The 144,179-nt window shown below is 39.3% G+C and overlaps 6 protein-coding genes and 1 long non-coding RNA gene across 10 annotated transcripts; 4 read left to right on the plus strand and 3 right to left on the minus strand.

The window, feature by feature from the left end:
* Window positions 1-3,023: 3,023 nt before the first annotated feature.
* On the plus strand, window positions 3,024-32,577 carry def8 (differentially expressed in FDCP 8 homolog). 3 transcript variants are annotated; one of them, XM_047362967.1, is made up of 13 exons: window positions 3,041-3,181; window positions 10,455-10,547; window positions 15,695-15,817; window positions 17,775-17,869; window positions 21,297-21,446; window positions 21,792-21,933; window positions 22,903-23,067; window positions 23,400-23,527; window positions 26,919-27,032; window positions 27,472-27,552; window positions 28,185-28,325; window positions 29,692-29,801; window positions 31,254-32,577. In XM_047362967.1, the coding sequence occupies exons 3-13, from the start codon at window positions 15,709-15,711 to the stop codon at window positions 31,339-31,341; spliced, it is 1,323 nt and encodes a 440-aa protein (XP_047218923.1). In that variant the 5' UTR covers window positions 3,041-3,181; window positions 10,455-10,547; window positions 15,695-15,708; the 3' UTR covers window positions 31,342-32,577. The 3 variants fall into 3 exon arrangements, with proteins under 3 accessions (XP_047218922.1, XP_047218924.1, XP_047218923.1); XM_047362966.1 differs by lacking the exon at window positions 10,455-10,547 and having other exon boundaries at window positions 3,024-3,181; XM_047362968.1 differs by lacking the exons at window positions 10,455-10,547; window positions 31,254-32,577 and adding an exon at window positions 30,029-30,435 and having other exon boundaries at window positions 3,024-3,181.
* LOC124866918 lies at window positions 11,425-14,073 on the minus strand. Its single transcript, XM_047362970.1, has 2 exons — window positions 11,627-14,073; window positions 11,425-11,552 (listed from the first exon to the last, which is right to left on the minus strand). The coding sequence occupies exons 1-2, from the start codon at window positions 12,375-12,377 to the stop codon at window positions 11,533-11,535; spliced, it is 771 nt and encodes a 256-aa protein (XP_047218926.1). The 5' UTR covers window positions 12,378-14,073; the 3' UTR covers window positions 11,425-11,532.
* Window positions 32,578-35,218: 2,641 nt separating the features above from the next.
* LOC124866501 (AFG3-like protein 1) lies at window positions 35,219-42,524 on the plus strand. The gene is made up of 17 exons (XM_047362303.1): window positions 35,219-35,414; window positions 36,242-36,326; window positions 36,463-36,522; window positions 36,613-36,728; window positions 37,513-37,662; window positions 37,738-37,812; window positions 37,897-38,021; window positions 38,114-38,387; window positions 38,480-38,617; window positions 38,706-38,859; window positions 38,943-39,050; window positions 40,188-40,313; window positions 40,479-40,589; window positions 41,394-41,509; window positions 41,609-41,809; window positions 41,967-42,161; window positions 42,238-42,524. The coding sequence occupies exons 1-17, from the start codon at window positions 35,301-35,303 to the stop codon at window positions 42,427-42,429; spliced, it is 2,340 nt and encodes a 779-aa protein (XP_047218259.1). The 5' UTR covers window positions 35,219-35,300; the 3' UTR covers window positions 42,430-42,524.
* Window positions 42,525-44,056: 1,532 nt separating this feature from the next.
* dbndd1 (dysbindin domain containing 1) lies at window positions 44,057-66,570 on the minus strand. The gene is made up of 4 exons (XM_047362305.1): window positions 66,152-66,570; window positions 59,909-60,052; window positions 54,765-54,902; window positions 44,057-45,317 (listed from the first exon to the last, which is right to left on the minus strand). Exons 1-4 carry the CDS (start codon window positions 66,180-66,182, stop codon window positions 45,163-45,165), a joined length of 468 nt encoding a protein of 155 aa, XP_047218261.1. The 5' UTR covers window positions 66,183-66,570; the 3' UTR covers window positions 44,057-45,162.
* A 3,192-nt stretch (window positions 66,571-69,762) lies between these two features.
* mthfsd (methenyltetrahydrofolate synthetase domain containing) lies at window positions 69,763-77,932 on the plus strand. Its single transcript, XM_047363472.1, has 8 exons — window positions 69,763-69,919; window positions 70,055-70,158; window positions 72,283-72,396; window positions 72,693-72,806; window positions 72,883-72,973; window positions 73,158-73,270; window positions 73,375-73,500; window positions 76,194-77,932. The coding sequence occupies exons 1-8, from the start codon at window positions 69,814-69,816 to the stop codon at window positions 76,935-76,937; spliced, it is 1,512 nt and encodes a 503-aa protein (XP_047219428.1). The 5' UTR covers window positions 69,763-69,813; the 3' UTR covers window positions 76,938-77,932.
* Window positions 77,933-79,478: 1,546 nt separating this feature from the next.
* On the minus strand, window positions 79,479-82,666 carry foxf1 (forkhead box F1). Its single transcript, XM_047363473.1, has 2 exons — window positions 81,378-82,666; window positions 79,479-80,500 (listed from the first exon to the last, which is right to left on the minus strand). Exons 1-2 carry the CDS (start codon window positions 82,354-82,356, stop codon window positions 80,337-80,339), a joined length of 1,143 nt encoding a protein of 380 aa, XP_047219429.1. The 5' UTR covers window positions 82,357-82,666; the 3' UTR covers window positions 79,479-80,336.
* Window positions 82,667-83,275: 609 nt separating this feature from the next.
* LOC124866558 lies at window positions 83,276-97,472 on the plus strand. 2 transcript variants are annotated; one of them, XR_007037854.1, is made up of 3 exons: window positions 83,276-83,512; window positions 92,019-92,089; window positions 92,162-97,472. It is a non-coding gene; the product is annotated as an uncharacterized LOC124866558 (long non-coding RNA). The 2 variants fall into 2 exon arrangements; XR_007037855.1 differs by lacking the exon at window positions 92,019-92,089.
* The last annotated feature ends 46,707 nt before the right edge of the window (window positions 97,473-144,179 follow it).

The following is a 144,179-nucleotide window of genomic DNA, read 5'->3' on the forward strand; positions in this document are numbered from 1 at the left end:
ACCTCACCAGGGAGGCGTCCAGGAGGCATCCTAATTAGATGCCCGAGCCACCTCAACTGACTCCTCACGACGTGGAGAAGCAGCGGCTCTACTATAAATCCCTCCAGGATGACTAAGCTTCTCACCCTAACTCTAAGGGAGTGCCCAGACACCCTGCGGAGGAAACTCATGTTGGGCTTTTGTATCTATGATCTCATTCTTTTGGTCACGACCCAAAGCTCAATCCAGTGGAACTCCACGCGATGCTGCAGAGTCACGTTAGCCAACACAACCCTACAAGATCCAAAGCCTTAAGGAACTCTGGGAGAAACTCATCCACCCCCGGGGCCTTACCACAGAGGAGCTTTTTAATCACCTCGGTGACCCCAGCACCAGAAATTGGAGAGCCCGCCCCAAGGTGCCCATGCTCCGCCTCCTCAGTGGAAGACATGCCGGTGGGATTGAGGAGGTCTTCAAAGTACTCTGCCCACCAAACCACAACGTCCCGAGTTGAGGTCAACAGCAAAACAAAGTTGGTGGTGTACCTCTTCCTCCCTCCGAGACGCCGGATGGTGGACCAAAATTGCCTCGAAGCCGTACGGAAGTCATTTTCCAAGGCCTCTCCGAACTCCTCCCACGCCCGAGTGTTTGCCTCAGAAATCACCCGAGACGCATGCCGCTTGGACTGCCGGTACCCATCAGCTGCTTCTGGAGTCCCAAGGGCCAACAAGACCCGATAGGACTCCTTCTTCAGCTTGACAGCATCCCTAACCACTGGTGTCCACCAGCGTGTTCGAGGATTGCCGCCACTGCAGGCACCAACAACCTTAAGACCACAGCTTCGGTAACACAGCTCGCGGAACATGGCCTGCTCGGACTCAATGTCCCCCACCTCCCCGTGGGGAGGAACGTGTTTGGAGCTCTCCCGGTGGTGGGAGTTGAAGCTCCGCCTCACGGGAGACTCCACCGGGCGTTCCCAGCAGAGTGTCAAGATTTGTTTGGGTTTCGTTTGGGCCGCAGATCAGATGACATCACAACAAAGGTTAGCATCGAACTGCGGCCTAGGCTGTCCTTTTGCCAAGAGCACATATGGACACCCTTATGCTTGAACATGCTGTTAGTCATGGACAATCCATGATGAGCACAGAAGTCCAATAACAACCACTCGGGTTCAGAACAGGAGGGCCATTCCTCCCAACCACACCCCTCCAGGTCTCACTGTCATTGCCAACATGAGCGTTAAAGTCTCCCAGCACAAAAAGGGTGTCCCCCAGAGGGGCGCTCTCCAACACCCCCTCCAAGGACTCCAAAAAGGGTGGGTAGTCTGAACTACAACAGTAAGAACCCATCCCCCCACCCGTAGGCAGAGGGAGGCTACCCTCTTGTTCACCAGGGAGAACCCCAACGTACAGGCGCTGAGATGGGGGGCATGCCCACCCCAGCCCGGCGCCTGTCACCAGGGGGAACTCCAGAGTGGAAGAGTGTCCAACCCCTCTCAAGGAGACTGGTTCCAGAGCCAGAGAGCCGTGCGTCGAGGTGAGCCCGACTATTTCTAGCCAGACCCTCTCTACCTCATACACCAACTCAGGCTCCTTCCCCACCAGAGAGGTGACATTCCACGTCCCAAGAGCCAGCTTCTGCAGCCCAATTGTTTGTTCTTCAAACGGTGGCGATAAATTGCTCTGCTTCTCCTGGTTTTATTTTCTATCTGTGCTTCTTATTGAGAAACAAAGCTCATATAACGTTTTGCAGTTTGTTGCAATGCAGAGCACACACAATGCTTGCATTGTTTTGCACTCCCTTAACTGATGCACACTAAAGGGCAGTTGAAGGATATCCTTATCATATGGTTTTCCTTATTATATTTTTCATCTGTTGCCTCATCAATGAACACAGTAAAGTGATAATATTTATTCATGAAGTGTATTTTATGTTCTCTTAAGAGCTCTTTATTGTTAAGATTGATTACCTCTATAAACAATCTTTTTTCTTAGAAAAGGGATTTTTGTTTTTAAAAAAAGAGTAAAAAAACAACTTTGATGCTTAAGGCATATTTTGGAGATTATGTGTCTGAACATACAGAATGCTTCTTTCTCTTTTGTGTCCATTTTTTTGCACTTTTTGGTCCAATTAATTCTTTTCCTTGGCGGCTTGGCCCACAAATGATGTTTGCCAGTTAAATATTTATATTTTTTGACTTTTCATTTTCTGTGTAAATCTTCAACATGCCACCCTCATGATTACTGTTTCCAGGAAAGCACACAGAGTTCCAAGCTTTAAGGCTGAGAAATCACTAAATGATATCCTTCAATACTCTCAAAAGTACTGTCGGCTTTTTGTGAATGTGTTTACACATTCAGATTATGCATAAAAATCCCTAGGCAGTGTGAATGTTTACAAGACAGCCATTGTTGCATGCATGCTGTTGGCATAATGAGACAAAACCAGATAAATTACTTTGGTGGGATCATACAGTTTGGTAACGCTCTGGTGGTCCAAGTATCCCCCTTTGAGGTGGAACTCAAATACATCCAAAGGTTTATATTAATGTATTTATTTTTTTACATTTTATTGGCTGGTAAAATGTACGAAAAACCCACAGCTATTCTCTGAATGTGTTTGAACACTAGTAAATACCAACTTAATTAGAATTATTCTATTCTATTCCAAAAATGTATATATACAGTGGTCCCATCCTAATTCTCAATTCAATTTCAAATTAAATTCAGCAGGCATTTTTGCCTAATTCAAAAAAATATGCATAAAGTGAGGAAATTAGGAAGAAATGGCTCAGATTTCAATTTTTTCGTTGGGAAGATTAGCTCAGGATGTTGAAAAAATAAAAAAATAAAAGCGTAAAACACCACTTTGTTATTAGGTACAGTACTGTAATCAAAATAAATCCAAGAGACAAAAATAAGATGCAAATGCTGTTAAAGTTTTATCTTAATCTTTATTTTTTTCTTAGCGATCCTACGTCAAACGTGCACAGGTGCTCAGTAAATGATTTTATTTTGAAGAAAATTAACCGGAACCAGCTGTTGTAACGAAGACAACATGATACTTTTTTTTCGCCTTGTGTTGTTGCTGATGACAGGGGCAAAACAACACTCGGACAGCTGCTCATGTTAACAATTTTAGTCGCTGCAAAAACACGTTTAATAGCTCATTGTTGCCTGATGACAACACGGTGAAGAACGGGGTAAGTTTCCATACAGACTCCCTCTTTGAATGTGTTAGCATTAGCATCACAACCACAGAAGAAAAGACTGCTTTCTGAAGCTGCTTAGCTCGCTAGCGTTAGCCAGGGTGGTGTTTATCTGCTCTTTGCTGCTGGTATCATGGCTGAAATCTGTTGTGTATCATATTCCTGGTAATTTTAGTCAGTAATGGGTGTAGTATTGCTTTAGGAGACCAGTCATGATTAGTTATGAGGAGATGAATCTTCTGCTCAGCGTCTGCCAGCTTTTAACTCTGCAGCGTTTAATTGGCTGAACTCGTGTCTTTTTCTTAGATTATGAAAATAGATAAACAGAAAACATATACGAATTAGGTATTTCTATGACAGGCGTCGTTAATATATATTCTAACAGATACCTTGTGTTAGGACACAGGGGTAGTAGGGTTAAATGATTTTTAAAGCTACTAGTCACAGTGCTCTGTAACCTCAATCATTCTCACTTTAGACTGTCACCTTTAGAACAACATACCATGGACAGTTCTTTATTTGTTTTTCTATTTTGTTGTTATTCCACGTTTATTAAAAATAGAATCCACCCCTTAAAAAATATGCTTTCATGTATCTGATGACATCACGCAAGGCAACTGATCAGAGCTATTTTGACTACGGCCATTTGTATGCATGTTTTTAATCAAAATCCCCCTTCGAAGGTGTTCACTTATATTAGGTACGATTGCAGCAAATCTGAGAACAAGGAGTGGCTTTCAGAAAAATTTGAACACAATAAAACACGCTGATGCAGTCTGTGAAGAGGACTGGGGCAGAGATAATGGCCAGATTTTATTATCAAAGATTGCAAGCGATCATTTCAAGCCCAACTACATATGAAATAATCAATGCGATCCATTAAGATGAAATTCCAGTCGCAACAAGGCTTCCCACAGAACACCTGCATGACCTGCTACCAGTGGCGTGCACAGACATTTTGGGGGGCGGGTGCTCAAGGGGGAAAAAAAGGGCACCTTGTGCGGCACATGAAGTTGTTGGTTGCCTTTGTAGTGTGAGATTTATTACAGGCACAGCATGCACATAATTTATATGTATTTCTAAGCACCACAAAACAAACTGTGCTGTGGGATGTAGGGAAATTACCACCCAGGAAAAAAAAAAACACAAAACAAGAATGCATTTTACAAAATTCTTTAAATTAATAAGGCAACAAAATTATCATAGATTGATTACTGATTCACAACCTGAACTTCCTGAGTCAAAATTGAAACTTACGTTATCCTTCATTTTTTTTCTTTTTACACACTGAGCACAACATGTTTGTCTTGACTATATCATTCTGTACTTTTATCACAAAATGTCCTCTGCACCAAATAACCTTATGTTGTAGCAAAGCAGGTTACACTGTCAAATTTACCAGGTAGGTCACACTAAATGAGTTATCTTCAGAAATGTGAGTAACCAGTGACCATTCTACAGTGTAAAACAACTATACCCAGAAAATGAGTTATAAAATCTTTATAGTCAAAATAAAACCAACACCAGAGAATATGATCATAAGAAGAATCATCTATACGTCTGCATGTAGCCAGCGTGATTTGACAGAAATTATTCTTAGAGAATAAAAATGAATGAGATTACAAGTCCTGAGAACTGATAAGATGTTTGCTATTTATAAATTAAAATACTATGCTCACATCATCATTTTTACACACACAGAAGTAGAAAATATAACTTAGCCTAGATGCCCCACATTTAATAATTTTAACCAGCTCATTTGGCCGTATTTGCAATAAAAAAAAAAAAACATGAGTCAAACAGAAGTCATCAGGGACCATTATAGCAAATGTAATATGTACATCTATGAGATAGATTTGAATTTATTTATTTTTTCTAATTTAAGAGTTTAATCGTAGACATCCTCCTGGTGGCGGCCATAGAAGACAGCGGGTATAGTTATGCCATTTATTGGCCTGTTCTGTTTATATAAAATGGTGGCAAGTGAAGTTTAAATTTTTTAATCCGAAGTTTAGGAAGCAAGTATATTCGTTTTGTTTGTTACCTGGATGGTTAGCCGGCCTGTCTGCAGGGCAGGGCTCTATTTGACGGCGGAGGGGAGGAGAGGAGAGAAGACGTGGACGTGCTGCACCAGCTCAGGTCCACCTCTCCACTTTGCACGCAGCCTGTCTCTGCTGAGAGACACACGAGGCGGGACACGGACGTGTGTTGCCGAGGGGGGAGGGAAGGTAGTTGTCGATCAAAATTTCAAAACGTGGGACACTGGTATTAAAGACCTTTAAATTCAGAAATGTTATCTTGGGCCCCACACTATACAAAAAAAAAAAAAAAAAAATTTAAGGAGGGCACTTTTTGTCCATAGGATAAAAGGGCAGGTGCTCTGGCACCATGTGAGGGACCAAGCTGGTCAAGCATGAGGACACAGTAATAACTTTCAAAGAACATGGGTTTTATTTCCCCAAACTAACAAAATTCAAATAACTGTTACAGTGCCTTAAAAGAGGTCCAATAAAGAAGCTAAACTCAAGACAAAAAAATCAGGGTTAAACATAACAAAACCTCAAACTAACTGCTCAAACAAACAAACTGACCTCCTACACAACAAACAAAGGGGACCTAAATACTGGCTGATCAGACCAGACTAACACACTGAGGAAAAGGGAAGGAAAACATATACAGAAATTTAACTGGCAAAAATAACTAAACACAGTTAGCTTAAAAATGTACTTGAATGACTAATAACTAAACAAAATAAGCAAATCACAAAAACAAAGAGAACTTATGCAAAAATTAGAATAAAGACTCCATGGTCTTCCCCCATGGTGGAACTCCAGATGGTATCACCCAATCAGTCAATCTGGAATTTGAGTGTGCCAGCCAGAGTCCAATGCTTCTGTTCAAGGTACTCCCCCACAGCACCAGTAAAGAAAACACAGAAAATGTTAAATATTTGACAAAATTAAATATACAAAAGTTAACCAAATGTGCGTGCTACAATTAGAACTAATGTATTTCAATATTGTCAAATGAAAAATATAAACAGAAACCCATGTATTTTTGCTGCAGTGAATGTGTATATGAAAACTCAAAATGAAAAAGTGTTTGTGTGTGGGGTTACCGACTGTGTGGCTGCAGGTGTGGCCATCACACACCCCCCCTCTTTGAAACTGCCACTAGGACAGCGAGAGAGAATGTCAGCTGTCACATTCTCTTTCCCAAGGATGTGCTGGACCTTAAACCGATAAGGTTGCATAGCCAGGTACCACCGCGTGATTCTTCCATTTGTGTCTTTCATGCAGCTCAGCCATTGAAGTGCCTTGTGGTCAGTCTGCAAGATAAACTCTCTCCCAAGAAGGTAGTATTTGAAGGAATCAAGTGCCCATTTGATAGCCAAAGCTTCCTTCTCCACTGTGGCATAGCGCTCTTCTAGGGGTAGTAGCTTGCGACTGATGTAGGCTATGGGATGCTGGTCCTCTAGTGAGCCCTGTAGAAGTACTGCTCCAACACCTCTTTCAGAAGCATCTGTTTGCAATACAAAATCCTTTTCAAAATCTGGGCTATGGAGAACTGGATTTTTACTCAGAGATTGCCGGATGTCTCGAAAAGCTGCAACTGCTTCTTGACTCCACTGAATCTGGTTTGGGCACCGCAAACCTGTCAAATCCGTCAAGGCAGCTGCTCTAGCTGAAAAGTTTGCAATAAAGCGATTGTAGAAGCTCGCCATCCCAAGGAAGGATCTCAGCTGCTTTTTTGTGTGTGGAAGCAGAGCAGATGCAATAGCTCTAACTTTATCAACTTGTGGCTTTATAACACCACCTCCAACTGTGAAACCAAGATACTGTGTCTCAGTCTTGGCCAGGGAACACTTTGCTGGGTTGATTGTAAGACCTGCCATCTTCAGTCGGTCCAAAACCGTCCTCAGATGTTTCAGGTGTTCTTCCCAGGTTCCACTGTAAATTACAATGTCATCAAGATATGCACAGGCATAATTAGCAAGACCATACAGTACCTGATCCATCAGTCTTTGAAAAGTGGCAGGGGCTCCATGTAGACCAAATGGCAGAACAGTGAACTCAAACAGCCCCCAGGATGTGCAGAAAGTTGTTAACTCCTGTGAGCCTTCACCAAGAACAACCTGCCAATAACCCTTAGAGAGGTCAATGGTGGATAAATATTTAGCTTTCCCCAGACGCTCTATCAGTTCATCCATTCGTGGTGTAGGGTATGAATCAAATTTTGAAACAGAGTTCAGATACCTGAAATCAATACAAAACCTTATGGTTCCATCTTTCTTGGGAACTAGAACAACTGGATTGCACCACTCACTTTTTGAGGGCCGAATAATTCCCAAGGACAGCATGAGGTCCACTTCTTTCTTCAGTGCTCCCTGAAGACGTTCAGGAACCCTGTAACTCATGCGTCTGACTGGCGCCTTCTCTTTTAAGACAATGTTATGTTCCACCAAATTTGTGCGACCTGGAAATTCTTGGAATACATCTGAAGTTATGAGAGTTTTTACCACATGGCATTGGTCATCAGTGAGGTGGCTCAGATCCACGTTGGAAGCAGACTGTGATGGCAAGTATTCATCAGTTTCTTCATCCTCTTCCACATGCCGGATGAACAAGACATCTGCTTCTTTCCCAGATCGTGGGACCCACTCTTTAAGCAGATTTACATGCAGCACTCTGGTAGATCGTTGGTGCCCCAGGGTGGCAACCTGGTAGGTTGTTGGACCTAACTTCTTCTGCACTTCAAAGGGACCCTGCCACTTTGCCAGAAGCTTACTATCATTTGTAGGCAACGTTACCAGCACCTTTTGACCTGGTTCAAAACTTCTTTCCCTTGCTGAACGATCATACTAAGCTTTTTGGGACATTTGTGCAACTGCCATATGTGTTTGAGCTAATGCACTCATTTTTTTCAGTTTCTCCCTCATCTGTAGGACATAGGAAATGACATTAACTGGCTTCTCTCCTTCTTGGGTCCCTTCCCACATCTCCTTTAACAGGGTAAGAGGGCCCCTGACCTCATAACCATATAGGAGTTCAAAAGGTGAGAACCCAGTGGAGGCCTGGGGAACTTCCCTATAAGCAAAAAGGAGGTAGGGCAACCACTGATCCCAGTCAGAGCCTGTTTCATCCACAAACTTACGAAGCATTTGTTTCAGGGTCTGGTTAAACCACTCTGTTAACCCATCTGTTTGGGGATGGTATGGGGTGGTCCTCACACTTCTAATCCCCAATAGTTTATATACCTGTTTCAATAAAACAGACATAAAATTAGTTTCTTGATCTGTGAGAATTTCACGTGGAAACCCCACTCTTGAAAATAACTGTATTAAAGAGAAGGCTACAGCTTTTGCCTTTATGGTTTTCAATGGAAAAACTTCAGGGTATTTAGTTGCATAATCTGTGACTACCAACATACAGGTCCTTCTCAAAATATTAGCATATTGTGATAAAGTTAATTATTTTCCATAATGTCATGATAAAAATTTAACATTCATATATTTTAGATTCATTGCACACTAACTGAAATATTTCAGGTCTTTCATTGTCTTAATACGGATGATTTTGGCATACAGCTCATGAAAACCCAAAATTCCTATCTCACAAAATTAGCTTATCATTAAAAGGGTCTCTAAACAAGCTATGAACCTAATCATCTGAATCAACGAGTTAACTCTAAACACCTGCAAAAGATTCCTGAGGCCTTTAAAACTCCCAGCCTGGTTCATCACTCAAAACCCCAATCATGGGTAAGACTGCCGACCTGACTGCTGTCCAGAAGGCCACTATTGACACCCTCGAGCAAGAGGGTAAGACACAGAAAGAAATTTCTGAACAAATAGGCTGTTCCCAGAGTGTTGTATCAAGGCACCTCAGTGGGAAGTCTGTGGGAAGGAAAAAGTGTGGCAGAAAACGCTGCACAACGAGAAGAGGTGACCGGACCCTGAGGAAGATTGTGGAGAAGGGCCGATTCCAGACCTTGGGGGACCTGCGGAAGCAGTGGACTGAGTCTGGAGTAGAAACATCCAGAGCCACCGTGCACAGGCGTGTGCAGGAAATGGGCTACCGGTGCCGCATTCCCCAGGTCAAGCCACTTTTGAACCAGAAACAGCAGCAGAAGCGCCTGACCTGGGCTACAGAGAAGCAGCACTGGACTGTTGCTCAGTGGTCCAAAGTACTTTTTTCGGATGAAAGCAAATTCTGCATGTAATTCGGAAATCAAGGTGCCAGAGTCTGGAGGAACACTGGGGAGAAGGAAATGCCAAAATGCCAGAGGTCCAGTGTCAAGTACCCACAGTCAGTGATGGTCTGGGGTGCCGTGTCAGCTGCTGGTGTTGGTCCACTGTGTTTTATCAAGAGCAGGGTCAATGCAGCTAGCTATCAGGAGATTTTGGAGCACTTCATGCTTCCATCTGCTGAAAAGCTTTATGGAGATGAAGATTTCATTTTTCAGCACGACCTGGCACCTGCTCACAGTGCCAAAACCACTGGTAAATGGTTTACTGACCATGGTTTCACTGTGCTCAATTGGCCTGCCAACTCTCCTGACCTGAACTCCATAGAGAATCTGTGGGATATTGTGAAGAGAACGTTGAGAGACTCAAGACCCAACACTCTGGATGAGCTAAAGGCCGCTATCGAAGCATCCTGGGCCTCCATAAGACCTCAGCAGTGCCACAGGCTGATTGCCTCCATGCCACGCCGCATTGAAGCAGTCATTTCTGCCAAAGGATTCCCGACCAAGTATTGAGTGCATAACTGTACATGATTTTTGAAGGTTGACATTTTTTGTATTAAAAACACTTTTCTTTTATTGGTCGGATGAAATATGCTAATTTTGTGAGATAGGAATTTTGGGTTTTCATGAGCTGTATGCCAAAATCATCCGTATTAAGACAATAAAAGACCTGAAATATTTCAGTTAGTGTGCAATGAATCTAAAATATATGAATGTTAAATTTTTATCATGACATTATGGAAAATAATGAACTTTATCACAATATGCTAATATTTTGAGAAGGACCTGTATACCGATACCCTGTGTGGCTTTTTTCCAGGGGTCCAACAATGTCCATTCCGAGACGTTCAAATGGTGTGCCTATAACAGGCATAGGCTGAAGTGGAACTCTGGAGGGGCTTTTAATTGATGTCTTCTGACACTGGGGGCAGCTCTTGCAGAATTTTGCAACCTCTGAACGTAGGCCAGGCCATTGGAAGTAACGCTTAATACGTCTAGTGGTCTTGTGTTTCCCTAGGTGGCCAGCCCAGGGAATGGAGTGGCCCAGATTAAGTACAACATCTCGGGCCTCTTGAGGGACCACTAGCCACTTAGCCTGAGCACACCGATGGTAAAGTATGCCGTTCTGTAAAAAATACCCCTCTTTGTTGTTGCCAAGCTCACCCTCTGAATCCTTCTGCTTAGCTCTCAAAAAAATGGCTGACAGCACTGGGTCATTTTGTTGCACTTGAATGATGTTTATTGGCATTTGAAATCCCAATGGTTCATCAAGGGTAGCCTCATCTGGCAACTTTACAACAGTACCTCTAAACTTCTCTTGCTTTCTTTGACTTCTTGATTTCTTAGATCTCCCGGGTTTAGTTTCTAAGTCAGCATCAAAGAAAGGTAAGGTACTCAAAGTTGGAAGATGCTCATTCACTTCTTTAGCTTTGGTCCTCGTAATAGCCACATTACAGTCTTTTGCTGGTTTTAACAAATCATAGAGCACTGGCAGGTCTTCACCCAAAACTACTGGGAATGGCAGATTATCAGCCACACCTACATTCAATAAATACGGTTGTCCTTGTACTTCAATAAATATGTCAGCTGTAGGGTAAGGCTTCTCATCACCATGCACACAACAGATTGGGATGGTCTCATAAGTACACATGCTACTTGGTACAAGTAGTCTGTGAACCAAGGTCTGAGTACTGCCAGTATCTATCAAGGCTTTATGTCTTCTCCCATTGATTTTTACTGTGGTCATTCTCATTGGAAATCCCTTTTCTTGTTTTACATCTGAGTCTTGGCATGGCACAAAGCACATCTGGGTCAGTTTTAAAGGGTTTTGTGGACACATAGGTTTGATGTGCCCTTCCAGCACACAAAGGTAACAAACTGGAATTCTTTTATTAAATTTATTATGAATATTTGCAGGCAGTTCATTTCTGGCAGAGATTTTACTCACACCTGTTGCTGAACCCTGTTGATGCCGAGATGGAGCTGGCCTGCAGGTGTCCTTGTCTTTAAAGGAAGTGTTACTCCATGTCTGGCCCTTCCTTCGAGCAGCCACAAACACATCAGCAAAGGTGGAGGCTTCTGCAGCTGATTTCGGATCATGCTCTTTTATCCACACCTGGAGCTCAGGGGACAACATTTTTAAATACTGTTCCAGGATTAATATTTCACCAACTTCTTCCACTGTTTTACCTCTGGGTAGAATCCATTTCCCAAACAACTCCTTTAGCCTCACATACAGCTCTTTGGGGCTCTCATCAGGATAAACATACAGGGAACAAAACCTTTGTCTATAGGTCTCTGGATTAATGTCGTACTTCTTCAAAATTGCTGTTTTCACATTATCATAATTTAGTGTCTCATCAACATCCATATGAACATAGGCACTTCTTGCCTTACCCGTAAGGAGAGGAATAAGCCGAAAAACCCAGTCTGCTTTTGGCCATCTACAGGCAGCTGCAATTCTTTCAAATGTCACAAGGAAATGTTCAATATCATCTTCACTTGTCAATTTCTGCAACTTTGGCTCAAGAGAAAATTGCGACTGACCTGAAGATATATTGACTGGTGCAGATATAACCTGGGCCCGCTGAACAACTTCATAGTCATCCTCCCGTGTTTCTGGATTAGTTGAAGAGGGTTCAGGGAGTGGAGATGTGCGGGCCTGCACTTCCATTTGTAGTAGCTGAAACTGATGTTTTAAGGCTTTAAACCGCTGTCCCTGTATCTCACATTCTTGGTTTAATTTTACCTCCCGTGCCTCCTGCTGGCCCATGAACGCCTGCAAAATCCCAGTCAGGTCTCTCAGTGTTGGTTCTTTATCATCTTCACCCCCAGTGTCTGCTGCCATTGTCGAAGCTCCAGCCTCCATTTCCTCTTCTCCAGCACATGGTTCCTCTGTTAGTTGGGTCTCTGGTTTGTTTTTCCTGGCTCCACGGTGCATGGTCAAAAAGAGAAAAACATGGAGAGTCAAAAAAAAAAAAAAAACTGGGCTTACGAAAACTGCCAAAAACAAAAAAAACTGTGTCCTCAACTGGCAAATCCCACTCCTGACACCATGTGTGAGGGACCAAGCCGGTCAAGCATGAGGACACAGTAATAACTTTCAAAGAACATGGGTTTTATTTCCCCAAACTAACAAAATTCAAATAACTGTTACAGTGCCCTTAAAAGAGGTCCAATAAAGAAGCTAAACTCAAGACAAAAAAATCAGGGTTAAACATAACAAAACCTCAAACTAACTGCTCAAACAAACAAACTGACCTCCTACACAACAAACAAAGGGGACCTAAATACTGGCTGATCAGACCAGACTAACACACTGAAGAAAAGGGAAGGAAAACATATACAGAAATTTAACTGGCAAAAATAACTAAACACAATTAGCTTAAAAATGTACTTGAATGACTAATAACTAAACAAAATAAGCAAATCACAAAAACAAAGAGAACATGCAAAAATTAGAATAAAGACTCCATGGTCTTCCCCCATGGTGGAACTCCAGATGGTATCACCCAATCAGTCAATCTGGAATTTGAGTGTGCCAGCCAGAGTCCAATGCTTCTGTTCAAGGTACTCCCCCACAGCACCAGTAAAGAAAACACAGAAAATGTTAAATATTTGACAAAATTAAATATACAAAAGTTAACCAAATGTGCGTGCTACAATTAGAACTAATGTATTTCAATATTGTCAAATGAAAATATAAACAGAAACCCATGTATTTTTCCTGCAGTGAATGTGTATATGAAAACTCAAAATGAAAAAGTGTTTGTGTGTGGGGTTACCAACTGTGTGGCTGCAGGTGTGGCCATCACACACCACCTCATGTCTATCTGTGCACGTCCCTGCCTGCTATGTCCGTCGCAAATGATCAGCATGCAGACATACCTCAGCAATGGAGGTCATTGAGGTCAAAGTTCATTTTAAACATGTGAAGGTTGAACCCTGTTCTACTTGAATGCTTCTGACCTCAGTGCAAAAATCTGTCAAATTAAATACCAGTCGATCAGATCAATCCTTGTACTTCTTTTGATGGCATCCACCCAAATACACACTAGAGAATTTGCATTTTTTTTTTTCTGTGAACTTTTTAAAACCTAACATTTTGTGACATCCTTCTGATTAAAACCATACTTCATTACCTAGCTGTGTTTTTATCATCGTTGTACACCTGTTAGTGAATTGGAAAGACATAGCTGGATAGTATGTTTAAAGGAGATTATCAGTGAGTTTGACAAAAATAAACTGATGATTCTTTTAGTAAGAGTATGGGCAAGTATTATCTTAGCTCCCTAATTAGGTATTGACTGATATCATGATTTCTAATGGAGCAAAGCAAATGTTGTACTTCACTTTCATATGAGATACATAGGTTGTTGGGTTTCTATTAAACCCTTCTTATTATGGTTTTATTGTTGCTCTTAACACTCGTACTCGTTATGTTCCGCATCATCTGGGACTGGGTCGCGGGATCAGATTCATTAGAGACGCCCAGACTTCCCTCTCCCCAGACACCTCCACCAGCTCCTTCAGGGGAATCCCAAGATGTTCCCAGGCCAGCCGAGAGACATAGTCCCTTCAGCGTGTCATGGGCTGTCCCCTGGGCCTCCACCCGGTGGGACGTGCCTGGAACACCTCCCGAGGGAGGCATCCAGGAGGCATCCTATACAAATGCCTGAGCCACCTCAACTGACTCCTCTTGATGTGGAGGAGCAGCGGCTTCACTCCGAGCTCCTCCTGGATGGCCGAGGTCCTGACCCTGTCTTTAAGGGAGTGCCCGGCCACCCCGCGGAGCCACTTGTATCCAGGATCTGGTTCTTTTGGTCATGACCCAAAGTTCATTCATATAGGTTCAGCTCTCTCTTCACCACAACTGACCAACAGTGCGTCCTCCTTTCTGCAGCAGCCACACCGATCTGTCTGTCGATCTCCCCCTCCATTCTTCCCTCATTCGTGAACAAGATCCCAAGATAGTTGAACTCCTCCATTTGAGGCAGGAACTCCCCTCCAACCTAAAGAGAACAAGCCACCCTTTTCCGATTGAGAACATGGCCTCGGACTTGGAGGAACTGATCCTCATCCCAGCTGCTTCACACTCGGCTGCGAACCGCCCCAGCGCATGCTGTAGGTCTTGGCTAGAGGCAGCTAGCAGGACTATGTCATCTGCAAAAAGAAGAGACGAAAACCACTGGTCCCCAAACCAGACCCTCTCCGCCCCTTGGCTTTGCCTAAAAATCCTGTCCATAAAAGTTATGAACAGGACCAATGACAAAGGGCACCACAATGTGTCAACCATGACAGCCCCACAACATCCAGAGACTTGAGTTACTCAGGGCGGATCTCATTCACATCCGAAGCCTTGTCACCGTGGAGCTTTTAACCACCTCTGTGACTTCAGCCTGGGTGATGAAAGAGTCTAACTCTGAGTACCCAGCCTCTGCTTTCACCAGGGAAGGCGTGACGGCAGGATTGAGGAGATCTTTGAAGTAGTCTTTCCACCGCCCGATAACGTCCCCAATAGAAGTCAGGAGCTCCCCACCCCCACTGTAAGCAGTGTTGGCGAAGCACTGCTTCCCTCTCCTGAGGTGTCGGACGGTTTGCCAGAAACTAGGCCGAAACTACAGTCAAAGACTTGTCTCCGACCCAAACGCACTGGGATGCGACCCTCTCATCCATCGGGGTAAACCCCAACACGAGATGGCTGAGCTAGGGGGCGACAAGCAAACCCATCCCTCTCCCTGCGGCCAATCCAAAGTAGAAGAGAGTTCAACCTCTCTTGAGGACCTGGGTTTCAGAGCCCACACCTTGTGTGGGGTTGAGCCTGACTATTTCTAGCAGATATCCGTCGACCTCCCACACAAGCTCAGACTCCTTCCGCCCAGTGAAGTGACATTCCATGTCTCTAGAGCCAGTTTCAGCACCTGTAGATTGGGTCATCGAGGTCTCCACCTTCCTCCACTGCCTGATCCCCTTTGCACTGGGGGATGGTCTCGCGTGTCTCGTTCAGGCTTGGCCCGGCTGGGTCCCTCGAGGAGTAACCTGGCCACCAGGCGCTCGCCGATGTCGAGGCTCTTAACCCTTGGATCTTAAGAGTAGCGCAGTTTATGGGATCTGAATGGGAATCCGTTTACCAGTGTACCAAGTGAACACATTAGCTAGCTAGTTTCCATTAAAAAACCCACTAACTTTAACTATAAAGAACAAGAGAAGTGACTTTCACCACCTGTGTGTGATATTGATGTCTTATGTCCTCCTTAGATGTAGCCAATAAAATGGAGTATGATGAGAGACTTGCACACTTCCGCCAAACTCGCCTCAATCCATTTGATCGTGGAGAGGAGGAAGATGATCCTGAAGGAGGGAAGGCAACCCATCAACATGGTAAATATCATCATTGTTAATCTCAGCTATGTGAAATTGCTATTTTTTCTAAAGTGTAAGAAAAGCACAAGTATAAACAAAATAATAATAATCATGTGGGAAAAATATAATGAGAGGCGTTCACATATTGTTGTCTAGTCTAGAAAAGAAAGTGATTTAATTACAATCAAACACCAAAAGTTTTACTCAAAAGATGTAAAGATAATATGTATTGTAACTGAGTAAAAAGTAAGGCCACCCTACCCCCTAATTGGTAGTGTTACCCCATTTGGCAAAACTTCAGCGAGATGCTTCTACCAATCTCTGCCATCGATCTGAGGAAAGTTTGCCCCACTCCTCACTTTCAGCTGAGATGTTCAGGGGGGTTTCTTGCTCAGCATCTCAATGAGATCAAGTTCTGGGCTTTGACTTGGACCAGGACTTGCTGCAGCAAAGCATAACCCAAACCATGACACTTGCAACTCTGTGCCTCACAGTTGGTATGAGGTTCCTCCCTGTGAATGCCTGTCATTGGTTTTTACCAAAAATATTCTCTTTTTTTGGTGTCCAAGTAATTACATTTTAGATTTACATTATTAAATAAAATAGTTTTTACATTTCTGTTTTGTTTACTTCTGATTTTAAAAAAAATATATATATTTTTTGAATTCTGTTTTCTGGGGCTTTTCCTTTATCTGTTGTTCCTTGATGTCACTTAATGGCTAATGGGATGTAGTTTCCTTACATATGGTGTAGGGCATTTCTCTTAAAATCTACTTTTACAGAATAGTTCATCACAATGAAACCGGTTTAATGTCTGACACAAAAAATGCATAATTGACTCTTGTGACCAACTCCAAGCTTGTAAAACAGGAAGTAGGAAAATGTAATAGCTAAAACACAGCAAAAGAGAAACAAAAGTCTGAACAGGAAATCAATAGCACTTCCTTTATTGTAGGTTTTGGGAATCTGTGACAATTTTTATTAAAAAAAGCTTCTCAGAGACTTTATCTGCTCTAATTCTTATGCTGTAATTTGTTCATCTCCTACGCTGAAGATGTTTTGTCCTGATGTATACGCAGGTAAAAACAAAAATCTGTCTGCACTTTTTCAGTTTAAGGGCAAACAAAGAAGATCAATGTTGACATGGATTATCTTTACAAAAAAATGTGTTAACTGTTTTTTTTTTTTTATCTTTCTGTATCGTTCTGAATTCAGATTATTAGACTTCTGCGTCTTAGATTGAAGTTTATTCTATTAGGACTAACCGGTATGTTTTGATATTGATTTAACACAGGTTTTAAAAAGTTGCATTCTTTTTCCTCTTATATTTTTGATGCGGTCTTATGATTTTCTTATAATAAATACCAACAAATATTTAATGACTGTAAGGATTTCAAAATGATTTTTTTTTGTTTTTTTTGTTTTTTAGAATAAATCGTGAATGTTGATCAGGTTGTTAGCTACCTGATCACGATTTCTTTTTCTCATTTTGTGACTTTTTTGTGTTAAAACATGCCTCTGACTCCTGAAATAACACCACGGCATCACATTTTTAGTTTCAGTGATGCAGCAGAAAGCTACATAATCATAACTTACAGCATAGTTACAATCAAATAGTTGCACCGATAATGCTTTTTCAGAAAAATAGACGATAGTTGCAGAATTTGTGGGAAAAAGAGAAAATAGTTTTAATCTAAATAATATCAACTATTAAAAGAAGGTGGATGTAAAGATAAACATACCATTAGCAGAATGAATTACACTTCAAAGTACATTTAACCTGCTGATCTTCATCTTTATATGACAGTAATCACATGTCCTTTTTAGCAGCGTAGTTACATATTACTAGACATATTACTAGACTATTCCTCTCCTCTCTGATTTTTATGTGTGTGGAAATGGTACGAAGAACTGAGGACACTTCACAGAAGTGTGCTTAGAGGAAGAACCTAAAGTCACGTTTCTCTATTCTTAGAAGCAAGATCTGAACTGTTTTCCGGGACCAAAACCCACAGTTCTGATCGTACCATGGACCTTGGCCTAGCTGAGGACCATTTCTCCAGACCTGTGGTAAGTTTAAAATGGTTTTCTGTACCAGTTAAAAGCAGCATTTGGAAACAGGCCAGGATTAGTGCAGTTTTTGCTTTCCAGGACTCTGTTCTGTTTTTATAGTTGAAGCTGGGCTTTTCTTATCACCTAAGCACTTTGAAAGGATCAAACTGCAGGACTCTTTCATTGGCACAGATTTAAAAAAGCGTCTCCAAGCACTGACATTTCTCAGGAACCACTTATCCCATGATTTCTCTGTAGTTGAGAGAAACTGGAGCTTTAGAAATATCAGAGTAAAAGTGTTATTTTGTGGCGATGTTTACAACATTGCCTAAGTCACATGACTTGGGCAATTATGCTAAAAGGCTAACAATATGGAAAACTGGTCAAATAATGGGATGAGTTTAATGATTATAAATTGGAGAATTTGCCCTGTTAATAGACCATGCTTTTCTTTTAAAACCTTACACGATCAAATATTCTAAACAAGTGCCTTATAGATAATTCCCATGTTTATTTATTAAAAGGTGAAGAGCAAATGTTTCTTTGTTGTTCTGTTTAAATACAAGGTAACAATTTTATTATAAAGTTTCTCCAGGGCAGGCTTTTAACATTACCAAATAACACAATCCTGTTTTTATATCACATATTTAATCAGGGAATCTTATGTAAAAAACATGATAATATCACCAGTGTGTGTTCATTTATATTCCGTTTCCTTCACTTTAATGCCTCCAATTAAAATCCAGTTTAACCAGCTGCCTTCAGAAATCACCTAATTGGTAAATAAGATCTACCTGTATGTAATTTAATCTCAGTATAAATCCAGCTGTTCTGTAAATGTCTCAAAGGTTTATTAAACAACAAAATGCATCATGTGAACCAAACACACAGCAGAGAGGTCAGGGGTAGGGGTAGGTCAAAGGGTGGAGAAGGTTAGAGAGGGTTTAGGTATAAAACGGTACCCTAAGCTTTGAACATGTCACTGCATACCAACACATGGGTGCTCACCTAAACTGACAGGCTGGAGGAGGAGAGCATAAGAGATGCCAAGAGACCCATGGTAACTCTGGAGGATCTACAAAGATCCACAGCTCAGGTGGGAGACTCTGTTGACAGGATAACTACAGGTCCTTCTCAAAATATTAGCATATTGTGATGAAGTTAATTATTTTCCATAATGTCATGATGAAAATTTAACATTCATATATTTTAGATTCATTGCACACTAACTGAAATATTTCAGGTCTTTTATTGTCTTAATACGGATGATTTTGGCATACAGCTCATGAAAACCCAAAATTCCTATCTCACAAAATTAGCATATCATTAAAAGGGTCTCTAAACGAGCTATGAACCTAATCATCTGAATCAACGAGTTAACTCTAAACACCTGCAAAAGATTCCTGAGGCCTTTAAAACTCCCAGCCTGGTTCATCACTCAAAACCCCAATCATGGGTAAGACTGCCGACCTGACTGCTGTCCAGAAGGCCACTATTGACACCCTCAAGCAAGAGGGTAAGACACAGAAAGACATTTCTGAATGAATAGGCTGTTCCCAGAGTGCTGTATCAAGGCACCTCAGTGGGAAGTCTGTAGGAAGGAAAAAGTGTGGCAGAAAACGCTGCACAACGAGAAGAGGTGACCGGACCCTGAGGAAGATTGTGGAGAAGGGCCGATTCCAGACCTTGGGGGACCTGCGGAAGCAGTGGACTGAGTCTGGAGTAGAAACATCCAGAGCCACTGTGCACAGGCGTGTGCAGGAAATGGGCTACAGGTGCCGCATTCCCCAGGTCAAGCCACTTTTGAACCAGAAACAGCGGCAGAAGCGCCTGACCTGGGCTACAGAGAAGCAGCACTGGACTGTTGCTCAGTGGTCCAAAGTACTTTTTTCGGATGAAAGCAAATTCTGCATGTCATTCGGAAATCAAGGTGCCAGAGTCTGTAGGAAGACTGGGGAGAAGGAAATGCCAAAATGCCAGAAGTCCAGTGTCAAGTACCCACAGTCAGTGATGGTCTGGGGTGCCGTGTCAGCTGCTGGTGTTGGTCCACTGTGTTTTATCAAGGGCAGGGTCAATGCAGCTAGCTATCAGGAGATTTTGGAGCACTTCATGCTTCCATCTGCTGAAAAGCTTTATGGAGATGAAGATTTCATTTTTCAGCACGACCTGGCACCTGCTCACAGTGCCAAAACCACTGGTAAATGGTTTACTGACCATGGTATCACTGTGCTCAATTGGCCTGCCAACTCTCCTGACCTGAAACCCATAGAGAATCTGTGGGATATTGTGAAGAGAACGTTGAGAGACTCAAGACCCAACACTCTGGATGAGCTAAAGGCCGCTATCGAAGCATCCTGGGCCTCCATAAGACCTCAGCAGTGCCACAGGCTGATTGCCTCCATGCCACGCCGCATTGAAGCAGTCATTTCTGCAAAAGGATTCCCGACCAAGTATTGAGTGCATAACTGTACATGATTATTTGAAGGTTGACGTTTTTTGTATTAAAAACACTTTTCTTTTATTGGTTGGATGAAATATGCTAATTTTGTGAGATAGGAATTTTGGGTTTTCATGAGCTGTATGCCAAAATCATCCGTATTAAGACAATAAAAGACCTGAAATATTTCAGTTAGTGTGCAATGAATCTAAAATATATGAATGTTAAATTTTCATCATAACATTATGGAAAATAATGAACTTTATCACAATATGCTAATATTTTGAGAAGGACCTGTATTAGTGGAGCATTTCACAAATCTGGCCTCTAGAGAAAAGCAGGAAGAAGAAAGTAATTTGTGGGAGAAAGATGTCTTGGCATACCGGTTAGATGAGACCAAAGATTGAATTTTCTGTCAGACAGGCACAGCGCTGTGTGTGGAGTAAAAAGTAACAAACAAACTTGTTGTAGTTGATTGGAAGATGGATGGAGCCAAATACAGCGCAGTCTTGGAAGAAGACAGCTACCCTAAACGTACAGCCAGAAAGGTACAATATAATGGTTTTGATCAAAGCCTATTCATGTATTAGAGTGTCCCAGTCAAAGTCCTGACCTAAATCTAAATGAGAATATACGGCAAGGCTTAAAAATAGCGGTTTCTCTCCATCCAACTAAACTAAACTCTGCTAATTTGTATAGAAGAATGGACAAAAAAACCCAGTAATGTAGGATGACCACAAGATGGGAAACTGAATGAAATGCACGCCACACATTTAAGATTTGTCATGTTTTTTGACAGTGATTTTGTATACATTTTAGTTGGCCTTTTTATTGAAATTGATAGTTTTACATAATCTGTTATTTATTCTACCCTGTTTCTATGATGCAGCCACTGTTGCTGAAAGGACATTAAACCCAAACTACTACTGGTGAGATTCAGCTGCTCTGAAGTGGAAACACTTCCATCTTAAATGAATCTCTTTTTGTATTAAAATTCTGTTGTTTCAGGGTTCTTTTGTGGCTTCAGACATTGAACAGCTGAAACTGGCCATAGAAGAATGTAAGAAGCTGATCTTGGAGCTGCCAGAGCACTCGGAGAGACAAAAGGACACCGTGGTGAAACTGATCCATCTGCGACTCAAACTGCAGGAACTCAAGGTTGTGACTGAGCCATTATGCTGATGTTGTTGGTTTTAATGCTGCCTCAGGGGGATGATTCAGATGTTCATGGGTGGGTTTTTTGCCCCAACTGAGCAACTGTTTTATCTGCTCTATGAACTTCTTAAATCTCTGACAAATCTGACTGGCACACAGGTAATTGGCCTCGTTGACTATTCTGTAACATAACAGTTCAGGTCACAGTACAATGAATTTACAGATGAAACATTGTTTTAAATTAAACTCCACCTGTGTGATTATATACCTAAACCCAACCACATAACTTTATGTTTAAAGCCCACATTGTCTCAGTCTGAGTCTTATTTAGCATGTTTTCCTCCAAAGGACCCAGAAGAAGAAGAGCCTAATCTGAGAATCATACTGGAGCACCGCTTTTCAAAGGAGAAGAGCAAGAGCGTGAAACAGACCTGTGATAAGTGTAGCACCATCATTTGGGGTCTAATCCAGACCTGGTATACCTGCACAGGTAAGCCACTGCAAACACTGGTACATCACTGCAGTTCATACATTTAGCTCTGAGTTTCCTTATCCTGTGTTAGGCACTTCATGGACAGATGCATCATCATCGTAACGCATAAATCCGTTTTAAACCGGTTCAGTTAAAAAAGAAGAGAAAACTTTCTAAATCAGACCATGCCATTTATTTTTAAAATACAGCAACAAATAATAGTCTGTCAGTCCAGTAACTATTTCTTCAGTAACTATTGTCCAGGATCAGACTCTTTTTAGATAAGATTAAAGAAGAATCAGTGTTATATTCCAGCATGGGTGACTATTTGATATGAACTGCTGTTAAAACTGTTTGCAGCCTTTATTCATGAACTCATTTCCAGTTATGTCTGGTCAAGTTTAGAATTAAGTGACTTCAGCTGCCCCCCAGCTTTCATCATAATATGCCAACGCAGGTGTCTCCCTGATTACAACACACAGATTGAGCTATTTGTTTTTGTTTAGACCATAATATCTTCCACTGTAGCACAAAGCCTGACAGCTTTCTTAATAACAGCAGAAAGAGAAACTCCAGATGCATGGTTTATTTTAGCTAGAGGTTATCCAAAATCCTAATAGCATTGCCTTTGTTACTGTTATTAATACTTTATTGTTACTAGTTTTAATGAACTAATAGCTTACAGGGTTTTTAAAGTTTCATGAAGGTCTATTGTCTGAATGAAGAAATGAAACAAATAGTTTTATCTCGGGCTTTACTGGAGGGGAAGTTCAAACTCTGTTACTTTATATATAGCACAGTCTAAAGTCACCAGGAGTTTAAGAGCCGGAGTTTTACTTGTTTAAGTATTTACAGATCTAAAGTGTTGTCTAAACCAGCTTTCAGGCATATACTGTAGAGATCTGTTCTTCTGAGTCAGTAAAAATAAGTTCCTTTTTTGATATGGCTGCCTTGTCATAGCATGCAGTTGGGTTTTTCTTGTTTCAGGATGCTATTACCGTTGCCATAGTAAGTGCATGAACCAGATCACAAAGCCCTGTGTCCGGTCAAAGGTGAGCCACCAGTCGGAGTACGAACTGAGCATCTGCCCAGAAATAGGACTAGATCGGCAAGACTACCGCTGTGCAGAGTGCCGCACTCCTGTTTCCTTGCGTGAGTAGAAATGTGCAATGTTTGATTGATATGGAAAATATATGATCCATCCAGTTCAAATTTACTATTAATTCATCGTGAGGTTTTCTATCCATGCTTTAAGAATTGGCTAAAAAAGGATGAAAACCTTTTGAAATTTCACTCTGTAACAGCTTGTTGTTGACTTTAGAAATGTGTAGTAGCCCTGTACTCACCTTCCCCCACCATAAGCATAATCCTCCTGAGTCTCTGAATGAACTACATGTGACCATGATGCTGTTTGCTGCATTATGTAGTTACATTTCTCCACTTTTACCCCAGCTTGACTGTAATGGGCCATGTTTATGTTTCAGGGGGTGTACCCAGCGAGGCCAGACAATGCGATTACACAGGTCAATATTACTGCAGCACGTGCCACTGGAACGACACGGCCATCATACCGGCTCGGGTCATCCACAACTGGGAGTTTGAACCACGCAAGGTATATTCAGCAGGCATGCAAAGTTTACAAGTTAGGAGCAAGCCAGGAAATTCATGGCACTTAAGCATCAGCGTCTTTATTAACAAGTCTAAAGGCAGGGCTTACTGTACATCATGTTCATATGCGAGTAATTTCAGACATTAGCTGGATAAATAAAACAAATAGTGAAAATAATTGCACAATTAAAAACCATTTTACAATTTGGTTGTTTTTCACCTTTTTCACGGTTTAATTCATTTTGATCCTACTTTGTTCCTCGTTAAGAGAAACAGCAATGAAAAGACTTAATGGTCTTTCCCTTGTGGTGGATTATGGGGACAATTTTTAGGACCTGAATTAACTATTAATTCAATTCAATTCAAAAATACTTTATTAATCCCAAAGGGAAATTAAATGTTGTTATAGCTCATATTATGAAGGTTTCTTCAAAGAGCCGTTGTAGATGCTGATGGCTCTGGGCAGGAAGGATCTCCTGTAGCGCTCCGTCTTACAGCAGATCTGAAGAAGCCTCTGACTGAAGACACTCTGTTGTTGTAGGACAGTCTCATGAAGAGGATGCTCAGGGTTCTCCATAATGTTCTTCATTTTATGAAGAATCCGTCTTTCCACAATGATCTCCAGAGGTTCTAGAGGAGTCCCCAGAACAGAGCCAGCCTTCTTTATCAGCTTGTTGAGCTTTTTTAAGTCCCTGGCTCTGACGCTGCTTCCCCAGCAGATGATGGCAGAAGAGATCACATTTTCCACAACAGACTTATAGAAGATATGCAGCATCTTGCTTCAAACACCAAAGGACCTAAGCTTCCTCAAGAAGTACAGTCTGCTCTGTCCCTTCTTGTAGATGGCTTCACAGTTGCATCTCCACTCTAGTCTGTTGTCCAGGTGAACACCGAGGTATTTATACTCCTCCACCACCTCCTCTCCCATCATAGAAATAGTTTTTGACTTATTCCTGTTTCCACACCATGCCACAAAGTGGTCCACCACCTTCCTGTACTCAGCTTCTTGTCCATCTCTGATCCACCCCACGACTGCAGAATCAACTGAGTATTTCTGCAGATGACAGGAGTCTGTCTTGTACTGGAAGTCTGAGGTGTACAGAGTGAAAAGGAATCAGAATCAGAATCAGAAAAGCTTTATTGCCAAGTACGTTTTTGGACATACAAGGAATTTGTTTTGGCGTAGTCGGTGCAATACAATACAAATTAAACAGTATAAACATATCTACAATATAATATAAAAATATGTGCACAGTTTTAAGTGAGTGAGAGTAAATATAGAGCAGTATAAGATGCAAGAGCAATACAACAGTGCAGGTGATCATTGTGCAAGTAAAGCAGGAGTCCAAGCTGAGCGTTAATGTAACGCATAGAGTTACAAGTTACAGGTGTCCTGTCAGCAAAAAAGGGCTGACATGATCTGGACCTGCAGCCTTATTCCGATTCAGTCTCTCCAGTTGTCTCTTCACCTGACTTTTTTGAGACACACAGGTGGAAGGAGAGCAAAGGAAGCATCAGCATCTTCTGATATGGTTGATGGCAAACATGTAGAAGCAGAAGGGTCTAGGGCTGAGGTAGAAGATAAAAAATGTGAGGTGTTACTGGACAGCTGTGGGTCAAAAAGAATAAATCAGAATCAAAAGTAACAGAGCTACTCCAACCTGCTGCCACCTTGAGCAGCGCAATTCTAGAATTGCATAAATAAAAACATAATAAATACATAATAATAATAAAAACAATAATAAATGCATAATAATAATAATATAAAATGATAAATAAATAAATAAAATAATTATATAATAAATATATTTATTAAATATAATATAATAAATATTTCTAATATTTAATAAATATAATATAATAAATAAAACAAATAATAAATAAATAAATATTAATAATAATAAATGCATAATAAACACAACAGTTCATGGTAAAAATGTTTTCTTTTTTAAGAAACATTTGTTTTTCAGCACGCAACAAGCACTTCTCATGCAAACAAAAGTCACACCCTCCAATATTTTGACAGACCGCGTTTATCTTTGATTACAGCAACCATTTGCTGTGGTATTGTTTCGATTAGCTTCTACGGTGTCACGGCATTTGTTTCTGGCTGAAACAAATGGTGCAGCAGTTGACCTAGACTTGATCAACTGCTGCAACCCAATGTCCCTGCACCGCCTGCGCAGGTAGTACCTAGGCATGATAGATTCATACCTTAACACACCTTTCTTGCTCTGATGTGCCCATCACTCTGGAACATGTTAAATCTGAACTCATCAGACAACATTACCTCCTTTCATCTCTCCAGAGTACAATCTTTATGCAAACTGAACCCTTTTTTTCAGATTGGCCTCAATGATCAGGTGTTTAGTCCCAATCGCTTGAGATTTGTTTGTATTGCTTGCGTGGAAATCCTCTTCCTTTCACAATTGAACATGGCTGGTGGCATACCATGGCCATTTCTTCTGCGAATATGATGGTTCCCCAGTATCCTTCCAGTTTCTTGTAATGTGTTGAACAGTTCTTAAGCTAATTTTACTCATTTCAGCAACCTCCTGTATATGTTTTTTTTTTTTTTGCGTGATGCATGTCATTAATTTGACCTTTTCAAAGGCATCTTTTCCTCAATCACAGGATGTATTTCTAAGGGTTTGTGGCACTATTCTCAGTTTTTTGTAAAGTAGGTGAGTAATTACTGAATGTCATTGACAGAGATTAATAATAATAATTCAATTCAATATGTTATTAATCCCAAAAGGAAATTAAATGTTGTTGTAGCTAATAATAATAATAACAATAACATTAAGCTTTATCCTTTTCTCTTTTACATGTAAAAAAACACAGCATCTGCCTTAATTTATTTTCCTCATGTATTATTGCCAAACCAGTGTCGGTGAAGTACACAAATTACTTTATTAGAACACTCCTGTAAAACAACACTAATAAAAAAGTGCAAATAAAACTCAGGCTAAATCAGAGGAGCGGTTCTAGATTAGGGCTGGGAATCACATCTTATGCTATGATAAAAAATTGGATTTTTGGTCCACTTTACTGATGTTGTGATCGGTTCTGCAGATTTTTACAAAATAATCCCAAAATGATCCACTGATCACTATATAATATGGGCTAACTATGAATATGGAATGTCTGTGAAAACCTAAAATCCTGTGGCATTTCCTGTCTTCACTGCATTAGCTCTGGACACAGGGGGATTTTTTTCAGAAGGCCTTTTAAAATTTGCAATATTGTATTGCGAAATCAAATATGACATATTATCGTCCAGCATTTTGTTTGGTTCCTGCTTGTACAGATACTGTTTAGGGGGTCATAATGACAGGAAGGCTGCTCTGCTTGTAAAAGTTTGTGCTGCTGACAGGATGTTTTCTCTCTTTCAGGTTTGTCGCTCCTCGAAACGTTATTTGACACTCATGATGCCCCGACCTGTGCTGAAGCTGAAAGAAATCAACCCACTGCTATTCAACTTCGTGGAGGAACTGGTTGAGATCAGAGTGTGTAACTTGATTGGTTTTTTTTCTTTCAAAAAATGTTAAAATTGAAGTTCACGTTTTCTAAGGAACATGTACAAACTTTTGTCCTAGTTGCCCCTTTTAAACCCTTTTCATCATATCCACGCTCTCAACCCAGCACTGATACACCTGTATTGCTTTAAATGTAGTTTCAAACCACTCTGACCAACGCAGCTGTTGTTACCAGCCTGTTATAGTGAGCTTTAGTTTTTCTTTAGCACTACCTGATGTGATGCTGGATGTGATATATAATTTTATTTTATTGTTTTCTCATTTATGTTGTGGTTCTTTGTTATGTTTCACACGCTGTGGATGATTATGATAAGAAAAACACATTTTTAATTGAGTATTGTGACCCTATGCTGGGAGTTCAAACATAAACTGCTGTTAATTGTATTTCTGTGTGGGATGTCATTCACAGAAACTTCGTCATGATATTCTGTTGATGAAACCCTATTTCATTACCTGCAAGGAGGCGATGGAAGCTCGGCTGCTGCTTCAAGTCAGTAATTATTTGTTTTATTGACTGGGCAGCATGTTCTTTATAATTAGTAAAACGTATGGAAACACTGCCCTCTTGTGGTGAAATTTAGCAAGTTTTGACATTTTTACTTGGTTGATAAAAATCTTGGGATAAATGTGTACTTTAATTTAACTTTACTGAGCAATTCTCTTTGGACATTATTTTCATTATTAATTTAGGGTTAGTCTTTGCTTTTCTTGTTTTTATTAAAATCATATTAAATCTACTTTGTTGTGTCCATGAACTAATTTTTCTTGGGCTGCAAGTGTCTACTACCCTGTTAGATAATACTTCATGTAGCTACTCAAAATGTTAAGAAAATATATCAGAAATTGCAAGACTCCTGACAACTACTTCAGTATATAATGAAGTATAACAAAACCAGAAATAATCACTATTTTTGCCATTAGAGCACGACACCCGGAAAGTGTTGTAACATCTATGTTTCTTTTAAAAGATACAATTTTTTAAAATAAAATATTTGTTTCCTTATTTACAATAAACCTGTTTCCTGCAAAGTTAAGTGTTGCTACATTTAGGTTCCCTGCGCAGGTTCTAGGCTACACTGCTCTGGTTTAGTTTCATGTTTCCTTTGTGTTTGTGCTCCACAGCTGCAGGATCGCCAGCACTTTGTTGAGAATGACGACATGTACTCACTACAAGACTTGATTGACATCTCCACTGGGAGGCTGAGCTGCTCCCTCACTGAGATCCACACAACATTTGCCAAGCACATCAAACTGGACTGCGAGGTGAGCTCAGTCCGCTAAATGTTAGGAAACGTCCTATTCACACAATAGCTACTGAAACATTTAAACCTGTCGTTCTAGTGTCCAAAGTTTTTACAGGCTCTGAAAAATAGTTCAGTCTTTTTCAGTTTTTAATCCAAAAAACTCACAGCTGGAAATTGTAAATTATATTATAAAAAGAAAAATCACCTACTGATTGTCCTCTCTCTGTGAAGTGAGAACATATAGACTACATTCATTGCTGAAGTCAAAACGCAACAAAATTCATAGTTTGAAATAGATTTTAGGGAAGTTTTAAAAGCAAGTAAAATACAGCTGCGCCCAATTATTATTATTCATACCCCTGGCAGACTTAGATTTAAAATAATCTTTTGGTTTGAATATATTTCTTTCCTAGCTTGAAGTAAGATTAACGTTTTGTAGTCCTGATTTGAATATGACAGAAAATCTGTGGAGTGAGCTAAAGATTAGGGTGATGGCAAGGAGCCCTTTCAACTTAAAAGACTTGGAGAAACATGAAAAAAGCTGGTCAGTTTATTGATGTAATGTTTATGAAAGCTTGTGCATTAATTATTGAGAAAGGTGTACATTTGAAATGTTTTTGTTCAAGTGTAAATTAAAAAAAGTATTTTGTTAATTTAACACTTTAATTGTTTGGGAAAGTCCCAGATCTGCTAGATCAACAAAATATTGTGCACAACCTATAGTACCGTTGCACCTGCAACACAGCAAATTAGGTTCATTGGCAAAATTCTGAATTGTTCAGGTATTTGCAATAAGCCAATTAAACAAGAATAGTTTTTATAGTTGAAACAAATATTGCAGGGATTTTATCCAAACTCAGCATTACATCTTACCGTCAATGACTACTACAGTCTCAAAACTGTTCAAGCCCCTGAGCAGAATACCTCATAAGAGAACACATTTGCAGCTTCTGTGTGGTCTAAGATACAACTGATGCAAGAAATCAAGGGCTTCATCAGATGCTTCAGGTGGGCTTGAGACAGAACATCTCAAATACCTGGACGTTTGACAGTGACGTTTCATAACATGTCAGAAATATGTCTTAGTGGGGATAATTGTCCACTAAGTTTAGAAAACAATCATTGTCTTGAACAAACATGATCATAATCAGAGGCTAATGCCCCTCAGGAGTGGGCTGAGTTTCCTTAGCCAGACATCCATCTCTACCAACATTTCTAAGAATCTAATTTACCGCAAAAGGCTGTTCTACTAACTACCAGTTGAGGAATCTGTGGAATTATTTAAAAAACTTAAATTATCTGCATTATTTATTAATAATTGTAGACGTGGCACCTCTCTAACCCCCCCTCCTGTGTTCCTTATGGTTGTGTGTGTTTATGTGTAGCGTTGTCAGGCCAAAGGCTTTGTCTGTGAGCTTTGCAAGGAGGGAGACATCCTGTTCCCTTTCGACAGTCACACCTCAGTGTGTCACGAGTGTTCTGCTGTCTTCCACAGGTGAGTCTCCACAAACTTTTTAAACTGAATAAAAACGAAAAAACTCAATTTTCTGAAGCTTAAAATGTAGCCATTGCTTTTTAGCTCAGCTCTTTCTCTACCACAACAGACTGGAGCAGTGCCCACTTTATTGCAGATGAACCCCTAATTTGTCTGTCCATCTCCTGCTCCAACCTACAATCACTCATGACACCAATATACTTGAACTCTTCACTCACCTTTTTCAGATGGAGAACCCTGGCCTGGAGATTTAGATGACTCTCATTTCAGCGTTTCTTCACACTTTTGTGCAAATAGCAAGATAAAACCCAGAGGTCCCAAACCGGACAACATCCTTTCGACCGCTATGCTTTGGATGCTGTCCATGAACACCACAGACAGGATCATTGACAAGGAGCAGCTCTGGTGAAGTCCAACCCACACTGGGAATAAGCTCGACTTTATTAGAGATTTCTGATTTATTTTTTATTTTTTTAGAGAATATGGACCCAGCTCTTGCTTTGGGCACTCAAGAACTGATACCCCAGATACCCCATACTCCTGCAGCACAACCCCCTCAAAATACCTCTGCAGAAGCAAACTCCCCTTACCCCCCTCAGCAATTCCTCAAGTGTAAATAAATGAAATATCGTAATTATTTGCAGTTTTTGGGGTTATTCTAGTTCAGAATTAGAAAAGGTAATCTCGTCGTACTCATCATCTTCCGCTTCATCTGGGACCAGGTCACGGGGGAAGCAGACTCAGTAGAGGCACCCAGACGTCCCTCTCTCCAGACACGTCCTCCAGCTCCTCTGGGGGGAGCCCAAGGCGATCCCAGGCCAGCCGAGAGACATAGTCCCTCCAGCGTGTCCTGGGTTGTCCCCTGGTCCTCCTCCCGGTGGTATGTGCCTTGAACACCTCCCGAGGGAGGCGTCCAGGAGGCATCTGGTATAGATGCCCGATCCGTCTGTCGATCTCCCGCTCCATTCTCCCCTCACTCGTGAACAAGACCCCGAGATACTTAAACTCCTCCACTTGAGGCAGGAACTCCCCTCCAACCTGAAGAGGACAAGCCACCCTTTTCCGGTCGAGAACCATGGCTTTGGACTTGGAGGAGCTGATCCTCATCCCAGCCGCTTCACACTCGGCTGCGAACCACCCCAGCGCATGCTGTATATCTTGGCTAGAGGGGCCAGCAGGACCACGTCATCTGCAAAAAGAAGAGACGAAATCCACTGGTCCCCAAATCAGACCCCCTTGGCTGCACCTAGAAATCCTGTCCACAAGAGTTATGAACAGGACGGTGACTAAGGGCAGCCCTGCTGGAGTCCAACGTGCACCAGGAACAGGTCCGACTTAGTGCCGGCAATGCGGACCAAACTCCTGCTCTGCTTGTACAAAAGGAAATCTTTTTGACAGTAAAGTGTAACTCTAAGAAAATAAGTCTTTAACTTTTCTTGTGTATGTCTTCAGAGACTGCTACTATGACAACTCTACAACGTGTCCACGGTGTGCCCGAATGACCGACCGCCAACAGGATGAGGTAGAAGAAGAGAAATGAGCTCGACTCCAGGAAGAAACAGCGGGTGTTTTCATAACATGTTGGTTACTCTCAGTCAGGCTTATTAGGTCAAACTAGCTTCTCCTCTTGGTCCTGAGTTGGGTTTTTCTTTTTGGTCCACTACAATGTAAAACAGGGAGCTAAAACATGTAAAACCTGGTGTACTGAACACATTGTGTGTCTGAGGTGATCCTGTGTTCCTGCTGGGATGTTTGTGATCATAGCTGCTTAAAATAAGTTTACATTTCCGTTCCTTTTAGAAGAATTTCTCAACGCTGGTTGAAGATGATGCCTGAAGAAGCTTTTATTGCTCTGAGTCATAAACCTATATTCTTTATTAAAAGGTTTTGATGTATTAAGTTGAAATTCCCCGTTTTTAATTAGAAGATGATAAAATGTTAATGATAAATTTACCACTCATTATCTTGTTTTGTGATTCTCATATAAATCTGAAATCATGTGCTCAATAATCGATTATTGTGTCAACCTGCAAAGATATACAGTTTTTATTTGTTGTTTTAATTCTGCAGGTATTTATTCTTTCCAAATAGAACCCTATTAGTCAGTTTTAATAGTCTATGGGGTCCTTACATAAACATAACTATTTACAGGGCTAACTGTATTTTCATCATTTCATTAGCATTTATTTCCATATTTCTCTGATTTTTTATCAGTCAGTAATGGGTAAAACTGTAAAGCTTATAAGTAAATTTGGTAAATAAAAAAAACAAATAGCGATTACAACCATACTCTGAATCCATACTAACAGATTTCTACCCAAAGCATGCTTCTGCAGTACAGTTTTGGAGTCCAGAGGTATTTGTGCTTCTCTGTTATTTAAAGCTGTTTACTCATTCGTACACTCAGGATGTTTTCTGGAGCTCAGCTCAGTGCCGTGTAGCTAATGGCTGAATATTGTGTTTCTAACATGTTCACCTTACAGCTGCTATCCAAACATCTTAATATCATTGTGTTAATGGTTTCAGTCTTATGCTATTGAAAACAAGTTTTGTGTAGACATGATAAGTATATTAGGTGGTGATTTTGTGATAATTTGGACATAAAGTATTTGTTTTAAAATATCAATGTTTTGGCTGTGTTATTTTTCAGCAGCATGAAGTACTGTAAATATCTATTTTTTTTATTTTAAATTTATCGAACATACATGGTGTTGGTAAAAACAATACCCTGTTGTAAACAATGATCAGCGCATGAATAAATATACTTCCTGGCTGATGTCTTGTGATGTTGCTTCAATATTTTTACATAATGCCCTTTCCTCATCAGCCATCTACAGTGGCTTGTAAAAGTATTTATACCCCTTGAACATTGTCACATTACGATGACAAAGATATATTTTATTGGAATTTTATGTGAAAGACCAACGCAAAATGGTATACAATTGTTGAAAATAATACATGATTTTTTTTTTTTTTTTACAAATAAACGGAAAAGGGCATTGTCCAAAAGTATTCAGCCCCCCTAAGTCAGTAGTTTGTGGAACCACCGTTTGCCCATTCGTCTTTGCAAAACAGCTCAGGCTCAGTCAGATTAGATGGAGAGCATTTATGAACAGCAGTTTTCAGATCTTGCCACAGATTTGTGATTGGGTTTAGGTCTGGTTTTTAACTGGGCCAATCTACCACATTCATATGTGTTGTTTTAAACCATTTCATTGTAGCCCTGGCTTTATGTTTAGGGTCGTTGTCCTGCTGGAAGGTGAACCTCTGCCCCAGTCTCAAGTCTTTTGCAGACTACAACAGGTTTTCTTCCAACATTGCCCTGTATTTGGCTCCATCCATCTTCCCATCACTTCTGACCACCTTCCCTGTCCCTACTGAAGAGAGGCACCCCCAGAGCATGATGCTGCCACCACCATATTTGAAAGTGGGGATTGTGTGTTCAGAGTGATGTGCAGAGTTAGTTCTCCGCCACACATAGCATTTTGCATTTTGGCCAAAATGTTCAATTTTGGTCTCATCTGACCAGAACACCTTCTTTCTTCCACATGTTTGCTGTGTCCCCAACATAGCTACTGGCAAACTGCAAAAGGGACTTCCTATGGTTTTCTTTTAACAATGGTTTTCTTCTTGCCACTCTTCCATAAAGACCACATTTGTGCAGTGCACGACTATTAGTTGTTTTGTGGACACATTCCCCCACCTGAGCTGTGAATCTCTGCAGTTCGCCAGAGTCACCATGGGCCTCAAGGCTGCATCAGTGCTTTCCTTGTGCAACCTGTAAGTTTAGGTGGACGGCCTTGTCTTGGTAGGTTTACAGTCGTGCCGTACTCTTTCCATTTCCGGATGATGGATTGAACAGTGCCCTGTGAGATGTTCAAAGTTTAGGAAACCTTTTTATAGCCTAAACCTACTTTAAACCTCTCCAAAACTTTATCCCCGACCTGTCTGGTGTGTTCCTTGGACTTCAAGATGTTGTTTGCTCCCCAATATTCTCTTAACCAACTTCTGAGGCCGTCACAGACCAGCTGTATTTGTACTGAGATTACACACAGGTGGACTCTATTGAGTCATTACCAATCATCTGAAGGCAACTGGTTTGCAGACAGATTACAAGGGATCAAAATGACCTCACTATACAAAATTATCAGTCAAGAGAGGACTGCAAACCAAAGTCTACAGCATTATTTACACACTGCTACACACATATTTGCATATAGCTATTATATATCTTTACCATGGCAGATTGAAGGCAGTCGCCAACACCTGGAGAAGATATAGTCATAAACTGGTCATTTCTCCAAAACCTATGAAAAGATGAGGCAGAAATTGGTCAGCGAGGCCTGCAGCAATACTGAAAGAGCTACAGGAACTTCCACCAAGTAGCTTACTGGTTGTATTTTACTTGTTACAACAATCACCTGTATTCTCCATGTCTGGACCTAGCTCTAGAGTTGCAAGACAGAATTATTTTCTTTGAAACAAAACATCCAGGCCTGTCAAAAACATCCCAAATCCAGGTAACAGAATGTGCTATGGTCAAATTTAAACTTTGGGCCATGATTTCAAACATATATGTTTCTCAATGAAAAAGCACCGCACATCACCAAAAGAACACTATACCCAGATTGAAAAGTGGGGGCAGCATCATGTTCTGACTTCACTTTTCTTTAGATGAAACTGATGATTTTGTCAAGGTGGGTAAAACATGAACAATTCCAAATTCTAGTCAATCTTGACTATCAGAAAGCTGAAGATGAAAAGCAATATTATTTTTCAACATCTCAAGCATTCATCCAAATCAGCCAAATAATGACTTTGTGGGACAAAACATATTTCGTGTTAGATTTATGTGGGAGGAGGATTAAAGTTTTGGAATGGCCCAGTCAGACAAGGAGGGAGAACAAATTTTCCTGGTAAAGATGCAGAGTGCTTACAGATACCTGATTGCTGAACCTGAATGAAAAGCTGCTTTAACCATGACATATTTTAGTGTCCACTGTTTTCTTTTTCAGTTGAATTGACCAGAAGACGTTTCTCGTAAGAGGTAAAACAAAGTTCTGAAATGATCTTAGCCCAGTATTTCTGAATCACTCTTGGTAGTGTCTCCTACTTTGACTGTGGGACATCCAGCCCATGCCTGGCTAAGATGTTCCTGTTCCAGCCACTTGCTTATGACGTTTCTTGAATGTTTTGCCTGCCAGTATCTTCTGGCCAAGCTGTTGTCTACGTACATGAAATAAAGTCATAAAATAGAATGGCAGATACCACATGAACACATCATTATTATAAATTATTTTGAGACCTGTTTACCACTTTAAAGGCCTCTACAATTAACTTGTAGTCGAAATATCTCGCGAGATTTTGGCTTATAGGTGCCTGCTGCGCTCGTCTCTAATTAGCGCAGAGCACAGCTTCCTCCCGGCGGATCCAAAGTGCGTCTGCGGACAGATGGGAGCAGATCTATGAACGGAACAGTGGATCCGTTGGATCTGACATATGGAACTTTTCTTTCTCAGCATGTTGCCTCTTCGGAACCGAGTGCGAACGGTTCGGGCGTGGAGACGAGACTTTTGCACAGTTTCGGCTATTTTTCGTTGCAGAGCGGTTCCGGTAAGAAGAATTGATTTTATTTAGTAAAATGTTTGCTCGTCACTATGCAAACTATAATTTTTTTCTCTAGCAAAAAAAGAAAAACATTTTTTTTTTGTGAGATGCATGAGTTTCCACACTGAGCCGTGAGAAAAAACTTTGCATCACTGCTGACAGCTGCCCTTCAAAGCCTCAAACAAACAAACTGTAGCTCTGTTTCTGCATCATTCCTCCGCTGTTTGTATTCTCATGGGAGCAAGAGGCCCGGCTCTTTTGATTATGTAATTTATGAGACAATTTCCTCAGTTTCATAATGTTCCTTTTGCAGTTCTTGATTTAACATGATGGATAGGGAGGAAATCTGTTTTTTTTAGGAGTTCATCCGGTTGCATTTCTGTTTTAACTCCTGAAATATGTGAATATGAAAAGAAAAACATGTTTTAATGCCATATTTTTGACAATAAAATAAAAAATTTAAGTCAATGGGAGCAGCTATATTGATGAAATGAGTTTAGATAAATAAAAAAACAAACAGCTTTTGCACAAATTCACATAAGAGCAAATATTTCATGTTAGATTGATGAAAATCTTTTACTGTTTTTCAGTAAGATATTAGTAAGAGCTTTGTTACCTTATAAAATGAGGTGAAATGTCACACAGTTTAGTACAACAGGGACCTAACTTATACGATTTCAATAATCCTATAATGTTTGGAAGTAAACAATGGGTGGATTTCTCCTAACAAAACCTTTCCATAAATGATGGGACTTTTAGTTATTATTTTCTACCATTAGAGAACTTTAATACCGACATGGTGTACATTTCAAACCTTTTTATATGTACTTTAGATGGCATTGCTCATTCAAAGAAGATGTGGAGGATTGCATCAACACAGTTTGGCACGATTACTTAGCTCAAACAAGCCTCCCAAAGGTACGTGAAGCGCTCAGCGTGCCACCTTATGCAGTCACACAGTACAATGAATCCAACTGATTAAACCCAGTGACCCAAATCTTCTTGGCAAGTGTCAGCCATGCTATTATTTTCTAATTCTCATTGTTTTTTTCAGGTTTTGAAAAATCTTTCCCAAAGAGAGAGGAAGGAACTGGCAGCAGAACATCGATAGAAAGTAAAAAAAACAACTCATGATTAAGAAAGGCATTTTCTTAAAACGCTCTGTGATCTGCTTTCCTGCAATTTATGTTTGGTTGTTATTTAGAAAAAAGAAATCGGGAGCAAGACTCACTGCGAAACGAAAGACAGGAGGGAAATAATGGCAGGGGTGAAAGAAGAGGAGGTAAAAATGAGGAATCACAGTGGTGGACACGATTTAAGGTATAAATCTTAGTGTCTCTCTTTCATATTATTAAAATGTTCTGCACATTTTCTTAACATGTAAGGCACCTTTGACCTTTAGTGTAAAACAAAGTTTTATTTTATATAATGTATAATAAAGATTATTAATTATTGACAGTGCCCTAATAACTAATATAGAAACTTTCATTTCTCTCAAGAAAATGTAAACAACATAGATCACAGATTTAATGAAATTTTTTAAAATTTTGATTACATGTGGAGTCCCACAAGGCTCCATAATGGGTCCAAAGTGGTTTCTTTTGTGTATGTTCCATAGGTCCTGAAATTGTTCTTGTTTACTAATGATAATTACATTCAGTTAAAGATTTGGATCATCTTGTGGACACAGGAAGAACTGAGTTAAAATATTTGAATTGGTGATTTACTATAAATAACTATTAATATGAATTAGTTTGGATACAGAATTTATAATATTTAGCTCTCAAAGATTTGGTGAAAACAAATTACCAAAGAAAATATAGAAATCAGACTTATTATGTCTTTATAGTTCATACTTGAGAACAAAAATACAAAAAATTACATTAAAGCAAAATGCCAAAGTCCTTAGTCCATAATAAATTATATTAGTGACATGATCCTTGAGGCTAAGTAGGTAATTTAATGGTTGGGCTTTTTAGGTTTTAAAAAAGTTCACCTTTTTATAAGAGTTGGGTTTCATTAGGTTTCCTATGTAAAAATAAATATAAGTAGCAGCCAGAAGCTTATTTATCTGTTCTCATTTCCACATTTCCTCATCCTCCAGAAACATTTTCCCTTGGATGAAAGGACTGTGCAGAACATTGCACTTGGTGCAGCCGGCATGACCACAGCCTTCTTATACTTCCACTTCAGGGAAACTGGAGATCAGGTCTCCTGGAAGGATTTTGTGCATCAGTACTTGAGCAAAGGCTTGGTGAGTTTAGTTCAGCTTCACTCCTTGGGATTATCTTTTTCATCAGTAGTGTGAACTCACATGCTGTCCACACAGGTTGGTCATGTAGAGGTGGTCAATAAACAATATGTCAAAGTGTTTCCAGCCGATGGAGTGAACTCATCAGAAGTGGTTAGTAGGAGAAGATGCTGCTGTGTCACGTTTCTATTCAGAAAAGGGCTGCAACTTATATCCTTCCTTGCTTCTGTGTTTCAGAATTATTTGTGGTTTAATATTGGCAGCGTGGCTTCGTTTGAACATAAGTTGGAGATGGTTCAGGAAGAAATGGGTCTGGACTCCACACAGAAAGTACCTGTACTCTACACTAGCGAAAGTGATGGGTGGGAGGTGTTACTGAATACTAAAGCAGCACGTAAATTAGATTATTTTGCGGCTTCTGTCCTAATATCAGCTTTCTATTCTTCATCCACAGGACGATGGTTTTCAGTGTTCTCCCCACTTTACTTCTGGTTGGCTTCCTTCTAGTTGCAACACGACAGGGGCCCATGGCAAGAGCACACGGTGGCAGTTTGAAAGGAAATCCATTTAGCATGAATGCATCTAAAGCCAAGATAATTAAAGAGACTGGCAATGTTCGTTTTAAGGATGTGGCAGGCTGTGAAGAGGCCAAACTAGAGGTCTTAGAGTTGGTCAGTTTTCTGAAGAGCCCAAATCAGTACCATAAATTGGGAGCCAAGATCCCAAAGGTAAGTCTGGTTTTATTTTCATTTTAGTTGCATCTCAACTAGTTTGACAAACTACAGTTACACCTTATATCTGAGGTATTTTATCTTTTCAGGGTGCACTGTTATCAGGATCACCTGGGACTGGAAAAACTTTGCTAGCGAAGGCCACTGCAGGGGAGGCCAACGTCCCTTTCATCAGTGTCAACGGCTCAGAGTTTCAGGAGGTTTTTGTCGGGGTGGGCCCCGCAAGGGTCAGTCCTGCATTCTCAAGGGGTGGAAACTGTTTAAAATGATTGTCTGTCCATGAAACAAACTGCTTATGATCTGCTCGTTTGGCAGATAAGAGATGTGTTTTCCATGGCTCGCAAGATGGCCCCCTGTATAGTTTTTATTGATGAGATCGATGCAGTCGGCAGGACGAGAGGCAATGGAAGTTGTATTTGGCAGAGTGAGCAGGAAAACACTCTAAACCAGTTGCTTGTGGAAATGGATGGTGAGCAATTAAGTAAAGTTATTTGTTTTCAATTACATATACATACAACATTTTTAAAGCCCTGCATATTTTTACTGCTACAGGATTCAACAGTAGCACTAACATCGTCGTGTTAGCCAGCACCAATCGAGCCGATCTCCTGGATCCAGCTCTGAGGAGACCGGGACGCTTTGATCGACATATACATTTGGGTGAAGTACAGCACACACTCTTCTCTGAAATCTTGGGAATCTCATTTCCCTTTCATTTATTTCCTGTCTTGTTGTATAACTTCCTGTTCTTATGTAAGTGTTTTGGAGCAGTTTAATTTTAACTGTTTATGCAGCATGTTCCTGTTTACATTATGCTTTTGTTGCACTAAATTGCATGAGTGTTGTCATAAACTGCTGTTGCTATAATTGCAATTCACCTGCTCTAACATATATTCAGACCCAGGCATGACTTTGTTAGTTTTTTTCTGCTAGAGATGAGGTGCTAAACTCGACGATTGAAGTTTATTAAATTTGCATCTCTTTCTCATCTCTGCTCCCCTCTAATGTAATTAAAACCAGTGCTGTCTGTGTGATTTTATGTTTCGGTGTGGACGGTTGATCTTTTTTGTTCCCGCTGGGATTTAATTTGATTGATGCAAGCAATGCAGAGTGGGTCAGAGATCTGGCCTGTTTCTGACAAGAACACTGGATAACATTTGGAGAACTGGTTTTCTATGTAAGAATGATAAGATAACTGGAGGCCTTGGGGTAGAGACTATTGTTAACAGTTAAGTTAACAGTTTGTCAATTGTTAATTTGATGTGTAGTTAGTTATATAGCACTCTGTCTGTGAGAAGTATTCCCATAGCATGATGCTGCCACCATCACTAATTAGTGGATGCTATCCACTAATTAGCTTACTTCTAAAGGTAATTGGTTGCACTTGATGTTATTTAGAGGTGTCAGAGTAATGGGAGCTACAAATGTTCAGATTATTATCTGATACTTTGTTTCTTTTGTGTCACCTAAAATCCCAATAAAAGACATTCATTTTAATTGTAATGTCACAAATCGTGTAAAAGTTCAAGGATTAGAAATACATGTTTTTAAATATAGAATTTCTCTGTAAGTTTCTTATCTTTTTTATTTATAATTTAATTACAATAATGTAACATCTAAGTTATTTATGCAGCTGATTATAATTTAAAACTAACGTAACCTTTTTACATTTATGTAACACTACAGTTTGAGTTTATTTAGTTAATTCCCTCCAGCAGAGAGAAAAGCAAATGGACTTGATATTCCGGGACAAAATGTGCTCTAAAAAACATACCTTGCTTTTTTTCTTTCCTGCAGGTCTGCCAGATTTAAAAGGCAGAGCATCCATCTTTAAAGTGCATCTGAGACCTTTGAAGTTGGAGCCCGGTTTAAATTTAGAGGAGTTGTCCAGGAAATTAGCTGCACAAACCCCGGGTTTCACTGGTAAAAATAGAAAGATGTTGCTGATGCTAGCATTACAGCTTAGTTTTCCAAAACTGCTGAAGTTTTTGCTACAAAGACTGAAGCAAAAATATTTTATCCCAGCATACAAATTTTTCTTTAAAGCATTACATTATCACTAGGTACATTATGACTTGTGTGTGTCAGGGGCTGAAATGGCCAGTGTGTGTAACGAAGCTGCACTGAGAGCTGCACGTCACCTCAGCCAATGCATCAGAGCTGAGCACTTTGATCAGGCTGTTGAGAGGGTCATTGGAGGTAAGTTAACCAAAATCATTTATTAAGAATTTAATAATGTCATATAGCTACTGGTGCCACTTTTTTAGAATGGCGGTTGGACACTTAAGTGCCCTACTTTACTATATGCCCCTTCTATAATTTACAGTTATGTGAAAAAGACTGCATGACTGGCTACACGTTTTTTCCAACATAAATGGACATATGGATATGCAACATCAAATTTAAAATCACGGAAAATTAAAGTAAAATTAAAATAAACAAAAATTGTCTATAGAATCTAATTTAAAAAGTCCTTTTTAGTGAGGAATAAATTAAAACCCTCCCAGATTGAACAACATGGTTTAATTTACAGAGATGCCTAAATCTGGTAAGTTTTTTCAGCCAAAGTGGGTGACACTATAGCTCTTAGGGGGTAGAGTGTCTAAACATTTTCTGAATACACATTTCTATTGATACATGTTGTTTAACCAGTAAAATAAAGTTCATATTTCTTGTCAAAGAGCAATCCCTTTCTTTTCTGGAGATAAATAAAAACATATAAATATAAATATGTGAATATTTCTTTTAAAAGACCAGAATATTTAATGTCCTCGTTTTTTCACGACTGTATGAAGAGTAATTCTGGGCTGATTAACCAACCAGATGTTAATACCTGTCATAGCATCGGGTTTTCTTACACCATTTTGTGTAATCATGTTTCACCCCAAGACCACATTTTGACATGAAGGCATGAAAAAATCTGTAACGAGATTAAATATTTTCACGCAGCGATCTGTAAACATTTTTGCTATGAGCTGATGTAAGGCATCATCTTGATTTCAGGTCTGGAGAAAAACACGCGGCCACTGCAGCTTCTAGAAAAGACGATGGTGGCATATCACAAGGCTGGTCATGCTGTAGCAGGATGGTTCCTCGAGCATGCAGAACCACTGCTTAAGGTATCCCTCGGACCCGGCTTACCTTCTGTAATCAAACAGGCTCCTAGTATTTAAGTTTATATGTTTCATTTGGTAGATTTTATTTTACATTTCTGTCAGGTGTCCATTGACCCTCGAGGGAGAGGTCTTGGTTATGCACAGTATCTGTCTAAAGAGCTGCACCTGCTGAGCCAGGACCAGCTGTTTGACAGGATGTGCATGATGTTAGGAGGTCGAGTGGCAGAGCAGGTTTTTTTTCGACTGATCACCACTGGGGCTCAGGACGACCTCAGGAAGGTCACACAGACGGCGTACGAGCAGGTAATTATTGCTCAGAGCGAATTTAGTTGAATAATAATTTAATAAACAATCAGGATCTCTGGCAAGTCTGAAAAAAGAATTTGTAATGTTTTTCTTGCATGTAGGATTTTTACTCAAGGATTCAGTCTGTTAGTAATAATTTCTTTTGTTTCTTCAGGTTGTACAGTTTGGAATGAACAAAGTGGTGGGCCAGGTTTCTTTTGACCTCCACCTTCAGCAGAACGCAGTCACAGAGAAGCCCTACAGTGAATCTGCAGCACAGCTCATAGATCAGGAGGTCCGCTCACTTGTAGATGACGCCTTCCAGCGAACACTTCAGCTTGTTGTCAACAAGAAGGAGATGGTGGAAAAGGTGTGAGCTGTTGAGCAATTTTGAGCTGTTGTGAACTGCTGAGTCTTTTAATTATTACACAACTTTTTTTTTACAGGTTGCAAAGCGTCTTCTTGAAAAAGAGATGCTGGACAGAGCCGACATGGTTGAGCTTCTAGGACCTCGACCCTTTCAAGAGAAGGGCTTATATGAGGAGTATGGTGAAGCGTTAGATTTTGAAGAGGAAACTCCACCACCTGAAGGACTAAAGGATGGGCAGAAAAATAAAGAGGATAAACAAACCAAATGAGCTCTTTACCTGTAGATAGAGATGTGCAGATTGTTCCGTTCTTCATTCACAAATTTACAGTACCTTGCAAAAATATTATATGCCCTTGAACCTTTTCACATTTTGTCATCTACTGAATTTTAGCTGGAATCTGTTCTGGAAATCCCGATTTTAAAGGAATTCTTTCAGTTTTTGTTTCATGATGTTGAAAAGGTCTTCACTGTCAGATTTTTTGTTCCTTTTAAAATCAATGACAGAAAATTTAAAAGAGGTTAAACTATAAATATTTATTTATTCATCAGAGTGAGCAAGATGAGCTTTATTAATTTATGTACATGAAAACTATTTCTTATTTGACTTTATACTGTTAATAACTGACATTAGCTCATTATTAATATTTGCTTTTCCTGTGCAGAAATTCTAGGTTTAGAACATTTGTTCTAATTTTTTCTTTAATTAATTTACCTTCTAGACCACTCAGATCTTCTGGTTCACGTCTACTCTGCATCCGCAGAACCAGAACCAAACATGGAGAAGCAGCATTCAGTTCCTATGCTCCACTAGTTCTTTTAAATCAAAGTTAAAAACCCATTTGTTTAGAGTTGCTTTTGTAAACTGTTAACTAAAACATATTGGTAAAAGGTTCTACTGGGGATAAAGGTTAATTAGGGTTTTCCACCTTGGAAGAGACAGCTAAAGGACCTTGCTGTCCACAGCGAGAAGCAGTTCATTGTAAAAGACCCCTCCCCGACAGACTGTGGTTGAGCTGGGCTCTCCTAGAAGTTAGGAGAAAGGTACAGAGCACTAAGACTCTCACTCTTGGACAAGTGGACACGTTTTAGAGGAATATACCCCATTACTCTAGCGCGTAATGGGCCAGAAGGTTTCTAAAGAATTACCTCCTCCCCAGGGAGAAACGTTTGATTTTATGGTGAATAAATATAGCCCCAAATGCAGAGAGTGCATCAATGAATGGGTTAAAGATCCTGCAGGGGGTTTGTTTAGCCTTATGATTTTACAAGAAAGTAGTGGTCATTAATTTCACTCTGTAGTCCAACTTTTCTTTTCTTTACATTCCTTTATCAGTCCACTGCATTGTACTTTTTAAAAATGTTTTTGTCATTATATGTAACGTCTTGTTGCTGAAATATGCTATACAAAATACACTTACCTTGCTTTTAAATATTTTTATATCTGATGATGTACAGAAAGAGCAGGAGTAACATATATACATTATTGTTCTTTGCAACTATTGAGGTCAGCTCACCTTTTACGTCTCAATAGTCTTAATAATTTCTTTAAGATACATTTTTCCTTAGAAATTGATTTAAGTGTTGCTGTGGATTTTACAATCATTCTACCCTGAAGAACAGCTGAAAACATGATACTCATATCCATTCTGTAATTACTGTAGAGTTGATTTTTCATACCCCAAAACGTTTAACTACGTTAATGTTAATATTTTTTTAACTTGAAATGTTTAAATTGATCCTTTATGCAAATCTGGTGGAGACATCAGATTGAATCTAAATTGCTTCTCCGTGCATCTTTACTGATTTCATCAATGTTCAGTTCGCCAGCACTGAAATCATGTAAGAAAGGTGTTTGCTAGAGAAGATATGACAGGAAAATAACAAAAGAAAGCATACAAGGAGCCATCCTTTTATTGAATCCTCAACCATCCGATAGCATCACATTTGATCCACTGTGCCACAGCATTCTGAATTATTGCCACTCCTTGTATAGGCAGCCTGAGCATGTGACAAACTAAGCATACTGTTGAATATTCCCTGACAGTAATGAAATATCTTGAGTTGATTTTATTGTTAAAACAAGTTTTGGCACTTTGTTACTTTTTGTTTTTTTGGCATTCACACAAATCATGCTGACTTTTGCATTAAATTTGCTTTAATTTTAAATTCTGGTCATCTGCATCCCTGCAGCAGAAACGGTGGCAGCCACACATTTCTTGTAAGCGTTGCGAGGAAATTGTTAGTGAAGAAAAAAACATTTGAGTGTAAAACAAATTATTGCATGTCACTGCTGCTCGGTGTCTTGATGTGATGTGTCTACACCACATACAATCCTGCAGGGGGCGCTGGATATACAATTTAGAGAAAGAAGTGCAACTTTTTTCTTCAGGCATTTTGCATTCCAACACACAGTTATCTTAAAGATGGAGAGATTAACCCCTCACATCCTCTGTTAATGCTACCTTTGTCTACGTAAGAGGCAGCAGAAACCCCTAAAGCATTATTAAGAAAGACACTTATTCTTAATAAGCGTCAGTTTGATGTTTTAATTTATGTTTCATCTAATATGTCAAGGTCTGCCATCACCTTGGCGTTAACTTTTACTGCCAATCTCATTTTGCTGGCCCACCCTAAGGAGCTGTAAAGACAAAGGTGCTGATACTCTGTTGACCTCGTACCCTGTCTATCTTAAAACAACATTTAAATCATCTGGCAGCCCAGAGTGCAATAAGAACCCTCTGCTTTAAAAACACGATGACTGCACAGGTTTGCTTGTGTTGTTATGAGAAGAGAGCAGGAACAGTGAGAATATTGCACGTCATCATTATCTTTAGAGAGTAGAGTTTCCAGAGTTGAGCCTAAACATGCCAGCACTGTGGGACATCGCATGAGTGCACAGTGGCAGATGGAGGCGTCTTGGTGGCTTGGTTTTCCCACTGTGTCTGTCCAACAGGCTCTGGGTTCTCTCTCTCTTTGCAGGCCAGTTGTTTTGACTTGAGCTTTAAGGATGCTTCGGTCTCTCTAGCTTCATTAAGGGCTCCGCGGTGTCTGAGTCACTGTGATGCTTTCTCTCACGCGGGAGCTCCACTTTACTACAGCGCGTCCATGAGGGAGAGCGCATGTAGCCGCTCCTGTGCAGCACAGGCTGGTGGGAACCTAAGGACCAGAAACACAACGCTGGAGTTAGAACTGATCAAACAGATGGAGCGTTTTCAGATACAATTTATACAACCTGAACTGGAGGATAAAATAGTGTTAATGTTTATAATGTTGCACCCACTAAAAGTACACTTGCAGTTATCTCAAGCTCAGCACTGAAACCTCTTCTTCCATAAAAAATACCTTCACCAAATGAGTGCCATGACTTGTAAATGTTTTTTTTAAATATCTGCATTTTGTCACGTTACCACAAGGACATTTTATCTGCTTTTTTAGGATTTTATGTGACTGGCTAACACAAATTAGGTTATGGTATTTATTATTTGTATGCAGCACCCTTTGCTCTCATACTCCTAAATAAAATCCAGTCAAACCATTTACCTTCAAAAGTTAATAATTAGAAAAACAGAGTCCACCTGCATACAATTTAATCTCCGTATAACTCCAGCTGTTCTGTAAAGGCCTCAGAGATTTGTTAGAGAACATTAGAGAGCATCTCACTTGGGAGAACTAGCGGTTGTGCACTCTACAAATCTGGCCTTCATGTAATAATAACAAAAATAAATCGCATGTTATATCAAAAGCCGTAACAAGGCCTGTTTGCAGTTTGCCACCAAACATGTGGAAGATGGTGTACTGGGTAGACAGAACTGTCTGACCTATATGCAAAATGCAGTGTGGAAGCAAAATGACCAAAAACATCACCCTAAACACATCATCTCCACAAGCGTAATACATTTCCTCTGCTGGGTCGCTGGTGCTTATCTCCAGCGGTCATTGGGTGAGAGGCAAGTGTTGGGATTATGATTATTGATTAATTAATATTTATCAAGAATTATAATTCAAAATAATAATTTGAGAAAATGTATTTCTTAACCAAAAATCCTCATTTATGAATCGAAATCAGAGATGTCCACTGGTGCTGTAATTGTGGCTCAAAGCCCTTGATAATTACAATTATTAAATTCTCAGTAATAGTTGATAACTATTACTAGATGTCACTGTTTAATCAACCGTTTCAGCCGAAACGTGGAGAACTTATTTTGACAGACAAATCACTCTTGCACAAATAAACACAAACGCCTTCTCTTTATCTACGTGAATATTTATTAAATCAACAGCCCTGAACAAAAGGGTAAAATATCTAACTAAACAAAATAAAACAGCATTGTGTGTGTATGAAATCAAACCAGCAGTAATGGCAGTTCTGGCAAAAATATAAGAGGAATATGGTGTTGAATGAAGCTTTGGGAGCGGCCCGCCAGAATGTAGCTCAGTGTAACACGCACACAGGGTCATAAACCTTCCCCCAAAGTTATAAACTCAGTGGACAAAGGATTATAAACTTTTCCAAGCGCCCATGGGTAACTCAGGAGATCAGTCTGTCTTTGTCCATTTCGGCCTCCTTGGCAGAAAGGTGAAAAATATGACGGACCGTCACTAGTCGACTTGAACAAAAAAAACAAGGAGAAAAAATTGCATGGTTTTTTTTCCTTACGTGTTAAATCCACGCCCTCGGTCGGTAAAGTGAAGTTTCTAGTCTTCTTATCCCAGAAACGTCTGTCATGAATTTTTGTAAGTCCACGTGGAATTTCTTCTCCAGAGTGATGCTCCAGTTGCGTGCTAACCACGTCTCGGTTTCCAGTGTGAAAAGCCATGGTGGGCGTCTCCGGTGCCCTTACATAGTCCACTGTGACGTCAGAGCTGCGACGCCCTCGTCCTATCAGCCGCAGTGCCCGCTGGGATTTGTAGTAGCGGACTATCCTGGGGTACAAAATGGCCGATGGCGCCGGAAGGCCTGGTGGCATCCAGCAACGTGCAAATGGTCCAATATTCAGCAAAACATGGTCCAACACAAGTGACACCCTGGACAGGTCTCCAGATCATCACAGGGCAACACAAAACAGAGAACCACACACACACAAAGGCAATTAAGAGAATTAACCTGACAGTCATGCGTTTGGACTGTGGCAGGAAGCTGGAGTACCCGGAGAGAACCCATGCATGCAAGGTGAGAAAGCGCAAACTTTCATACAGAAAGACCCTAGGCTGGGACTCAAACTCAGCACCTTGTTGCTGCAAGGCTTTCAACTGTGCCACCGTGCAGCCCTGATCAGATATGGAACTTAATTATAAGGTTAATAAGGTTTTGGTGTCATTGCCATTTCAAACCACTTGGTGGTAATGTTGAACCTTCGTCAATGACAATAAATCAGCTTTAAATGCGAGAAAGAGAGCTCTTGTTCAGTGCACACAACAGCCTAATGCTTGGTCTTGTCTCTTCGATTGCGCTGCCTTTATGCCTCCCCAGAGACACATCGTATCCTGCCATACGTTAAAGACTGAGAGGTGACAAAAGAAAGAGAGGCATTGGCATAAGACAAATATTGATCTCAGATGATTGATTGCTCCTCTGCTGGATTTTAATGAGATGTCAACCTCCTCTGAAGCAGGAAGAACTCTGCAGTTACATGTGCCATGAAAGAAACCCCTCTGATGCATTTGTGTCACTAAATAAATGTCTGCTACTGTGCAAGCTGAAGTATGTTTTGCATGCTCTATTTGAATCTCTCCCGACAATGAGATTGCAGAGAACACGAAAATACACAATGGAAAATATTTTCATGCACCACAATGGAAAATATGTTTTCCTTTTTTTCCCTTGTTCTCTTGATGTCCCAATACCCAGTGTCTAAGCTCGGACACAGAGGTATAAATATATATTTCTCTACTTCAGTCAGTGAGTCTCTAATTCATATAGTGTTACTGAATCACAAGGCTTTTGCAGTTTTTCTCAAATTTATAAGGCTTAGTTTATAAAAGTACATACAATTTGGTATTCCTATGATTGTTGCTCAAGATGTTGTGTTGTTCAGTTGAAGTCATGATAATAAACCCTACATCACTCTAAGCTTTCCCATTAATATGTGCACGTGTGTGCACATATTTCTACATTTGCATTCTTGCACATCTGAACCAGAGCTTGTGAACTAGGGCAAGCATTTACCGGTAATGATCTGTAAAGTTATTAAAGGCCTAGATCTGTGCTAACGGCAACCAGTTTGAGCCGGAATCTGACCTTTTTACATTCAACGGTGCTTTTATAGACAGACTCTTGCTCCCAAAGGAGGAACATAGCTGAATGGCTGAAGAGAGAAAGCAGCTGTTTACCGTACATTTTAGGAGATAAAACGTAACATTTCTGTTTACATTTTAAGCAATTGCATCATTGCAAGCGTTGTATCAGTGTTGTATTAGCTGACCCAAAAATGCTGCACCAAGAGTTCAGATAAAATTAAAAGTAGAGCTGATAAATCAGAGATCTGATTGTTTCATATGTTCCCAACAGAGCACTTTGCTTCCAGACTGCAGAGTTACTGGTGGTTCCTAGAGTTTTCATCTCACAGATAGTACTACCAGCTCAGTGCTCATCTGTTTAGCTGCCTTTACCTCTGTGTACTCTGTTTTTCTCTTCAATAACTCCTGGATTAGGGCTTCTGTGTTTGCTGTCCTCTGTCACAGCAGATAGATTCATTCTGAGCCAGGATATGCTGGAGGTTTATTCCTGCTAAAAGGGGACTGTTTTTCTCCACTGTCACCTCATACTTATGAGAGAATGCTTCAAAGTCAGATCTGATGCAACTGGCTAAGTTTCCTTAGATAGACAACTTTCATTACAGAGCGCCTCTATAAACAGAATTGACAGAATTAACACAAATTTAATTAGGGTGGAATTGAACTGTAACTGGATCTGAATATGACTTATTGGAATGTACTTGAGTGAATTGGATCAATTTGGACCAAATTGGATTCTGTATAACTGCATAACTGTATATTGCACCTAATCATGAAGTGCCTTGATTTGAGGCTTTTTTTAATTTAGTGTCATATAAATAAATCGAATGGAGTACTGAGATATTGTTCAGTGTAAACACATAGGGCCAAAGCTGGGAACCTCCTGCTGAACATGTTTTCACAATACAGCCAAAACAATCTCATCAAATGGTCTGAAAATGATAGATTGTAAGATTCTTCCCACCGTGAGGATTATTGCATTGATTTTCTCTGCTGCATGAGTCATTTCATTACTGTAAATCTAATACTTGTACTTGCACAAAAGCAATTATCCACTCTAAAGAAGCTCTTATTTGAATGTTAAAAAAAATCAACTGAAGATAAACACAGTTGCATGCAGCCTGCTATGTCATCAGTTACATTCGTGCTGCTGCTGAAGTGACAAAGCTCTGCCTGTGGTGGGTTGTCTGTGTGCTTCTAAATTTCATGGTTCATGAAGCTGATTTGAGAATAAAACAAAGAGCAAGCCAACAGGACATCATCGTCATTCTTTTGTTCGGAGTCCCTAGAATAAAAAGCCTTTAAATTACTTTTCGTCCCGAGCTTTCTGGCCCGAACATGCTTTGCATCACGTCCGTACTAGCATTTATACAAAATCTAAATGGGGATTTAAGCTGTTGCTTGCCAAAAGGAAGATACAGTGACATAAGAGTGGAAGGGAAAAATAAAATCCGACAGCATGGTGTTTAAAACTAAGAAGACAATGTGTAAAAATGAATTCCTTGCATTTTGGTTGGGTTTAAATGGCTTGAGAAGAAACAGGCTTTGTTTCCAGAAGGGGAAAATCTATTATTCAAGAGCCTGCATTTAGCTTGAACCCAGTCACCCGTCCGTAGCTCATCTGCTCCCTTTAACCATTGTCTCAACCCTGTTATGTCCTCACTGTTTTTACCATTGAGCAATTTCCTCTCACACCAAAGCCTAAAGCTACCTGATCCACAACTTAGAGTGAAAAATCACACAAATCATAAAACTTTGGTTCCAAGGTACGATACTTTTTTTTTTACACATCAAGTCTTTGTTCTCACTTAGTTTGATGTATGTATGACATTGCATATTATCAGCACGGACTTGGGGTAAAAATAATTTTAAGTAGTGAGAAGATTAGCAAACAGAGCTTTACACTGTGTCCCCATCTCAAGACTTCATTAAGCTTTACTGGTATTTCATTATCTCCTGCATTTTAACATGTTTTACATAATTGACATTGCATCTTGCCTTTAAATCTCCATAGCTCTTTTACCATAATGTTTTATGTACATTTACCTGGTGGAAGGCTAATCTTGTTGAGTTTCACATTATTATTTCTAAAACAAAACATCAGGTCAACGTGTTGCACCAGATGACACGTGTCATGCTGACAGCATATACCTCCAGTGCAAATTCATTTTTAGTGCAATTGATAAATCGCATATAAAGTTGTCTTTGAAAAATTACCAAAAGCCATCCGTCTTTATGTGTTTGTTGTCTGCACTGTAAAACGCTGCACATCTTCTGAAAACAGGACACCATCATGAGCCTAGCAGAGATCCCAGCAACATACATGTATGTTGATGTGAAAAAAAAAAAGCTGTGTTGGCTGTGATAAACAAACACTGTAACATGTGGTTTCAGCAGTAGAAATACTGCTGAAACCACATGTTTACATACACTGTTACAAAAGACACAAAGCAATTTTTCTCAATTTCTCAGTTACATACAGTAAGATAGCAATGCCTTTACAGAGATAGGACAAACTTAGATGGATGATGTCAAATCTTTGTAAGCTTCTTATTCCACAGCACTGAAGTTTGATATTTGCTTAAATGTAGAGCGCATAACATATTAAAATGCATTATTATTATTATTATTATTATTATGATAATTGAAGTGAATTGGAGGCAAACCTGTGGGTGTATTTTAAGGCAGCACCTCAAACACATTGTGACATCTTGGAAAAATCCAAAGGAATCAGCCAAGATATGAGGGAGAGCATTGTGGGCTTTCACATGTCTGGTTCATCATTGGGTACAATTTCAAAATACCTAAAAGGGGCCAAATTCATCTGTGTAAACAATTATACAAAGTAGAAACAGTGTGGAAATGTCCAGCCATTATATTATTCAGAAATAAGATAGGTTCTGTGCTTTGGAGCAAAATATGTGCAGCATTCCCAGAACACAAGCCAAAGACCTTGCTAAGAGATAAAGATGCAGGCTGAAGCTAGTCAGATAGCCTAAGATTTGGAGACATGCCCTGTGGTCTTTTAAAACTAAAACTGAAGTGCTTGGGCAGCATCATGTCGTATGGGTGTTTTGCTGCAGGAGGGACTGGGTGCACTTCACAAAATAGATTGCATCATGAGGAAATCAGAATCAGAATCAGAATCAGCTTTATTGCCAAGTTCGTACATACAAACAAAGAAAGAACATTATGTGGAAACAATGAAGCAACATTTTAAGATATCAGCCAAAAAATTAAAGCTTGGGTTCAAATACAGTAGATCTTCCAAATGAACAATCACCCAAAGCATATCACCCGTTTAGTAACAAATTGGCTTTAGGACCACAAAGTATATGTTTTGGAGTGGCCATAACAAAGCCCTGATCTCAGTCCTATAGAACATTTGTGGGCAGCGCTGAAAAGGTGCGTACGAGCGAGGTGGCTTACAAACGTGACTCAGTTGGAACGGGCCAAAATTCCAGCAAACCATTGTGAGATGGAGACCCCTGCGACCCAAACCAAAGGCAATTTGACCAGATACTATGTACACTTCTGAATTTGAAGAAAGTTTAGAAACAAATCTATGAAAAATTATCTCTCTCAACTTTCTTGCATTTGGCAAATAGATTTTTTTTGCTAATCATAACTGAGTAAAAACAGGAAACATTCACCTGAGATAAAGTGAGACAGTGAGAAGAAAAGGGTAGTGTCTTTTTATACAGTAAATATGTGGTTTCAGTGGTGTATGCAATCATTTTAGGGTTGTTTTAAGCTAGCGATTTGGACTGTTTTAATTTTAATAAAGGTGAGTCACTGTGCCTTTGTACATTAGTGGAAAATTAACATCTGCTTTTGCATTTGAAAAACACCCTAATGGAACTGAAAAAAAAGATGTGTTAAAATCTGACAGATTTTCATGTGATATTTTTGTGATTGTTTGTGTTGTCTTAAACGCTGTAAAGTCACTACATGTTTCATGCAGCGTAATGACTTTATATATAGTAACACCCTACTGTTCACCTAAGTTTTGCTGAGTAGACAGCAAAGCAAAAGATAAAGAACTTCATGTAGCTAGTTTACAAACTTGTTAGTTGATTTTTGGTGAGTGATCTAAGCTTTTAAAAGGAAACTCAACTAATTAAGGTGTAAATACCGTAAAACTGGGTAAATATTTGTTCACAGCTTGTTCCTGTTGCCATTTCTCCAGTCTGGCTTTTAACTCATTTAATAGAGTGACTTTAACATTAAAATCTTGAAACATCTGTCAGCACTCTACACCTTTTCGCAAACTTACAAAGTGCTGTGTGCGAATATGTGATTGTGCTGCAACATATTGCACAATGAGACTAAAATTACAACCTAAACTGTGTCTCTTATGAAGCTTTAGCAATAAACAGAAAGCAGAACAAGGAAGGAGAATGAATTTCTTGATGATGAAAGTGATTACACTGTTCAAGGAAAATTACAAAAATGCTATTTTTAGTCCTGAGGTGACTGTGAGAGAGACATGAGACTTATTACATAAAATGAACAAACACTGCTCCAAAATAATTCAGCCTTAACTTCTCTGTGCAGATGTATTTTATGTTTGTTTTTGCCTTTTTTCCTTCCTTTCGGTATAGAAACTGTATTTATATCACAACAAAAAGTATATATTTTTTATACAGAGGAAAACAATAGGCAACATTTTTTTCACTGTTCCAAATTAACCGCTAATTCTCTTAAAAACTCACAACAAAGCTCCACTAACTCGGCCTCAGGAAGCTGCTCCATAGCTATATCCAAGACTTCCTGAGAGAGGGCAACCAGGTGGTGAGAATGAACATCTTTTCTCATCACCATGACCACTGCATGTCACAGAGATCTGTGCTCAGTCTTATGTCTGTCTTCAACCAAAACTGTGAACCTGGTGGACTTGTCCTCCCAAACTAACCATTTTTTAAATTCCTCAGGGACCAACTAACTGGTGGAGACAGTATTCAGCCTCAATTCCTGAAGGTATCAATTTTAGAAGAAGGTTTAACAACAGAATTTTTTTTCAGAGGATACTACAAGCTTGTCTCAGTGTGCATTGCATCAGAAAGGAAAGCACTCCAATGTTTTTGTCTCCAGGTGCACAAAATATTACCAGGACTCAAGTCTCGGCACTGGAAATAACTTAAATCACAAAGTGCCTTAGGAAAATAGTGAGCATTTGCAAGGACTCCACCCACCCATGGTTCTACCTCTTCGAGCAGCTGCCATCAGACAGACGCTACAAAGCCTTCAGCACCCACAAAAACAGACTCAAACGCTGCTTTTTCCCCAGAGCCATGCCTGCCTAAACAAGGCTGAATAATGTACTGTAGACATGATTGTTCTCTTTCCAAAATAAACATAAAATAAATAAATAAATGTGTCTATGTGAATACTGTGATACAGGTCTTCGTTACCACCACATCTGTATTCATGATGTTGATAACCCAACATAAACAGCTCAAACATGTCCAGCAACATGTGGAGAAGTGTAGTATTTTTGTACACTGTAAGTTATATACCATATTATTCTGCTTGCCACTGCAAACTTAATTCACAACTGCCTTTGCATTACTATATAAGCTCCCTCATAACTGATCATCTAACTCCTCTGCTGTGTTCCTTGGTCTTTATGATGCTGATTGTTCTCTAATGTTCTCTAACAATCCTCCGAGAGCTTCATAGAACAGCTGTGAACTCTGTTTACTAATTAGTTGTCTTCTGAAAGGCAGACGGTATATTGGATTTTATTTGGGGGTATCAGAGTGAATAATGATAGACACAAATGTATGACATCCCTGGCACTTCATAATTACAAACTACGTTTTGCTGGTCTAACTCATAAAACCCAATTAAAAGACACAGAAATTTCTGAAAATTGTGGTAAAGTTACAAGGAATTAATACATTTCAAAGCACTGTTATTAGTTTCATATTTTTGCTAAAAACTAATTCTGGAAAAAAACAAATCACCTCAAATATGTACCATCTATCTGTGACACTCAGGGTCACATCACCTTGGAGCTCATTATAGCTCAGCAGGGTTTCATGGCTCCTGCTGCAATAATCATTTGAAAGTTTGTAACTCTGAAACAGCTGCAAATGGATGGCACATCCCCACTGTAAGGTTGTACATACAAATCTGTCACCGTTGAATATTGTGATGAAGCTGTGTAACAAAACTATTTATTACCAGATCGAGGTACTTGCCCAACAGATCTCTTCTCCATATTGGATGGGGGAGAACAATTGAACTCTACATGATTAGACCCCGGAAACAAAACTGCTATTTAGCCAATAATTGTAAATCTCTTTCATTAACTTCCTAATCCATCGTGTTTACTGTAGCACAGTTTGTCTTGGCAGGGCTTACCTGCTGGAGACTCATTGTGGTTCTCCTCATCAGAGTCGGCAAAGACCTCAGCCAGCTCCTGGTCAGACATGTCAGTCAGCTCAGTCAGATCCAACAGGTCAAAGTGGACCTCCAGAGACGACACACTGCTCAGAGGTTCTGGGGATGACAGGGGCAAAATGAACATGCGTTTAGTCAGAAGGAAGGGATGAAAATCATCTCTCTTACAGATTAATAGGAAATTAATTTTACTTGAACTTGTTTTTTACATTCCTAGTTAAGTATCTCCTTCTAAAACAATTCCCAGTAGATTTATTAAATCTGTCTGTGTTCACTGCTGTTCACTGAGTGTCTTTGTTTCAGCCTGACGCCTGTGTATGTGACTGAAGACTTGAAACAAGGGACTGGAGGAGATGAAAATAGCCACTTCTTTAGCATGCCACTATATCATTTTTCTCCTGGGTATGTTGCACCTGTTCATTTCATTAAAAAAGCTTGTTCTTCAGCGGGTCAAACGCTGTGCTGCTGCACACAGCAGGGTCATATTTACATGTAGCGTGCATTAATGTGCATGACTCAGCACGCCGACCAGGCATCCAGGGGAGCTGAATTGTTAATGCACTGAGGCAAGGGTGAAATTTAATCAGAAAATAAAGGAATTCATATGTGCAGTACAGTAGGACTTTAATACCATTTTCTTTTCTCCGGTTCATAAAAGTGAGGTCCTTTAGGAAGTGTTCACAATGTTATAAAAAGGCAGTTTTTAAATAAGCTTACATATTGCTTGTACAATTCAATAAAAATAAAAAAAATTTATGGAAGTAAAATATATAAACTGTCAAAAATCTGCTATATTTTGTTGTATACCGATAGATTGGAGGACATCTCTTGTCCACGGTTCTCTTCAGAGAATCTGTGACCCCACAGATTTTCATCCGTGGCTATCTACGCCAATACAAAATGGTGTAGATGGCCCTTTTCTTCCAGTGAAACCATTTTTTTTGTTTATTGGGATGTATGCTACAACTCACAGTGACACTGGAAAAATAAAACCCCTCTTTGTCTTCAGCTTTTAATCAGACATCTTAAGGTTTTTGGACAATCCTGATTGATATTTGGACTTGTTCTCAAGATCTACCACCTTCATGCAGACTCCAATGTCCAGCAATTCTAATGTCACTACTGTTCCAAATTTTCTCCAGTTACTGATGATTGTTTTTACTGTGAGATTTATATAAACTGTTTGTAAATCTCTCCTGACTAATAGGTTCATACAATGAGATTCCTGTCCTCGTTTTGTAACATCTCTTCAAACTATGGAATTAGCTTACAAATGCAATTGTGGAAATGTCCAGAAAATGTGACTGGAACTTTTATTTAATTTAATTATTTTTCATGGTCTCATGATATTACGTCAAAAGAACCTGGCATTTTAACAAGGATAAATATGTTGTTTAGGTACAATCCAGAGATGTCACAGAAGCAGATGAACGTGTGGTTTCCTCATAAATCGGTCACCCTGTAAAGTCTAAAGCAAAGCTCTCGGGTCAGACTTTGAGAGGAGAACAAAAGGAGAACGACAGGCTGAAAACTGCTATTATCCTGTCTGCATGCTGCTTTCTAGGCTGTTTCATGCAGAAGAGGCAGAGCCAAATCTCCTGCTGCTTTCCTTGCCTGCTGTACCTAACTTCCTCCATCCTCCATCAAACAGACCCAATATTGATTTATAGAGGAGTGTCTATCATGATGAAATAGTAAGTGGTGAATGGGCCATGTGTCAAATATATTAAGGACATTCAACACAGGGTGTGGCAGGAGACACATGGGATTAAAACAAGAAAGCTGTAATAATGAGAAAATATAGACGTATAATAGACGGATTTGATCATTTCCAATGACTTCCAGGATCTTTTAAGGAAGACATTTCTAATTTAATTCAGTGAGAGGGGCTTGCTAGCAGTTACCTTTGTGAGCATCATGTTTGGGAGGTAAGTGGAAACTAGAGACAATGAAACATGAACAGAACTGTGGGGGAGGAGATAAAAAGAAAAGCAGGAAAGAAAGGATAATGGAGAAAGTAGGAAGAGTTGTGCTTTCAGGGAGAAGCTAAACATAAAACAATAACAGGAAAGAGACAAAATACATGAATATAAGAAATTATGAGGCACAATCTTCCCAATTTTAGCATTATAATTCCCAATTAGCAATGCTTCCTGTTCAACTACTTCTCCCCCATCTTTTTTTGCATCCTCCATGCCCCCTCTCTTCTTAAATTATTAATCAGAGCGATTTCACTCCCAGGCAGACACACTGAAACAACTGCCTCATCTTGAAAGATGATCAGAGGACCTCTGAGACATGATTGGGGAGGACTACTAAATCCTACTGAGACACGCCTTAGATAAAGCCAAAAATCCTGAAAAGATTTCGTGCCTAAAACAAATCTCAATGAATTACAGCAAGTAAGTGTTCTCACCTCTCTCTGCTGAGCACCGCGTTAACATACAATTACATGTTATTTTATATGCATAGTTTAATCTGCTGCTTTATTGCTAATTCGATCATATTCGCAGCATACTAAGTCCAGTTAATTTGAAGGATATCTATCAAAATTAAAACACCCTCTCTCTAATACAATGTGCCTCACCTTTGGAATAGGTCTGGGTGGATTTTCAACCACTGAAGAAGACTCAAGCAAGTTTCATTGAAAAAAAAACACTGTCAGGCTTAAATTGAATATGTTATTTCTTTTTAAAAAATCTATTTTTCTTACTTAATTCCTCCCTTTCCGCTATTATAACATGTTATAAAAATATTTTACAATGCACTTTGGTTTAGGGTTTCTGTTATTTTTTTCTGTTATATGGTTCTTATCTTACCAAGTCTATTGGCATAGGCTACCTAAAACCAGTTTGTTGGGTCTAAATGCAAAGGAATGAAGTGCAATCTGTGAAATATCAATTCCTGTCATGTATTTAAAGTATGGATTAATATGCTGCTGATTTGTATGTTGCAGGTGTACTGAAATGAAAACTCTACCATAAATCCTTGGAAACAACTACTTAATTTAGTGGTTGTTGATTTTATATGGTTATTAAAGTTTAGGTTTTAAAACTTACAGAACAATGATAAATCCACTAGATGACAATATTAAAACTGCAATAATCAATGTTATTTTAACAGCAGTAGGAATAACGTTCATGTTTTGATTTTAAATAAAAGCAATCAGATCATGTTATTGTCAGGATCTGTCGTCTTTTGGACTCCGTGGTGGCTTTGTGTTATTTTGAGTGTTTGGTTGTTTCTTCCCCCCTCTTTCATAGCTCCTTTAGTTACTGTTGTTTTTCTTATGACGGTTTTCTCTTTGTTGTCATTGTTGCCATTATTATTATGATTGTTCTCTATTTTCCTTGGGTTCTTTAATTAGTTCTCCATCTAGTTTCTCTGTGTTTTTTATTTGTGGTTAGGTATTTGTTCCTTCCCCCTTGCACTCTTCTGCTTATTAGTTTCTTTTTCTGTTACTCTTCAGTTATACTGTATTCGGTCTTTGTTTCCTAGTCCACCCAGTCTGGTTCTCTTTATCTTAATTCTCCAGTCCCTCTTTATAGGTTAGCTTTTGTTATTGTTTACTTTTATTCTTGTCCTCGCTTCCTCTGCCTCATTCACAGTTTGTTCTTTCAGTATTGGTTTATAGTTTCTTTTAGGGTTGGCTCACTATCTTGTCTTTAGTCCTTTTCCTCATTTAGTTCTATTAGGTTCACCTGCTCCCTCTGCCTTTCAGCCTCCTTGTCTCACCTGTTCTTAGTTCCTTTGATTACCTGCTTTTGTTCTCCCTCAGTATATTAGTTGGTTTTGTTTCTTTGTTCTTTGCTGGTTCCTCCGATCACATTACCTGATTTTGCTCAGTGTTTGCTACGTTCCTGCAGTACAACGCAGAAGTTTCGATTGTACTCATGCCTTGCACCTGCGTTGAGTTCTGCTGTTTTGCTTGTTCATGACTTATTAATAAAGCTTAAGATCATGATGAAGGTGCTGCTGCCAAGCTCTTGCCTGTGCTTCAGTCCACCCCAAAACCACAACGTGACAGTTATGCATTTTTTATATTTAGTTTTAAACTGATAAAATGTTTCTATTTTTCACAAAATTATCAAACTGTAAGAATCTTATTCTGAGTCTTTTGTTATAGTTTCAGATGTGTAATATAAAGGCAAAGGCACACAATGCTGTCATGTTTTATACTTAAAGCTGGATATCTTTATGCACCATAAAAACACAATGCAGTAGTGCTACAGTGTGATATTTATTTCCTTCAAACAAAAAAACTACATTTAGTTTCTTCAATGATATTACCGTCATTTTCTTTGTCAGATTGAGCCCAAAAATAAACATTGCACATAGCAAAAATGTCATTGTTTCTCTTTTAGTACACTGGAAACACTGAGAAATGTCATCATTCTCCTGTAGGGTACTATAGTATTTGCTAAATTAATCAGAAAATAAGTCCAACTCCCCAGGCATCTCAAATACTTTAAGCGTGCAGCATGTTGTTGTGAGTCAATGGTTTTGCTCGTTTAAAGTTTTAATTAGATCTAGGCAAAATAATCTTTTATTTAAGATTTGGTAATTTCTTTTTTTTGCATTTAAACTAACATTGTGTTTCTTTTTTTCTGATTCTGGCCCATCTTTCTCTCACTGACTTCCCTCTCTTGTCTCACCGTATTATCTGACATGCCAGGTACTAAAGCTAGTTAACGTGTCACTTTAAATACCAGAGACGTGAATGTGAGATCCGGAGTGTTTGGTTAGTGAAGCAGATAAAAGTGGCCTTGTATTTTCAGTTGCTGTGCTTCAGTGGCCGTTTTGGAGGTTTGGTGGCACGTATACACAAGCCTCTGTGTGGCACAAAGAGTCCTTTCAGATGAAACTGTGTTGTTTCAGTCTGAGAATGGAGACAGGATCATTAGGATGGGTTAAACATTTAGCATTAGTGCATACTGCTAGATTTAATCTAAATCAACGCAGTTTATCAACATTAAAAAATCCCTCTTCCTTGAGATGTGTTTCACTATTAATAAGTACATAAGATTTCCTTCTAGTAAACAAATATTTTTAAATGTTTTTAGGCATCATATCTCCTTCTCTTTATCCATTTTTCTGGCACTTACGTCTCTTCTCGCTGATGTGTAGCAGGCTGGCGGAGTGGCCCGACAGGCTGCCCTCTCCCTCCCCTGATGGGTGCTGGAACAGCTCCTTGGATAGATCACCTGAGCTGGATGGCTTCAGCAGCTTCTGGATGTCTTTGTTGGGCTCTATTATGACATTGTCCAAGAAACAAAAAGGGAGGGAGCAGAGGAAAAGAAGCAAAGTTATTTATCGGAGTATTGTCATCATCTTAAAAAGCATAAACTAATGAAGATATTAGACTCTTTATAAGTTTTGTCTCTGATTTAAAAAATCAGAAACTGAAGTGTTAGAATTATTTACAGCAAGCGGACACTCAGAGCAGGGTTCCTAAACATTTGATCTGTTAAAATTAAATACTGTTACTCAGACTGGCAGAGTTTTTAACCCATTTTGGCCAGTTTATAAAGTATAAAGAAGTTTGTTTCTGATAGGAAATGACACAGGCATCTCCGATATCCCGAGATGGAAGGGACAGAATGACAGGTATCAAAGGGAAAAGGCAGGAAGGTATGTAGAAAAGTTGCAAAGACAGACAGAAGGACTCAAAGGAAGGTAGGAAACATAGGGCGGGAAGGAAAGAAAGAACAGAAGTGTGTAATGAAGTTGCATTCTTTTGGTCACAGAGACCTGGTTAGACTCATCCATCCCAGATTCTGCTATTGGGCTAGCAGGCTACAGTGCGCAGCGCCAGGACAGTACACAGGACTCCGGTAACAGCACAGGAAGGGGGATCTGTGTGTACATTCCTAAAAGCTTGTGTACCAACACAGTGACTGTAGACGGTCACTGTTACTCGGACCTGGAATATGTGACAGTTAAATACAGGCCCATCTATCTCCAAGAGAGGTAACTGCTGTTTACATCCCAATGGATGTGAATGCTCGGCTCTTGGACTTCCACAAAGCAGTATAAGCAACTAGCAGAGTAGCATCCTGACGCTGTGCATATTATACAGGGGGATTTCAATCATGTGAGCTTTAAGGCCGTGCTCCCCATCTCCACTAGCACCAGAGGAGCTAATACACTGGAAAAGGTCTACAGCAACATCAAACTGGGTTATTAGCCACCACTACCACACATGGGCCAGTTTGACCATTGCTATGCCCCCCTCAGGAAAAACTGCTCTAACCATCTCAAAAACTGTTGAAACTTGACTAGGTGAGGCTTCACAACAGCTGCAAGGCTGCTTTGACAGGAATAACTGTGAGACTTGGAGGTGTTCACAGACAGTGTTCTATGTTACATCAAGACCTGCATAGACACTATTATTGTGGAAAAACGTCTCCTGATCTACCCCAAAAAGATGCCCTGGATGACCAGGGAGGTCCAGCTGCTGCAGAAGGAGAGAAACAACACCTTCAGGTCAGGCAATAAGGGTCAATAAAGCACAACGCGAGCAAACCTGAAGAGAGGCATCAGAAAGGCCAAGTCAGACTACAGGAGGAGGATCGAGGACCACCTGGACAACAGGAACAGCAGGCAGGTGTGGCAGGTTATCCAACAGCTCACCAACTACAAGACCAACCTCAGTGCTGCTGATGACAATGCTTTTCTGACAGAGGAGCTGAAACTCTTATTTACCCACTCTGAGGTGGTGCCACCATCTGCAGCTGCACTACACCCTGTAGCCCACAGCATCTTCACCCGCACTGTGGAGGAGCATGAAGTGATGCGCACACTGCAGGCTGTCAAACTGAGGAAGACTGCTGGACCTGATGTGTCCCCAGACAGGTGCTGAGGGACTGCGGTGACAAACTGAGGGACATTGGACTATCACACTCCACCGGCTTGTGGATCCACAGCGCCCTGTTGGGTCACAGCCAGAGGGTCAGATTGGATCCACATACATCTTCGGCCCTCAGACTCAGTCCCGGCTCTACAAAGCGTTGTGTGTTGAGACCCCTGCTTTAGACCCTCAACACCTATGACTGAACCCACACGCACCAAAACAAAACCATTGTCAAGTTTGCAGATGACACCATAAGGGCAGGGCTTGTGGGGGGAATATGTCTGCCAATAGGGACGAGGTGAAGCGGCTGAAACCCTGGTGCACAGAGAACAACTTGCTACTCAACATCTCCAAGACCAAGGCAATGATAGCAGACTATAGAAAAAAGAGGATGATCATTTCACCACTGATCTTGTCCTAATAGCCACTAAACTATGGCAAAAATGCATGTGATGGATATGCTCATGGAAAGACAGTAGAATCAATGGAACCGGGAAGTGTTTCAACAAGAACCCTGACTCAGCTCATACAAGCGCTGTGATTTATGGAAGCATTTAACAACAGTGATGAATGTGCCTTAGTACAATACTACATAACAATACACAGAAAAATGCATGTGATCATTTTTCTTCCATCAAAATGAGTCCTCAAAGCTTTCTCTGTTCTTTTAAGGGTTGAATAGGGTGGACTAAATTGGTGTAAATAAAGAAAAAGCTCTTATTCTAATGGGAGAGGTTGTCTTCTATGATCACAGTGCCTCAGTCAATAAACCTTGTGGGATCAATGCAAGTGAAAACCATGCGAGACATATTCTGTTGCCCTTGCATTAATCTGATCTCAGCACACAACGCTGACTGGATTTTTGGATCAAACTGTCTGCACCGCCATCATCAACATAGCAAAAGGAGGTGATATGTTCAGAAAAAAACGCTGTGACATCGCAGCGGCATGATGAAAATATTCTTCTAGGCATATGGAGCATAATGTCAATTTTAGGCGCTTTATTTTAGGCCTTTGTTTCGTCTTCAAACGTGACATTCATCACCATGCAGCTACATTCTTTAAGCTCTACTGGTATGTTTGTGTTTTAAGTACAAAAATAAAAGCATTTCTAACCTCATCCACATGACCTAATACCAAAGTCTCTAAATAGAAGGAACTTAAAATAGCGCATTTTCACATTTAGGAGTTAACACTTCACAGTGGTTAAGCTTGATCAAGGTTAAGACATCAACAGTTTGACACAGCTGAAAACAAAGTCTGGATGCTACACATTCTACTGAAATATAAGAGGGTGGACGGCGGGTTGAACAACAATTAAAAACAGCACAATGATATTAAAAATTAAATGATTGCTTTAGTCTTTCAGGAGAAATGATCAAACCTGAAGAACTGCTGCAGTGTAGTGTGGGAGTGCAGCAGATGGGCCTCAACAGATGGCCGCCACCATTTCTACTTTCAGTATATGTTTAAAGATTGTTGAATTTCTGGAACAAAGCTGACTGAATGCATAACAGCCTGGGTGAAGAGGAGCATCCCTATGAGAACCAATGGCAATTGCTGGGTATTGATTTGTTTCCCCACTGAGGAGCCACAGCCTGAAAGACTTCAGCTTAACCTCTGTAGTTATAATGAAATGTTTATTCAATATTTAGATGGCAGGATAGGTTCCAGTTTCCACAGCTATCATTCTGTCCATCCATCCATCCATCCATTAAAGCTGCACTTGCGATGAAAAATATATTTTTTAAATGCAATGTGTTTATGATTATTAGTATCTGTCGTTTTATGCTGAGAATGCATGTGTTAAAATTCCCTCTATGTTATTTTTTTTTCTTTTTCGCATCTATGCTTTTGGTGATAGATGATTCTGGCCTTTAGTCAGAATATAAAAATGGCGACGGACTGTATAAATGAAGCCTGTGAGAGAGTCCTAGTATCATCTACATGTAACGGAGGAGAAGTTTACCCAGCTGGCCTGACCGAGCCACCAGCTGCTGAAAAACCTCGGGGGAATTGTATTGGAGCCTTACACATAAAAGTAAAGCAGGCTGTCTTATATATGTATGTCTTTCTATTTATGCCCTGACTCTGTTGGTCTGTTGCGGCTGTCTCTGCAGAAACTAACCCAGGACATATGAAGGAAGACGAACTGATGTGAGAAGGGGGAGGATAATGATCTAGAGTGTGACTATTATCTGGGGTTAAATTGCATTTGGTCTTGGATTAACAAATCAATTGCTCTCAACCACTGTATGACAAGAGAGACAAATAAACATACCCCTCCAGACCACTTTCACTAGATCATGGTAAATGCTGTAACCTATTTTCTTTTGTATTCTGTTTACTTTTATTTATTTATATATGTATTGATTTATTTACGTATTTATTCATGTTCAAGATGTTACAAAGGTTTCTTTCAAATTGTCTTTCATTTTATTGTTGTGCCTTTTTATATTTTCAGTCACCAACTTCTGCCACGCTCACAAGATTTATCTTCTTGAAGGAGTTTCAGAATCATTTCTGTTGTTTTAAATTGACTGCTCTCTTGTTGACGCCATGTTTCCTGTCAGTCAGCTAGCTGCAGCAGATCACTATGGTTTGCAAATGCCGGGAACATTCCTTAACAATTCACCATCAGATAATCTGGGTAGAACTGAAGATTTAGCAGCAAGGAGAAGTCTATAAGTGGATGGCAAATGACTTTATCCAGCATTTTAGGGCAATGTTTTACTCTGGCATGCAAACACTGCTGGTAGCCTTCCTTTAAAAACTAACAGCCACTTGACACAGGAATTTACTATTGTATACTATAAAGAAGGCATTTGACACAGTTAATCACAATATCTTAATCTCAAAAATCTTAAAATATAATCTGTCTGAGATGCCATTGTCATAGTTCAAATCATATCTAAAGAGATCACAATACATTTTCTTTCCAAAAACTGAAGAATTGACATAAAACCAGAAAACCAGGATAGTTGTAAGATTTGACATTATTTTGAGTTTTCATTACTTCAATCTTTACAATACTAAGTTGTAGGTCATGCAACGGGTGAAGGTTCTGTTAACTTTCATATTTTTGTTGTGAAATGCTGGAAAATCAACTTTTAGAGTTGGCTTATCAGTCAGAAACTGTGTGTTACTTGGACAGGGAACACTAGTGATGCTGCTTCTAAAACGTAAAATGTAAGCGAGAATGTATTAGTATTTAAAGTGTGTATTTAAATTTTTGAATGGACTTGCACCTCCACCTCTGTGTAACTGAAATGACAGAACTGTAAAAATCTGTTTTAAACTTGGCAATAAATGTGCACTTGTGTCATTAGTTGTATCTTTTATAATATATTCAATTCATTTGTGATATTTCTATATTGAAATTTCAATTTTTACCTTTTGTTGATATTTATCTTTTATATGCTTGTTTTCTTAAGTACAGCCATTTTATAAATATTGTAGAACTGAATTTTATTGAGCTTACTTAATATTGAAAAGCCCCATCCGGGACCGGGTCTACAAATTAGATAGTGGCTCATCGGCCTACCTATATAGGGCAATGATTACTTTGTACCATTGACTGCCCTCTCCAGTTGGATCTGAATGGCTAATGCACAATTATAAATTTTGTGCAAACCACACCTACCTGGTGCACCAATTGTGCTGCCAGGTGACAAAGGTTCCTGCTGCAACTCACTTTCAACTGAAGCCCCTTTTGGATTACTAGACCTTTATAGGTGTTTGATTTACAAATGTAAATTGCAAGCTGGTTCCGTGATTGTTTTCTTCTATTCACACAGAAAAATATGTAGAATGAATTGCAACACTCTCATGTAATCTTGATGAGGGATGTTTTACAGAACAAGAATGCTCAGCTGGTAAAAAAGATGGTTTTGGTGTCATGTTTTATTTTCTTTCCAAGAAAGAAACTCAATTGACCGAATATCCTCCTTTCATTCATCATATCTTGATGGGCGTGTCACTGAGGGCTCATTTACTAGCTATAACACACCAAGGCTATACATAAATACAGCTATAAAGTAATAACTTTTACTTATGATTTTGTGTGACAGCCATGATAAAGCCCTCCTCAGTGCCAACACAGCACAGGCTTTTCTGGGTGGTTTCTACACAATGGCCACACTATTGTTCCACAATTTGTGTTTCAGCAGTCCAGCCTTTGCATAGTTTACCTCCAGTGAGCTGATTTAAAAAGAACAGCAGATTAAACAGTGTGAATGGAGAAATCTACCCTCCTCAACCACATCCTTTGTAAGGTAACAATGACAAGTAAAGTGATGCTTTGGTGCCATAGTTAAACATATAAATCGTAGGTGAACTCTTCAACAGTTGCTTAAGATCAGAGACCAAAAACAGAGAAAGTCACACAGTACAAATGTTTGAACGAAAGTCATCCTCTCACAGAAGAGGACAGGATTCTGCTCCAGCCCTGTTTACAGCTGTGGCATTAAAAAAAGGAGAGGAAAATGTCTCTTACCTGGGCTCCCTGCCCCTCCCTGCGCCTCCATGCAGCTCAGCCAAGTGTTCTGCTGCTCACCACACCAGCATCGGAGAGAGGAGGATACAAATGGGGAAGGGGAATGTATGCAAGGGAGTGTGCATAGGAGAGAGTAACGAGGGGGTGGTAGAGGTGGGTGGACACAGTGAGACGTAAGCTCTGAACTGACTCTGTTCCACCCTTTTTCTTTTTTTTGTCTACTGCTACTCGAATTGTCCCAAACAGGAGACGTTGGGTTCCTCCTCCAGCTCAGTCCACCTGTCCCACTCTGCCATCAGAGCCGTGTGAAGACTAAATTGCAGAAAGGGAGGTCTAGAAACAGCTACATCACAGCTAATTTATCAGCCACTTGGTTTGGTAAAATCAGCATTGTGAGGCTTGGCTTGGTTTGTGCAGAAAACACACAGAGAGAGATTCAGAGCTTAGAGGGTAGAGAAAGAGAAAAAGGGGCGGGCTGGGCTGGCAGGCTGCCCAGACTGCAAGAGAGAGTGTTGGGGGGGGGGATGCTGTGGACCACTGGAGATGGGAAGCTGATGGAAAGGGGAATGAGTGTAGACATGTGCATGAGTGGCACACAAATCTATATTTCAAGGTAAATTAGCAAACCCAGTTGGGTCAGTTTGTAAAAAAAAAATGAAGGTGTGGTGTCTAGATGGCAGCAAACAGCGATTCACTGCAACACAGGCAGTTTGTTAGATGGGAGAGAAAAGATTCCCATACCTTTAGATAAGTAGGAAATGGTGCCGTCCTCTTCCCAGTAAAATGAGCTGGTACAGCACGCCCTCTACTGGAAGAATGACGTACATTCACGTTGTCAGCAACATAAACCAGCAACATCAGGGTTTATTAATCTTCCTTTTTGAATCGAGCCAGGAAGATTTGCAATGCAATTTCTTATTTAGCAGGACAAGAGGAGCTTTAGAGAGAGTCTTTTTGTTCTAAACAGAGAAATCTGTAAAACAGACATCAGATGGCACAAATAAGTCATGTAAAATTCTTATTAAAAAGAAGTGACAGAGTGGCTTCTACGCCAAATAAAAAATAGGCATTTAAAATACTACTTCCTTCAAACTTTTCTTCCAACAAGCCAGAAAACTGCATTTTCTAGTTTTTCTTTGCACTTTGGTTACATTATTTTCTTTCTTTAACTAATACTGTTGTAGACTTCATAACCATCACTGCTCCCAAGATCAATAAGTGTTTACATCCATGCTGATATTTGCGCAGTTGTTTCCTTTTTACTGTAAATGGTTGGTTGTTCTGCTCTCAAGCACAGCCAGTGTTGGACGTTTTGTGGGTTTCCAGTCACATGGCTATGTTGCCCACTTAATTTAATTTAATCCGAGTATGTTATTTTGCAGACTGCACAGTATTTTTCCGTTGTTACGTGGGTTTATTTCTTTACTGTAGTGTCTATTCTGATTTTGATTCCGGTTTTGGGTTCTGATTTTTGTAGTTTTTAGTCCTGTAACTTTTTAAATACGTTTTTAGTGAAATATGAACCTGCATTCTTCCGTTTGCATTTTTGCTTTGCTGCTGACACACCTAAATTCCCCTACTGTGGGACAATAAAGGATATTCCTGTTCTATTCTTTCAATCCCAAGCATTTTCAGATTAAAGATTTAAATTATAATATGCTCAGGAAAATGTATGATCTTTGGGTTGTTAGGGTCAGTTTGGACAAAGTTATAACATAAGATTATAAAACAATAATAAGACCCACAGCCGGCTCTTCATTCCAGCCCCTTGAGTTTCAGTTAGGGGCTTTTCTCCTTGCCTGTTTATCAAAAGAAACAAAGACAGACATGTCCAGCCATGTAAGGCCATTTCAGTTTAGAATTGTTGACTTGCAGAGTGCACATCTCCAGTTTACAGTATGCAACAACGAGAATAAGATTTAATGTAGGCGAGGCTCTGGATTATTTCTTTGCTGAGGCAGAGGACACAGCAGCACAGCAATATAGATGAGCAGGTTTCTTAGGATGGTTGATGTGGAGTATCAACGGGAAGACAGACACATCTGATCAGTCTAATGAGGAGGTCCCCGGTGGTGAAGCTGCTCCTGCTGAAACATTCAAATCCCAAAGTGGCAGCATCTGTTGGAGCTCAGAACCTTCTGACATACATGGCAGGACAGCTGCTGCAAATGTCATCAAAATGATCCCTGGGATCACAAGGTTTGCTGCGACAAAAGTAAGTGACAATCAGACATGTTTGATGTTTTTATGTCATTGTTTCTAAAAAAAAGTCCTTTCTATGACAAACCTTACAAGAGACCTTGTGGACTGACATTTATGAGGAAAATCTGGATGCCTATGGTGTCCGTCTCCTTGCTGGAGTGTACAGATCCCGTAATAAAGCCACTGATAATCTCTGGGAAGTGTTGATAAAAGAAAAGGCATGATGTCCACTGACGTCCACTCTTCATAATTGTGAAGTTGGGTCATCTGAAAGTGACAAAAAGCCCGTAATAATTCTGGGCTATAACCAAAACAAAGGAGTGGCCCACATGGGCAATCTGACTGCCACTTACACTTGCCAGCAATAACAAGAAGATTGCCAATGGTTGTGTTTTACAACATCCTCTATGTGTCTGTGTACAATTAATTTGTGTTGTGGACCCACATTTGGGTGAAACCAAAAAATGGGGCAGTGTTTTGTCTATGCATCACTGAACATGGAAGCTATTTTCATTTGGTTCTCTAGGCATTTATCAGCAATCTGTCTGAGAGACACAATGTGTTCCCATTTCATTAGTTGAATCTAATGAAATCACAATCTAATGAACAAAAATCACAAAGCGTTCGACACGTGTAAGTGTTTTACAACAACAAGTGAATCTCAAAAAGCTAAAACTACTGGCTATATGCTAAGTGGTGAAATGATGGCGTATCTCTCAGGTCATGTTTCAAGCCTTTGCTGGATTTTTGCTTTTTAAAACACAGCTTTCGAATTAATTGATTTTTCTTTAGTCCTGATACTCCTTTTGCATTGCAGACACAGCACAAAGCTATCAAAGTCAGAAGACTGGACGACATTTTTGAAAGATAAATTAAAAAATTATTTGTATATAATTATGTGCAGGTTCTGGTACTCAGAATGATAAAATAAAAAAATTGTAGAAATAAATGACATCATTGCAAAATAGAAGTTTCAGGCAGAAGAAAGAAAAATCACCAATTATCAGTTTTCCACAACATAAAACCTTTGAAAACAACACTTACAGTAATGTATGCATGTTAGAACAATGCAAAGTACTTCCAGTGAAAATATCTACAGTTTACTGTATGTTCACTTGACCTCCAAACGGCACAACAGGCTCAGCAATTAAATGTAACCGAGTAGATGTTACTTGTTATAATTTGTACTAGTAACTACTCACATCTGCCTACATTCAATTCATTTTAAAGATTTTTCTTTAAGATTCTATAAATCCTGAAAATTATTTTTTGTAGACGTCAAGACGATAAGTTGGATTAGTTTAAAGGAAAACTTTAAAGCCAATGTGTTGGTTATTGAAAGATATTTGTGTTTATGGATGCGACTCGCGGCTGCGTAAAAGTCGACTTCGCGCTTTGTGAAAACTGTCCTTTCCACTCCGCCGTAGCAGCGATAAACATTGACAAGCAGCTGTTTCTGCATGTTAGTGCTCACGTGGAAGATTTTCCAGCGCAGATCAGTGTTGAAGAAGCAGCTCTTTTCTAACACCAGCAACATCATGGAGCCTGTCCTGAAAATAAACCCAGGTAAGGGAGATGTTCGTCCTGGCTTTACGTCTGTTTACCGATGTAGCTAAGGTTCCGTCCAGAACCCTCCCATCGTTGATGTAGCTTCGGCTGTCTGGACTTCTCCTAAACTCTGTTTCTTCTTTTAACCTCCAGGAGCGTCGAAGTGGGACATCCGTCAGAGGGTTTGGGACTACATAGAAGAAAATAATTTAGCCAACTTTCCAAGGCCTGTCCACAACAGAATCCCAAACTTTAAGGCAGGTTTAGACTGCAGAAGATCAACCACGTTTTTAAATTTGGCATTCCGACACCATAATATGTTTTTTATTGGCATTTCTTTTCTAATATTAATAGTTCTTCCACCATGAGTGCTGCTTGTGGGCTATTTCGGGTCTCTGGGGTCATTTTTAGGGACACTAAAAATAGCATGGACCAACTGTTTTCCTCGATTTTCTTAGGAGAGCTTCTTTACAGACGGAACACACTGAAATTGTAGTTCTTATAGAGAGAAAATAACCATCTGGAATATATGTATTCTGGTCATTTCAACATACTAAATCTCACTTCGTCGTTTTTATGTGGTACACCAACAGGTCACATCATTGTGAAGTAAATCCAAAATGGTACATGATTTTCTGCAAAAAAAAAACAAAAAAAAACAACAACAAAAAATCAAAGGTATAGCTTGAATTTGTGTACCTTCTTTACACTGCTATGCCTAAATGAAATCTAGTGCTATCAGTTGCCTTCAAAGGTCACATAATTATCGAATATAGTCCATGTGTGTAATTTAATTGCAGTATAAATACAGCATTTCTGTGAAGGCTTTAGAGTTTTGTTGAATAACTTATATGAAGAAAAAGCATCATAGGATAAAGTTCTGAAGGAGTTTAAAGCAGGGTTCAGTTGTAATAGAAGGTCACAAGAACATTGTTCAATCCATCATTTAGAAAAAGAAAGCGTATGGCACAATTGCAGCTCTACCAAGGCATGGCCTTCCACCTAAACTGACACAACAGGCACAAAGAGAATCAGTCACAGAGTCTGCCAAGAGGCCTATGGTAACTCTGGAGGAGCTGCATAGATCCACAGCTCAGGTAGGAAAGTCTGTCGAAACATGCACTCCACAAATCTGGCCCTCTATGACACCCTCAAAGCCATTGTAAAAACATAGTCATAAGAAGTCTCGATTGCAGTTTGCCATAAGCCAAGTAAGGGACACAGCAACGATGTGGAAGATACGATGGCAAGATAATTGGAGCAAAATACAGCGCCACCTCAGGAATATAACTGTGAGAGCTTGGGAAAGACTTGGTACAGGGGCAGAGAGCCATCTTCCAGAGGGAGAACAAAACTAAACATCCAGCCAGGGCTACAATGGAACTGTATTCAATAAAAACATTAAACATAACAAAATTGTCTTGTCATCCGAACCTAAAATGACACATAACATCAAAACAACTCAAATTTTCACTGTGTGGTTTTGTATAATTTACCAGGGTAAATTGCAACGTGATTCCGGTGATGAAATGCAACTGATCAACAGATCTTTAGAAACACGAGCATAGCTATAAAACTTTGGTAGAGGTTATGGTACTTCTTCTCAGAGTTCTGCAATAGTGTTCTTTTAGACCGAATAATACCCAAGTGAAAGTATTTGTCTATGATGCACAGCATGTAAATCAAAACCAAATATATCAACACAAATACCTCATTCCTGGGGTCACACAGTGGTGGAGTACTAAAGATTTAGGATTTGTTTTTTCTTTTTTGCAGCTATAATCTATTTATCTAAACCTTTTAGATTTTTCCTCTTGGTCCAACAAACGGTATACCTCTTCAGTAGGTTGTATTGCATGTTCTGCTGTTGATGAAGTATTTGTTTATTTTGGGTGTCTTCAAGCTGGGCCACTTCAAAAATATGCAGGACAGCAGCCATCGTGGACCAGAGTTTGGGATCAATAATCTAGATGTTAGACTCGTTGAAATGCAAAGAAATGTCCACAAACGTGAAATAACTAAGGTCTTTTCCCATTGAGTTGCAGTTGTAGTAATGGTAGTAGTAGTAGTAGTAGTTTCAGTCAGATGTAAACACAACTGTATTTGCTATATCTAAAATGTTTGCTTTAGGATTCTTGAGCTTTGAATGACTATTTTTGCGTTTTCTATCCTTCTGGTTTATTTTTTTCATTGTGTGTTTATTGGTCAGGGAGCAAATCAAACATGCAACAGGCTTGCAGAGCTGCAGGAGTTTAAGTACAGCCAGACAGTGAAAGTAAACCCAGACAGTCCTCAGCAGCAGGCTCGCTTTGTCACGCTGGAAGTAAGTTGACCATAAAAGAAAAAAAAACGTCTATGAATTGCTATTCTTTGCTCTCTAGGGAGCTTTTGGAGCCTGCGGCAAAGTGGCAGAGTTGCAGGCTTTCGCCCAGACAACTGAGGTGAAGGTGGATCCTGACAAACCTCTGGAGGGTGCTCGGTTCGCGGTGCTGCAGGTAGCACTGCGCTTTTGGAAGAAAAGCACTTTTAGCTTTTCGCCACTAACTACTGACACTTTTGTGCAAATGCTTTAATTGCTCAGTTTAATCTGCAGAGATAAAATAAGAAGTGGATTTGTTTTATTTTACTTTGTAAAATAAGTAAAATTTAAGACACCACACCAGCTTACATCATTTTATCTTGAATCTAATTGTCATTGCTTGTCAGATTTCTGCTTTTAAAATATTAATATTCAGTCTTGTCAAATAATTCTCAATCTTTAGTGGCCCATTGTTTGGTTTAATCTTCACAGGCACAGAAAACCTTGTTGGTTCCAACTCCTCGTCTTCGCTCGGGTCTCTTCAATAAGATCACTCCTCCGCAGGGTGCCAACAAAGAACAGCTGCGTGTTTGCTCTTCTTCTCAGGTTTGAATTCCATTTGAACCACAAACAATATTCAGAAGCACCAGTTTTTTTTTAATCTGTCTTGAATCTCTTGCAGGGTGTGAAAGACTTCAGTGTTCCTGTTGGCCTGGATGCAAAGATGAAGGTCGACTTGGTGGTCGTTGGCTCTGTGGCAGTCTCTGAGAAAGGTTTGTTCAATTTGTCTAAAAACACTGCTGTTTTTTTTTATAGTGTGTTTCTTCAGATTTGAAAATATAATTTTTCAAATGAAGCAAATCTGATCATAAACCTTGCCTCTTTAATTATTGGGCTGATCTGTGTCATATATATTAAAACTAACCCTAACCCTTCCTTTGCATGTACCTTCTGCAGGTTGTCGGATTGGAAAGGGGGAAGGTTATGCTGATATGGAGTGGGCCATAATGGCTTCAATGGGAGCCGTGCATGAATCCACTGTGGTCGTTACTGTTGTCCATGACTGCCAGGCAGGTTTCTGTTGAATTTCTGGAAAAATCCAACACTTTGAGTGAAGTTTTTAGTATTTATTGTCATTTTCTAAAGTAATGAAATGGCTGCCTATGTGTTTTAGGTGGTAGACATTCCAGAGAAGCTCATAGGAAGTCATGACCTGACTGTCGATTACATCCTCACACCAACCAGAGTCATTAACACAGAATGCAAGCTGCCTAAACCACTGGGAATCATCTGGACTAAGGTAAAAGCAAAGGCTTTTTATTTGTCTGGTGTAGTGCCAGTGCGAGATTATATTTGGGTTTTTTGTGTGCATACCAATTTAAATGATCTTTCTCTAGTTGAGAAATGCATTATGTTCAAAGGATGTTTTTTTTTTTTTACATAAATAAAATGCATTAAATAAAACACTAATTTCACTTAATTTTTTTAAATTATAATAAAATTGACACTTCCTCTCATATTATAAAAATCTGATAATAGTTGCATTTAAATTACATATTATTCAAAACTACCATCCGATTTAGACTACATTTTTATTATATTCTTGTTTCAGGTCTCTATTAAAATAAAAAATGTAAAGCATGGACCATTATTAATAGATAAATTAGATCATATTTTTTATTTAAATTCTTGCTGTAAAAATTGAAATCATGATGTTTTTACTTAAAGGTTATTAAACCATTAAAATCCCATACTGGCCTATATTTATCGTATGTTGGACATTGTTCTCTGTTGTCCATTTGAAGTCGCATTTATAAGACCTAGATTGCACAATCATTTCTAATGTGTGCTAATCATATTTTATGTAGTATTTTTAAACAAGAAAATTTAAAGATGCACTGATCAGGCTTTTCCTGGCTGATTTCCAGTTTTCATTGAGGTCAGATCTGCCATTTCTAAATTTCAATAATTACTATTTAATTTTATTTTTTATTTTTCCTAGTACTTATAAAACATGAAAGTGCAGAAATGTGCTACAGGCTCTTTGATAGAAGTGGTTGTTTTGAATTCAACAAAAGATTAAAGAATTATAAGATTATCCTCTTTTATATATTAAAGCATGTCCCTCACCTTTGTCCGATTGTTTTTGAACTTTTTTATTTTTTTAAACTTTTTTTAATTAAATGTTTAAAATAATGCATCAAAGTACATGCTTTTGTTTGATGTGTTAGTAGACCGCAAATGGTATGAGTTCTGACTTTTGATGCATTTAATGAATTGCGGTGAAAAAAAATCAGATTGTTCACCTTTGCATGGTGATCATCCGCGAGAGACGATTAAAGGAAGTTGGTCATTGTCAATTCTGGCAGATTGATTGGTGGGTCTCTAAAATCACCTTTATTTTTCCTCTGACTCTTTAGTTTTGTGGGAGAATGTTAAGAAACAGGATCATAGAATGAGGTAAAAATTAAATGAAGTTTCAGAGTTGGATAGGATATTCCAGTGGATACTTCAGTACTTTAGGCATCTGATTATGTTCTATACTTTGAATATAACCTAAATGCTGGGTACAGATTGTTTCTGCAGGATCTTCTCACATCCGTGCCTGTATGCAGCACACAATACTGCATTTCCAGCATGTCAGCTGTTTCCTCAATACTGGTCCAAACATGCAATTTTATTTTCCAGGAATCCAACATTCTCATTATATATGAATATAAAACTGCTATAAACATAATCCTCCTCACCACTGGCTTTGCTCCAAACCCACATCGACAACATTTCCTTTCTAACCCCTCCAGGAGCACGCTATTCTTTTTGCTTTCTTAAGCTCAAATCAGCTGCTCCTGCAGGGTAGCAGCACATGCTTTGTCATGGTTACTCATAACAGCAGCTAAAAATGGTGAATTTTTTGAATTATATTTTTACACAAACAAAAGAAGATGCAAAGAGAAGCAACAGTATGAATGAAGGCACTGCAACAGTCCTATTTTATATAATTCTTAAACAAGTTATTAAAATGTTGTAACATTTCCACTACCTATTAACTATTTTACAGCATTTTAAAGACTTCTAAGGTTTTGTTTTTATTGCCCAACATATGTGTGGGGTATATAAAATAGTTACACCGTATGTTTCTGGTTTTTTTTCTTACTTTTATTTAAACAAGTAAAACTTTAAATATTGTTGCATATCGGAAATCTTTTTAAATTAGGAACGGGGCAAGTTTCTGCTAATGTAAATTTACTGTAAAGACTTTTTCTCAGACTTAGCTTCATTGCCTGATATCCCTACTGTACTATTTAAGGTCACACTTCCCCCTAGTGGACTGACCCTACTTATTCGTCTTATCATTACAAACTTAGCACTATTTTGTAATGCACAGATTAGATATTTTTTAAAATGTCCCTAATGCAAATGTTTCACTCATATATCCCTTAATGCACAATGCAGATGCTTTATCAAAGTATCCTCTCAGCATAATGTCCAAATCTCACTTTCCTTCCTGTCTGTTCATAATATGGCATGGTTTGAATCCCTCTCCTTATTTATTGACCCTTGCAGAGACTTTTGTGTAACTTTCTTGTTGATAATATTTCTTCTAATCAGACACGATGAGCATATCATTCACATCATGTGGGCATAGTGTGTGTAACCTCTGGGTTCTTTCAGACACACATGTAAGTAAACAAAGCCCAGTGACCTCCCAGTCAGGAAGGCCAAGTCTGCTCATCAAAGGCGGCTCTGCCCAGCCACCTTGGCTCTGCAGGGTTCAGGAGGAACGACGGGTCAAACAGGCCAGTGTGAAAAACAATAGGCTTGTATCCTTTACATGACTGGTCAGCATCAAAGGCTGCCAGGACACTTCAAGACCCAACAAATGAAGACGGCGGTGGTTATTTTTAACTGTGTGGGAAGTAACATATCCTGCTGCTGTAAAGATATTTATTAACAGTGGGCAGTATCGGCTAAAACCGGTTCTTTTGTCTTTAGTTGGATGCAGAAAAGTTGGAGAAAATTCCCGTCCTGAAGAAGGTGCGTGCTCTGGAGGAACAGGCTGGGAAGGATGTGACTCTAGGGACACAGTCACACGCAGCAGAGGCTGGTCTGCAAAGTAATCAACCAAAAAGACAACCTAGACGGAGGCCAAGGCGGAACACACAACAGGATGCTGAGGGAGAAACCAGCCAGGAATCCAGACGAGAGAAGAAAGGAGAGGGAGAACAGAAAGCCAGACAGCAGCCAGTTAGAGTCAGGAAAGAGAGCCGGGGAAGTGGAAAAGGAGATGAGGAGGGAGAAGCTGGTAAAGTGGTGAAGGGTAGGAGCAGGAGGATGGTGAAGGAGCAGGGCCCAGAGGAAGGTGGTGGTGAAGCGATGAGCCAGCGGAAGCTCCCTCAAAGTGTGACCACAGTTTACCTGGGAGGAATCCCTGCTGGGCTGCGTGTCAGCGAGCTGAAAGCCGCCCTCAGGGAGAGGAAGGCCGCTCCGCTGAGGCTGACCTGGCAGGGAGCTCAACACAGAGCCTTCCTGGACTACAACGACCCGCAGGTGGCAGACCAGGTCCTGGAGGCGCTGCAAGGTCTCTCTCTGAACGGTCACAGTCTGCAGGCCGAGCTGGCCAAGAGCCAGCGGGGACACAAGAGATCCGGACAGGGACAAAAACCATCCGTGGCTGCGAAGTCAAAAACAGCCCCGCCAGATACTAAAATTGTCACCGCCAAGGAAGCTGAGCAGTAACAGCAACAAGCTGTGCGCCACTAAAAATATCTTGATAATAATGCACGTTTAATACCTTTAGAAGTGTCGAGCTCTTTTCATTTTTATCATTTCATTTGGTACTTGAACTCAGTGTTCTTAGTAGTTTTCCAGCAAAAACTAGACTTAAGGTGTGAGGAAATTAAACTTAGGGTCACTATAAAACATTTCCGGAAATATATTTGTTGTAACATTTGAAAAAAGCTTAAAAATTCCCAGATGTGCCTTGCCATGTTTACACCCGACTCTTACTCCACGTGTTTGGATGATCTTCTTCCCTGAAGGTTTATTTTGTGTAATTTCTTTCTGCAGGCCATGATGTTTTTGGAGCTTTTTGATCCAATTTAAGGACAAGCTGAAGTTCTTTTTCATAACCAAGGTTTGCCAGCTATGACAAAGTTGTTTTTAGATCTGCCAGTCTACTGGGGGAAAAAAAAACAAAAAACTAGACATCGAAGTGTGTGCAAGGGCACCACCATCTGGCAAGTTAAACGATGTAACGGTATTGATAAAGGGGGCATTAGACCTTACAGTAACATTACAAAAAACCTTCTGTTTGTAAGAAAATGTACAAGCACATAAAGGCTATATCTTTATTTTTTTTACTGGCATTTTTTCATTCTATTTGCATTTTTTTTTCCATCAAATTCTAAAAAACAAGGAGTGTTTAATATTTAACATTGCATTGCAAACCACATGGAAAGTCAAACTTTTTTGTGCTATATTAGCTAAAATTTGCATACATCTAGTCAGTTTAGATAGCCCTAATTGATTTAAGATCTTTTTTTTTTTCATGTTCATGTGTTTCTGTGTAAATCTGATGTGCTGAGGCAGGATTTTGTTTGCTTCTGTTACATATTTGTTTTAAAATATTTTTTAAACAGATATTGGTCATTTGAACTTTTTTTTTTACTGTGACACTGATTGGATCCTCTCTGTTTAAGCTGTTTGACAACTGTTAAAGCATTTAGACATAACTACTTAGTGTGTGTGTCTTTTTTTCAATTAAATAATTAAATCACCCTTTGTTTTGATGGTGATAAATGATGTTGAAATGATAGACTCTTTGTTTTGGTGCATTTAAGAAATTTCACATTGGAAATGAGATTTCTTTCCCCAGCACCATCTTCAAAATAAAGGTAATCCTAAATTAACAACATAACATTTCTGTATGACATTTAGACAATAGTTTTCCTTTTAAGAAGGTGTGATCATTTCCTTAGAGTGTTAAAGTATACCGCAGTAAAGCAGTGGAGCAAATCTATAGTATTTTCCTAATGAGTCACTGCCTTTATGATTTTTTATTTTTTTACTGCAGCACAGTTCTGAAAGTGGCCCAGTCTGTTTCACACAAGAGATCATCTGGAATTCAATCACTTATCCTGACTGATATATAAGATATTGTAGCTCTGTTTTTGTTTTACAGCTCTCCGTGTTACCTGACAAATGATCGCCCCGGTGTCAGCTCTGTTTCCACTGAAGCTTAGCTCCTCTGAGACACCAGCCCACGGTGCATCTGTCTGCAAGGAGCGTTGGGCTCGGGCTTTTTATGGAGCTGTCATCCAGGCCTGGCCTGGGAACAGCTGTGAAGCTCCATCCCTCTCTCCTGAGCCCCAGCAGAGCCGTGAACCTCAGCAAATGTCATCAGTTAGTTAAAGTGCCGTTGCCCTGCTCAGGCTGCGCTCGGTGGTATTTTACTGGGGTTCAGTCAGTGGTCATGTTAGATATCAGAGCAAGTAAATGGGAGTGCATTGCTCTCTGCTGTAAGGATGCACGCCTGGACACAAACACCAACATCACCGACAGATTAGGCGATCCTGTGGCTCTAGATCACAAGACGTGTGAATCAGAACGGACCGGGTTGTATTTAGGATCAAAAGCTTCTCTAGAACCGAAAGATTTTAAAAATCGTTCAATAAAAACAAAACAAAACATAATTATAGAAATGACTGCAGGAACGAAACATTATAAAAATAAAATAAAGTAGTGTTAACAATGACCTCTAATACCTCTCTATATTATTCTTTATGTTTATTCGAAACTTGCGTGACTGCACACATTATTTGCGTGGATTTAAATTGCATCGCGTCCTGTTGGGGTTTTATTCTTTTTTTATTAGGCAGTTTTGAGCAACAATGCATGCATATGTATATATGTGTGTGTGTGTGTGTGTGTGTATATATATATATTCATGCCGTGCAGCACATACAATGTTTGCTTGCATACAAAGTAAAAATGTGGAGTTTAGGCTACCACATGACTTCATGATAATATTTCAGGAACGATTTTCTGGGTTAATACCATAGAGTGCCCTTTTTTATGCATATTGTACCTTAACGGCCACAAAGGCCAAATGATTAAATTTGATTTCAGGACGCATGTAGCTGAATTATCTTTAGGTAAAACCCACGTTAGTTCCCAATGGCTGCCGTCTTTTATGTTTTTAGCAGATTTGCTCACAGCATCCCTTTAAAATTCAAGATAAGCCCCCATTTTAATGGATTTAGAAGGTCAAGCAGCTCCTGAATTCGGATGGTTTTATTTTCATAAAAAATTATGAAATATCAGCTCACATAGGAGGAACCCTCGCTGTTTTTCCTGACAATAGCCTAACTACACTAAGTGATGGAAGTTATACTCTACATACATTTGACACAAACGACACAGTGCTTACAATATATCCATAATTTTCTTCTTTTTTTTTTTTTAAACATCACACATCTTGACAAATATTGCCAATAAAGCACCGAACGCTTAGGCCAATTCGCCTGAAACTGAAATGCAGGCCTAGAGAATAAATAAAAAGTTGCGCTTATAGGCTAATCAAAAAGTGCCATTTTTTTTTTACACAGTATACAGTATGGACGTACAGTATATAGGCCTATGTAATGTCCATAATTAATTAATCAGATTTCAACGCTGGGTATTTTGTTCCAGCTAGTTTGTCAACAAAATAAGAATTAGACATAATAATAAAAAAAACGGAGAAAATTAGGTGTGCATATTTTACAAAATGATTAAACATGTGAGAAGTCATCCGCTCTTCAGGACGAAGTACCAAACAGCAACATTTTCTTTTATTTTTATGCCACTTTGAAGTTATGGAAAAGTTTGTTTTATTATATATTATTATTTTTTATTATTGTGTGGCTTGAGTCGTCTGATCTCCAACAACACAGGGAAGTAGTCCGGTCTACAGGAGGCAGGGAGCTCTCTCCTCAGTAAAAAAGTCTCTCAGTGGTGATTTTTGTATTTTTATTTTTTTAATTATCAGTTCCCGTCCTGCTGCCTGCATGCCTCCGGTCCGAGTGACTCTCTCTCTCTCTCACACACACACACACACACACCGTCCATACGGTCTGCAGCTTGCTCCCGCAGGGATCACATGACGCAGGGCTTGATGTCCTGGTAGGAGACCTGCTGGTGGTGGTAGTAGGCGCCGTTTCCAGGTGAGTGCATGGCCGAGGACGTCATGGCGTTGAAGGAGAACACGAACTCTTTCCTGTCGCACATGCTGGGAGACTGGGAATGGTACCGAGGAATACCTGCGGAGAGAGGATGAGGAATGTTAAAAAAAAAATCACAAACATAGGATCGACACAGCTTAGGAATCTTATTTTGAAGATGAGATAAATTTATATTTTTTCACTGTTATTTACAGATTGATTTATGAATAAAAGACAAATCAAAATTATTTTATTAGCATAAACTGAGCATTTTATTTCGGGCTTCTAAAGAATTAAATAAAAAACACACCCTTTCATATTTAAATTCGTATTAACCAAATAAATCTTTTACATAGTACAATTAAACGCGTTTTTTCCCCCTTTCTCACAGAGCTGAAGTCCATTAAGCAAGCAACATCAAGATAGTCCAAAGCAGAGGCGGGCTCGCAGTGTTTAATTGACAGCGGCCCTCTTGCACGCCAGTCCCGGAGGACTGGGAGCCTCGGGGCAAGGCTGGCTGGACCTTACCGCTCTTGTTTTTATAGCGCAGATTGGCACGCATCGCTTCCTCCACCATGCCTTAGTTTTCTTTATCACTTCCATAAAATAAAGTAAATATCTGGTTTTCATTTAGGTTTTATTTAATCAGGAATTAATTTCAGAAGAATAGAGTATTGACATTATGCCTGATAGCCTCAATTAAAGCTCCTCCGTAATAAAGTAGCAGAGATAATGCTGCATTGTTTGACTGCTAAATAAATGCAGCGCAACTGAATGCGCTGCGCTTATTTGGCACAAGAATAATGAATGTCTGATTTTCATTTAGCCTAAAAAAATATCAGATTTCTTTCATCTGAGTAAATGCTTTTTTTTTTCTTATTGCAGTGTAATGTTTTTATTTGTTTGTGGATTTCTGTGGCAGCATCGCATAATATTGTAAAGTTTTGTGACATTGTAGATAGAGCTTTAAATGTACCTTGTAAATCTGTGGTGCTGTGTCCATTCTGGTGCAGGTACGACTGGTCCAATGAGTGTGTGGGCAAGCTCGGCTGCAGGCTGTTCGCCCCCGGGTTGCATGGAGACAGCGGCTGCTGCTTGATGTACGAAGCCCCGTTGTTCAGGGAGGTCGGCTGGGCCGAGGCCCACGCCGAAGCCGAGCTCGAGTAGACGGGGTGAGGCTCCATGACTCCCCCGCTAGTCAGCAGCGGGGAGGCGGCATTGTCGTGGTGGGGGTAATCGCTCCCAGTGGACGCTGTGCAACTTCCCATGTAGGAATGTCCACTGTTGCTCGACAAGTGCGACATGGAGTGGCCGGACAGACCCATCCCATCCATGTTACCTGCCAAGTGTCCATTCATCATCCCGATCCCGCTGTCCAGAGACAGGCTGTTGGGCGGACAGGACAGGCCCCCGCCACTCCCCTGGTAGTTATACGCCTCGGGAATGTGGTTGAATCCCAGGCCGTTCATCATGCTGTACATGGGTTTCAGCGCCTGGCATTTGCGCCTGAAACCCCTGGGTCTCCTTCTGAAGGAGCCCTCCTCGAACATGAACTCGCTGGCCGGATCGATAGTCCAATAGTGTCCCTTCCCCGGTCGGCCAAGGCCCTTGGGCAGCTTAATGAAGCACTCGTTCAGGGACAAGTTGTGACGCACGGAGTTCTTCCATCCCTGATACGAGCCCCTGAAGAACGGGAAGCGGCTCTGCAGGAACTGGTAGATCTCACTAAGCGTCAGCCGCTTGGTGGGAGAGCTCTGGATGGCCATCACAATCAATGCTATGTATGAGTAAGGGGGCTTCTCTGGTCGCCGTATCCCTGCGTTCGTCTTCTTGGTTTTCGTGGTGGAGGACCCGGTTTCCATCACCACCGTCTGTCCGTGCGTCTTCTCTGGAGCAGACATCGGGCTGCTCTGGGCAGGAGGCTGCGCTGGGGGCTGCTGGACCTCTGCCGTCATTAGTTTGTCTGAATTCAGTCTTCGAGATGACAAAGAAAAATAATTTCTCCACCTATGATTACTAGAAAGTTTGACAACACTTTCCTGACATAAAGAGGAGAGGGGAAAAGACCCAAAAAAACCAAAAGGGGCGATTATCTTTTAGACTCTGCCTTGTTGGTCTTCTTTCAGTCCTGTTTGGTGTCTGAACCCGAAGCACTTTTAAAAAAGGCGACGTCCGAAATGGGGCGCGGAGCTGAACAGGAGCCGCTTTCCACTTCAGTTGGTGTGTTGTCGTGCGTCCACGGAGCTCACTTTTTACTTATCTGTTGCCATCGGCGCATTGGAAGCTGTAGGGCTTGTCATCCTAATGTTGGGGGCCCGCCCAGTCCCCTCCTACTCCTGTGGTGGGCTGCAAGCATGCACTTCTGCGTGCATGCGCTCACTTTTCTGCAAAATGCTTTTATATCTCACACATTTGCGTTTTATATGTTATCTAGAGCAAAATTATATCACACAGCAGGACCATAACACTATAACAAAAAACAATGCCATTTCTTCAGCTGCAGAATTAAAAAAGGTTTTCTCATTTTAGGTTATGATTTTGCTTTTCGGCATGAATACTTTTGATTAAAAATGCAGGTTTTCATTCGTAAACACGCAATCCACTCAATACGTCTCATTTTCAGGCTGCGTGTCTGACTGACGCTGCTGCAAGGTCATGTCTCAAATTTAATATGGTAAAAAACATTAAAAGTATAAAAACATCTGTTGGACAACATGCCCATCACATTCAAAACCTGCCTCCTGATTTCTGTAAAAGATAGTCAGGAACATGGGCAGGATGTTTATACAGCAAAATGTAAACATTTTCCCTGGCCTTCTTTAAATAAAAAAACCAAGCAAAAGCCTCGTTAGTTCAGCTAATACTACACAAACTGATGCGATATGGCCAGTAAGTCTGCATAGTCCTCCCGAAGGCTACATGTTGGACTTTTCCCCCCCCGCTCTTCTTTTACAAATGTATATTGTTTGTGCAATGCAGTCATAATATTTACGCAGGGACGCGGGAGGAGTGAGGTGGAGACTCAGCCGAGATGGGAGCGCACAAACTCGGACGGGGGACTTGAGACCGACTCCTGCAGGAGGAGAACCACGGAATGATCCGGGATCCGAGGTAAGGATTTAACAGATGATCGTCGGTCGCTGTGAAGATGTGCCACAGTAGGGGGGGGGGGGGGGGAGGAATTTGGTTCTCTACGTTTGTTTAATGGGAGATAAAATGATATTAGAACAAGGAATTGAATGAAACTATAAACTGTGACTGGGTTGCAAATCAATCAGGGGACGCTGCACACGTACGAGTGTGTTAGCTTTTTTTTTTTTTTTTTTTACATTGAACTGTGGCATTCGCCTGTTTTATTCCAGCGGGGAGCGACATTAGCCGACATAACCTAAAACAGCTGCTTATTGTTCCCAGGAAATCTCGGTTGGCTGCAGCCTTCAGTTTCTTGGAAAACCGTAGGTTCCGTCAACCTTTCCATTTGTTTGTTTTTGTGTTTTTTATTTCTGGTGGGTCTCAGTCTGAGTGAAAATCACACTTGGAGTACCTATATGAAGCGTGAATGAAGATGTGAAAATCTGGCCTCCTCACCAAACCAGAGAATACCTGGTTAGCGCTTCTTCTTGCGCGTAAAGCTTTTCTTTAGTGCTCTGCAGGGAACAGATTTGCATTATGTTTCACACAATTAACTGATCTCTCAGTTGATCAGAATGTGTATGGCTGCTTCACACATAGGTTTATCGCCACAGAAATAGAAAAAATATATATATTAATAATCACGTATGGCCATTTTTCAGTCGTAAAGAAGATTCAAGGTTAGAGTTAAATGCACTGATGACTCCGCTCGCTTGCACTGAGAGCCGCATATGTATCAGTGTAGCAGACCACCCAGCGCGCACCAGGGGCAGGCAGGCGCGCTCCCGTGCTCCCCTCTGCCCACTGCATTTAATTACCGCCGATGACTTCATTCCATTAAGGCTTTTCCCCTCTCTCACGCTCAGTCGCCTCATGTCATATTACTCAAAAAGAAGAGGGCATATTTTGACTTTTTTTTTTTTTCTCATGCATTGAAGGCATGTTTCCAGAGCCGGCCCAAGATTGTATGAGGCCCTAATTTAGGTTTTTATATTGGGGCCCCTGGGGTTCAGACCTCAAGCCACCAAAGCACCGTTCTTGTATTGTACTTGATCATTTTTGAATTTTCCATTGCACAGCTTGTTTTACAGTCAACTAGAGAGCATGAATGAATTAAATTGACCTAAACTCCTATTGTTTTTGGCTTATTCATTGCATCAACCACTTCACATTATTTGATAAATGGATGTTACTGGCATAAAGTGCTCATTTTCAGCAAATGTTGTGTTCAGGTTCAGTCATTTCAATCTATACATCTTTCTGTAACACAGACAGTGTAGCCCGTTACTTTCTCATTGTTCTGTTATTAAATAGTAAAATCAAGCAATATGTTTGTCAGATAATATATATTCAATTGTTTTTTCTCATAATTTCTAAATCTAGGGTAAAGACAAAACAATATGTTATAAGTTACTTAAAGCCGAATCTGCAACATGTTATTTAATTGAGAAGAAATACATAATAACATGTTTTTTAAAAGATTAATAAAAACAATTAATCTAAACATGACGACTGCAGATATTTGGGGTGTTAGGCAGGAGGTGACATGACATGACTATGTTATGCACACAGAAAATAAAATCTCTCTGACTTGAAGTCCAATTAGAGATATTAGAGATATTATTATTATTAAATTAAGCTAGAAATAATTCCGATTTTAGAATATCACTGGAAAGGTTCATTTGTTTAGATTCTGTTTAAGTTTCAGCCAGTGCAACAGCTTTGTAAAATGTTTAATCCATATTAGAAAGTGTAATAATAAAAACAAATGCAACTGGCTTGAAGCATGTACTTTATTTTTCACAACAGCACAAGAACAGAAAGCAAACTAGTTCATCAAGTCATAGAAAAGTTTACTTTGGGCTCCCAGACCAGCAGTGGCCCTTAGCACCCGCAACGTCCATGTACGTGACGACGTCGGTTTCTGTAAAATAAAAATGTTCATCACCAGTGCTGGCTGATGATTCGTTGCCCTCTGCTGCCTTCCACTGAACGCTGCTTACTTTGTATGTTTCATTAATGACAGAATGCCTCCAACCAACCAGTTTAACAGTTGGAGCCATATTCTTCAAAAAGAAAAAATCCCATGAGATATTGGATGAACAGATCAGTATGTTCATCACTGCACGAGGAGGCTTGAGAGCCGAGGTCATCGCTTCCCTGTTGCTCCGTCACAGACGAAGTCCTGCACTTTTCCATGACGTCCCAGCATGAAATATTTGACAGCGCTGCACCCTCAGGAATGCTCAGTCACTTCAGTTCAGGTACACTAGCGAGTGCATCCCAGTGCTCTGAATCATTAAACACAGCCTAGAGGCCGACAAAAACAAAAACCCAAAAAAAACCTTATAATTGGAACTTTACTGTCACATCCATTACCATTAATTCAGTCTTTAACTTTTTTTTTTTATCAAAAAATCTGTCCAGAACAAAACCATACGCACGTCCATCAGTTCTTCCCACCACTGTACGCTCCAAGCATTATACTTTTAATGCATCATTTTAAGAGAAGAAAGGAAAAATCTTGAGAAGAGGCTACATCTATTTATTTAAAAATTTGGAGACTTAGGGTATTTTTTAAATCAAGCCCACTACATTTTGCGGGGAGTTAATTGCATTTTCCAACTAATGTAATCCGATTCGTTGGGATCTACGTACTTTGAAAACGTGAATTTACAGCTTATCAGGTTATTAAAAAAAAAAAAAAAAACCTTAGGCCGCATGATTCTTAAAAATATATAGACACAAACTTTCCCTCTAAAGTTCAAGATCAGCAACAGCAACCCAACTAAAAAAAAAAAACAGAAGCTATTTTATAAGGTTATTGGTGTGCCACCTCTATTATCAGTGGAACCCATCTGGGTACCCCTTACAAAACCTGCTGGAGGCGACCCTGTTGGTGACTTTTGTGACATATGGAAACATAAAGGATCATATGAACCTACCTGGCCATCCTTTTCTGAGAAAGAAAACCGTAGAAAATACAGCAGCCGATGAATTACAGATGCGATAGTAGCAGTGGTCAGCAAGGCGCATTTAGACCAACAGCAACACTGGCTCAACTTACTCTGCCTGCGTATTTTAAGTGTTAAGCAAATTGAATTTTTCATCCACTGAGCATCATGTCTGAGAAATAGTTTCAACAGTTTGTCTCCTGGGTGGTGAAAGAGGGCGGCAGAGGGTCACCGAGGGGCCGCACAGACTTTGTTTGGAGGACAGCGCTCCAGCAAAATCAATCAACTGGGCCTGAGTCCATCGGAACTGAACTTGAGTCAAGTTTTGAGAGAAAGCTTTTTTCTGAGGTCACCAAAAAGAGGTTTTTCTCAACCAATCACCCTAAAGTCTGGATTTAAAAAGTGATGCATCCTATTTGTATATGAAAAAAGGATATACACACATATATATACGGCGGATAGTGGATGCACTTAAAAGACTCAAAAGGATAAAACTAATTAACCAATATCCAATATTTTATAGAGTCACCATAAGAGGGCCTGCAAATGATTTAAAGTTTTCTGCATTTGCTGTTTTGTATTTCATTTCTGTAAATTCCGCTTAAAGTTTGGCAGGACAATAAGATAAAGATGGAGAATATGATGGAGAACGCAGACAGAACTTGCTGGTGGGTTGTTGAGCGCAGAACTCACAATTTTTTTAAAGAAAGGAGTGTGTTTACCATAACAAAGCCAGCTGACTCTTAATGTCACATATTAATTCATAATAGCTGAAATATTCCACCGAACTACATGTTTTTATGTAATAATTACGATATAAATAATTTTTGTTTTCTGTCATTTTGCAGTCTGAGTGTCGCCTGCAGCACATTGTCACTTTAATTGAAACAGTGTTGTCGACGCGGGTTCCCCCTTCATCACTTTCCCTGCGCGCAGTAGGTGGCCGTGTATATTTTCGTTGAAGTGCTGTTTATGTGATCGGGAAGGGACGGGGCTGCGCGCAGAGCGCTGATTGTGCGCATTCGAAGAAGGTCTGATGGCTGCCGCCGTTCTCAGCAATCAGCCGCAGGATAACTGCGCTCAATGAGTTTTTGCGTTCAAAACAGATATTTGCATTGTGCTTCGTTGGATGTGGCAACGCATAAACCTTTTTCTTATGCAGTGTTTGACTGATGTTAATTTTCAGATGACAAATTGACTAAATAAGAAGGATGTGGAAACTGGGGGTCATAATTTAAACCAAAAGTCTCAAAAATGTAAAAGCTTGCATGATCTTTTAGGTCACATTGGTCACTGTCTCTGTTGGACTTGGTGTTTTTAATTCATATAAAATACGTTAAAAAAAAACCTCAGATCGATCTGACTCCACATTATATCGCGTAGTATATAAATATATGTAATATATTTCAAAATGGTAACAGGTTGACCCGGACACATTTACCTAACGGACAGCATCACGATAACAACAGTTTGCAATTTGTAAAATAATATAAGGTAGAATTAAATACCCATGCATTTATTAGTCATTTTGAAGGGTCTTTATTCGTAAACCACTTTTCATTCATAATGAGAGCAACACAGGACAAAATTCAGGGGGTAATGAAAGGCAAAGAACATTAAGAAAAAGAAAGAAATAGTGAGCTAAACAAGCTAAACATGTGGAGGGAAAACATATAATATACAGAAATGAGCACAGAGAAGACCAGAAGTTTAAGGGACTCAGAAAACGCAACTGTTAATGATAATGAGAGACTAAAAAACAGGAAAAAGATGGAAGAAATGAATAAAATAAATAAATAAATAAAACAATATTTATAAACCTTTATTAATAACAACAATAAAACAAAATAGAAACGCAAACTAAAATAATCCAATAAAGATATAATTAAATAATACAAAATTAAATTAGGAATAATCATTCTTAATTTAAATGGTTGGTTAAACGGTTGGCAGTAGTTAATTTCTCTGGCCTGAACCTTCCTCTGCTGCACACCTTCACAGCTGCAATTAGCAGATACAGCAGTTCCAATTAGGCAGCCAATACTCATAGAGAATTGTACTATGAAGAAATTTGACCTAAATAAAGTCACATTTACGCATTAAAGTTGTAAATAAAGTGGTCTAATTTCAGAGCCGTTGGGGAAATCAAACCGGACATGATAAAGTATAATGTTCCATCTCTCTCTCTCTCTATATATATATATATATATTATTAAAAAGTTTATTATTTCAACCTAATTTTTGGGTAATTTTCACAAATGGTAGTATGAGTATCAAGCCTCATGATCAACAATAATTCACAAACACTCCCTAGTGTGCCACAAATAAATATTTAGTATCCTATTTATGTAATCACTTGTTTGTGTACAATTATTAATGAAAAATTATAATAACTTATAGACGAGTGTCATTTAGGAGAAAGTCTTTTCTATAAGCTGTACCACATAAATGAACATACAGGCCCCAGAGGGGAGGATTTGGCAGGTCCAGAGTTTTTACAAACTCCCAACTGTCCAGATGTGGTTAACACTTGCACAGAAAATGTTTCATAATGTTTAATTGCTTATATCTGAAAGTATAAGCAATGAAAACTCAACTTATGCTTATCAGGTCAAAAAGAGAAACAACCAGCTGTACAAAAAGAAAATAATAATAGACATAATAACAAACATTTTAGAAACATGTTAGTTCAGAATTGGGGTTTTTATTCTATATCTTTATATGTAAGAAGGATATCTTGTTCTTGGATCTATGTTTTTTGATTTAATGAGTTTTAAGTGAAATTAATATATTTTTTTCAGCTTCAGTTTTGGTTTATATAAACTATAGAATATTTCAAAAAAATATCTGACTATTTTAGGAAAAGTATTTACCCTTTTATTATTGTGATCTCTCAAGATCAACTCTAAGGTTCCTGAGATCATTTTGACTAAATTTGTAGGTGGCTTTTTGCTTGCTGTTTGTGTGTGGTCTTCAGATCTGTCTAATTGATGAGGTCTGTGAACGCAAATGATTGGTTGCTTTAGTTTGAAACGGTAAAAATGGTCTTTAAAGTTTTAATCTCATGTAAAGTTGGACATTTAAACAGCTACGATTTTCGGGTTTTAGGTTCCACATTTTTAGTTTTTTTGGAAGACACAACGTAATGGAAAAACATTGATGTATCAAACTTAGTTGCAGAGCATTGTTGATTTTCTTCATGTAATTTGAGTAAAATGAAACGTATTCTGCCCTACTGGTATACATAGGATAAAAATAATAATAGAAAGACATATTTTTTACAAGACAAAACAAACAACGTTCTGGTAGGTTTTTAGTTTTAATGCTCTTTCTCCTGTCTTGGCCTCTCTGTGACGCCTCGGCCTCACAGTGAGTGGGAGCCTGTTTAGGGGCCCCACCCTGCCGGCCCGCGCACACCTCCCAGAGCTGGTCCATCATAGCCTGTCTAACGTAGGGAGAGACATCAATAATGAGAGCTGAAGCAGCAACCACAGTCAAGAACACAAAAGAGACAGGGAGGGCAGTCACAGGCCGCAACTGGCTCTGCTGCAGGTTAGCTCCTTTGATACTGCCTTGATGGTAGTTTGATGGGTGCACATGGGGCAACATGGGTTTATATGTACATGTTTACATAACATCTATGATGTTTACGCGCAGCCCACCAACCCTTTTCTACTCTCTTCTGAAGGGGGATTTTCCTGTAGCACACTGCTTAGGAAAAAGCAATTAAGAATTCCCAAACAGCACACCACAATGAGAGATATCATTTGTGCAATGTGTGTTCTTTGTCCCTCACAGTTTTTGTCTGGAATGAGCTGACTATTTTTAATCTGTGCACAACCAAATCCACCTACATAGAAACCACAAATTGAATGTCAGAGAGATGGGGGGGATGAGTGGGCATAATTGCCTATTGTGGAGCTCAAACTCCTCTGTTCTGGCATAAACAGCTCTGGTAGTTTACAACTTGATATTCAGCGCCCCTGCCGGTTTGAAACTGGGACATATCCTCGTTGTCTATGGGAACTCATAGCAATGGTTGGAATAAGCCAGGAATGCTCTGGGATTGTAACTAGATTCAATCGTATCATGCCCGACTCTCCACAGTGGAACACCAGGGTGGGCAAAAGGCCGAGAGCATTTCTTGAGCAGAGGGGGGTCCCAGCGAAGCATCACACGTATGGCATCATGTGACAGAGACCCTGCCAGGTTTATGCAGTGATCCCGACCAAGGAGAGGAGCAGAGAGGACTGCAACTGGAAGGGAGATGTGGCGGGATGTGGTGGGCAGTGAGCTGGATGGCAGCTGTTTCTGCTAAGGGTGGCATAACCAGTTGTTGGCCGACCATGCTTTGCAGCTGTGCAATACTTTCTTGTTTTTTAGTATGATCAAAAATGGTCCGTGAGATGTTCAGTGTTTGAAATGTTGTTTCAGAGCATTAAACTTCTCCACGAATATATTCCTTCCAGTATGTCCCATGAGACTCTTTGTGCGCCAGTGGTAACCAAGGTGTTAAAGTAACCAAATGAAAAAAATGACATGTTTTATATATATATATATATATATATATATATATATATATATATATATATATATATAAAAATAAATATATATATATATATATATATATATATATATATATTTAAAAAAAAAAATATATATATATATATATATATGTATGAACATATATACTATATTCTAGTAAACTTGTGCAAGGTCACTTGCAAAATAAAAACTATATCTGTTTATGATGAGCTAAACCTGTGGATTCTTTGCAAATGATGCTTCACAATAAACAGCAATGAACTAAACTTGAGTCGTATTAGCACAGCGATTCTATAACTTTTATTTGTGGTTTAACACATCACTTTTTTCTTATTGTAATGGTGCCATTAGCAGAAATTAGAACAAATCTGTCTACTTTTCTGTGCACACATGCATTTGTATGTCAGCGGCTGGTTTTGCGCGCCTGTAATGTCTCCCTGTAGCCGCATGTGTTCATGTGTCAGTGCCAGTAGGAGAATGTTGTTGACTAAATATTTGCATGCGCGTTAGTGGACAGGCTCTGCTCCCTCTGGCTTGTGTAAACGTTAACGATGCTGGGAGAGAAATCTTACCCTATAATTGTCAAAGGGCTTTCTTATTTTCACCTGCTACCGGCCTCTTTCCGTTGGTCTGCTCTATAACAATGGCACTGAGAAAGCTGCAGAGCGCAAAGTGATTGATGCCGGACTCCGTTTGGCCTGTCTTCAGACTGGGGGCCTGAAAGGAAGTGGCTATCCCTCCCTTCCACCATAACTACCCTGCAATAATGTCGGGTTAAAGAGGCCAAAGTGCTGATCACTGCTCTCTAAGTGCCAATTGGTCCACAGAACAAGTTGGCAAACTCATGTAAACAATCTTTTCATGACTTATTAATCAGTTTCTCAGTAGATGAAACAGAGTGAAGTTCATTTACGCCACACAGCCAGTTCCAACCTTATCCGCACCATCTTTCCTCCAGCTATCACTCTTTTTCTTGTCCCTGTCAGTAAAGGAAGAGACACAGGCTCATCTCTGCTGCATTCTTTCCATTTAAGTGAAGAGCAGTATGATACAGAAGGTAATCTATCACCCAAATCGCCTGTCTTTCTCCCTGTCTGTTTCTAACTGTTTTTCTTTCTCCTTCCTCCAGGCTCGAGTGGGCAGACATGCGGGTTTGGCCACAGGAAGCTGTGAATTCTTCAGAGAATGGTAGATGTCTCATGGGGAGAAGTGCTGCACCCCCACCCACCCCTCTAGAGCCACCCACACGCCACCCCAAAATGACCCCTGACCCTTTCACGTGTTTATATCAGGCCATGGAAGTGAGAAATAGTGATGAGTCACTCTGGCCGTGTGTTTACACTCTGGAGTCACGCAAGGAAGGAAATCAGCCACGGTCTGCTAAAAGTGGAGAGGTGAGAGAGAGGAGCTGCTGTGATTTACCCCTCAGAGCTGTTATTTATTTCACATCACCTCTGCTGAGCAAATGATCCACCAGCAGAAAGCAGCAGAATAAGCTGAGGACTGTAGTCAAGGAAAACAACTGCAAGCGGCAAAGCATGTAATCGCTGCAGGGGTAGGTGTGTCTGCTTCCCCGCTTCAAATATACTCATTTCAGATTAACTTGGATGTGATCTGCATATTAGTTACTGCATTTTATTAGATAGATGTTTATGATAACATATTTATTTCTGAATCTGGTACCAGTTAAAATGTCCATATAAACATTTACTATCTCTTTTTGTTTTTTGGCAAAACTGATTAAAACCTTTAAATTCTTCATATTTAGTTAATTTATAACCACAAGCTTCAGTGTAATTTATCAGGAGGTTTTGTGACAGGCCAAAAAAGGAGCACAATCGTTTTAATGTGAAAGGAAAATAATACATTGTTTTAAAATGTTTAAAAAAAATAAAAATCATAAAAGAGTTGAGTGCATTCGTATTCAGCCCCTATGACGTAATACTTTGTATAACTGCTGCAATTGTTTTGCTGCAATTACAACTGCAAAACCTTGAAATCTTTGCCCATTATTTTTGCAAAATAGCTCAAGCATAGTCAGATTGCATGGAGAGCCTTTGTGACCATCAATTTTTAAAGCTATGCCACAAATTCTCTGTTGTATTCAAGTCTGGACTTTGACTTGGCCAAGCTAACAGATAATGAATATGCTTTAATCTAAACCCTTATATTGTAGCTCTGGCTGTTTGTTTGGGGTCATGATTGTCCTGCTGGAAAGCAAACCTCCATCCCAGTGAAGTCTTTGGCGGCTTCTAATAGGTTTTCTTACAGTGTTGTTCTGTGTTCAGCTCCATCTGTTTTCCCATCAACGCTGCAAAATTTCCATTGTGAAGAAAAGCAAAGTACCAAGGAAAACATCATACTTTTGCCACTGTGTTTCACAGTGACAAATATGTGTTCAGGATGATGTGCAGTGTTAGCTTCCCTCCACAAATAATTTGGATGTTGGCCCAAAAACTTTACTGTTTTTATTAGCCTAACCTGACCAGAGCTCATTGTTCAGATGTGGACCCTATTCAGCTTATGGAAAACTGCAAAATGGAGCCCTAGTGGGTTTTTTTTCAGCAATAGCTTCCTTCTTGCTACTCTATGGTACTGTAAAGGCCAGATCTGTGGAGTGCACGACGAATAGTTGTCCTGTCAACAGATTCCCATACTTGAGCTGTGGATCTCTGCAGCACCTCCAAAGTTACCATAGAACTCTTGGCTGCTGCTCTGATTAATTTTCTTGCCATCCATATTAGTTCAGGTGGCTGACCATGTCCTGATAGGTTTGTAGCAATTCTTATTACAATCTAAAAATATGGACTGAACAGTGCTCTTGAGATATTGAAAACTTGGGATATTTTTTATATCCAAACTCTGGTTCAAATGTCTCCATCTTTGGATTTTATGATGCTGTGTGTGCTCTAGTGTCCTCTAACAGACGTCCGAGGCCTTCACAAAACAGTTGTATTTATACTGAAAATAAATTGCACACATGCGGACTTTAACATTGGATTAAATAGATACACTGGATTTTATTTAGGGGTATCGGACTAATGGGGGGCACACACACTGCCTGCCACAATTTTAAGATTTTTAATTTGTAAAAAGATTTGAAAGCATGCATCATCTTAGCTCCAATTTGCAACTATGTGCCACTTTGTGTTGTTAAAAAAATGATAAAATCCTAATAAAATACATTGCTTGTGCAGTTTGTCAAATTGTGAAAGGGTTCAATGGGTCCAGATACTTTTGCAAGGCACTGTACATCCATCCATGTGTTTTATGTACCAACTTAACCCTTTCAGTGCTGTTCTCCAGTGGCCGATTGAAGCTTCATGTTGTGTACGGTTTTGCATGATCTTTTCATCCACGTTGAGTTTGCTTAGTTAAATTCCCAAACAGTGGAAAAACTGCAGTCACAAACATCTACATTCCACATGTAGGAGTGATTTGGGCCTGTTAAATTGCTTGCACAATTAATACAGATTTTTTTATGATTGACTCTTGCCTTCCATAAATATACAGTAGTTTGTGTATTTCTCTCTTATAATTGGGATTTTAATGATATTGAAAATACATTAGAACTTTAAAAATAAAAAGCCAATAAACAGCGCTGAGCCGTGCCTTCTTGAAAATCTATATTTTCTCAATTTTGGGTCTGCATGTCAGTAAGACTTCTGATGACATCCATAATTACTGTCATCATTTCTCTAAATAAAACTGAAGTTTTAGGTTTTGATCGATGAAGTGTGAAAATATTTGTCACAAACCAAGTTAACAGTTTTGACTTTACATGTTCAGCATCCTTAGCTGGCCTATTAAACACCAGGACATCAGTTTACTTTCAGTTGTCTGTATGCTTTCATTAAATATATTATAGAATAATATAATGTGAATGTTATTATGTATGTATAATTTCTCTGTTAACCAAAGTTGACTCTTATAATGCTGTTCCTTTAAAGGGCTGCACACCCCCTGTCCTGTGAGGGGTGTTTTCTGTGGCTTCCTCTGCTTTTTTCAAACATTAAGCGTTATTGTTGTCCTGAAGGCTGACTGACATTAAAGTACAAAATGCACAGCCGTTGTTTTCCAGACACGGCTGCAGTTAGTGCTGCTGTATCCTTTAAAATCAAAGTGATGCTTTTTATTCTCTCCATCACCACTTTGGTGCGAGTAGCTTCACTGAAGACTGCAGCTGGTGTCCTTTTAAACACCAGTATACACACAGCCACAATGAGAGAGTGAAACCGCCTTTATTTTGGCCAATCTCTCCTGAATTGTAAGTGCTGTCAGAAACCTTGATTGATTGTTGTGTTTATCACCATATTATTAAAAAATCAGGCTCACCGCAGTCAGGTCTGAAGCTCCTTAATTCCAACGTTGTGCTAATTAAAGGTTTGCTGAACAGGTTTAGTTTTCTCATTTTCTTTTCTTTAAATATAGATGTGCAGATTGTTGCAGTTTTGCACTGTCTGGAGCATTTAGTACGGAGTGCAGCTAGGTACTACGAGAGGAATGTTTATGTAGAAACAGAAAAACACAGGATGGTTAATGAGTCCATGTCTGTACATCAGCAGAGATCCACTCTTGCTTCGTTAATAGAGCCAGCGGCAGGCTGCATTTGTGTATCCCTGAGGTAAACACAGTCATGGCAAAGTGGACGCGCTGTTAAGTGTGTCCTGAACAAAGACAGAGAGCACCGTGGCACTGTACTTTCTGACACACTGGCAGCTTTAGACATAGGGTTCATGTGATGAATGGCCATTTGGTAATGGGCCATGTATTAGGCTAAAACAGCTCTTTTAAAAGCCACAGTTTGAACCTTCGCCGTGGGCAGTTTGAATCAGTAATCAGTCAGGTGGCAGATGTTTAGTGTTGGACAGAGCAACTCAGTCCTGCTCTCTCTCCTTTCAACTCAACCGATGAATCGCTCAAATAAAAACATGACTTAATGAAGTCAAAAGCAGTATAGATAGAACATGAAATAAACAGCTTATTTGTGCAAATGACAACCAATTTCTATAAGTGAAAAATGTGTTCTGCTTGGAGATTGTTTCCACTTCCTGCTGAAACCACTTCAGGGTAAATCAGCAATAAGTGCAGAAACTTCTCTTTAAGAAAAACTAGTGAACAAACTTGTGTCTTATGTGGATACACATTGTTGATTTTTCACCCAGGAAGTAAAACAGATAAAAAATCATTTTAAGTCTATACACAGCACCTTGCAAAGTTATATTACCTGCTAAACGTAACATCCATAAATCTCAATATGTTTTCTTTTAATCTTTTGTGACAGACCAACACAAAACAGGAAAATAATACATGTTGTAAAAAGGTTTTTCACAAATAAAAAAAATGAAATTGTGGCATTTCTTTTTAGCCCCTTTTACCTTTTTGGTCCTTAAATAAAATCCAGTGCACATCAAAAAATACATAATTACGTGTTGTCTATCTGTATGTAACTGAATCTCAGAATGAATCCTCCTGGTCTGTGAAAGCCTCAGAGGTTTCTAAAGAACATTAGTGAACAAACGGCATCACGAAGGCCAAAGAACACAGCAGTTAAACAGAGAAGCAGCCAAGACTCCCATGTCCAGAAGTTAATGAAACTAAATGTTTCGGCCTACATGCAAAGGGCTACGTGTGGAGGAAAAGTAACACCCAGAACACTTTATACCCACCATGAAATATGCTGGTGGCAGTATCATGCTGTGGGTACTCTTTTCTTCAGTAGGACTGGTAGGCTGGTTAGATGAATGGAGGTAAATACAGGAGAATCTTAGGAGAAATCCTGTTGGAGGCTAAAATAGACTTGAGACTGGTGTGGAAGTTTACCTTCTAATCGGACAATAAGTCTAAAGACACAGCAAGAGGACCAGTTTCAATCAAATTATTTTCATGTGTTAGATTGGCCTAGAACAAACTTTCATAGAGAATTGTTGGCAAGACATTTCAATCAACAATCACAGCTGCTCTCGATCCAATTTGGCTGAGCTTGAAATATTTTGCAAACGAGAATAGAACAAAATCTGTCTTCGGAGAACCAAAGCTACAGGAGATATACTCCATGCTGTGAAACAGTGGTACCGTTAGCAAAAGCTGTTTCTAGAAAGTGTTAAGTGAGAGAAGCTGACAACCAGTTCACACCAGTGTTTTCAGAGTTTTAGTTGTAAATAAAAACATGTATAATTTTTCTTCCAAATTACAATTATGCACTACAAAGGTAAGGCAATGTATATGTGTTGCTAAAAGTATTTATTTGATGTCTTAAGGGTGTTTTGTTCTGTTATCATTCTTATTTAACACATTTTTGTAATGAAATTTCTTAACTTCTGTTTTTACATTGCAGACCTTGTCTTTAATGATACTTTTCTTTTAATGCAGTAATGACATGGCTAAAATGATTAAATGTTTTGAATGCATTTATAATAAACTATGACTAATAAAACTTATATTTGGTGATGTCTTTACCTATATTCTACACAATATTAAACCAACTCGGATGGGGAACAAAGAAAAATCTAACTAAACGACAAAATGAAATGTAGTATTTTGTTTTCATACGTTTTACGTGCGAAAGCAGACTGTTCCATTTAAATTTAGCTTCGGAGTCTTGCTCTTTGCCAAATTCAAGAACCACTTGAAGACCTTCTGATGACTTCTCTTTGTTTCCTTGGTGGGATCCACGGCAAATACAAACACTGTCAGAAACAAATTCATCAAAGGGGAAGCTGCTGGTGGTCCTGTTATTTTCTTTACTCATATTATGGCACATTTTTAACATGATACAGCATGTAGCACTCACACTGTCTAGTTGTCTAAATAAATAGATCCTGAAGCCAAATGATACATAATCAGTAAAATCAACCGTGTGTGGCATATTACTACAGACCCATTCAATAAATCTGAATATTATTGAAAAGTTCATTTATTTCAGTAATTCAGTTACTAAGTTACATTTTTACACACAGATTGGTGTTTTCAACCCTTAACCCTGTTAATTATGATGATTTTCTGCTTTCAGCTAATGAAAACAATACAGTCATATTCATAAGAATATGTGCTCGAGTGAAGATTGTTTGTCAGATTAGGACTATTTCTTTTTGTGAAAATAACAACCTTTAAGCATTTATAAAATGTATCTTTCAAAAAGCCAACTTTTCTGTATTTAAAAAGTTTTTTTTATTGGTCTGATGTAATATTCTAATCTAAGATATTGTATTTTCACTTGCTGTAAGAAGAAAATCCTCATAATCAACAAAAATAAAGGTTTAAAAACATCAGTTTGTGTGAAATTTACGTACATAGTGTTTCACTTAATGAGCTCAGTTAGTGGAATAAATGAACTTTTCAACAATATTCCAATTTATTGAATAGGTCTTTACATTTAATATTACATGAGACCAATTTAAAATATTTTTAATAAAGAATTGTGGGCTTAAGTATGTTTAATATCTGCTTAAAGGTTGTTATTTTCAAAAGGTACTTTTAATCTGACAAACGAGCCTCATCAGAATGCATAATCTATTTTATTAAATATGACTATATTACAAACTCCTGTTGGATCAGGATCTAAACATGCTCCTGTATAAAATGTATCTAATTTTTATGTATCAGAATCAATAAAAGGGATGTTTGTCATATCCCTTTTACATGCAAGCTTTAGAAATGTTATTTGTCTTGAACAACTGAGACAGAAATTCAAGGCAACGTTCTTTGTAAACATTTTGCCTTTTTTTGTTAAATTGAATCTTTTAGCTAAACGGCAAACATTACATCAAGCGGAATAGATCAGATAGAAGTGGATTTCACAGAACCATGTTAATGCTTAGCAGACACTGAGTATGTAAACCCTGACAATTAATCCATAATGCTAAGTTAATGTGGAGGCACCAGAGGCCCTCATGTGATGTTTCACTGAATCCAAACAGTCTTATCACAGGTGCTGGGGAGTACGGACCGACCGACAGCCACATGGTTCTACTTTGACATCTGCTAATTCCAGGGAATCAATCCTAAATGACACCTATGGGATACACACAGTGGATTCCCCTCTGATGCAGATTGGCAGTGGTTTGCAGATGAAAGACAGTAAAATAAATAAAGCTGTGGTGAGCAGGCAGAGCACCTCTGTCCGCACAGTACAACCATAATGGGATACACACTGACATGAGGGGAGAGGTAGAGGCCCGCTCCTGTTTTTTTTCCTTTCTCTTGCTCTGTTAGTCATTTAAACAGTGATGGACGTCTGCTGTTTGTCCCTAATATCTGGGCGGACATTTGTTGCAAAAATTATATTTTTCAGTTTCAAGGGTTAAGGCCAAACAAGCAGGATAACAATGATTAGCCCAGAACAGCTCTGTTCCTTGTCACCTTCTCTGCCTGCCGGCACACGGCTGCTGATTTTCTTTTAATCCTAAAAGTGGGTCATTAAATCAAACTCAGCAGTATCAAATAGCTTTTTAACCTTCTCCAATCAATCTTTTCATCAGCTGCTGCTTCAGTGGTTGGCCTGCAGTGAGAATGCTAATGGTAAGGCAATCCTTCATTGACTCATCCTGGCCGGGATCATGCTTGATATTTCTGCAAGTTACATCGACCTGCCTGTCCCTACTGTGCCAAATTAAATTAATCTTTCCAGTGAGCAGCACTGTGCATTAGCTAGGGGAGCTTTACGTTGATTTTTGTAGAATACCACAACTTGCATAAGGGAAAACAAGCTATTGTTCATTAGAAATGCTCCGCTTTAACACTAAACGTAAAAAAAAGGAAAAATCTGTGTTGATCTCAAAATCTGTGTGACTAGAGATAAGTTGAGGCATGTATGACATGGTCTATATGTTTCAGGATAGTAAGGCATAGAACACTAACTATAAAAGCAAAAGCTAAAAAAGCACACAAATGAAAGGGCTGCACAAGCCTTATGAGTATTTCTATCCTTTCATGCATTTATTATGCTAACATTATTTTTTTAGCTAGTGTTTTGACTCAACTTTAGGCGTTAAAAAAAATTGAAATTGTTGTTTTTTCTGAACATGTAATTTTCAAAGTGTTTCTCAAACCTATAATGCCATAAACTGAGTAAAAACTAATGTGGCAACACATTTTAACATTTTCTTATATTTTTTACATTAACAAAAAACATTTCCACAAAAAAACCAAATTATTGTTTATGGCACTAAACAGAAATGACAAAACCTAACTGTGAAATAGGTTGGCTTTCAATGTTTAGTGTCTGATATTTGGGGTTTTGTTTGTCCTTGAGCTCAAAACTTTACTTTAGCATTTTCAGTTCCACTGTCACTCCAGTGCTATGCTAAATCTTCCCTCCATGAAAAACACCCATAAGCCCTGTCACTATCAGCATTCACATTAAACCTTTATATCAGCTCCAGTACCTCTACCGTAGGGCCTTATCTCGTTTACTGCAAAAACACTAACTTTCACTCACACAGCTGAACTGATCTGCGAAAAATTGTAATTTGTGTTTAAAGGCTTCAAGTAAAATCTAACCAGTGATGCATGGTGTCCACTTTAATGGACAGATGCTTTATTGTGATGTCCTCCTAAGAGAAAAAAAAAATAGCGGTCCAACATTCTTCTTACAAGCATACAACTAGCAACCACACACGTAGAGGGAAATTCTTGTTGAATCCACTGTAGCAACTATTATGCATGAAAGTGCTTATTTATTGAATCAGTGTTTTTGGTCCTGTTAGTTCAATAATCTTGTGTAAAGTAAATAACCCATCACACAAGCAAATAATTTAGGTTTTTTTATTTTTTCTTGGGTGAATCTTTATTTCTACAATTAAGGTGGTGAAACTGTCGTCTAGTCTTATTATAGACACCAATGATCCTGCAGATAACACAGGGGAATTATCAAGGTTTTGTCACTGGTGCCACTATAGTGATTCATTCAGAATCAGGTCAACTCCCGTCTGATGCCCTTTAACAAATCACAGGTCTGGAGACCCCCCCACCCGCCACCCGCACACCCTTGCAGTGACACTCATTCCTGTCTGTCTGCCTGTTTGACCCCCCACACAGCTTATAGTGACCACCGACAGCAACCAGGATTAAAATCAATCAAAGCTCAAGAAACCACAGGTCAAACCATCTTATCCTCGGTTTGTTAGTTAGAGAAGACAGTTCGGCAGAGCGGCAAATGTATTTTGTTTTCTGCAGAAGCTGGAGATATAAAAATTGTCCCTAATAAAAAGTCATATTGTGCTGATTTAAAGAGCATTTCTATTTTATTTTTAATGATTAAAGGGCCTGTGACCAACAGTAAGACTGTGTGACCCAGGGGCTCAGGGTGATAAGACCTCCATAACTCTACTTGATCCCCCAGCTCATCATCATCTGCCGTCCCACATCCACCCTGAACCCTCGGGCTGCAGCAGAACACACTGCTCTTCACCTTTCACGGCCCAGAGATTATTGGGGAGACAGGGAGGCTGAGTTTAATTAAGCCCAAATACTTGGCTTCTTTTAGGGAGGAAGGTAAGGCTGAGACATTTTACAGTAATCACAAAAAAAGGAAAGGGACCTTTAAAAGTTATATCCTACTAAACTAGCAGAGAGGTCAGAATGAGGAAGCCCACTTAATGCATATTTTACTGATGTTTTATTTTAGTTTTTGTTGAGAAATTTCTATTGAGTCAGTTCAGATGATTAATATGATTAATGCAGGTTAATTATTTGTCTTCCACTCCACATTTTTATTACCATAGCATGACTGTTTTTGCAAGTTTGTACTAGAAATGTATTTATTTCCATGAAGACAAATCAGGCACTGTTAGTTTCTGAGAGGTTTAAGGTTAGTTAGACTTATTGGCAGGATTACGAAGGTTATAAGCATTTGCCAGGTTCTCGTCCTTTCAGTTTTTGCATTTTGGGCATAAACGTATTGTAGAGACAGAGTTGTCAGTCCGTGTATCTCTATATGTGTCTTCTGCATTGCACATCTCATTAATTTTTCATCACCTCCTTTAGATCCAAAGTGCTAAATTGTGTTTTCTGTTGGTCTTTCGTGATCCCGTCAGAGAGATTTAATGAATATGCCCCCTTGGTGAGATAAGATTTATATCTATCAAATTATCTCATGTGGTTCTCCTTTAACTATAAGTGTCAGAATGCATTTTGATTGCAAGGAGGTGTATGTCTTTGTCAGACATATTCTTTGATGTACATAGACTGCATCTTAAAATACATGGTTTTCTAAGCTTGGGTTTCTCTTTACCTTTTGGCTGTTATTGTATAATTGCTCTGTGTGTCTGCCTTGGTGTGACTGAGGATTTCCTTCAGCTATCCCACTGCTTGTTTATGCATTTATGTTTATGTGTTTAAAGCGAGAGTGCACATCAGTACGCCCGTGTGCATCTGTTTTATGTTTGACGGAAATGACAGAAACTAGACCTCTCTCTCTCAGCTACTTCCAGTAACTTGCAAAAATATTCATACCTTAAGAAGTTTTTTTTTTTTTTTTTTTTTTTGTGTCATGTTGAAACCCAAAACTTCAATGTATTACATTGGGAGTTGTATGTGACAGACCAGTGGAAAGCAGCACATACATGTGAAGTGGAAAGGAAAAGGATACGTGATTTTAAAAAGATTTTTGCCAACTGAAAAGTGTTCTGCAATTGTTTGGAGCTCCCCTTTCTTCGATACACCTAAATAAGGTCTAGTGGGAACAATTTTCTTTAGCACCTGAACAAAAGTGGATAAAGTTGTGGACTAGTCAAAGTAGAATCGGGTAATAAAATAAATAAATCCATATATATTCATGTTCATTTTCTGTTTAATATATTTCACCATCACAACTATTATAACATTTAGTTGGTTGCAAACAGATGTATTTATTTGACATTACTCTCAATTCTTTTAAACAAGCAAACATGCAGATAAACATTCTGTATTGCATTCCTATTTCTAAATGTAAAAAATACTATTATAGTAAGAGAAACACAAGCACTAAGTCCGGTTCACAGAATTTATATTTTTTCTCTTCACAAGCATAAAAAAACATGTCAGTAACAGTGTCTTATTTTCTAATTGAACTTTTTAAAGTGTGGCCACAAGTTTTCTATTAGCAACATGTTTTATATATGCTTTGGGAAGCTCAAAGAGGATTTACAGGACACAACCTGATATTTATTAATGTCCAGTAACACATGACATAATAACATATTACATATAATAATATAAACAACATATATACTGACATTCTTATATGCTATGCTTGTTATAGAGTGGCATAAACAAGTTTTAACACCTTAAATTTTTTACATTAAAGCTACAAACTTGCATGTATATCATTAGGATTCTTTGTGATAAACCAACCCCAAATAATGCATATTTGAGAAGTGAAGTTATTTTAATTTGCAAACGACAATCTAAAAATTATGGCCTGCATTTGTATTCATCCCCTTTAAGCTGACACCCCTAAATAAAATCCAGTTCAACCACTCGCCTGACAAAGTTACCTAAAAATAATGATAAAGTTGTAGGGAAGTGTTAACATCTCACAGAGCACTGTTCAGTCAATCTTCTGAAAACGGAAAGGGTAGTTCTACCAAGACATAACTGTCCACCTTTACTGACAGGCTGGGCAGGGAGAGAATCAGAAAAGCTCTTGGTGACTCTGGAGGAACTGCATAGATCTGGAAGAGATGCAGAGATTAGGAAGAATCTTCTCTATTCAGATAAAACCAAAATTTGACCTTTTGGCCCACATGAAAAAAATGCGCAGTGAAAAGCTAACACTGAACAATACCCTGAACAAACCATTTCACCATGAAACATGGTTTTGGCAGCATCATGCTATTGGGATGCTTTTCTTCAGTTGGGACAGAGATGCTGGTGAGAGCTGATGGGAAGATGGGAGGATCTAAATATGAGGCGAATCTGAAACAAGATCTATACATTCCAGCAGAAAAATGACCTTAAACATACAGCCAGAGCTAAAATGGAGAAGTTTAGATCAAAGCCAGACCTGCATTTTTGTGAGAATCTGTGGCAAGACTTAAAAATGTATGTTTACAGAGGCTATCCAATCTGAATGAGCTTGAGCTATTTTGCAAAGAAAAACATGCAAAACTTTCAGTCTCTAGATTTACAAATTTGGTTGTGAAATACAGTAGTTAAAAAAGGATGCAGCTATAATTACAGAGTTACATTGAAAATTGGCTGTACAAAGTACTGACTCAGGGGGTTGAATACAAATGCACACCAAACATTTAAACATTTTATTTGTACAGTGCTTTGTGAACTTTAACTTTATGTTGTTCTATTAAAAATGTCCATAAAATACATTAAAGTTTGTGATTTTAATGTGACAACATATGAAAATATTCAAGAGGTGTAAGTATTATGAGTCAGGTGATCAGAATGTGATCACAGGACATAATGAGATGTGTCTTTTATTAGAGCTTGTGACACGACAACTAAACAGTATCCATCTTTTTAAATTAGTGTTTCTGATTAATTTGAATTATCATTACGCTATAAATACATAAGAATGTAAATCTCCAATGCTGTTGCTTTACAATTATTGAATATGTAATGAATAGGTACTCGGCCAGAGGATAGAAACCGCTCTGTAATCAGGAGGAACTGCTGCAGAACGTTTTTATGCTTCCCAGATGGCAAACAATGCTTTGGGTGGAAATTGTCTTTTATGTTTGTACATATGTTTTTCTTAATAAAAAAAAATTTAATTTTAAGAAACATGTGATCAGTGCTTAGCAGGAACCTACTATAAGCCATTTAATTCGTTTATTGTCAGAAAATGCTTAAAAAAAGAGGGTACATTTAGTGTATTAGCAGCAAGTGACAGGCCAATGAAAAGCACACAGATAACAAAAATGTTAATAAGAATAAAAATAAAATAGCCATTGTATGGTAATGTCAAATGGACAATGTAAGACAGTTGTGTAAAACAGCAGATGCAGAATGACACACCATAACGCTCCCTTGTACATTTAGAATCTTCTCCAGAGCTACAACAGTGACCTGCATTGTTCAAGGGAGCATGGTATTACAGAGCCTGCTTTCCTGATGATCTTATGCAACCTTTTCCTCTCAACTGTTTATAAGCTGCTGCTCCAAAAGACAGTACCATGGAAGATGGCTGATGCCACCACAGAGTCCAAAAAGATATTTGGGTGTGCCCCCTGCACTGTAAAGCACATAAATGTTGTGGCTCTAGTCCAGTTTGTTGTTCAGGTGAGTCCACTATCTTGACATCTATTCCCCTGATGTTCCCCTGTGCCAATGTGGTGGTCTGCCCCTTTGGAAATTTGCTACCAGAACCTTAGTTTTTCCCACAGTGATCTAGTCCCTAAGGTCCTGTGTCCACTGTTTGACATCTGCATCGTCATCAGCTGTGATGAGGTCAATACTACTGTATTGAACCTGTAACTGTTTGAAAATATGTTAAATGTCCTTCTTTGAAATAATTTAGCTAAATTTAGGTTGTATCAGCAGTGAAGACTAAAAAGCTGCAGATACAGAAAAAATCCTTAAAGAACCGAATGAATTAATTGTGCATAGTCTGTCAGTGTATCTGTCATAGATTCCTGTAACTGAAGGAGCCTTACCAGAAGGAGTTTGGCAGACATGACAAAACAAAATAAAAACATTGACAATATTGTTGCCTTGTGCTTAAAAAAAACAGTTACCCAGATCTCGCTGGCAAATGCACGCGAGTTAGACCCCACACAGCAGTTAGCTTTACCCCATCTAACCCCTTTCACCATCAGATCGATGGGCATTTTTATCCACCACATTGTAGAAATGACAAATTCATGCCTGCTGTTACAAATCCCACTGTTTTTGTAATTTTTCTGTCCCTCAGTTCTCAATTTACATCAGCAGCCCGCTAAAAGGAACAATGAAGAATGCTGGAAAATAGCTGTAAAATGATTCATCGTCTGGCTGACCTTTACCAGTTGCAGGGAGTTTTAAGTCCTGAAGCACATATGCAAGAGAAGGGGGAGCTGAAAGCAGAGAGGGGAACCCAAAGCGTGCAAATTTTGTGTTTTAATTTCTCAATTGGCTCTTAACCAAAGGTCAAAGGTTGGCTTAGCACAACAGCTCTGACAAGATAAGCACCTGTTTCTCTGCTGCTTGAGGCCAGAGTTATCCTATTACCCTCCATATGTAAACTTCTCAATGGACCTGTACACACACGTGTGTGTACTGACGTAAATATGGGAAAACACCAGAGCTGCTCTATCAAGGAAAACACTAACACTGTCAACACCTTCCTCCCCCGCATCTATGCAGACATCCAGCATTACCTGACAACAAACTCCTCATTGAGAGCTCTGTTTGGAGCTCTGTTTGAAGTGCTGTTTACTTCGTTAGATGAAAATCTGTAATTGGATGTTTCAGGATGCTCATTACACTTCACAAATTAAGAGAAGGTGATTCATATGAAATGTGCTGGCAAGAGTACCTCTGTGGGCTGGCGGTGCTTTTGGGTAGTCATTGAGGTATTTTTAGCTGGTAAATAGGCAAAAAAAAAACACCTTTCTGTGCCACATTTTACCAACGGTAATTTGGCCCACCCCTTGTTTATCCTCCTTGAACCTTTTCTGATTTTTTTTGTTTTTCTGCAGGTGAAGGATGAGGGGTAACCGCAACTGGACAAGCTCACAGAAACTCAAAAAAAGAGACAACCTGCTGTCTTTACTTTTCTCTCCACTGATCTGTGACCTGAAGGCGGGCTTACATTCATCAAGGTTATTTATATCAGATAGGAACTCTTGACACCTAATAGAATAACAACTCCACAGTAATGAAATAAAGGATTTTAGATTGTGACGACGGAGGACTTTGATTTTCAGGAAGCCATATCTTCCCTTTTGGCCGACCTTTTTACATTCTTGAGGGAATAAAGGTTCAGAAACACAAAAGCTATGCTTTAGTGACGTGATCCTCAGAGTTGCTGGTCTTCTGCTGTCTTTTTCTGTCTTATAATAGAATTTATAATGAATACAGAAACGTTTCCTGAAATCAGATGGGAACTTATCCGAACCCCTGAGATTTAGCCTGTCTGTGGTCACTTGGACGCACACAGAAAAAAACACAATTTTAAAGATTGCTATAGAAATATATGTCTCCACATTGTTCCTTCATTTTATGGATGCATTTATGAACGTCTGTACATACCAAAAATATTCATGAGTTTTTAACCCCATAAATGCCCCATAAAACACATAGACTCTACATATTTGCAAACTGAATTGTCTTTTATTTTTTGGAAGGGGGAACTTTCAATCTAATTACATTTTTATTTTCAGATTTTGTGGAAAGTCATTTGTAAATAAAATGACTGGACACCATTTTTTATCAATACTGTTATTAACTTAAATCCTCACCATGCTCTTCTGAATTTCTCACTCTAAAGCAAATTAGACATTTTTGGGGTTGGAGGTATTATTTAGGTGTCAACACTGATTTAGATAAATTTTTATTTTTGTGTCAAGTTGTTTTAAATTACTCCACCTGGGTGCTTTGAGCAGATTGCCACAGGAATATTATATATCAAAATATTTTTTTCCAATTGTTTTAATGAAGGCCATTATCAACTTCACATTTCACCATATAGAACGGATTTTTATTTTTCACTTTTAGCCCTGTTTCTGGTAGTTTTACTAAACTAAACTGTCTATTCTTTAAAACAAAAAGGATTTTTTTATTTACCTTCAGTTCCACACATGCACATCGGTAGATTTATAGTACATGACAGAAAAATCATCTAGTAGAAAACAAGAAAACATCAAATTTTGAAGGGATTTCAACATCAGGTAATAAAAAGCAACTTTAACATAGAAACCAAATTGTAATAGCATTGACTAAAAAACTAATTGTAATGGGACAAAAAAATGGTTGCCCATAAAATTCCAAAGGGACACTGTTTGCTCTATTTAATTGAAAAAGAAAGAAAGAAAAAAAAAGTTTCAGTCCCAATCATAATTCTTGTTTCTGATAGGGCCACAGTTCTTATTTTCTGAGGCAGAGAGTGATTGCATGTTGCTGCTGCACAAGTGGTCACCGTGTGTGGTATGCAGCCAAAGATCAATCTGGCAGGCAGCTCTGTTAATCCTTGCATCAGTAAGGAATAATGTTGCGCCATGCTGTTCTTGCTAAGTGTTATATGCTGTAGATATTTGAGTGTATGCTAGCATCTCTTCTCACCATTCATTGTTAATTATGATGTTGGCATGTTGCAGACCTGTATGATCAAAATGAAATAGGCTGAATGTGAAACTACAGCAGGACTGAAAGAAACAGTGACAAGAGCCCTTCTGGCAGCTTTGTGTGAGCTTTCTTGGTGAACCTGAAGAAAGACTTTCACCTTTCAATTAGCCTGAACTTTCTTGTTATGTTATAATTCATCCAAAGTTTGATTTCTTGGCTTTGTGCTTTAAAATCAATGCCTTGACACCTGGATCTGTGCTCTGAGCTGTCCATTAGGAATGAGTCAACATGATTTCCCACAGCATGTGGTTTCAGATGTGTGTGAGAGGACTCAAGGGTTTTGAGGGAAGAAGAATGGTTTCAAGAAGGGTTGGAAAGAGAAGTGAGCTAAATACATGTGTGTGAAAGTCCAGAATGGCAGAGTTGATAAGAAAGGTCGGTCCAAATGAATGGGGGTCAACAGTCGAGTCGCGTAGTGGGGACCCAGTCTGGGTAACAGAGGTACTCCAGAGCACAGGGGTCCTACAGATCACAGAATCACACAGACAGGGTGTGTAGCTTTACATTGTTCTGTTGCTGCGCTGCGCTAAGAAAGACGGCCTGTCACAATGAAAGCCCTTTCTCATGATTGTCTGTAAGAATGTGTTTGCTCATGTATTTAACTATTATATTTAGCCACAAAGTACAGAACTGTCTTTACTGATTATTTTGTGCTGGAGAAGAGTCTGAAGGTACAGTGGCTTGAAAAGGTGTTCATACGCTTCAGTCTTTTACAAATTCTATCATATTTAACCACATGTTTTCTATACTTTATCACATTCCAACCAAAAACTTCAGTGTGTTTAAATGGGATTTTATGTGACAGACCAACATGCTAGTGAAGCAGAAGAAAATGGAAAACTTTTTTATTTTTGTTTTATCATACATAAAATCACATCTTTTTAATGGTACTGTCACAAAAGCAGTCTATCAAGTGATTGCTGGTTACTTGTACTATAAAATCAGAATCAGAATCAGAATCAGAAAAGCTTTATTGCCAAGTACGTTTTTGGACATACAAGGAATTTGTTTTGGCGTAGTCGGTGCAATACAATACAAATTAAACAGTATAAACATATCTACAATATAATATAAATATATGTGCACAGTTTTAAGTGAGTGAGAGTAAATATAGAGCAGTATAAGATGCAAGAGCAATACAACAGTGCAGGTGATCATTGTGCAAGTATGGCAGTGCAAGTAAAGCAGGAGTCCAAGCTGAGCGTTAATGTAACGCATAGAGTTACAGGTTACAAGTGTCCTGTCAGCAAAAAAGAGGGGGTGTGGGGAAAGGGAGAGTGTCAGGGTGGTTTCCGGGCTTTGTTAACCAGGCTGGTGGCAGATGGGAAAAAACTGTTCTTGTGGCGTGAGGTTTTGGTCCGGATGGACCGCAGCCTCCTGCCAGAGGGGAGAGTCTCAAAGAGTCTGTGACCAGGGTGGGAGGGATCAGCCAGAATCTTCACTGCCCGCTTCAGGGTCCTGGAGGTGTACAGTTCCTGGAGCGACAGTAGACTGCAGCCAATCACCTTTTCAGCAGACCGAATGACACGCTGCAGCCTGCCCTTATCCTTGGCTGTAGCAGCGGCGTACCAGATGGTGATGGAGGAGGTGAGGATGGACTCAATGATGGCTGTGTAGAAGTGCACCATCATAGTCTTTGGCAGGTTGAATTTCTTCAGCTGCCGCAGGAAGAACATCCTCTGCTGGGCTTTCTTGATGAGGGAGCTGATGTTTGGCTCCCACTTGAGATCCTGGGAGATGATGGTTCCCAGGAAGCGGAAAGATTCCACAGTGTCAATTGTGGAGTCACAGAGGGTGATGGGGGCAGGTGGGGCTGGGTTCTGCCTGAAGTCCACAACCATCTCCACTGTCTTTAGAGCGTTGAGCTCAAGGTTGTTCTGGCTGCACCAGTCCAACAGATGGTCCACCTCCCATCTGTACGCGGACTCGTCACCATCAGAGATGAGTCCGATCAGGGTGGTGTCGTCCGCAAACTTCAGAAGCTTGACAGACTGGTGACTGGAGGTGCAGCTGTTGGTGTACAGGGAGAAGAGCAGAGGAGAGAGAACACAGCCTTGGGGGGAACCGGTGCTGATGGTCAGGGAGTCAGAGATGTGCTTCCCCAGCCTCACGCGCTGCTTCCTGTCAGACAGGAAGTCAGTGATCCACCTGCAGGTGGAGTCGGGCACACTCAGCTGGGAGAGCTTCTCCTGTAGCAGAACTGGGACGATGGTGTTGAAGGCAGAGCTGAAATCCACAAACAGGATCCTGGCATAGGTTCCTGTGGAGTCCAGGTGCCGGATAATGATAGTAACTTAACATATTCTATGTTTTGTGTAAACAGTTTTGTGTAAACAGCAATCATGCAAAAGATCTCATACATAATGATATAATACTGGGGATGTAAAGATACTCAATGGATGAATGGATGGATGGATTGTATGACAATTATAGGCAGATAATAGGCAGACACCATTCGGCCACACCTTTCAAAGCTTTCTGAAGACACCCCTTGACCATTTGCTTTTAACTTAGCACACGCACATATAGGTTACCTTAACAACCTGTACACGTGCTAGGTTAAAAGGCTGGTTATTATGATAAATGTGTGAGTTCCAACAAAAAATATTGACTTGTCCTGTTTTTAATGCTTACTGTTTTAGAAATCATACAGAATGGCATGATGGCTGATCGGAGTGGATCCCAGAATGCAGACGGAGAGTCAATGTAACGGTAGTTAAAAAGCCTTTATTTTAAGCCAAAAAACAAAACTCACTCAGAGAGAAGCAGAAACAAACAAACAAACAGGCAAAACAGGAACAAAGGACAGGAGAGAAGTGGTAATCTTTCCGCCATGAGTAAACAGAATGATGGAGTATATATGGAGCATGGTGCAGGTGAAATGAAAAGACTGATTGCATCATGCAGGTGGACCGAATGAAGCTGACTGCAGGTTGACAAAAACAGGGAGAACAAATTGTGACTAGGCAAAACAGAAATCCAATAATACAAACTAATCGGGAAGATTAGCCGTGGCCGTGCCGTTCTGATGACCTAAAGCCACCCAGTCTCAAACTATTTTGTCCTTAAAGCCCTATCATTCTCACACAGAGCCTTTATTTGAGCTCTCTTATTACCGGGGTAGAATCTGTCAGTGTGACGCAGCACTGGTTTGTCTTGGCATCCGCTCCTGTACTATGGGATACAGATGGTAACAGTCTGTGTGTTTCCCAATTAAAGCATTAATCCAAATCAACCCAAATGATCGCACACAGCGCAACAACAGCCAGGGAGGCCCACTGTTACATTCATTCTGCCTCTCTTTCCTGCTCTGATTCTCTGTCCTCCATTCCTTTCTTCTAAAATGTCCATCTTTTCTCACCCTGTGGCCTCTTTAATTGACTCCATCACCTCCTCAGTTCATCAGAGTAACGCACCTCTCTCCTTCTTCCTCATGCTCTCCCCAGTGATTACTCAAGCGGCATTCCTTCAGAACGCATCAAAGCGCTCAGCGCTAAATGTGGAAAAACTGAATGTCGTGAAGAGGAAGACAACGACACAGTGAGGCTCCTCTTTGTTGACCGTTTAATTTTTTTCTTGATTTTTCTAATTTAAATCATTTTATTCTTTTTTTCCAGAACCTGATGAATACATTTAGACAAATTAAATATTTTTCTTTCAAAAACACTTGAATTTAGTGTGCACAATAATTCTTGTAGGGGTATGGAAAACTCTTACAGTAGGTTTTCGGGGGATGTGACGCCAACAACCCAGCCACCCACATGCCGAAGTTCAATCTCACACGTGCGCAGGTCCCAAACATCCTGCTGCAGCAAACACTAACTCATCATGTGTACAAACAAATGTCTTCAGGAGGCAGGATGCACTTTATAGAACAACATCCACCTGGGCAGGTCAAACAGTTCACAAGCTCATGGCCTCACAGAAGCATGTCCAGAACTAGTAAAAACCTTCTTGCTTTCCCCAAAGTGAGCACACACAGATGCACACAGGCTGTATGTTACTTCACTGGTGCATGCAGCAAATATATATCCCCACTTCAGACATGTTTCTGAATGTATTCACAGAGACAAGCAGGCTTAGCAATGGCCAGATATGGAGGAATTCAGAGTAAATAGTTAAAGTATGACTTTAAGCAGAGTGGGGATGTGCTCCATCTGGAGACGCTGATGCTAGAGACACATATACAGGTCCTTCTCAAAATATTAGCATATTGTGATTAAGTTAATTATTTTCCATAATATCATGATGGAAATTTAACATTCATATATTTTAGATTCATTGCACACTAACTGAAATATTTCAGGTCTTTTATTGTCTTAATACGGATGATTTTGGCATACAGCTCATGAAAACCCAAAATTCCTATCTCACAAAATTAGCATATCATTAAAAGGGTCTCTAAACAAGCTATGAACCTAATCATCTGAATCAACAAGTTAACTCTAAATACCTGCAAAAGATTCCTGAGGCCTTTAAAACTCCCAGCCTGGTTCATCACTCAAAACCCCAATCATGGGTAAGACTGCCGACCTGACTGCTGTCCAGAAGGCCACTATTGACACCCTCAAGCAAGAGGGTAAGACACAGAAAGAAATTTCTGAACGAATAGGCTGTTCCCAGAGTGCTGTATCAAGGCACCTCAGTGGGAAGTCTGTGGGAAGGAAAAAGTGTGGCAGAAAACGCTGCACAACGAGAAGAGGTGACCGGACCCTGAGGAAGATTGTGGAGAAGGGCCGATTCCAGACCTTGGGGGACCTGCGGAAGCAGTGGACTGAGTCTGGAGTAGAAACATCCAGAGCCACCGTGCACAGGCGTGTGCAGGAAATGGGCTACAGGTGCCGCATTCCCCAGGTCAAGCCACTTTTGAACCAGAAACAGCAGCAGAAGCGCCTGACCTGGGCTACAGAGAAGCAGCAATGGACTGTTGCTCAGTGGTCCAAAGTACTTTTTTCGGATGAAAGCAAATTCTGCATGTCATTCGAAAATCAAAGTGCCAGAGTCTGGAGGAAGACTGGGGAGAAGGAAATGCCAAAATGCCAGAGGTCCAGTGTCAAGTACCCATAGTCAGTGATGGTCTGGGGTGCCGTGTCAGCTGCTGGTGTTGGTCCACTGTGTTTTATCAAGGGCAGGGTCAATGCAGCTAGCTATCAGGAGATTTTGGAGCACTTCATGCTTCCATCTGCTGAAAAGCTTTATGGAGATGAAGATTTCATTTTTCAGCACGACCTGGCACCTGCTCACAGTGCCAAAACCACTGGTAAATGGTTTACTGACCATGGTATCACTGTGCTCAATTGGCCTGCCAACTCTCCTGACCTGAACCCCATAGAGAATCTGTGGGATATTGTGAAGAGAACGTTGAGAGACTCAAGACCCAACACTCTGGATGAGCTAAAGGCCGCTATCGAAGCATCCTGGGCCTCCATAAGACCTCAGCAGTGCCACAGGCTGATTGCCTCCATGCCACGCCGCATTGAAGCAGTCATTTCTGCCAAAGAATTCCCGACCAAGTATTGAGTGCATAACTGTACATGATTATTTGAAGGTTGACGTTTTTTGTATTAAAAACACTTTTCTTTTATTGGTCGGATGAAATATGCTAATTTTGTGAGATAGGAATTTTGGGTTTTCATGAGCTGTATGCCAAAATCATCCGTATTAAGACAATAAAAGACCTGAAATATTTCAGTTAGTGTGCAATGAATCTAAAATATATGAATGTTAAATTTTCATCATTACATTATGGAAAATAATGAACTTTATCACAATATGCTAATATTTTGAGAAGGACCTGTATGTGTGTGTGTGTGTGTGTGAGAGAGAGTACATTTCTCATGTCCAATGCCAGTTATGAATATGAAGATGTGGCCTTGTGCCTTTACGTGTGTGTTAGAGTATGTCTGTATGCATATGTTCCCCTGTCCTCCCAAACCAAACACAGTTAACAGTAGCGTGCTGCCATAACACTCTGCCATTCTGCGATGGAGGCTGCTGTTCATTCAATACAAGCAGAAGGTGGAGGGGGGAAATGCAAGTGAAACAGGGAGATGATGAGGGACCAGCAACAGCATGAAATTATGGTGAGAGATAAGACACTGCATTGGCTGTAGTGTAAGAAACAGAAAATATGTTTTATGAGCAGGAGACAACCAACAGAAAGTGTTAAAAGAGCAGATGTAAAATATCTGGTACACTAACAAAACATTATTGTTTTTCCACACTGAACTTTATCATATACTGTTAAAAATATTAGAAGAACACTTAAAAACACAACAGATCTCAACTGGAAAAAAAAAAAAATCATGCTTGTTATCCATATTGATATAGAACGGGTGATGTGTTATGCCTTGTTCGCACGGCAGGATTTGTATACAGATTTCTGACCCAGTTTTCCCCTTCCGACATGCCCTGATCATCATTGGGACACGTCAGGACCACTTCAACTTCAAACTGGGGTATATTGAACATTTGAATTGTCTTGGCCTGATATCCTACCATGTGGGGTGTTCCTTGAGGACAAACAAGCACGCACCCTGTTGAATGTGACGTGTAGCCAGGAAGCAAGGTGACAGAAACAAAGAAGGGAATCACTCTGAAGTCACGTTTGATCTGAAGAGGGTTTGCAAGATTTTCCATCTGACATTGTAATGTTTATGAGTGAAATCTGTTCGGGTGTGGTGTGTTGTGCTTGCAGTGTGGCTGTAAACAACACACTATATATATGTAGATATATCTATATAAACTACTGGTCAAAAGTTTTAGAATGCCTTTCCCATTTAATGGTTTTCATATGTTTATGACTACTTACATCGTATGTAGATTCTCACTAAAGTGAACGGACACATGTGGAATTATGTAGCAAACAAAAAATTGTAAAATAACTTTAAATATCTTTTATATTTTAGATTCCTTAAAGTAGCTGCCCTTTGCTGTGATAACTGAAATATTAACCTTTGACCTTCTCTCAATGAACCTCTGGGAAGTTCTTTCAAGACTCTTTGCAAAACCAATTCAGGAGACCACCTCATGAAGCTCATGGAGAAAATGCCGAGAGCAAAACAGTAATCAAAACGAAGGGTGGCTATTTTGAAGAATCTAAAATATATAAATGTTTAGAGTTATTTCACACTTTTTGTTTACTACATAATTCCATGTGTGTTCATTCATAGGTTTGTTGCCTTTGGTGAGTATCTACAATTTGAATAGTCATGAGAATAAAAAGCCCCATTAAGTTACCTCATCAGGACTGGACTAGGGCACCCCTGTTCTATTGGATTTAGGTCATGGGAGCATGGAGGGCAGTCAATGGTATCATTTCCTTTATGCTCCACCAACTGCCTGCATACTCTTGCCACACGAGGCTGGGCATGATTATGTCTGTCACATGAACTCAGGGTGAACCTGCTCTCATTGGTGAGAAGAACAGGGCGTCAGTGCTGAACCAGCCAGGCAGTGCGCACAGGGCCTACAAAAAGATTGTCAGAGCCTAAAGCTACCCTCATGAAGTCTGTTACTAATAGTTTGGTCAGAAATATTCACACAAGAGGCCTGCTGGAGGTCACTTTGTAGGGCTCTGGCAGTACTCATCCTGTTCCTCCACGCCCTAACGAGCAGATACTGGTCCTGCTGATGGGTTACGGACCTTCAGCGCCTCTATCCACCTCTCCTAGAGTAAGAGTCCATGCTCTTGAGACTGTGCTGGGAGACACAGCGAACCTTCAGGCAATGGCACGTATTGATGTGCCATCCTAGTGGAGTTGGACTGCCTGTGCAACCTGTAGGGTCCAGGTATCGCCTCATACTACCGATAGCGACATTGACCCTGGTCAAAGCAAAACAACTGAAAATCAGTCAAAAAATGAGGTGGGAAACATATCTGTAGTCTCTACCTGCAAAACCATTTCTGTTTCTGGGGTCATCTAATTGTTGCCCCTTTAGTGCACCAAAACAGCTGAAACTGATTAACAACCCTTTCTACTATTTAACTGACCAGATCAATATTCGAGAAGCTTAACTTCCTTGATATTAAACTCTAATTTAAAAGTGTTTCAGTGTCCTTTAATGGTCTATGTAAGTATGCTGAATTAAAAGGTTGGAATATATTGGAATGAGGAAATTACCTTGAGCTGTGTTTTGTTGTAACATGGTGCCATTTAGATTAAAATTGCATTGGTTGAATGGAATTAGCCAACATGACTGTTGTTCAGGTAGACATATGGGCTGGAGCCTTTCTCAGCAGTCTGCAGGTGAAAAGCAGGCTGCATCCTTTCCAGGCTACCAGTCCGTCACAGGGCCAGCTACTGCTTAAGGGGACAATCATGCACAGGAACTCACACCTAATGTTGGACTGTGGGAGAAAACCAGAGTGGAAAGAAAGAAACTCACACCCAAAGACAAAGCAGAGCGATTAAACTATTAAAATTAAGATTTTCTTGTATATCCCAGGATTAATATTTATGTAGAATTAATAAAAAGTAATCAAAACTTCAAATAAAGATTAAGAACAATTAACAAGACCTGGTAGTTAATAAAATGTAGAATTACATTCATTGCTAATGAGACTGTTTATTAATGATTAATTAAGCAGAAGAGAAACACACAAAGATTAAAAAAAGATACTATGCTATTTCTACTCTATTGATTAAACAGAGTTTAGGAAATGAATGTTCAAAAAGATATTATTTAAACTAGTTAAAGATCTAACATTCATCAAGTTTATTGCTCTGTCAAGAGCCTGAAGGGAGGGCTTGTACAACCTAATTAAATATATAATTTCTATTTTTATGTAACAGAGGAAAAGAAAACAGAAAAGAAAATGTTTATGCTTTGTAAGATTTTTCAGAACCAAAAAGGCATTAAAGAATTGATTTGGTTCCTTACTTCCGATTTTGAATTGGGTTGGATGAGGAAATGCTCTTATACAAACAATATAGAAAACCTGAACATATGCTAATGTGATGGAGAAAAGTTTTTATCTTTCACAGTTTTACATGCATACTACAGAATGTAGTATACGATGCAAACTAAAAGACAATTGTCACATCAGACAGGATGACCAATCCTCTGTGAAACCAATCAGAGGTGAACATATAATGTGAAAGATACATTATGAGAGACAGCCAATGAAAAGGGGATTCTTACAATGATTTTTTCTAAACCACATTATTTAAACAAAGAGAGACCAAAAAATGTCAAGAGTCACTCTAGACATAATACTATCTCATGTATCAATTTATTGAATAAAAGGACAAGATTCCCATTCAGTTCTTAAAACATTAGTAATCAGCATCATGGGGTAACCCGTGCCTTAATATAAGTATCTTGCACAGAATATAGACAAACAACCAATGATTACATAATTAATTTTATTTTGTTACATCTGGCTGACTTACATAAATGTGTTGCTTTGTTTTTTCTTGTACCCTACTGTGAATGCAATGATTCTGAACGTTTGTTAGTTACTTGACGGTAATATGAAGGGTTACCAGGTATTATGTGTTGTTTGTTTTCATCTTACCATCAGATGTTTTTCCAAGGAAGAATGTCAAACCAGAGCAGGAGGCCACCAAAGCCTCTTATATACAAACAGATTATGGGATGTTCTATTTGTAATGCACTGACTAGGGGTGTTTGTGTGTGCCACACCATTAAAAAAAAGAACAAGTACATGCATATAAAATCTAACTATTTGATTAGATCATAGTTGTATTGATAGATTTGGGTACTGCTAAATATTCTGTGTTTAGATTGTCTGTAGTTTTGCTATGGTGACTGAACGTCAATTAATGGTGGTTTATTTTGTAGGAGGAGCTTTCAGTATAAAGCCTGGAGTAGAAGTTCAGAGTTACGAGGGTTGACCAATTTGAGCCTCGAGTACTGGAGCTCCATAGCTCCATATAAATTCAGTTGATAAATTCATTTCTTTTCTCTCAGATTTTTGTTTTCGTAAATATTTTCTCGCTACCAGCCATTCTCCGCTCCATACACTGATTAAATCAAACACCAGCTGGAGAATGAAGTCTGTAAAGTCTCCTTCCACTGCTTGGCCATATCCTACAATCAGCATTTGAAGTTAGGGTAATTATGAATTATTCAAAGCTGAAATAGGAAAAATAAGATTTGAACAAAATCTTGTATTAGTCTTGTCTTAGAATTGAACTTAGCACATCTGTTGGCAGCAAATTATATACAGATATTATATACAGGTTCTGTATTTTTCCTTATTGAAAATTCTGGGACAAAACCTGCAGGAGGAACAGGTTATTTTGATTACATCCAAAAGTCGAGCTGGAGGAAAACAGTTAAAGTAGATGAAAAATTAAATCTGAGGTGTTAGTGTCCTCTGAAGCTTTGAACTGGCAACCTTGTAGTTGTGAGTAAACACTGCAAACCATGCAGACAAGCCAAAATGAATACATATTTAATGTAAAGTTCATGTTCAGCTTGAATTGCAAACCTATGTCAAATTCCTGATTTTAAGGAAAAAATAAAAACTTAAGACAAAAATAAATCATTCCTAAAGTGTGCAGAGTGTCCATTTAAAATTCTCTTGCTAAATTAATTTCAGTAGTGGTCAAAGTAATATGCCAGGAAACATTAATGAAATGTGTCTCTTACAGTAGTGAATTTCAAAATTTCCAATAAAGCCAACTCATGATAACACAGAGTCTAAGCAGTGAGAACGGCAGGACATACACATCCGACACACACCGAGGCATTCAGCTGGAGGTTCAAGTATAAACAACAACACGATTTCATTTTCCTCATTTCCAGTGTTCAGTAAAACAGCTTTCCCAGACTTTATTTAAATTTCTCCTCAACAATAAGAGGGAAATTTATACAGTGTTTCAATTGCAATAGAGTATAGTACATACCTGGTAAATAATTGTCGATTGTCAAGTATACATACCAGAGAAAAAAACTCATACATTTTAATTGCTTTTGCATTAAAACATTTGCACTATTTTGGCAGCTACAACAAAGAATGAAGACACAATTCAAACAGAATTTAAAAAGTGAAACTCATAGATCATATAGTTTTATTACAGATAACATAATGTACTTCTTACGTTTATGAAATGCATTCAATAGAATGGAAAGAGTTGAAAACTAAAGTCACATTTTTAGAAATTATTGTTCAGTTTTTTTTTTTTTTTTCTTCTGGACAACCCTAAAATTACTAAATGATGTTTGCAACATTTTGTTTACATTCAGAAATGACAAAACAATGATAAAGGGTTAGGGTTAGAAGAAGTAAGATTAAAATGTTCTTAATTAAAAAAAAATATTTTTTTATCCATTATACCACCTCTAACAGTGCATATTGCAAGCAGATACATATATGCCATCTCTTATCCAGAATAACAGTAGGAGGTAAGTCATTTTTCTTTTTTGACCTTTTGTCTCATTTTTGTTTTACCTGATCCCCACAGTCCCATCCTGAATTAGAGGCCTGGGAGTGCCACCTAATAACAGGTTACACTCTGAAATGCAGTTGAAACCATTTTGCGGATAGATACCTGATACCAAAACCTCATCTCTTCATTGTCATCAACGAAGCATGGCTCTAATTTGCTGTAAACACAGGTAATTTTTTTTCTCTTGTAAATTATGCACGCAGCTCTCTATTATTTAAATTAAACTTGGAATTTAAGACATGTCATCATAAGGAGATAGAAGCAAACTCTAAATAATACATTATATTATCGATTAAAGCACAACCTGCACATTAAACATAACAAGGGAACCAAGAGGTTGGATTTTGTTCTGGTTTTGTCCTCTGGTCGGTCTGAACTTGGCAACAGCGTTGGTGGACATTTTTCTCTGTCAGGCCGCAGGAGTCAGCACAGCAGAGCCAGCTGCCGAGGCTCACAGGCTGGCCTCTAATTAAAACAGTGGAAAATGAGATAACTCCGCAGATCCATCATGGCCGCTGTTGGCTGTCAGAGCGCTCGGGGGCTACCACCCACCGTATGTTTACAGCAGGGCCACTTGGCTTCTCTGCTCTCAGGGTGTTTTTAGAGTCCCGGCCTGATTTCTCTAATGGGCCGAGAGTTTTTTGTTTTTTTTGTTGCCTGTTTTAAACCTTCTTGCACCCTACTTTGGTGCAAAACATTTCTCCCCTCCCACCCTTCCTTCAAGTGTTCATGAAGGGGTTGACAGAGACTTGGGGTGGTAGGGCACCCCACCCCCTCTTCCACTAGTGTTTCCCACCCACTCTGCCTTGTTAGCCCTTCATTTATTAGATCCTAATGGAAGCTGGGAGTGCTGTGATGTCATGCTCCATAGAGGACAGCTATTCTCCAAATCTTAACACTTTTCCATTTTGTCCTTGTCTGCTCGTTGTGACTTTCTTTTAATTGTTTGTCTTGAACTCTGGTGTCTTCTTTCATCTAAAGCCGCTGTTCAACTTGAGCTAGCTCGGAAAGCGGCAAGGCCAGTCAGGGAGATCTGTTGCAAGGTCAGACAGTGAGGAACGCAAAGATTTGGCCTGTGTGGAATCTGCCTGACGATTTAGTGCTAGAAGACCTATTTTGACAGCTGACATTTAAAAGAGAATCAAACTGCTGCTGTGATTGCAGTCGGGCAAAGGAATTGCCTCCATACTAGCTGAATAACAGCAGAGTGTTAACAGATATCCTTCAACCTCTTGTGCCAGCCTTACTAATGATTAGAAGGCCTCTGCCAGAGCTTTTTGCCAAAACACTGCGGAGGAATCCAGCTACCAGATCTGTTTCCTTCCACAAGCGGAGAACATTTTGCTCTTGAAAGAATGTGGAGGTGAGGCTGAAGGACTCCTCGCACCTGGAGAGATGTTAGCACCACGTTAGCAGCACAGAAATTACATTTATTGAAAAAATAATCCATAGATTAGGTTTTCTAATGCTGTCTTGACAGGAAAAAGGTTTTCTGTTACTGAGAATTTAATGATTTAACAGTTGAATAAATACAGCCTATATATATTGTGACGGCTAGAGAATACATATATTACATGGCTGAATTACTGCCATTTGTGGCACACTTCCAATATCATAATTTTCATTCATTAATTTTTAACAGCAGCTTCATCCTGTTCTCTGGCTCTGAGTTTCTTCCTGCAGAGTTAGGGTTTCATGGATTTTTGTTATTTCTGTAATGTGATTTTGGTCAATATCTTGCTCTTGACATTATTCTGTTTATCTGTGTGGTGGTTTATTTTAATGTTGTTTAATGCAGTCATCCTTTAATTTGTGCCCTTGTTTGTTAATCATTGCACCCACACTGACTTAGTTAATCACTACTCGAGTCTGTATAATTCCAGGATTTCAGGTTTACCTTGTCAGTTCCTTGTTGTCAGTGCTTCTTCAGGTTTTTCACAGTTTATTTTACATTTAGCAGCTATTTGGCACCTATAAATACTCATACCTGTGATTACCCTGACAAGGAAACAGCAGGAAGGAGGGTACAGCCTGGGCAAATTGCCTGTCATTCAGAGGGGAAGATAGAAGAGACATAATAAACATTTTCATTCAAAATTTTTCATTTGTTTATTTATCATCACCAGTGTTACAGAGTCACCCTAAATCTCGGGGTCAATTCACCCCTTAACCATTTTTGTACCAGTACGATGCCATTTTGTCCTGTTTCTACTCTTAAACCTGTAATCAAACCATTTCATACCCAACAATTGCATATTCGTTTGATTTTCTTTCTAGTTTGGTATTTTCATTATTATAGTGAGAAACATGCATAAAAATGTCAAATTTTACATAATTTGACATTTGATATTTCATTAACTTTAAACTTTGCATTACACCCTTTTCCATTTTTTATGTTGTGATTTCTGTTTGTTTCATATCATTGGTTGTCAAGATAAGTAAAAAAAACATCCCTTTGGCAAGTAAGATTGGAAATGTGTAAAGCTTTGCTTTGGAGCCAAAAATAATAGATATAAAATTAACAAAAGTATAAAAGCATCAAATGGCAAAACCACCAGCTGCCAAAGAGTATTTGTTGTTATTATTGCAAACAATAATAACAACAAATACTAATGACATGATTTTATTTTCTGGTATCAAACAATATTCAAATTCCCAAGGTGTCTTAAAAAGACAAGCTAAAATGTAAAAAACCTATTCATATAAACTATTCATATAATGGTCAATGTAAAACTTTATAATCAGTAAAAAAAATCTTTAAAAGAACAGTGTTAATAATAAAACAAAAACCTACAAACCAAAACAAATATAAACAAAAATAAAATTTGCTGTGATATCAGTAATCATTATTGAATAATTCAGACCTATTCAGACCTTTAACATAATATTTTACCTTAATCTTTTTACCTGTACTAACATGCCTCTTTTGGAAGTAATAATACGTTTTTGAGTGACCCAGCCAGAGTCCCGACTTGGATCTGACAAAGCATAAGTGGAGGGAGCTAAAGATAAGGATGATGGACAGGAGTCTTTTCAACCTCAAAGACTTGGAGTTCATGATCAAAGATACATTTTCAAAATACAAGTGGAAACATGGAAAAGGATCCTCAGCAACTATGTAGCAACTAAAGGTGTATTTGATTGATGAAATGCCAGTAAAGGGTATAGATCATTTTTTCACAATTGATGCAAAAATTTAAGTAAGCAAAGGCAAAAGCAAAAAAGAAACATAATATGGAGCTTAGTTCAAAATATTTAAGTGATGAACTATGAAAGTGAATCAAGTCTGGTGAATCTGACTGAACTGAGTTAAAAACTAGTTCCTGTTAAAGATTGGTTGGCATAATACCAGTGGTTAGACAGTAAATGATACTTGAGAGAATCACAGAGCGCATATTAAATGTTTCTGTTAACTTATTTCTGGAGAATCTGAAATCTGACAGTTCTCAGTTTTTAACCATTTGCAACTTCAATATAGAGCGAGGCCACCTGTTGTTTCTAAAAAACAGGCATTATACAACATTGATCAGGAAGTCCTTTGGTTAGTTGCAACCTGTGATATCAATAAACCACCATCACCAAATTTAAGACACTTTATTAAACAAACAGATCCAATTTATTCACAGAGGTATATATTCAGATCATACCATATTTAAATAAATTGCACTCATTGCAGGTCCATCCAGTAATAGAATACAGTCAAATTCAATGTATTACGCCAATTGGTAAAAGTTATCTATCAAAGAAAGCCCAGTTGATTGACTCTCTCCTCCTGATCAAGCATATGGCGACAGCGGAAATAAATGACACCCATTTAGCAGAGAGAGATATCCAGAAGAACACAGCCCAATATGACCATCTAGCGTGACCAACTGGGGGTATGAGTCCATTTATATAAATTACGGTATGATCTGCATACAGTTGAATGTTACCATTCATACATGCACATTTTCCCTCAATTTCAAACCTTCCCATAAGTTAACACAGGAGGACTTTTAGACTAAGTGAAAGTAAAGTCAGAAGAAAAAAAACATGGAGGCACAGGACATAACAAGCAAAATTCACATAGTACAGTTCCACCTGCATATTTTGAAACAGAGACCTTCCTGTTGTAAAGTTACACCAAAAAAGTTGTTACTTGCACATTCTACAAAGCAGCTACATTTTTTATCTTTTCATTCTTTAATGTAGAATAAACATGACAGATGTTTATCAGGAAGAGGTACTCAATAATTTAGGTGTGTTTGAATGTTCGTGTATGTGTGTGTCCAACAGGCCACCCAGCAACAAAGCTCATTAGTTTCAGCAACACATTACTTCATGTTTCAGGCTGAATATCATTACACAAACCCCATTGATCATGCCGCCGCGAATGCAGCTGAGCTGATGACAAAGACCACAAATGCGATACGGTCCCGTAACTGGATCTGGATGTTTTTGTTCTCATTTCAGAGGCGTGTGCAAACAGCTTGGTCAGCAGGCATGTGCTTCATTTAGAAATCAAGCAGGGATCATTACAGCACCACCCTCCCTTCTGCCTCATTCCCTTTCTCTGTAGTAGCTAACACATTTTCAGGCGTCAACAGATGTCAAATTACTCCACAATTAGCCCAATGGACCTCCTTGCACGACTCCACTGTGTGCTTTTGCTACAAGCGCGTTTGGTAGATTGGGCTTTTGATTTCTGCTAGATGACAAGTCATCCATCAAGCCAAACACTCGTTGCCCTCACTACCACAAAAGATTTCGTCTTTGCCTGTCTTTCCCCAACCCTAACTGGCCTCCATGCTCACTTGGTCTTCGTCTGGCCTCCCCATGTCTCTTTGTGCCCTCCCTTCCGTCGCTCTTGATCGAAATGAATAAAGGTCAGTGTGAGAGTCAACGTGGAGAAAGAACAGGAGAATAAACAGAAAAAGAGATCAAAAGCGTTTTACGCCCGGTATAAATATTTGCCGAAATGTGGCTGCAACACGTGGAACACACATGAAGACAAAGACAGTTGGGGGAACGTTGTTTCAGTCAGATTTTTGCACATGCAGGCAAGCACATATACACAAACCAACAAAGTATTTGTAAAATCTTGCCCTGTTGATGGCATTAAGACTGGCAGAGCAGTGTACTGACTGAAAAGACCACCCGTCAACTAAAAAGGCTTGCGGTGCAACCTCGAATGTAACAACGTAGTGTCCTTGAGCACAGAGTCAAATCCCTCCAAGACCAAGCTGACCATGTGCGCATAAACAATAAAACTATCCAACGAATATTAATTTAGGCATCAGAGTAAGTTCCCCAGCTATGCTCATCTGAGAGTTACGAGCAGAAGTGTTGAAGAGTTTAAGTCTCTTCCTGTTATCAGTCTCCCGTCAGAACCGAGTCGTCCAGCTGACTGCTGAGCACGGGTCGCGTGCAGCTGACTTCACTCTCAACACCTCCCTCCTAATTATTGTCAAACACGCAAACAGCCAGAGCTGCCACCGAGTGCCTATGCTGTGATGGATGGACAGGTGAGGACAACTCATCACAAAGACCGCGACAGCTCACACGAAGCAGCCGGGTGGCGACAGAGAGATAAGTTTATGTCAATGGATGATAGATAACAGGACAGATTGGCAAAAGGAGGCCTGATTGACCATGTAAGAGGTGCTAACAGACAGCAAAATGAAGACATGTGCAGAGCAATTAGGTGCAAGGTAGATATTTTAGGTAATTGACGTGAATTCTAAGTTAAAAGGTTAAGGAAAAGTGAAACAATTAACAGGACTAAGTCTCTTTTATTTTTCCACAGTGAGCTGTTACATGTAGAAGAGGAAATGTCACATTAATAGCACTTTAAATGCCAATTAGATCAAACCATAGTGATATGCTGTCGTATTTTAAAGTTTGTCACGTTACAAACTCAAACTTTGTTATCTGTTACTTGGGACAGTTTCAAATTGATTAGGTGAAGAACATCAAAAATTGACTCTCTAAAGGAAAACATAACACTTCCTGTTCTCAGGGGGCGGGGCTTCGATGATGTCAGCATCTGATCAGTGAATATTGTTCAGGGCCAAAGGCAGATCAATCTTAGAAGGTTTCAGGTCTCTGTGACTTTCCTTGTAGGAGCTATTTTGAGGCGTGGCCATGCCCACAAGCTTTCATGTATGAAAAAGCTTTTGATAACTTTTGATCCCCATTAACTTAAGAGTATACTGAGAGATTTTCAAGTCTCTAAGTCAAAAGCTGTAGGAGGAGTTCGCTCAGATATGCGGGCTAGAAAGGGCAAATCCGGGGTCAAAATGGCAACTTCAATGCAAAATGGCCGACTTTCTGTGGGGTTTGGACCAATGCTTCAAGAGACCTTTTTGTAGGTCTTGAGAAGTTACATATGTCTACCAAATTTCACAATCCTCAGTCAAAGCATGGCTTGGGGCTGATGTTTTAAAGTTTTGTAGGGGGTGCTGTGGAGAAATTAGGCCACGCCCACCAAATATGTCATCAGATTTCTTTTTGGGACTGGACAAGGATCAATCATATTGATTTTGGTGCAGATCAGATGATATATTTGGAAATTAGGGCCAAACGTATGGCCATGGTGTGACGTCTGACTTCACCGCGCCGAACCATGGCCACGCCCTTTTATGAAAAGTCACTGTGCTTCAAACCAAGTTAGACCCACTAGTTATCTGTCTTCTGACACACTTTCAAGTTGATTGGGTCAAGAGGGTCAGAGAGGCACCTTTTCCTGTTCTCAGGGGGCGTGGCTTTGATGATGTCATCATTTGACCAGATAGGATTGTTGGTGACCTGAGAGGGATCAATAATACTAGGTTTGGTGTATTTCAGCCAATTTATGTGAAAGTTATTGCAATTCGAAATTTGCGGCGAGAAGGCCAACTTTGAGGCCTGGCCCCGCCCCTTCAACATGCTCAAAAAGTCATCAAATTCTGATAACTTTTAATCCCCCATGCCTTAAGTGCATATTGACCAACTATAAAGCCGGTAGCTCAAAATCCCTAGGAGTTCGTTAAAGTTCAACATGTATGAAAAGTGAAAAACGTCCAAAAATGACCCTTTGACCCAAAATGGCTGACTTCCTGTTGGTTTTAGGGCATACCCCAAGAGAAATTTTTTCATGATTTGGGGAGATTTAGCTATGTACCAAATTTCAACTTTGTAGGACTTAGCAGTTGGCCTATCTTACTTTAGGGGGCGCTGTTGAGCCATTTTTATTGCGACTTTCGCAAAACGTTCGCAAAAATACATAAATTTCACACACGACTGATGGCTCCGCCAAATTTGGTGAGACTTTGAATATGTTAAAGCCGTGAAAAAGGCAATTCATTTGTCGCCAGAATAATAATAAACGGAGCGATTACAATAGGCCCTTGCAGGCCTTCCTGCTCGGGCCTAATTAAGAATGTGTGGAGCAGTACTTGAACGTTCACAAAAGCTCTTCATCCAGTCTGATAAAAATTTAGCTATTTTGCAAAGAAGGATGGGAAAGAAGAAAAGATTTAGGAAGCTGTTAGAGGCATTCTCACAAAAGGCTTGCAGTTGTAATTGCTGTGAATGTTTGTTCTCAGGGGAGATGAATATAAGGCACAACCTATTTTTCCGTTTTTGATTTGTAAAAATCATTTTAACACCTTCCCCATCACCATTCTTACCACCTTCAACCGCACACAAAATTCTGTGATATGAAACATGTCAGACTTTGGAACAGTACAATAAGGGCAGAAAATGTAAACAGTAATTCCCCTACAACAAAGACCTTTTTCCTTTTTTTATACAATTAACACAGTAACACACACTGAACCACTTTATCACCACATCCCTCCCCTTTAATTCTTTATCTCTTTAAAAGGTTAAAAGGCCATCAGTGACATTTGCCTCCTCCCACTTTAGCCCAGTGTAAGCTCCAGGCTGTGCTTCTGAGGCTTCTGCAATGCCTTCTGCAGCACAAGGTAATTGAGTGGCAAACAGATAAGGAAAGGGCTGGACGGATTGGCTGGTATGAGGTGGGGGGATGTCTGTAGTGGGAGGAGGAGGAGGAGGAGGGAGTCCCAAGAGCAGCAGGGTCATTTGGCTGCTCTTTCTGGATTGGCAAAGGAATGTAAGAACCAACCAGATACATTTTATAGACCTACTTACTGAAGACAGTTGGGTAGATGCTTTGTTTTTTGGTCTTTGTGACCGATAATTGAATCATTCCAACTGACTATTTAAACCATTTTAAAACAGGTCACAAATACATCATTGTACACAGGGATCTCTCTCAAACATAAATTCAAGCATTTTAGTTTTTAGAAAGACATTGTATGCATTGAGGTTGTTTTTATTTCTAGCAGGAGGTAAAGGGAGTTAACTTAAATTACATGTTCATATGATGAAGGAACAGATTGTACTGCCCAATCAATTGGTCATGTTACTTGTATTTTTAAAACTGCCACAGATATGGAAAGTATATAATTGTTTCTTGAAAAAAAAGTTGTCTGGTTTGATAGCAAGATGAATATAAACTCAGATATACATTTAATTTTTCTCACATTTTATTAGTGTTACGTGATTAAGCTACATTAACTTATATTCATGTTCTTCGTGTGACATGTGGTATAGCGATAGAGCGGGTGCTCCCACATACGCAGTAGTGTGAGGTTCAAATGCCAAATTTGGGCCTTTTTCTACATGCATTCCTCCTTCTCTCTTAGCCCATTTCCTGTCTGATTACTGTTAATCATGCCACAAAGTAAATAAACCAGTTTCATAATGTCAAAGTCAATGTGTTAAAAAATTTTTAAACCCATTGAGTGATCTTTATCACATGAAGAAGAAGCAAGAGGGCGGGTGGTGTCTCTGGACCCTTTATCTTTCAGCACCAGAGCCATCACAAAAGAAAGAAATGTGCATCTTACTGTGGTTCCAAATGGAGCTGTCTATCACGGGAACTGTGTTTATTTCTTCTGATGTGGTGCCCACACTCCTGCCTTTTAGCTGGACTGAATGGGTAAATCTAAGCACAAACAGCTGTCCTTTCATCAACTATGGCCCAGGTTGTTGGATATTTTGATCGTTCCTCACTTAGGATTCAAAACTAGGAAAAGTAATATGCCTTGTCATAACCAAGTAGAACATTATGAGTTCCACAATATCGATCCCAGTATACACACACTATTCAGAACTGGAATGCACATAAAGAGACACATACTTTACCCAATGTAAAATTTGTTGAACTCATGACTGAGGCTGTTTTTCACATTACAATTTTCTAATAATTTAGTTGAATAAAAATACAGTGGAATCAATCATTAAGTCGAGGTAAAATTAATCATGGATTATTTCAAGTTTTATTATTTTAAATGAGCAAAATAAGATCAAGAGTATAAGAGAAACGTTGGCATATATTAACAGGCATTAAGACAAAGCATTTTTAACATGACATATAGAAGTCCAGGGCTTATTATATTTTGAACATGCCGAGATGCCATCTGGTTTGAATAAGAGGCTATGTTAATAAAAGGACGTTTCAAATGGACTTGGAAAGAAGCCCTTTTTGTTGAAAGGCCAAACCTGAGGTGTTTGTGTTGACTACATTTGGTAGCAAGAAAAGTCAGAATATAAAACCTTTAAACATAAAGTGAAAATATTTCTAACTATATGTTATATATGTACATTTTCTTTATTTCATCCAGGAGTTGCACATTAGCAATGTCATTTTTTGTGAACTAAGTTAAGGTATATAGCTGCCACCTTTATTGATACAATAGATCCAGCACACCAGCTATTTAATAAAAACTAACCTTTCATGAAGAAATACAAATTACTTGTGTGTGTATTTCTAAAACTTTAACTATAATATTTAAGAAAAATGTCCATCTATTTGAAACAATATGTTTATAGTCTGGTCCTTTACATATTCACAGAGTGAAAAGAACAATCTAAATCCCTCTGTCGATCTTTTTTCCATGGTTCTCTCCGTGTTCTTTGTGGTGCTGAACTCGGGCGCTCCTCTCACCTGCAGCTGCTCTCTCTATCAGCTGTCATCGCTTCTACGAGACCATCATCGCCATTTATTTCCCAGCATCCCCACACTAGTAGACACGAATGGCAGCTCCATGTTTTTTTTCGCATGCTATTCCTGGGAGCTACATCAGTGGTGTTCAAGGCTGTGACGTCACATTGAGAGGCAGCTGTTTTAATTCTTGTGTTCTTTCCTTACATCCAACCTCCGGGCACTGCAGAGTGCTGAGTAATAACTTAATGCAGAGGAATTTCTTAAGTCGTTTTTTAAAGGATTTAATTATGTTCCTGTTTATGAGGGTCTTGTGTATAAATTTGTCATATTGATATCTCAGATGTACTTGCATTATTTTTACAGTATGGATAAAAATGATAAGTGAAGGTTAAAATGTGCAACATATTGTGTCTGAGGTGTGTTCAGGGCTCAGTGGTGCTGTAGTTGCAGAGTAAGTGTAGGAGGAGGGGGTTAATGAACCCTGGGGTCCTGTGCTGGCTCAGTAATGGCTCAGTTTTATCATCCTACGACTTCCTGTAGCCTCCTCTCTTGGGAAAGCCTGCTGGAGCTGTGCTGGAAGTCCTCTGATAAAAAAAATCCAGGCCAACATTCACAAACTGCTGGGAACAAGAAAGACAAGAAGAAAAAGTAGGAAGAGCAAGGGGGGGGACAAAGGCAGCGAAGAACATCCATAAAACAGAGTGCCCCTGCCTACGACTCTCTGTGTGTTCACAGTGATGCAATCAAATCCAGTGTGGGGTCGCGCCGACAAAAACCATGAGAACGCTATGTCTGAGATCTGTGTCACATGACATCTGTGGTGAGACACTGGAAAACAGACCAAAGTGTAAGAGTGAACAAATGAGGGGAGGGAAGATTGTTATTTTGGTTTTTTGGCCCCTGATGAGAGTGTGTCCAGTCAGAGGATAGGCATGCTAAAAACCAGGCATAAAAAGCCATGAGAGGATGGACCAGGAAGAAGAGCTAAGGATGATAGAGTCCCAGGATACAATACCGGCTTCCTTTGTTGGGAAATAATGATGATGGAAAATACTCTTAGAAATGGTTAACAAGTGAAGAGAAAAGGTACAGTAACATGCAAGTAAGAGAGGAAGACATCAGCTTTAATGAAGGGAAAGAAACCTCTCAGGAGATTAGAGTTAGGAGAAAAGGAAAGGGAAGCTGCATACAAGATGTCCTGATTAGCACTCTGAGTTTGGCTTGTAAGTATGAATGTGCTCTCTGTGACCTTTCATTGGAACTAACCTAATGCATTTAATCTTTTAGCAGATTCTTGGATTCTGAATGATACAAATGTGTCTGGCAAGAATACAACCATTTATATTTCTCTATTGCAATGCTACAAGCCAGTGTTATCGCACACAACTCAACATACTGTAATAAATCATGCCTCAGTAGCCTGTTTCTGACTCAACATGAAGCTCATGTGGACCCTGGAAGCTGTCATTATACACTCTCATTTAATTGATAATGATCTGCAATATTTTGTCATGCATGATATCATTTGTCATTTGACCTACTATTGTTTCTGCTGTTTCAGTGTCATTTTTTCAGTTTCTGAAGGGTACACTATTTGGAGCAAATGGCTTTCCAAAAGAAGATTGTGGTCTAAATTCTATCCTAGGTTGTGATGCTCTCATTCATTCGTTCTTTCCTTCTACCGTACTTATTTTTTAATGCTCTTTCAAAGGGACAATGTTTCCTGTTTTAAGTGTTAATAGATGATAAACACCCTGGAGATGTGGCTCTTCCATTACAGGGGAATTGAACAATGACGCAAGCTAACAGTACAATCAGTTAAACTAAGTTTTGAAAAGCTATATTAAGAGCAAAACTCTGCCCTGGCCTGTTTATGTCAAAGGTTTCAGAACTATTGACTGTCACAATATCTGTAGTTGCTTCAGTCATGTGCTTTGAATAAATATTTTACTGTCTATATGAGCATACATCACACACAATTAACATTCAGAATGTGCCCAAAGCAAAATTCAGATGCCCTGTAAACTATGGCTGGGACTTTAACATGTTAATTTTAATTAATTACCAGAACAATAATACATTTAAGCCATAAAGAAGATAGATATCAAACCCATCGTTCTCGTCTTCTTCCACTTCATCCGGGACCGGGTCGCGGGGGCAGCAGACTCAGTAGAGACAACCAAACATCCCTCTCTCCAGACACCTCCTCCAGTTCCTCCAGGGGGATCCCAAGGCATTCCCAGGCCAGCCGAGAGACATAGTCCCTCCAGCGTGTCCTGGGCCGTCCCCTGGACCTCCTCCCGGTGGGACGCGCCTGGAACACATCCCGAGGAAGGTGTCCAGGAGGCATCCTGTATAGATACCCGAGCCACCTCAATTTGCTCGTCTCGATGTGGAGGAGCAGCGGCTCTACTCCGCGCTCCTCCTGGATGGCTGAGCTCCTCACGCTATCTCTAAGGGTGCCTGGCCACCCTACGGAGGAAGATAATTTCAGCCGCTCGTTTCGGGATCTCGTTCTTTCTGTCATGACCCAAAGTTCATGGCCATAGGTGAGGGTAGGAGTTTAGATTCTCAAACCCTTTCCATTGAATGTTGTCACTTTGATCAGCGCATGTTCCGAACTAAAACCTGCCCAAGCTCTCTTTCAGTTCACAAGTACGTGTAGGCTAACAAAGAATATCTCTTCTGATGACTAATCAGCGTATTTTGTGGTTAAGATTAGGGTGAGTTTAGTGTCAAGGTTAGGGTTAGGGATGATTTAGGCAATAAGGGGATAAAAGTTAAGTATTGCTAAAAGTATAATTATTTGCCATTAATTGACTACATAGCATGTAATTCATTCAATCATTTATTTTGAATCTTGTCCCACCACTTATCCGAACACATTAGAACAGAGGTAGTGCAGCCAGATATTTAGGGCAATCCTGCATCATGAAGTCCCTTGGAAAGATTTTGATTCTGTTTCAAGTAGAGAAGCAACTCAGCATTAATGATGTTATACAGCAGTTGTTGTTTGTTCATGTTGGCACATGACCGCTTTATGAACCTAGTGTGGAAACACTGGACTGTAGGTATTTGATACATTTTAAAAGTGTTGCTGTTATCAAATAAGTATCTGTTACAAATGTAACAGATGTCAACAAATGTCAAATATTTCGAGCTCAAAAATCATTCTTAGAAAAAAATATGCAAAAATTAATATCCAGAGTTATTAATGATTACTTTGAAAAAGCCTTTTAAAAACAGGAAGCAGTGCAAAACTCCTTACATAAAAGGAATAAAATTCATAAAAAAGAAAAGAAAATACTTACAAATAAAATAAATTACAAAAATGTATCTGTAAGAATAAATAATACACACATGAGAAAATAAAAATAAAATTAAAATTAGCATGTTGTGCTGGGTCAAAGTTAAAGCAAAGCTGTGTCAACAGATTTAAAAATGGCTACTGAAGAAAAATTTACAAATTTTCGTAATTGCAGTCTGACACCAAAATGACCTTCCAGGTAAAACAAATTTGTTTCGTTCTACATGCACCTTTGCTGATTAATAACTGTGTGAGCACAAATAATGCTCACACTTCACAAACTGTGTCAATTGTAACAGAACTTAATTAAGATTTCTGGTTAGTGTTGTGGTACCTGAGACCAGAAGATCACATCCTTAGATTCCTGGTCTTAAGCCTCTTTTACAAGATATTTCCATCATAAACCTGCAAAGACGAGTCACTTCTGAGTTCCCTCTGGCCAATCATAAATTAGAAGTGAAGTTGGCGATATCTCGCACAGCTTTGAGCTTTCTAAAAACAAGCAGGCCTTGCAGGATGACAGGAGGTGTCATGCGACATCGATGCTGGCTGTAAGCATAAAGCCTGCATTCATTCAGTACCATTCTTAACTATAAAGGCAGACAACTTCAGCACAGCGATAGGGTTGTTGGCTGGACAAATGCCTTTAATTTAAATTATATATCTCAACTTCCTATTCTTTTCGCCACTAATTATTTACGGGTCTTTTTTATACTTATACATCACACATCCTTGACGGGACTTTTTCTTAAGACAAATCAGAACCACTGCCCCAACATTTGTTTTTTTACTGCAACTTTGCTGCAACTCCTGGCTGCATTCAGATGCAACCAAATCTTAAACATTGATAACATTAAAAATCCAGATTTCCTCTAAAATTTTGCATCAACAACTAGTCTTAAAACGGGTCTAGCATTTGTGGTAGTCTTGGTTTTGGTCTTGTCTCTCTCAAAGCCTTGCTTTCGACTCGGTCTTGGGTTAGGTTGTCTTGACAACAAAACTATGTCAAATCTTACATAATTTTAGTGCTACAGCAGTTTTCCACTCTTAAGAGCTTTTTTCTTTGCAGCTGATTTTAGTATGTTGTGACTCATCAACCAGCAATGGCCACATCAGAAAACATGTGTTGTCCTAGTCACAGGTTGTGAAACAAATCCAATAGATACAGATTCTGGCAACTGGGGTTAATCATATCATTAGTAACAATATTTGAATTCTTGTGTGGGATATAGACCCTAAAAACATTGTACCGTACTGTTGCTCCCTAAACTTGACATAAAAAAATGTTTGTCATACAAGCGTTTTATTTTCTTATTATTGGTTTCCATCAGTGTTTCAATCTAGTTGATTGAAAAGTGGAATTCAGTTTTTCCAACGTCTGCTAGGCAAACAACAATTAAATGCACCAATCTGAAGACATTTTTTTTAAATATGAAACATTATTAGGTATTCATAATTTGTATTAGTTATTACAGAATTTGTCTCTGAATTTAACCATGTACCTGCCAATTTGAATTGGCAGGTAATTGTAGAGCAAAAAAGAAAACAAGATAAATGTGACATCCGTCTCCTGCAGGGAATACAGCCCAATTTGAAGGTTAAGCTGATCTGAAACAGATCGGGATCCTAAATAATTTCACTTCAAGGATGGACTCAAGGCTGCAAAGTGAAACCAGAGTCCTAACCAAGCATCTATATGTCAGAAGTTGACGATGAGATTGACCTCATAATAATTACTCACTAAACACCTACAGCTTCCATCAATGTCATAGCATAAATGACATCGGATTAACTCTTTCAAAGGGAGTACACTCAAATTTAAGAACGATTGTTAATGAAAAATTAGAACAAAATTTTTGGTCGGGATAGTTTCACTCTGTGCCATGTCAAAAATCGTTTTACCTTTCCCTTGAGAAGGACAATCCCTCCACTGTGATAGCTGGGTTTGGCCAGTGCACAACGTTAAATGAATTCCATTAGGATTTAAATTGCCTTTAAAAATAAAACAACAGGCAATTACTGGGGCACCATTAGCATGGCACTGAGTTGTTTGCTCGTGCTCGTGGCATGGGCCAAACATATGGTTCGGCTCACGGCGAGCTCACCCTTATAAAGCTAACATTGTCATGATTGATGTATGGTGGCGGACTAGTGGGGCCTGAAAGTTTCATTTGTCTTCTCAATTAAAGCTGAGAGGGGGAAGAGAGGAACGGAATATGGGGCCAGAGGGGTTAGGGGGCTACCCCCCTGAGCGGTCCACACTTAAGAACATGTCTGTGTTTGTGTGTTTGTAAGGGAAAATGAAGGAAAGAAAAGTGAACAAGTGCGTGTCAGACATTTGGATGCAGGCCAGGAGAAGCCTGGGAGTTGTTTTGGCAGCTCCTTTTCACGTAAATGCCCCCTACCCCCCACTCTACTCTCTACCTTCATATCTTTTTTCAAGCTGTATTCCCCACCCCTCTGCTTGTTGCCATATAGTCAGGAATCTCTTCCCTTGAGCCAGAGACCACTTTAATGTGGGGAGCCTGGCAAAGGCAATCAGAGACCCAGACCTAACACACAAACACCTACACACACACTCGCACACTCGCACACACACAAACACACACTCACGCAAACATACAAACACAGTGGTCCACTCAGAGAGGTCTCTTATCTGACTTGACGACATGGCATGCATGTTCTCTCTTTCCCACCACGATCCAACACTGTCTCACCATGAGGCACTACAAGCTAGATAAGACCAAATGAGGGCGATGGGGAGGAGGGAAGCTATTATTACAAAGCTTAAAGCTCCACTAATCAGTTTCTTTACCCATTTTTTCAACTAGTTAAATAATTATACTATCTACAAAGACATTCTTTGATGCTTGTCAGCTCATTTGGTTAATGCATGATCTTTTTAAAGTTCTTTTATCGGACAAATTTACTTAAGTACAGCTCTTTTTTGGGGTAGGCTATTTTCTGCTTACACGTATTAATTGAAGTAGCTGATGAGTCAGTCTTGATCTAGGCGCTGGGAAACTCACACGGTATGTCTGCTGTTGTATAAAAGTAAAAGTAAAATGAAATTGACAAATTGGAATGCCTTGATTTGGCTGTCTATCCTAAATTCTTGCCAATTAATACAGTGACGATAAATCAAAGTATTTTCCATGACAGCAAGGTTTTAGAAAATACTCACCAAAACCAATTTTCTTTGTGATTACCATGCCGGGCCTGAAGTGGTCTGCATAAAACAACCACCGAGACTAAACAACTCTATGTAATGTCTCGTTTGTTATGTGACAAAGCCTGTCATTTTCATTGCAGCTCAAAACAGCAAAAATGGTTCAGTACGTCAGTCTTGCTCGTCTTTCTTAAGTGTAAGTTGTTTTTTGAAAATTCAGAGATTCCACTTTTTATTTATTTATCACATAACATGTAAATGACAAAAACATATAAAACCAACACATATCTAAAATCTTACAAGTTTGGATGAGGACAAATGTTCAAGGACATTTTTTGTCAGGCTTTTTATTGCATTGTAAGCCAGATGTTGACTGTCACCCTAGCATATGTGGCCAGTGACGCCACAGACCCAAGCGTATACTTTGCAAATGCATGATGGCATGTGGAGGATTTCTAAAGATTTTCTTGAGCATCCACCTAAACCATGTTCTAGAGAAAGTGGGAGCAATTTGTCCAAATGAGGGACAAAGATTTTCAACTTGCCACTCCCAATTGTGTGCTTCACAAAGCTCAAATATATTAACTCTGCTCCAGTTCAGGTACATTAATGATGTCTGTACCAGGAAGTAAGAATCATGTCTTTCTGGGAACAAGACATGTCCATCATTTGTCCACCATAGAAATAAAAGGAAACAGTTTTAATTAATCAAGTGAGACTAAGAAGATGCAATTATGGTCATCTCTGTTTTTCATACAGGAAGCATTTTGGCCCAAAAACCTGGAAGAATCCTGTGCACAGAGACAGTGCGAATGATGAGGTTTTTTTTGTCACAGGCTCTCAGTTGAGTTATCCTTCAAAGTTTTATACGTACATACATACATACATACATACATGCATATATATATATATATATATATATATATATACAAAGTACATAGTACATTAAAGGAATACAAAACTCTATCTGATGTATATGCGCACCTACAGTGCCTTGCGAAAGTACTCGGCACCCTTGAACTGGTCAACTTCTTGCCACATTTCAGACTTCAAAAATAAAGATATAAAATTCTAATTTTTTGTGAAGAATCGACAACAAGTGGGACACAATCTTGAAGTGGAATGAAATTTATTGGATGTGTCAAACTTTTTTAACAAATAAAAAACTGAAAAGTGGGGTGTGCAATATTATTCGGCCCCCTTGCGTTAATACTTTGTAGCGCCACCCTTTGCTGCAGTTACAGCTGCAAGTCACTTGGGGTATGTCTCTATCAGTTTTGCACATCGAGAGACTGAAATTCTTGCCCATTCTTCCTTGCAAAACAGCTCGAGCTCAGTTAGGTTGGATGGAGAGCGTTCGTGAACAGCAGTCTTCAGCTCTTTCCACAGATTCTCGATTGGATTCAGGTCTGGACTTTGACTTGGCCATTCCAACACCTGGATACGTTTATTTGTGAAACATTCCATTGTAGATTTGGCTTTATGCTTTGGATCATTGTCTTGTTGGAAAATAAATCTCCGTCCCAGTCTCAGGTCTCTTGCAGACTCCAACAGGTTTTCTTCCAGAATGGTCCTGTATTTGGCCCCATCCATCTTCCCATCAATTTTGACCATCTTCCCTGTCCCTGCTGATGAAAAGCAGGCCCCAACCATGAAGCTGCCACCACCTTGTTTGACAGTGGGGATGGTGTGTTCAGGGTGATGAGCTGTGTTGCTTTTACACCAAACACATCATTTGCATTGTGGCCAAACAGTTTGATTTTGGCTTCATCTGACCAGAGCACCTTCTTCCACATGTTTGGTGTGTCTCCCAGGTGGCTTGTGGCAAACTTTGAACGAGACATTTTATGGATATCTTTGAGAAATGGTTTCTTTTTGCCACTCTTCCATAAAGGCCAGATTTGTCCTATGGACAGACTCTCCCACCTCAGCTGTAGATCTCTGCAGTTCATCCAGAGTGATCATGGGCCTCTTGGCTGCATCTCTGATCAGTCTTCTCCTTGTTTGAGATGAAAGTTTAGAGGGTCTTGGTAGATTTGCAGTGGTCTGATACTCCTTCCATTTCAATATGATAGCTTGCACAGTGCTCCTTTGGATGTTTAAAGCTTGGGAAATCTTTTTGTATCCAAATCCGGCTTTAAACTTATCTACAACAGTATCTCAGACCTGCCTGGTGTGTTCCTTGGTCTTCATGATGCTCTCTGCGCTTTGAACAGAACCCTGAGATTATCACAGAGCAGGTGCATTTATACGGAGACTTGATTACACACAGGTGGATTCTATTTGTCATCATCAGTCATTTGGGACAATATTGGATCATTCAGAGATCCTCACTAAACTTCTGGAGTGAGTTTGCTGCACTCAAAGTAAAGGGGCCGAATAACATTTCACGCCCCACTTTTCAGTTTTTTATTTGTTAAAAAAGTTTGACACATCCAATAAATTTCATTCCACTTCACGATTGTGTCCCACTTGTTGATTCTTCACAAAAAATTTGAATTTTATATCTTTATGTTTGAAGCCTGAAATGTGGCAAGAGGTTGACCAGTTCAAGGGGGCCGAATACTTTCGCAAGGCACTGTATATAGACCACTTATTCTACAGCCCATGAACCAATTGGTGAAATAAATTATTAATTTAGCCCTGGTGACCCAATACTTTTCAACCCGTGGGTTTAGCAGTTCAGCAACGTACAAATATCTGTTTTTTGCCTAAAATTTCTATTTTGAATCTCTGTGGTTTTTCTTGTTGGTGTTGTGTTATTTGCTGAAAAATGAAGCCAATTTAAGGACTTTAAAGCTAGATTACCATGGGATGCTGTTTCTACTAGTGGTGGCACACCTGTCTGTGCATTTCGCTGCTCAAGGCAACTGTGTTACAGATTGTTTTACAGGTGTGACCCATCAGCAGCCACCGCCTGCAACGGTGTGAAAGGTTTCTCATTTGTGCACCGATGAGATGTGGACTTCAGGACAAAAACTGAGATGATACATTTGACAAATGTTAATCATGATTAATTAATATTAATGTGTACTGTATTTGAGTAATCAAAATATTTTCTTTTTAGAGCTAATATTATTTATATCATTTGCTGATTTGATATTTTTTGCATTCAAAATTTAAACAACCTGGCAACATGCAGCCCCAGGAAGTTATCTTACCAAGAGCACACAGCTTCCCTATCCTAAATGCTTGGTATTTCCATCTTTTCTTTGTTACTTACAGACATCACTTTGTAATGCATTTACAGAATAACTGGGTGTTAGGTGCACCTAGGGCAAAGAGTCATTTGAACAACCAGAGAAGACAGGTTCTTTCAGGAGGTGGGCTTTTTACCCTTTCGAAGCCTGAGATGTGTAACATTAATGGCTTCCTCTGTCGGTGAAGGTAATGCCGTTCATTCTTTTTAGACATCAGTCACTTTTAGGTCATTATTACTTGCGGCTTCATTTAGACGTGTCTATGACAGTGATGGAGAGAGTCCCAATCCCTGTGCAAAATTTGTCATATGCACAAGATTAAACTATAACTCAGAGTGCCAAGCTTTACCACATCAAAATGTCATATATCAATAACAATTTATAATAGCAAGCTGGGAACATGGTGGTTGTGTGAAACACCGCAGTGATTGATGGAAGCCGCTGAAAATGCTATATTTTCTTGTGTTAAAGCTTGTCAAAGAGTCTGTATTATGCCTGCAAAGGGCTAATTGCACTGCTGGTGTAGATGTAGCTTAAGATAAAGATAATAATATCATTGTTACAGCTGTTATGTTAGATGGGGGAAAAAAGCCTTACGAGCGTTCCAAAAATCTCACACTTTTTGTGGTCACGTTGCTGTTTTCTGTGGTTTACATAAACATTGTCTTACAAACCTATCAAGCATTACTGAAGAAAATCTGCGCTGATGGACACAGTTACAAATGATAATTGTTTCATCAGACTGGGAGCATATGAGGTATTTAGCTGTTGCTTAACCACTTTTAGGCACATTTGTTCTTCTCAATTTGTCCCGGTTTCTGGGGAGAAACAACAATGTTAAAGTATAGGTATTATTCATAATTTAATTAGGAATTCTGTCCAATTCTTCTGACCTGCTGCTTGGTCTGCCTGTCAATAATTAAAGTGCCTCACAAAAGTATTAATACACCTTAGACTTTTTCACATTTTGTCACTTTGCAGCCAAGAAATGTCAATGTATTTAACTGAGGTTGTATGTAGTAGACATACAGTAACACATATGTTTTACATGAAAAGAAAACATGATTTAGTTATTTTTTTGAATAAGATCTGAAAGGTGTGTCTTGCATTGGTGTTCACTCCTCTGACACAATTAAATACATTCCAGTGCAATAAACTGCCTTTAAACCTTATAGGTAAATATGGTCCACATGTGTTTAATGTTCAGTAAAGGCTTCAGGGGTTTGTTAGAAAACAAGTGTGAGAAGCAGGAAGACCAAGGAAGACAACACGTTAAAGAAATAAAGTTGTTGAGACTTTTAAAGAAGGGTTAGATTTAAAAAAACATTTCCCAAGCTTCAAACATCTTTTCAAACACTGTTAAATTCATCATCCGAGCATGGAACAAGGAGGGTAATGATTGGAGTTACAACCAGGAAGCCTCTGGCAAGTCTGGAGGAGCAACAGAGATCCACATTTCAGGTGGGAGAATCTGTTGAAAGTAGAACGCTTCGTCATACACTCCAAAAAGATGGTCTTAATGAAAGAATGGCAAAAAGAAATCCATCGTTGAAAGAAAGCCAAGCAAATTCCATTCTGCATTTTGCGAAGAGCCATGTAGGTGACACGACAAACAGAAGAAAGAAGGTTCTCTGGTCAAAGGAGATTAAATTTGAGCTTTTTGGCCAACAAAAAAAAATGCTTAATTTGGAAACAGAAAAAAAAAAACATTGCACATCAACAAACACACCATCAGTACTGTGAAACATAGTGATGGCAGCATCATGCTTTGGGATTCTTTTCTTTAGTATAATAGGAAAGCTGGTCAGAACAGATGGAAAAATTAATGACGCAAAATACAGTGAAATCCTGGTAAAATATGTGATAAAGGCTGCGGACTTGAGACTGGTGTGGAGGTTCACCTTCCAACAGGATAATAAGATCCACCCAGTACTACAATAGAATAGTTTGGATCATATCATTTTCATGTGAAAGAATGGCCTAACCCTAAATTGGGAAAGACTTGAAAATTAATGATCCCAAATGCTCTCCATCCAATCTGACTGAGCCCTTTTGCAAAGTAGAATGGGCGGTAATTTCACTTTAAAAGACTTGGAATTGGAATTGCAACAAATAGTTGTTCTTATAAATCTGCAGGTGGAGAAAACATCGTACCATAACATTATTTTCCTTTCACTTCAAAACTATGCACTACTTCATGTTAGTGTATCACAAAAAATCCCTTCAAAATATATTGAAGTTTGTGGTTGTTATGCGACAAGATGTGAAAACGTTTATTATAATGTAATTGAAAACAGCTCAGACCTGTGTAATATTCACCTTAGAAGTTAAAAAAATATATAAAAAATGGTTCAGCTCTTTACAATGCAACACTAACAGGACTAAAAACCAGTTTAGTTATAAGCTACAATGAGATATTGATATCAGTGTGATTCTACTATTGAATTAATGATATAAACATACACTGCAAGCATGTACACTAACTAAACCTTCTAAGACATCATAATAAAAGCAGAATTGTTCTAATCCTTCTTCATCATCCAGAAGCTGCTAATTAGCCTTTCTAATCATCTTGCCTTACTGGTACACTGTTGGTGGTATGCAGTGAAATGATATAGCACTTCTGAGGAGCAGAGGGGAAGTGCACTGCATGCTCAGAGTGTGACGATTTTTAATTCAAGGTCTCATTTAATTCCCCTGTAGGTGCGTGTGATTGAACATCTGGTCCAGGCATTAGTTCTTTGTCAGTGTATCCAATCACAGCTGGCTATACTGAACACTTACAGCAAAACAGATCTCATTGGTTGTCTGTGAGGCAGTGTAACGTAGGTTTTTTGAATCTTTTATAAGATCTTGTGACACTTGTAATCAGAGACATTACACAGCATCATGTTAAGCTCATTTCAATCCTTCAGTGATACTAAAGTGTTGTAAACTTTAGAAAAGCCTATATAAAGGTTCACACATTGTACTTTTTCAAAGTAACATTATACTGTTTCTGTCAAATTACCAGCAGAAACCCTCATCACTTCCAATAAGACATTGATTTAATTTTCCTCATTACTTACTGTAAAAACGTTTTCAACAAAAGGAAGCAATTCACAGCACAAATGTTTTAAGAATGCTCTTCTCGTGTGAAACTGAATCCTCTGCTGCATTATGAAAATGTGAGGCTAAGAAAACTGAGTGTACCCTGACACTGCGGAGTACTAATGAAATCATGCAAACTGAGACCTCAAAACGGAGACGCATGCACCGCCTTTCATCCCCGCAATCCTCACCCAAGTCGTCTCTTCAATTGGACGTTCCGGCACAGGCGGCGTATTAGGGAGAAGAGGCTTCATGTCTGATCTGAGTAACAGGATGGCAGACTATCTCAGAATCTGCAGTGCTTTAGTGCTCTGAAGGCATTATGCTTTCTGCCAGGGTCAGATTGAGAACAGAGGGGAAAGACATGTGTAATGCACTGAATCAGAGGCTACTGTGGTTTGGTGGTAAACACACAGAGTGTGCAGGAGAGAAAGCCAAAAGTGATAATTTTAACTTTATAAAGATAGTCTGATGGGAAACAGAATGAAAAAACAGCAGAAAGGCTTGTCTTTATATCTTGAAACAATGAAGACATTCTATATCTGTCAAAACAGCATCTTGTTATCTTTGCTCCATTACTTTATATTTACATGAACAATCTTTGTCCTTTATAGGGGCATACATTCACATCACTCATTAAGCCATTTATCAAAGATGTGACGACGAGCATAAACAAAAGAAAACGCCTTCAGGTTAGCTGCCCAGCTGATGTATCAAGGTTTGAGAATCCTAAAATCAGTAGTCAAACCTTTTTAAGGAGTTGAATTGGCAATGTTTGGAACAACCGCGCAGCTCAGGAGACAGAGGAAGACTTAGGAAGCCTTGGGTTAATTAGATTTGTTCAACAACGCAGCTCAGACCTCTCCACTTCAAATATTTATGGATCACACATCAGAAAAACAGATATTTGAGACCTCTACGAGAGCTGACTGACAAAAATTCCTGCACACTCCCACACACATAGAAGCAGCAACACAAAAACGGGAGAGGGGAAACAAACTACTACAACGCTCTCCCACATAAGCACCAATCTACTCTCTATAGGCCATGATGAGTGCAAGAGAATGCAACTAAATTTAAAAATAATTCATCCCAGAAAGATGTGAAAAAACAGTCTGATTTGGAAGACATTTTCTCAGATTTTCTTCATATGGAGGTATGTCCAGCACACATTTAGCCTGTTGTCTGCTTTTTTCTAACTTTCCTAAAGATGCCCTAATCCTCCATGATTTAAAAAAACTTGATCGATCTATATATTTGTTTCTATATGTCTATTGTTCATCACATTTCTAAATCTTGAAGGTGTGGTTTGGTCTTGTTCTGGACAAACATCAAATACAAACTTGGATGGTTACGTTTTCATCCTAGCACGAGATCTGGGATGTCTGCAGCTGTTTGAGCAGAGACTCAGAAGGGAAGCCATTCCTCCCTTTGTGTGCGTGCACTTGGCTGTGTGTAACTGTGTCCATGTGAATGAGTGCAGACACGAAAAGGAGTCCCTGTCGACTGCTTCTCTTTGTGATGGGTCAGAGAAGACCTCTGGTTTTCTATGACCCCTTTCGACACCTCAGGGACTCTCTTTGATTTCCCCTCGACTTCTGCTTTAAACCCTAAAGAACACAAAAAAGACATTGCTAGATATTCTGAACAAGTAAATAAACTAGCACTTAGAAAAGTGATGCTGAAAGTTATGGAGGATAGTTGGTAA

The sequence above is a fragment of the Girardinichthys multiradiatus genome, chromosome 4 (genome assembly GCF_021462225.1).
Source record: "Girardinichthys multiradiatus isolate DD_20200921_A chromosome 4, DD_fGirMul_XY1, whole genome shotgun sequence".
NCBI classification, from domain to species: Eukaryota; Metazoa; Chordata; class Actinopteri; order Cyprinodontiformes; family Goodeidae; genus Girardinichthys; species Girardinichthys multiradiatus.

Excerpts from the sequence above, each read along its gene's own strand:
- LOC124866918 (XM_047362970.1), bottom strand. The coding sequence starts at position 12,377 with ATGCACCGTGGAGCCAGGAAAAACAAACCAGAGACCCAACTAACAGAG. Across the intron at positions 11,553-11,626 it reads GAAATGGATTCTACCCAGAG|GTGTGGATAAAAGAGCATGA; the intron begins GTAAAACAGTGG and ends CCTGAGCTCCAG.
- def8 (XM_047362966.1), top strand. The coding sequence starts at position 15,709 with ATGGAGTATGATGAGAGACTTGCACACTTCCGCCAAACTCGCCTCAAT. Across the intron at positions 17,870-21,296 it reads ACCATTTCTCCAGACCTGTG|GGTTCTTTTGTGGCTTCAGA; the intron begins GTAAGTTTAAAA and ends CTGTTGTTTCAG. Across the intron at positions 21,447-21,791 it reads TCAAACTGCAGGAACTCAAG|GACCCAGAAGAAGAAGAGCC; the intron begins GTTGTGACTGAG and ends TTTCCTCCAAAG.
- LOC124866501 (XM_047362303.1), top strand. The coding sequence starts at position 35,301 with ATGGAACTTTTCTTTCTCAGCATGTTGCCTCTTCGGAACCGAGTGCGA. Across the intron at positions 36,729-37,512 it reads AGTGGTGGACACGATTTAAG|AAACATTTTCCCTTGGATGA; the intron begins GTATAAATCTTA and ends CTCATCCTCCAG. Across the intron at positions 39,051-40,187 it reads TGATCGACATATACATTTGG|GTCTGCCAGATTTAAAAGGC; the intron begins GTGAAGTACAGC and ends TCTTTCCTGCAG.
- dbndd1 (XM_047362305.1), bottom strand. The coding sequence starts at position 66,182 with ATGGAGGCGCAGGGAGGGGCAGGGAGCCCAG. Across the intron at positions 54,903-59,908 it reads ACACATCAGCGAGAAGAGAC|AACCTCTGAGCAGTGTGTCG; the intron begins GTAAGTGCCAGA and ends TGTCATCCCCAG. Across the intron at positions 45,318-54,764 it reads CCACAATGAGTCTCCAGCAG|GTTCCCACCAGCCTGTGCTG; the intron begins GTAAGCCCTGCC and ends TCTGGTCCTTAG.
- mthfsd (XM_047363472.1), top strand. The coding sequence starts at position 69,814 with ATGTTAGTGCTCACGTGGAAGATTTTCCAGCGCAGATCAGTGTTGAAG. Across the intron at positions 72,807-72,882 it reads GTGTTTGCTCTTCTTCTCAG|GGTGTGAAAGACTTCAGTGT; the intron begins GTTTGAATTCCA and ends AATCTCTTGCAG. Across the intron at positions 72,974-73,157 it reads TGTGGCAGTCTCTGAGAAAG|GTTGTCGGATTGGAAAGGGG; the intron begins GTTTGTTCAATT and ends TACCTTCTGCAG.
- foxf1 (XM_047363473.1), bottom strand. The coding sequence starts at position 82,356 with ATGACGGCAGAGGTCCAGCAGCCCCCAGCGCAGCCTCCTGCCCAGAGC. Across the intron at positions 80,501-81,377 it reads CAGCACCACAGATTTACAAG|GTATTCCTCGGTACCATTCC; the intron begins GTACATTTAAAG and ends CTCTCTCCGCAG.